Raw genomic sequence first — 133,773 nt, forward strand, 5'->3', positions numbered from 1 at the left:
TCTAAGATGCTTCTAGCTTCACAATAAGATTGAACATAATCAAAACTCAAGAATCTGTTTTGTATGACAAGTATCACTATCCCATCCCCAAGTTTAAAATTACAGATTTCTCTGGCTTGGCTGAAATGTTCTTACACAATTCATTAATTTTTGGGGGGTTCATCCCTCTTTGAGAAACTGATCAAAGCTATGGAGTCTCCCCATTCTCTACCCTCCTACAGAAAAGGAATATATGCATATATACAGAGTTTTGCACACAATTTTTAAAAATTCATGCATACCCCCTGGGTCCCATGGAAATGACATCCATTAATGAATATTCCTAATCAACCTTTCTGGAAACTTGCAAGCTTAATCATTTCTTTAACTGAAAAACATGGCCATTTCTGCCTTATTAAAGCATATTCTAATGTAATTTTCCATTTCCTTATGATTGGGATCATTATGTGTAATCACTGCACCTGGGAAAGCACCAGATTCTGATTTATAAGGATAATTGTGTTCTTATTGATCCTGTAACCTGGGATGTCTCCTCCCTCAAGGTTGTCTTTGTGTTTATCCTCACTGGCCTTTCTTCTAATTCTGTTCCAGCAGCAAACCAGAAAAACCAGCTAGTTCAGTAAAACTGCACCCCTATAGTGCTGTGAGTCAGGGGAAGTGGTGCTGTGAGCAGTTAGATGCCTAGGTCTTGGCATGCAGCCATCGCATGCTTACTCCCAGGAACAGAATGTTTTTCTATCTCTGTGTAAGACAAAAGTTCTAGCCATCCACTTTAGTTAACTATTAGATTATCAAAAGATAATTCACCCTTTTTATCACTCCTTCCTATTTAATCTTGTCAGTGAATTTTGTTTCAAATACTCATACTAAACGAGTATTTGTTTATATTTAATCTTTCAAACAATTATTTTGGCAGTAATTTTGCTCTTTTGATTGTAGAAGACATCTGCTTGCATCCAGATGGGACTCACAAAGGGTACAAAATACCTAGGGCAGAAGTGAGTTATACAAGTGTTACATCTTACACAAGAACTCACCGGAGTGAGTCCAGGCCTTCTGGGGCTCAAATCTACAAATTCTGTGTCCTTGTGAGGTGCAGTAGAGGTCAAGGGCCTAGGAACAGGATTAATAAGGATGTTTTTCTTACTTACCTTTTGCCAATATGTTGAACAATGTGGATCCACTGTGCTTTATAAATCAAGTGTATTTTTTTTTTGCTTCAGAGACAGTGAATAAATGATTTCAATAAGTTGCAATAGCAAAAAAGTCTTTTTCATAGTGTTTTTTTTTTTTTTTTTTCAAAATAAGGTCTCAATATGTTCCCCAGGCCTGCAATCTGCCTGCTTCAGTCTCCCAGGTGCTGGAATTACAGGCATGTACCAACCACACCCAGCTTCATGGTCTTGATATTAAACATGAAACTGCTAACATTCTGGTTAAAAAAAAAATTAGCTTATATTAAGAATTTATGAGATGACCGCTCTTCAAATTCATGAGATTTAGTAAACAAAGTGTCTCTCCATTTCTATACTTCACATATAGATGAAATATAGGATTTAAAGGATCTGATATCAGCATGACAGGGTAAAGCAATCATTAAACTGGTGAATGACAGGCCAGTTAGCGGTCATCACATTTGTCATAGGGCACTATTCCATCCATGTCCTAACAATGGAGTTATAGAGAGTAACTGAAGCACTCAAGGATCTCAAATAAAATGCAGACACCACTACTGTGGAGGCAGAGATTAGAAGAATCAGGCAAATAGTTCGAAAGACCCTATCTCGAAAATACCCAACACAAAAAAGGACTGGAGGAGGACTCATGTGTAAAGCACCTGCGGCCTAGCAAGCATGACGCTGAGTTCAAACCCCATGCCACCAAAAAAACAAAATACAAAAAATACCCCAAAAAAGCGCAGACACCAAAAATCATTCCTCGCCCAGGTTTAAGTCCTAAGTGCTGGTCCCTCAGAGTGTGACTGTATTTTGGAGATAAGGCCTTTAAAGAGGTAATTAAGTTAAAATGAGGTTGATAGGTGGGTCCTAATCTAATCTGACTGGTGTCCTTCTAAATGGAGGGGATGAGGACACAAACACACACAAAGGGAAGATCATGTGAAGACATGGACAAGACAGTCATCTACCAGCCAACAGGAAGACCTCAGATAAAACCAACCCTGCCAACACCTTGTTCTTTCAGTCTTCCAGCTTCCAGAGCTGTGTGAAAGTCAGTTTCTATTGTTTGAACCACCCAGTCTGTAGTACTTTTCATGACCGCCCTAGTAGATAATACAAGATTAGGGCGTTCTGTAAGCAACACAATAAAAACAATTAGTTTGGAGGACCAAGGCATCATTTGGTTTATCAAAGCAAAACCAGGCAAATGTGGCAAGTAGAAGCCAAAGAAAATTCTCTTTAATTATGAAAGGATATTGGGGGTTGGCATTTAGCTCAAGTGGTAGAGCATTTGCCCAGCAAGTGAGAGACCCTACTACCACCAAAAAAAAAAAAAAAAGAAAATCCTCTCACTGGAGATGTACTATTTTCGTGTTCATTACGGACAAGGCTTTTCTCTCAGTGTCCACATCCACATGAAGCTACATAAACCTCTTTGTGCCTCAGTTTTGGCACACGGAAAGCACTCAGTAACATCTGCATATTACTTTTTTATGAGAGTACTTGGCAAGACCACAAGTTATGAATTAGCACACCATCTACTTAAAAAGAATAATAGAAGAAAAGATCCAATCCACAATGGAACAATAAAAAATAACATATTCTGACAACATGAAGTACCTATGTAACGAAAATTATGATTCTGAAGGTTAAAAAGATTTAGACAAATAAAAATATTTCACATTCCTGAATATCATAAACTAACATAAAGATGTTAATTTTTCCTAAATTAACCTATACATTTAAGAAAAATATCAAAACAACCTTTTTTTTTAAAGGAACTCAACAAAAATTATACTAACATTTACCTCAAAAAGTCTAATAGCCAGAAAATCTCTGAAAAGTATAGGTAATTTAGGTATGGGTAGAATAAGTATTATTTTACTTCTATTACGTATTAAAACACATCACAGATAGAAATTGGGAAAAAGAAATACAAACTACAGATCAATGAAAGAATCCAGATATAGTCCTATGAGATTCAAATGGAAATTTAGTCTACAACAAAGGTGGTGCTTCAGATGAGCTGGGTAAAGGATCACCCAATAAAACACAGTGCAGGACCTGGCTGTTCAGAAAGGAGCAAAGCTGGATCACCAGGAAATTCTGCATTAGTCAATGTTCTGTACGAAAAGTCAACTTCCCTAGGTGTTCTTAATAGAAAGGGATTTAAGAGAGAATGAGGTCCTTATAAAATCTTGAAAAGACTGTAGGAGCAGAAACTAGAGACTCAGGGTCATTGTCCCATCTGTGAGCCACAGAACAGGAAACCAGTGCTGCTGTTGCTGCCACAGCATTGACTCATACCCAGGAAGCAGGTGACAAGACACTAAAACCTGGAGTCTGGTTGCTACAAACAACTCTGCATTGGCATAGCCACAGAGGATGGCTTCCACCTTCTATTTTCAAATCAACCAAATGCGTATCACCAATCTAAACTGTTCCAAACCCTACTTACCTCAGAGTCTGAAAAACTTCAATTTAGTTTTTCATCTCCTGTGGTATGGGTTTGGGATGCATGGAACATAATGCCAAGTGCTAAGAGGCAGTATTATTCTTGTATTAAAATGAATTCCAGATGGATGAAAACTAACTGAAAAACCCAAAATGTTCTAGAAGAAACTGAGTGAATTTATAATCTCAGAGTACAGAAGGCACATCTTCTGAAACCAAAAAGGAAAAGTAGTGGCTCTATCTGCATAACTAGTAACAGGGCAGGGGCAGAACTCCGTGATAGAGCACTTGCTTAGCAAGCATGAGCTCCTGTGTTTAATCTCAGCACCCCCCACCTCCCCTCACCCACATCCTTCCCCCCCCCAATACTCCCCCACCCCCACAACCCCACACCCATCCACCCACCCACCCACACACCAGTGTTTTAAACACACGAATCCTTTGGTCAGCTATGACACTACTAGGAATTTGCATTATGGAAATACTTGTGTAAGTCTGCCAAGGTATAATACAGATACTGCAGAATTACTTGTAAGAGCAAAACATGAGTGAGCGATACATCAAATTATGATCCAACAAATGACAGAACAAAAGTCAAGTAAAAGGAGAGAGATGAAATTAAGTTGCTACTTTTGTGTAGCATACACGCAGACATTATCTTTGTACTATCTAACCTTATATACATTGTTTTTTAAAAAGTCATTAGAAATGATCTCAGTGAGAATATTAATGTACCTTTTTTTCTTTGTATCTCTAATTTAGAACTTTTGCTCACCTTTTTTTTCTGTGGGATTGGGATTTGAACTCAGGGTTTTGTGCTTGCAAAGCAGGCGATCTATCATCTGAGCCACACTTTAAGTCCATTTTGCTCTGTTTATTTTGGAGATGGGGTCTTGTGAACTATTTGCCCAGACTGGTCTTGAACCTCGATCCTCCTGATCTCAGTCTCCCAAATAGCTAAGATTACAGGCATGAGCCACCAGCACCCAGCTTAATTTATAACTTTTAAACTTCTAGTTTTTCCACTCCTACTCAGAAAAAAAAAAAAAAAAACTCACGTAATTTTTGCAACTATACATTTATTTTCTTTTAGAATGTTCATGATTATGTTTGGTCTTCTAGTTTAAACATAATTTCAAAATGATGTAAAATTGTGTCTTTTAGAAGTATCTAATAAGATAAAGTATACACTGTGAAATCATTCTATTAATGACTGGAATTATTTTATACATAAAAGAAATTATGAATTTCAATTGAAAGAAAAACTGCACTTATAGAAAATAATTCTATCATACATACACATTTACAGTTTTTGCTTTTATAAACTCTTCATTTAAAATCATTCTTTAAAAAAAACTATATACTTCAATATGAGACTATCTAATGAGTAATTAAGTACATATATGGGTGGCTGTGAAAAATTACCCATTACTCTAATATATTCTGCTTCAAAGGAGAAAACCCTTATGTTTAGAAAGCATTTTATTATTTCTTATAATCTATAAAGCAGCAACAATATTTAAATTATTAGAAATGGCAAATCCAATAATACATAATCAGAAAGTCCCTTAAGAAATGTACTTGAAAAGCCATTATTCCATAAAATATTTACACTTTAAATTACATGATAGCAACATTTTCTTGCTGTATTTTAGTTTAACATTATTAGTAAAAACCTCTAAGCCAGAAAAAAAAACAAAAGCTACTCATCCTGAATAAAGGAGACTTTATCCTTGGGTTTATTCAGCATCTTTATATCATCCAACAGCTTTTTGGGTGTTAAAATATGTGTAGAACCTGGCAGGACAAAAGAACTTTTCAGAGGCCAGTAGTTAAATCAGTTTTCCTTGGCTTAATCTATTACATCTTGTCCTTCAAATAAGCAAAATGCTTGGGGTATTTTCAGAAAATTTTTTAGCCATCTCTCTGAAATCTGCCTATGTGACAATTCCGATCCTTGTCACTGAGCATGCTCAGCAACCTTTCAGAAACAATGCCTACTCGTAGCTTCTGTCTGCTTTGTGCTATAGATTGGCATAGGAAAGAACAGACTGAGATTTTCTCTATCCTCAACAGAACTGCAGTGACTGTTATTCAGTAACAGAACTCTAAGCAATGCTCTGGGTCAAGGCTCGTCACACAAACCTGCAGCTCTTTGGTCAGAGGAGATTACTCTCAGGAGCTTTGAATGAAATTCTAAAAACTCAATTCTACACAAATCTCACTAATGTCAGATCTGTACCAATAGGAACTGAAAATATTTCTGAAGGAGAAATGTATTTATGTGTCAAAAGTTATTAATGATCAGAGCAAACAAAATTAAAGGATACAGTATTTCAAAGGAACAAGTTCATTTCTCCCAAATCAACATATTTAAAAATAAAACCATCAAAAAGATAACGGAGGGAAAAACTTCAGCAATCAGATAAAACACATTTCATGCATGGCTAAAAACATTTTTGGTATTCAATAATTTAGTTATAAAGATGGATGTAACAAGGTAAAATTTCATATATAATTTTTTTTTCACATTGAGGTTCGAACTCAGGGCCTCACACTTGCTAGGCAGGTGCTCTACCACTTGAACTACTCCACCAGCCCATATGTAAGATTTTGCATTTAGAAATTATTTTGAAAATAGAAAAAAGGAAAACAAAAGTCTTACCAATGATAACTTCACAGGATTTATGTGCCTGAGAAACTTCATAAGCACAACGCATTTCAGAGTATGTAATTCCTCCAATTACAAAAATAATCAGCCTTGACCCATTTTTCCGGTCTAGTTCTAAATAGTTAGTTCTGGGTTTCTGGCGAGCACTAAAAAGTTAAAAAAGAAAGAAAGAAAAACAAACATATTAAAAACATTTCCAAAGTCACACTGAAGCCATATGAAGACTTTTTAAAAAGCCTAATCTAATTGGGCTCAACTTTGGTACAGTTACATTGATTTTAAGGAAATAACCTAACTGTAGTATGATTAGAGTACCTGGAGTTAGGCAGGACAGACACATTTCAAGTTTCAACTTTGATAAATCACTCATAGTGGCACTTGGGAGGCTGAGGCAGGAGGATTGAGACTTCAAGGCCAGATTGGGCTACATAGCAAGACCCTGTCTCCAAAACAAACAAACAACAAAAATCACTCATAGTTTAGCTCAGCATTTTTATCTATAAAGTAGAATTGGCTATGTTGGAATGAGTTCCTTAACCCACACTTAGCTTGATCATCAAAGGATGAAGGGTACATGCTGAAAGTGTCTAAGCATAATTTCTGACTAACTGGCTGATCTCTAAGCTACACAGACACAGAGACAACCACTAAGAGCCAAACTAAAAAACAAAGTTAAAAATCTCATGAAGGTTATCAGTGGCTACACACAGCAAGAGAGAAAGGTTCCTTGACTTAACGCCACACAAATAACAACAGAACTCAGAGATGCTATGATACATTTTCTAAAAAATTTTCAATCAAAAATTAGCAAATATGCAAAGAAAACAGGACAGTGTGACTCACACTTTGGGGGGGGAAAAGGAGTTAATAGAAACTGACCCCTAGTGGTCCCAGATATCATATTTAGTAAAGACTTCAAAGTGGTAGTTAATGAATAGGAAATCACAATGAAAAGGAAACTAGAGCTGGAGGTGGAGTTTAGCCCTGCACCACAAAAGGGGGAAAAAAGAGAGAGAAGAAACTAACAAAGAACCAAATGGAAATTCAAATGTGAAAAGTATGACAACTAAAATGAAGTCACCAGAAGGGCTCAAAAACAGACTGACATGCTAGAACAACTAATGAACCTGAAGGTGGATCTTACAAATCTGAAGAGGAAGATGAAAGAAAAGAAAACAGAGCCACAGTGACCATGTAATATATGCCAAATCTTCCAACATATGCGTAATAAAAGATTCAGATTGAGAGCTGGCAGAGTGACTCAAGTGGTAGCCTGCCTAGCAAGCATAAGGCCCTGAGTTCAAACCCCACTACTGCTAAAAAAAAGAACAAAAAAAGGTTTCAGACTGAGAGGAAGGAGAAAGGGACAGAAAAAAAGAAGTAAAATAAAATAATGCCCGAAAATTTTGATGAAAATTTTTAGCTTGAAGATCTGAGAAATTCAACAAACCCCCAGATAGAATAAATACAAAGAGAGATGCACCGAGATATGTTGCTAAGACAAATCACTGAAAGCCAAAGGCTAAGAGAAGATACTTCGAACACAACCTAAGATATTGTTCAGGATACCAACATAGGTAGGAGAGGCATTAAGACATGCACATGTACGTGAATGAAAACCACAATGAAACTTGGGAGAGGGAAGAGGGAGAGTACACCAGAGAAGGGCATACAGGAAACTTGGATCGTACTTTTAATGGATGACTTATGAATGCTGAGTATGAGAGTATGCATTGTAACATTCTCTTTGTGAATGTTAAATACTTTAAAGGGAGTTTCGAAATGAGCTCCTGGGTACCACTTTCAATTAATAGTCTAGTATCACATTGAGAATGTCACTGACTTTCATTACAGGTTTTACCTTACAGCTCCGGAGCCATTCCACACTGCTGGACACTGGGAACAATACGGCCATTCTTTTGAATCTAATCTATTATCAATGGCATCCTAGGGAACAAAAGAGAGCACCATCAAGAAAATGTTGGAAACTCAGACTTTCAGCTTTTTGTTTGTTTTGCATAAAGGTCAAAACTTGTATTTAGCCAGGTGCCGGTGGCTCACACCTGCAATCCTAGCTACTCAGGAGGCAGAGATCAGGAGGATCATGGTTTGAAGCCACTCTGGGCAAACAGTTCATGAGACCCTATCTTGAAAAAAACCCATTACAAGAAAAGGGCTGACGGAGTGGCTCAAGGTGAAGGCCCTGAGTTCAAACTCCAGTGCTGCAAAAACAGCAACAAAAAACTCTTTGTATTTACAATGAATGAATCTGAAGAATATATAAATATTCAATATAACAAAATTAGCTCTTTCTTTGAAACCCAAAAATCATACTTGCTTCAAACTACTTACTTACTTACTTACTTATTAAACTATTATTTTTTGCAGATGTGCCTTTCTTCATTTGGAGGGTCCTGCAATGAATGGTATGAGGACTGTTCAGTTCTAGAGTGCCAGTGCTGATACACCTCTCTAAGGCTTTGCCCTTCTGAACAGTGACTGAAAACAGGAGGTACACACCTGGCCTAGGGATACTCAGGACAATCCAGTGAGTGTGGCAGGTTTTCCCTTTTGCTTTATTTTTATTTTTTTCATTTTTCTCAGTACTACATTTTATGATATATTTAGTTGTATGGATATACTATATACATGGATTATGTCTTATTGGGATGGTGATCTGTAATTTGTCAATGAAGCTTTGTATTTATTTTTTTTTGTAATTAGGTGACCACAAAAATTGAGACCATGGTTTTACAGCATGATAGCACAAATGGTATTGAAAGGGGTACAAAGTCAGGCGTGGTGGTGGATGTCTGTAATTCTAGCACTGGAGAGAATCAAGAATTCAATACTAGCTGGGCACGGGTAGCTCACACCTGTAATTCTACTCAAGAGGCAGAGATCAGGAGGATCATGGTTAGAAGCCAGCCAGGGCAAATAGTTTGTGAGACCATCACAATGCCACCCTGGACTATATAGTAAGACTCTAAAATCCAAGAAAATAAAACATAAAACAACAAAACAAACCCAATGAACATAAGGAATGAGCACAAAGTAATCAAAGAATATTTTAATAAAACTGCAAGAAAAGAAAAAAAACATGTTTCAGAAGAAATCCTAAAAGCCTAAGATCACTACTGATCCAAAAGGGATTTCCTGCATGTAACATACAAATCCTTTTCAATAGGTTCCAAAACTCTTATTTTAAAAATACAGCTAAGAGAAACTACTTAGTTCTGCACAGTCTTTGTGGGGTTTCAAAGGAAAACTGGAACAAAAGATTATTTTATTGGGCTTATAAGGCAATCTTTAAATTAGCTCATTTTGTAACTTCCATAATTCAATGTTACTGTGTAAAAGCAAACAGCACTAAAGGCATTATTCATGTGCTGTGAACTTTTTTTTTGGTGGTACTGGGGTTTGAACTGAGGGCCTCCAGCTTGCTAGACAGGCACTCTACCACTTGAGCATGTGCACAGCCCTTATTCATCCTTTGGATCTAATGGCAAACTATAGTGAAGTTTTACATTTTAATTACAAATGCATTTCCCAGAAAATTAGCATTTCTAAATGTGGTCACATATGAATGGTATTTTGTTGAATTTTCATTCAATTAAATTACATTTACGCTATATAGGTATTTACAATAGTAGTGCTTTTGTTTTACAAAGTATATGTGTACTTGTGTTTATGTATGTATGTATTTAAAGACAGTTATGTTGAGTTTTTCTGGTCTTCAAAAGACTCTACATGGGATTAGTAGTCAGAATATACAAAGAGCTCAGAAAATTAAACACCAAAAGAATAACCTAATTAATAAATGGGCAAATGAATTAGACACATTTTCTTTTTAAAATTTTTTAAAATTATTGTTATACTGGGGTACACTGTGGCATTTACCAAAGTTCTTAGGATATATCATAGTTGAATCTACTCCCTCTAATAATTCAGTAGTTTTCAAAAGAAGTATAAATGGCCAGTAAACACATGAAGAAATGTTCAGCATTCTTAGCCATAAAGGAAACACAAATCATAACATCAAGAGCCGGGTGCTGATGGCTCACACCTGTAATCCTAGTTCCCTGGGAAGCAGAGATCAGGAAGATGGAGGTTTGAGGCCAGCCTAGGCAATAGTTTGCAAGACTTCTATCTCGAAAATACATAGCTTAGGCTGGGCACTGGTGGTTCACACCTGTAATCCTAGCTACTCAGGAGGTAGAGATCAGGAGGATCACAGTTCAAAGCCAGCCCAGAGAAATAATTCTTGAGACCCTATCTAAAAAACCTATCACAAAAAAGGGAGGGCTCAAGCAGTAGAGCGCTGCAGTACTAAAAAAAAAAAAAAAAGCCATAGCATTGAGATTTCACCTCACCTCACCCCAGCCAGAATGGCTATCAAGAAGACAACAGGCCGGGGACCCATCTCAAGGTCCTAAGTTCAAGACTCAATACTACCAAAAGAGAAAACAAACAACAAATGCTAGTGAGGACAGGGGCCAGGAAAGGAACCCTCATACACTGTTGATGGAAATGCAAACTAATACAGCCACTATGGAAATCAGTATGGAGGTTCCTCAAAAAACTAAAAATGGAATTGACATATGACCCTGCTCTACCACTGTTGGGCATATACCCGAAGAAATGCAAGTCAGCAGATGAATGGAACTGGAGATCATGTTAAGCAAAATAAGCCAGACTCAGAAAGACAAATACCACACATCTTCTCTCTCATATTCAGATTACAGACCTATAAATACAAACAAACAAAAAGACATGAACCTAAGTGGAGGACTATCTGGGGTGGGAGGTGGTAGGAGGAGGACAAGGGAAGGTGCCGAGCTCAGAGTACACTGTATGAATGTATGGTAATGTCACCATAAAACCCATTATTTTGCACAGTAAAGTTGTTAAAAAAAAAAAAAAGACTCTTTAATCTCACCTCTCATTATCCCCAATACTATGCTTTTGTGAACCTTCTGAACCCTGCAAAAAACTCCTACCCACTAAATATGCTCAGAATGACAGATAAATATACAAAGAAAAGAGAATACTGCACATAGCTAGTGTAGAGGTTCAAGCAGTAAGAGTACTTGCCTGGCAAATGTGAAGCCAAGTTCAAACCCCAGTGCCGCAAAAATAAAATAAAACAAAACAAAAAAAGAATACTGCAGAGGGCACTCAGACATAAGTATAAAGTTAATGATTTTTACCTCCATAATATCTTTGATGAAAGGTGTCCACCGAGAAAGTTGAAAAGTTTCTTCTGAAGACCGATCTTTTCGCAATGGTTTGCCTTGTTGAGACTAAAATAATTATAGGAACAAATTAAAAACAAGTAATTTCTTCAGTAATATTATATACTCTGTTTCTTAACAAAGACATTTAATATACAAGCAAATGCAATACTGTATTTTACTTAAAACTAATTAAAAAAATACACTAGGTGTAGTCACCTAACTTTATTCAACAGTATTTTGTGCTTTAGTGCTAACAGCATCAGGAAATATGTTTAGTTAAATAACAGTACCAAATTTGGTGGGAAACAGTGGGATTCTAAATAGAGTTCTTCCAAATTTGACTTTGAGGTTTCTTTTTCTGGTATTGGGGATCAAACCTAGAGAACTCAAGCATGCCAGCCAAGTGTTTTACCACTTGGCTATACCCCAGTCTTGGGCTTAATACTACAGCCTCTTGCATAAAATTTTTTTTAAGCAAGAGAATACAATTATTTTCTGTCCTATATTAAAGGTTAAATGTATAAATAAGATATGGCAAACTAATGCTATAAGTGAATCATAAAGAGAAAATTTTAACTAGCAATTCATTAGAAAAACATACTTGTCTAAATTACTCATATGGAAAGACAAAAAACTTTTTTTTTTTTTTTTTTGTGGTACTAGGTTTGAGCTAAGGAATTCATGCTTGAAAGGAAGGCACTCCATCCCTTTTTGCTCTGTTATTTTGGAGATGATGTCTTGCTTTTTGCCTAGGTCGGTCTGAACCATAATCTTTTAAGCTTCCCACTGTCACTGAGGTGATAGGCATTCACCACTGTGCCCAGCTGTTTTGTGGGTTTTTGCTTTTTTTTTTTTTTTGTGCCTCAGCTAGCTTGGAACCATGATTCTCCTGATCTCAGCTTCCTGAGGAGCTGAGATGACAGGTGCCACCATACCCAGTATTGATTGAGATGAGGTCTCAAAAACTTTTTGCCCAGGTTGGCCTACAACTACAGTCCTCTAGATCTCAATTAGCCTCCCAATTAGCTAGGATTACAGGCATTAGATACTGGTTCACAGCTTAAAAAAAAAAACAAACTTTAATTCTTAATCAAATCATAGTATGAGGTTACTATACTTGCCCATAAGGATTCCTACATAAGCACAGTTAATGCAAAACAACCATACACACACACACACACACACACACACACACACACACACACAGTACATATATTTCTTACTTGAGGAACAATGGGAACACCAAGGTAGCTCCAGTTACGAATCATGTCACTCTCATTTTCTATTTTTACATTCTGAATCAGTCTGTCCAAATTTTCTTCCGTAGTTCCTTAGGTGTAAAAATATGAGTGTATGACCACATGATTGCTACTGCAACCAATTATAGATTTTAAGTAGTAAATGAATTGAGCCTTTTAAAAAGCAAACAGTCCAATTATATCCCCTTTAGCCTTCTCTCAATTTTCCATTTTTCCTCATATATACTTTTTTTGAGGGGGAGGAACAGGGGTTTGAATGCAAGGCCCTGTACTTACTAGACAGACACTCTACCACTCTCTTCATCCATGCCTCCAGTCCTCCTCATATTTACCTTAACCAACTTCAGCTATTATCTTTGAGTTTTCAGAGATTCTCTTAAGATCAGCAGTATACCACTTATTGAAAAGTGACTTTCACATTTAAGAAAGAAACAGAAGACAATGGAAGATGGAAGGACCTCCCATGTTCATAGATCAGAAGAATCAATACGGTGAAAATGGCTACATTACCAAAAGCAACCTATATATTCAATGCAATCCCTATCAAAATTCCAATGACATTCTTCACAGAGATAAAAACAAATCAATCCCCTTAATATCAGACCCCAAACTCTAAAGTTGGTACAGGAAAGAGTAGGAAATACTCTGGAATTAATAGGTATAGGCAAGAACTTTCTCAATGGAACCCCAGCAGCACAGCAACTAAGAGATAGCATAGATAAATGGGACTTCATAAAACTAAAAAGCTTCTGCTCAACAAAAGAAATGGTCTCTAAACTGAAGAGAACCCACAGAGTAGGAGAAAATATTTGCCAGCTACACATCAGACAAAGGACTGATAACCAGAATATATAGGGAACTTAAAAAACTAAATTCTCCCAAAATTAATGAACCAATAAAGAAATGGGCAAGTGAACTAAACAGAACTTTATCAAAAGAAGAAATTCAAATGGCCAAAAAACACATGAAACAATGCTCACCATCTCTAGCAATAAAGGAAATGCAAATTAAAACCACACTAAGATTCCACCTCACCCCTGTTAGAATAGCCATCATTTGCAACACCACCAACAATAGGTGTTGGTGAGGATGCGGGGAAAAAGGAACCCTCTTACACTGTTGGTGGGAATGTAAACTAGTACAACCACTCTGGAAAAAAAATTGGAGGCTACTTAAAAAGCTAAACATTGATCTACCATATGATCCAGCAATACCACTCTTGGGGATATACCCAAAAGACTGTGACACAGGTTACTCCAGAGGCACCAGCACACCCATGTTTATGGCAGCACTATTCACAATAGCCAGGTTATGGAAACAGCCAAGATGCGCCACTACTGACGGATGGATTAAGAAAATGTGGTAGTTATACACAACAGAATTTTATGCAGCCATGAAGAAGAACGAAATGTTATCATTAGCTGGTAAATGGATGGAATTGGAGAACATCATTCTGACTGAGGTTAGCCTGGCCCAAAAGACCAAAAATCGTATGTTTTCCCTCATATGCAGACATTAGATCAAGGGCAAACATGACAAGGGGATTGGACTTTGATCACATGATGAGGCGAGAGCACACAAGGGAGGGGTGAGGATAGGTAAGACACCTGAAAAACTAGACGGCATTTGTTGTCCTCAACGCAGAGAAACTAAAGCAGATACTTTAAAGCAACTGAGGCCAATAGGAGAAGGAGACCAGGAACTAGAGAAAAGGTTAGTTCAGGAAGAATTAACTTAGAAGGTAACACACATGCACAGGAAATCAATGCGAGTCAACTCCCTGTATAGCTATCCTTATCTCAACTGGCGAAAACCCTTGGTCCTTCCTATTATTGCTTATACTCTCTCTTCAACAAAATTAGAGATAAGGGAAAAATAGTTTCTGCCGGGTAGTGAGGGGGTAGAGGGGGAGAGGGAAGGGGCAGGGGGAAGGGGGGAGAAATGACCCAAACATTGTATGCACATATGAATAAAATAAAAATTAAAAATAAATAAATATTTATTTAAATAAAGTTCATATTTATTTATATATGAAAAAGTTCATATGGAAGCACAAAAGACCTCAAATAGCCAAAAGAAGCCTAAACAAAAAGAGCAATGCTGAAGGTATCATAATACCTGACTTCAAACTATACTACAGAGCCACAGTAACAAAAACAGCATGGTAGTGGCACAAAAACAGACATGTAGACCAATGGAATAGAAGACCCAGAAATAAGGCCAAATAGTTACCATCAGCTGATTTTTGATGAAGGTGCCAAAAATATACATTGGAGAAAAGACAGCCTCTTCAACAAATGGTGTTGGGAAAACTGGATATCCACTTGTAGAAGACTGAAACTAGATGCATGTCTCTCACCCTATACCCAAATCATTTTAAAGTAGATCAAAGACTTTAATGTAAGACCTGAAACTTTGAAACTACTACCGGAAAACACTAGAAGAGAGAGGCATACCATAGGCAACGACATCCTGAATAGGACTCAACAGCTAAGCAAGTAGAGTAAGGACTGACAAGTAGGAACGCAGCAAACTAAGAAGCCTCTAAACAGCAAAGGAAACAGTCACAAGAACCAAGATACAGCCAACAGAATGGGAGAAAATCTTTGCCAGCTATATATGTGACAAGGGATTAATAAACCAGAATATATAAGGAACTTAAAATCTAAACTCCAAAAGAATCAACAACCCATAAACGGGCAAATGAACTAAACAGATTAATTTCAAAAGAAGTACAAATGGATAATAAATACATGAAGAAACGTTCAACATCCCTGACTATAAAAGAAATGGAAATTAAAAAAAACCACTAGAGATTTCATGTAACCCCATTCAGCTCTCATAAACACTGCTATCATAAAAAACACAACAACAAATCCTGGTAAGGACACAGTGTGTTTGTGTGGAGAGGTATAGAAAGGAACCTTTATATATTGTTGGTAGGAATGTAAATTAGTGCAGCTACTATAGAAAGAAGTATGGAAGTTCACAAAAAAACTAAAAACAGAATTACCATATGAACCAGCAATATCACTCCTCGGTGTATACCCAAAGGAAAGTAAGTCAGGATACAACAGAGACACCTGCACACCCATGTGTGCAGCACGTTCTCAATAGTCAGGCTACGGAATCAGCCTAAATGCCCTTTAACTGATGAATGAATAAAAACATGGTATATATGCACAATGGAGTATATATTCAGCTCCAAACAATGAAATTATGCTGGTGGAGTGGCTCAAGTGGTTAAGAGTACGTAGGCCCTGAGTACATATCCTAGTACTTACCCCAACCCCCACAAAAAGAATGCAATTATGTCAGTAGCGGGAAAATGGATGGAACTGAAGATGATCATGGTAAGCAAAATAAGTCAGGTTCAGAAGAATAAAGGTCACATATTTTCTCTTAGATGCAGAATCTAGATTTAATAAAATGTGTTGGTGGCATATATACATTTTTTGCATATATGTATCATATATTACATATATATATATGTATCAGGATTGTAATTGCAGGATTATTGGCGGGAGGGAAGAGAAAAAGAGAATGATGGGGGTAAATAATGTTGAAATACATAGTGTCTACATATGAACCATTTATAATGTATATAGAAACCTGCTGAAAGCTGTTGAAAAATGGGAGGAGGAAAAGACGGGATAGAATGAGCAATAAAGGGGGTTAATCTGATCAAAATTCAATAGATGCATTATGTGAAAGTCCATGGTGAAACCCCTTTGTATATTTAATATACACCACAAAATAAATAGAACAAAGTGATATTAGAGCTGGATATTTTAATGTATGCATGAAAATAAAATCTCCATTACCATTAATACTGAAGATGTAAAGTAAGATTGCTCTGATTTTATCATAGTTCTCATGGTTTTTGTTGAGTAGAACTGGAAGGAGCACTAGCATGGCATCTTTCACCTTCTGTCCTTCTGCATCAGTTCCAAGTGCGAGGTCCTTAATGAAAACAAAACAGTCGGTATTCTACCATACAAATTCACTTTTTTGTTAAAAATATCTATTATTAAATCATCAAATTTTACTTCAACACTAGTAACATTTTACAGGAAAATATGGATATCACTTGTACACTATTCATTGTGCAAAATGTACTACACTTGATCTTAGCCAAAAGGCCAAGAAGCGATTCACTGTACAAAATGTAAAAGGTCAAAAAATAAATCAGAGCGGGAGAAAAATTATTAATCTGAACCTATGCTAGCCAATATGATAGCTACTCCTAGTGGGGCCGTTGAGCACTTGAAAGGCGGCCAATCTGAATTACCGTGCTGTGGTGCAAAATACCAGATTTTAAATACTTGGTGTGCAAAACATTTTGGACAGGTCAAGTTAAGTCAAATATATTGTTAAAATAATTGTATTTAAAAAAAACCTTTGTAATATGGCTACTAAAATACTTAAGATTACATGCCAACTTTTTGATGTTCTAAAAGTTAAGACAGTTACAAAAAACTTCTTAAAACAAATAAAATGTGTCTACATAGGGCTCTGCAGGATGTTATATTCAATGCTGTACCCATGAGAAAGTTTGATCAACAATGCTACTCTGAAATAATACTCTAAAACCTTAAACCATTCCACTCAACCAAAACTGCATAATCACAGATTAGGAAGAACTGCTTACTAAGATACCACATACCTACTTGTTAATGTTGAGGGTGTTATAGTTTGAGACTGGAATGTCCCCCAAAGGTCTATGTGTTAAAGGCTTGGCCCTTACCTTGGTGCTAGTGGGAGGTGGTAGAAACTAAGAAGTGGGGCCTAGTGGAAAGTCTTCAGGTCACTGGAGGTGTACCCTTGAAGAGGACAGTAAACCTCTACCTCTTCCTCTTTCTTTTGCTTTCTGGCCACGAGATGAGCAGTTCTGCTCTGCCAGACACTCCTGACATGATGTGCTGCCTCACTACAGGCCTAAAAGCAATGACAGCAACTGACTATAGCCTGAAACCTCTGACTGTCAGCCTCAATGTGCTCAGCATGCACAGGTCCTGGGTCAATCTCCAGAACTTAAAACCAAAAAACTGTGAGTCTAACTTTTTTCTTTCTAAGTTGATTATCTCAGGTATTTGTTAGAGTAGCAGAGAGCTAATACAGTGAGGAATCATGCATTAAATATTGTCTACCAGGGTCTTCTACAAGTCTATGATTTTGTGAAAATCGACCACTGTATTGAGCAAAAATTGCATTTGAACTTATAAAATTCATTCTGGAAATTCATTATGAACATAGGGTATTTCTGACTTTGTACATACCTGCTCAGTTTTACAGAGCTTTTCTATATTAAGTTTGAATTTATTCATGCAATCTTCTGCTAAGTTAAGATGGACAACTTGCTGAAAAACAGAAGAAATCAATCATTTACACCATTTTAATTACTTTTTGTGCAACTGGTAATATTAAACTTTTGAGATAGCCCTGAAAGAAAGTATGGGCTTAGGTGAAAGAAAGTAACATGTAAGTAAGGAAAACAGCTCAAGAGAGGAAGTAAGAATTGGTGTGATTGATAGGAGATCAACCAACAGTAAGAACAGAATGGAAGTGCCAATCTTATGTTGATTTTGAGAGTAATGAAAAATGAGACAAGGAGAAAAAATAGTGAAATCCTGAAGACCAACAACAAAAGGTTATATATATCACTGGTTCTTGGCTAGGGTGCAGAATGACAAAAATGTATAAATATTATTCTGATAGTCATTTTAGAGAAGGACTTGATCAGCAAAAACAAAAAACAAAAAATGCTTCACCTAACCAGACAGCTTAAATGCTCTAAAATCTATTAATATGTAACTATTAAAGAAACACATAGAACAGCAACCACTGCTCAATCTAATGTTGAATTTGCCTATGAGGCTGATAAATATTAAAATTATTCTCTGTTTAGCTGTTTGAGAGAGAAAAAATGTTTAAGCTGGATTTGAATAAATACAGGTGATTTAGGTAAAGCAGGTATTGGATAACTTGGTTATTTGGGTTTTTTTTCAGACCTACAGGAAAGTTTTGGAGGACAACTAACAAGTATTACATGAAATTCATTGCTAAACCAGAGGACTGGACAGACTGATCAACTGAAAACAATTAAGGCAGAACTAAAGGCTTATCTCAGGCAGTAGACAGCCTGTTTTGCAAGTGTGAAGCCTGAGTTCAAACCCCAGTACCACTAATGAAACAACAACAAACAAAAAATAAAAGCACTAGGCATTGTACATACAATACTGCTTACCTTCGTAATCTGTTTACGGAAATGGGGCATCTTTTTCATCAGTTGGGTAAGAGCACTAAGTGATGTCTAGGAAAAATCAGAAATATTTTAACCAAATCTATACAGTTATTTTGTAGTACAACTATTCAACCCAGAATTTTAAATATTACCAAACTTAGTTTATTAAACATTTGGCAAATTTTAAAAAGAAAACCTCAGGATGCTTCCAATTTTAGTCTCAATAAAGTAGCTGATATCAAAATCACTCTCTCCCTATAAACAAAGGTAAAATTAGACAAATAAATAAAACAACAGCTTTTGGGTAATGGATTAAAAAAAACAACTGGGTGAAGGAAAGCACAGAGGGTGCCCAAAAATGTATAGACTAGTTGCCCTTGGATCCCTACCCTGCACCTGTACAGGGCATTACGACACTTGATGCACTACTGGAGAACAACAGGTAGATACTGAATGTTGGACAGTGAATTCAGAGGAGTCTTAGTGCCAAACAGTGTGCTAGCATTTCATATTCTCTTTCTCTCTCTGGTGGGACTGGGGTTTGAACTCAGGGCATTGTGCTTGCAAAGCAGGTGTTCTACCACTGGACCCCACCTCCAATCTATTTTGCTCTTGTTATTTTGGAGATGGGGGCTCTCAAGAACAAGTTGCCTGGCTGGCCTTGAACCGCACTCCTGATCTCAGCCTCTCAAGTAGCTAGGTTTACAGGCACCCAGCTGCATTTCACTCTTTGATCTGCACAGAGACCTAAGTGAACACTGCAGACATTCCGTCCTACGACTATGCCTTAGGACTAAGTGACAAAGTGATATTCTCTCACCATAACATTGCTTAACACAAAGTCTGAACAGAATCAAGGTTCTTATCTAGCAACATTTTCTGTCTGCCAGAACCAAACCAAACACTCAGTAGAGAGGACATCAGCTAGAGCTGCTTCAATGTGTCAGCAACAGCTGACAAGTGGAATAGGAAAGTGGTCAATACTCAGTGATAAAACAGTCAATAGTTCCTAAGGATCATGTCTGCTAGTCAAGACTCCTCATCCAGAGACAAAAGCCCCAAGGGGACACAGCCTGAAGGCATCAAGAACAAATGGAATGAGGTTACTGACACCTCTGATAACATGAGCCTCCTGGACTCCCTCCTCCAGGCCATCTATGCTGTGGTTTGTTTGTTTGTTTGTTTGTTTGTTTTTTATTGTGTGCTGGGTGGGGGTATGCTATAGTTCTGACAAGCCCTCTGCCAGGCAGCAGCAGCTAATCTTTCTTATATAAAAGGTTATAATGTAATTGGTCAAGCTTGTTCTGGGACTAGGAAAATGACTATATAGGTTTGTCATATAGATTCTGCAGCAGACTGAATTGGATCTAAAGGCCACCCAGATCTTGGTCCTGATACACAGCCAAGAACTGGTTCAGGAGACAAAGAAGGTGGCCATAGCATTAGGAAATGACATAGGTGCCTCTCATCATGCTTGCACAGGGAGTGCCAACATATGTGCTGAGGTGCAGAAGCTTCAGATGGAAGCCCTCCTATCATTGTGGGTACCCCTGACTGCATGCTTGATATGTTTAACTGGAGATACCTGTCTCCCAAATACTAAGATGTATGCACTGAATGAGGATGATGAGATAATAAGCTGCAGATTCAAGGACCAGATCAATACATATTCCAAAAGCTCAAAGGCAACATCCATGTGATTTTTGTTGTCAGCTACAATGCTTCTGATGTGACCAAGAAGTCCATGATATCCCCCATTCAGAAACTCACTTAAAAAGGCAAAACTGACCCCAGAGAGAGTCTGCCAATTTCTACATCAACATGGAATGGGAAGACACACTGTGTGACTTGGATGAAACCCTGACCATCAACTAAGGCAGTTATCTTCACCAACACCCAAAGGAAGGCTGACTGGCTCATGTAAGAAGATGCACATCTCTGCCATGCATGGAGATATGGACCAAAAAGTATGAGATGTGATCAAGAAGGAGTACTGTTCTGGCAGAGGCACTAATGTGCATCAGTTTTCTTTAGTCAACTGTGGCCTTCCAACCAACAGGGAAAACTACGGTCACACAATCAGTAGCGGTGGACATTTTGGCCATAAGGATGTAGCTATTAACATGGTGACACAAGATGACAAGAGGACTGCTGTAGACACTGAGAACTTCTACAGCACCTACATTGAGAAGATGCTCTCAATGTTGCTGACCTGGTCTAGAGAGGATGCCCTGTTACCTATTCCCAGGCGAAAAGGTGCCAAAAAATGGACACTTGTCATTTTTTTCTTTGAATAAATGTCACTTTTCAAAGCCAAAAAAGGAACTGTGAACATTTCAGACAGCCTTTTCTTTGGGAAAGATTCTTGTCCCAGTTTCTATCTTCTCCCAAAAGCCACTACTCATTTCCCTCACCTAGTCACCTCCAGATCCTACTGAATTCCTGAGAACAATTCAAAGGGTTGTTGGTACCAAGCAAATGGATTAGCTACCCAGATAAGACTGGCTGTATAATTTACAAAGTCCAGTCCTCAGAGGTCCTGAGTTCAAACCCCAGTACTGCCCCCCAAAAAGAGAAAAAAGAAAAAGAAAGTAAGTTATTCTAAATCACCTGGGATACAGCTAATGTTGGGATGGAAGTAATTCTAAATATAAATAGTAGTAAAGAAGACAGGTCAAAAAACCAATGCTCTAAACATCCAATCAAGGAGTAGAAAAAAAAATTAAACCAAAGGAAGGTGAAAGAAGGAAATTTAAGATCAAGTAGAAAACAATACAAAACCATTATACAGCAGAGAAAATTAACAAAAACAAAAGTTGGTTCTTCGAAATATTAAAAATAAAATAGGGAGTATTAAATGACATAAGGGAAACACAAATTAACATCAAGATCAATAGAAAGGGCCAGGAGCCAGTGGCTCACACCTGTAATCCTAGCTACCTGGGAGGAAGAGATCAAGAGGATCACGATTTGAGGCCAGCCTGGGAAATAGTTTGTGACACCCTATCTTGAAAATACCCAACACAAAAAGGACTGGCAGGGTGGCTCAAGTGGTAGAGCATCTGCTTAACAAGCATCAAGCCCTGAGTTTAAACCCTAGTGCCACCCCCCCAAAAATAAAGGAACATTAATATAGATTTTCCACGCATTGAGAAGAAAATATTTCAAAATTTAAATGTAACAGACAAATTTCTTAGAAAATGAAATGTTCCCAAACTGACACTACAAAAATTAAAATTCTGAATAGCTATACATCTGTTAAAGAACTTATAATCAATTGTAATTAAATACTTCCCCATAAAGAAGACTCCATGCTCAATGGTGAATTCTTTCAAGCAATAAGCGAACAAATAATAATCTTACAGAAATACTTCCAGCGAATAAAATGAAAGACAATATCACAACTCATTTAATCAGACCAATCTAATTTTGCTAATGAAAACCTGACAAAAATATTATAAAAAAAGGAGTGCTACAAGGAAACATTTCTCATAAACATGGAAGCAAACATCCTAGGCAAAATATTAGCAAGTAGAGCCAGGTGCCGGTGGCTGACACCTGTTATCCTAGCTACTTGGGAGGATGAGATGAAGAGGATCAAGGTTCGAGGCCAACCTAGGCAAATAGTATGAGAGACTCCATCTCCGAAATAACCAGAGCAAAATGGACTAGAAGTGTGGCTTAAGCAGTAGAGCTCCTGTTTTGTAAGAACAAAGCCCTGAGTTCAAACCCCAGTCCTACCACAAAAAAAAGACAAAGTATTAGCAAGTAGAATCCAGCAGTATCAGAAAAGGACAAAACATCATGATCAAGTAGAGTTTATTCTAGAAAGGTACAGTTGGTTTAATGTTAGAAACTCAATAATTATAATTAATCATATAAACAGAATAAAGGAGAAAAATACAATTTTGAAGAAGCGTATGATGAAAACCAATAATGTTTTCTGGCTAAAAGAAAACAAAAACAGGGTTGGGGAGGTAGCTCAGTGGTAGAGTGCTTGCCTAGCATGCATGAGACCCTAGGTTTGATCTCTAGCACCACAAAAAAAGGGCGGGGAGTGAAAGAAGGGAAAGGAAGGAAAACATTGAAAAAAGAACTGTTGGCAATTGGGTGTGATGGCACACACCTGTAATCCCAGCAGTGAAGAGGTAAAGGCAAGAAGGATTTAGAATTTGAGACCAGTCTGGGTTATACAGCAAGTTCCAGGTCAGCTTGGACTACAGTGAATGAGACAACAAACACACAAACAAACAAGAGCTGGAGGTATGGCTTAGTGATAAAGCACTTGCCTAGCAAGGCCCAAAGTTCAAACTCCAATACTGCCAAACAAGCAAACACTTGTTGGTAAACTAAGAATAAAAAGGAACTTCCTTAATCTCATAAAAAATGTAACTAAATTAAACTAAAACTTACATAATACTTGATGATGGAATATTGCACACAATCCGCCAAAGGATGGGCAATGAGCAAGGATGCTCACTCTCACCAGTTCTACTCCACATTACACTACACTTGGCAGTATTAGCCAGAGCCAGGAGACACTACCCACTAAGAGAAGTAGTTCAAAGCTTATAAACTATTAAAAATTATCAGTTAATAGATAGAGATTAACCTGAAAAGGAAAAGTCTAAATTTTCTTTATTCAGAGATGACATTATTATGTATATAAAAAGAATCTAATCTACAAACAAAGTATTGGTACTAAAAAATAAGTTGGGCAAGATCCCTGGATCTAAGGTGAATATCCAAAGTCACACTTTACATACTAACTACAAAACAAAATAGAATTAAAAGAAAATAGCACTTAACAACACACACAAAAAAAATCAAATAACTACAAATAACCAAAAATGTTAGAGTAAAAATTTATGAAGATGTTCTCTAGCTTGATTTAGGAGGTGGTTCCATAGGTACATATGTAAGTAAAAAGTTACCAGTATACACTTAAGATCTGTGTACTCTACTTATGTAAATTATGCATCAATATAAAAATCCCAACCATACATTGATGAAATTGACTAAATGGCCTTTTAAAATTAAACTTCAGAGAAGCAACAGATAAAATTTTGCTCATTTTTGAAATGAGATAATGGGTACAAAAGAGTTTATTTTCTCTATCTGTGGACATTAGAATGCTTCCAAAACAAAAGTTACATAAATAATTTAAAACTTCTTTACTTTTAAACTTTGTGTATAATTCACCTTTCCTATTATTTTGAAAGTTAAATAAGACACTTACCTTTCCTTCTGTTGCTTTCTTGGTTGATGAAATTTCCTTCATAAGCTTTGGGATTTCCCTGTCAAATTGTGGGAGAGAATTCTTTCAATTTCTAAGGTCTAACTCTTTACAAAATTAAGTTCATAAGACATACTACAACATATTTCGTATCTAAAACTATGGAATAAAAATTAAAATAGGTTCACATACTCTAACACAACTGCGATGTGTCGGTGTCGAATTCTGACCCAGAGATCATCTTCTTCTTCAAGGACTGCCTCCTTTTCTTTTCCATCTGTTTTATATCTACAAGTAGACAGAGGCATAAAACTTTTGATATTCCCACCCTCCTCTCGCCAAAAGTGGAAAAAACACTTTTACTGAAAAGTACATGTACTCAATCCACTATTTTAGGAGGCTAGCACCCATCAAAAACTAAGGTGCATCACTATTTTTACATTAAAATCAAAGTGCTATGCCCAGAGACATTTTTACTCTCAAACGTTAGATTTATAGTCTTGGTAAAAACTACAAAGCAAAACTTCAGTGTCCTACAATCAACCTTAAGAATAAAACTGAATATACTAGCTGGGCATGGTGGTACATGCCTGTACTATCAGCACTCAGGACTTTGAAGCAGGAGGATTACAAGTTCTAGGGCAAACATGGGCTACATAGCGAGATTCTGTCTCAAAAAACAAACAAACAAACAAACAAACCAAATAAATGAAAACAAAAGCAAATAAACAAAGAAGATGGAATATACTAACAATGTGTTCTGATTTCTTAAAACTATTAGGCTGTGCTAATAACTCACAGCACAACTATCAAACATCTATTAAGTGTCAGTCCATATAGCCTACTGAAGTGCTACAGTGTTCATACAAAATTTATAAACAGCATGTATCAATTTCTTCACTCTTCTCCAACCCTGCAACTGTATCTCCTTTTAAGGAATAGGAGAAGAAATAAGAGATAAACTAATGCGGCCATTAATTAGTTCTACTGTAGTTAGCACCAATCCAGGGGCTCATGAAACTACTCAAAATGGGCTTCCTGACCACCTTCTCTTTTCACACAGGTGCCCTCTGCATTTGTGGAGCTGGAGAACAGTCCATTGTTCCTGGACTGCACTCAGCTTTCCTAGCTCTCATGCACACAATACATGTGCATGAGAATGGGCTATGTGAATGTTATCATTTCTATAACCCTCCTACAAACTATAGGTCCCACCTCTAAAACCATCTTTGTATGTGCTCTTAATTACAGATACCCAAAGATAAAACAGCTATGCTTAATTACGAGGCTGCAGTAAAGATGGAGGCCCTTTTGTTATTTAAAGCACCAACTTGTTTTTGTTTTTCATCTTGTTGCCCTCTTTAAAATTACTCTTTCTTGGTGTCCTCTTAAATTTATGTCATTTGAGTGTTGCCAGACTTGGAAGGAGGTGAGTCTGGCTACAGTGGAGTGAGCACGGGGGAGAACAGGCACTAGATCAAATAATAATTGAGGGGTGCACAGATGATATAGGGTCTGGAAGACTACTGCAAGCGCTTCGGCTTTTACTCTGAAGAAAATGGGAAGCCAAAAAAGTTCTGAGGAGTAAAGTAATATGAATTAACCTAGGTCATACCAAGATATCTTTTTTCTTTAATTTTACTTATTTACTTTTGCTGTGTTGAGGGAAGACTGAAAAGGGTCCAAAGTCAGATGCAGGAGCACAAGATATTAGTTAGACGTTGCTGTGCAGGAAGTAGAGGCAGAAGGATTTTGAGATCAAGGCCAGCCTGAGCTATACAGCAAGATCCTGTCTCAAAAAAGAAAAAAAAAAAAGTCTGTTTCAAAAACCAAACAAAAATTATTGAACAAGTCTGGATTCTGGACAAGTTTTGAAAATGACTCATAAAGATTTGCTGATAAGTGCAATGCTTTTGGGCTTGACTGGCCATAAGATGCAAGAGATATGACTAAAATTTTTGTCCTGAAAAATTCCAGTAAGACTACAGCTGCCATTTACTGAGATGGGGGACAACTGGTTGGAGAGTTTGAAGGGTAGTATCAGGAGCTTGGTTTTGGATGTACAAGTTTAAGATGCTCATTAGACATTCTAAGGCAGTTGGATACATGAGTCTGAAGTCAGGAAGAATGCTCAGAATAAACACATAAATGTGAGCGCCAAGAGCAGGGAAACATTGAGAATGGATGTGCTCCTGAGAGTATATAAATAAGGAGAAGGTCCAAGAACTGAGCACTAGAACATTCCAACATTGAGAATGAAGGGTTAAGAAGGGACCAGCGAGAACTGATTTTTGAATTTAGCAAAACACAGGTAACTAAAATATTTTTGTTTTTAGTAATCAATCATATCCTACATAAAAACAGATGCAGCAAAGGTAGCTTATGTTCCTGTCTAAGTGTTATTTCTGAACTTTTTTGATTCTGGGAATCTTAGTCTCTCCCTTACTGTTACAAAAGCTCAAATCTTTCTTTGCTTGCCAGCAACCTAGGGAAATACCTATTTTATTTTACTTTAATTTGCATATAGAAGTTATGCAGGGGGAATGCATTGTGATATTTACATATGTGCTTATAAGAAAGTATGTATTTTAAATACTAGGTTAGTGATGTCTAAAACTTCTATCCACAGTCTACAGTCAAATTCTTTATTGTTCATGTTATTAATTCTTTCCTCAACCTCTTGAGCAATGCAGATTTACAGACTTAAAGAATAATAGAGGTAAATAACACCCCTTCTGAAAATTCTAAATAAACTGCTTAAAACAACTTTTATATTGGAAAAATAGCTTGGTTGATTTCTCTATGTTAACAGTAACACAAACACATACACACACACAAAACAAACAAACAGGATCTGAACAGAATGCAAATACAAATACAATGGAAAACAAAAATAGTTTTAGCCATATTTGGTTTAAGAAAAATTGTTAGACTTAATTACAAAAAGTCGTTTGTAATAAAAACTACCAAAACTACTAAATTAATTTAAACATAAAAATTTCACAAAACTAATTTTCATTTTCATCACAATATTCAAACAGTAACTTACTTTTTTTTTTTTTTTTTTTTTTGAGGTAGGGTCTCACTAAGTGGCCTAGGCTGGCCTGAAAATTGCTATGTAGCTTTGCTACATAGGTTGGCCTAGAACTTGCAATCCTCCTGCTTCAGCCTCCCAAGTGCTGGGATTACGAGTGCCTGGCTTCAAGTAGCAAATCTTAGCTGAAAAATGCCAATTTGGATTTAGGGATTGTGATATTAAAATACATGTAATTAATGTACACATATGCATATCTATAAATGACATAAAAGGATAAGTAAAATGGTTCCTTGATAGAAAGTGACTTTTTTTTTTTTTGGATACTGGGGTTTAAAGTCAGGGCCTTGCACTTGCTAGGCAAGCAGTCTACTGCTTGAGCCATTCCTCCAGCCGTCATTTTTCATTTAACTTTGTATTTGACATTAGCTTTAAAACAAATATCCTTTTATGAAGTTAAGCCAGTAAATGCCAAAATGGCAAAACTCTGCCTATTCTCAAAAGTCACCTTATTTTGTTTTCTGCTGTCTTTAAAAATACACCACAATGACAAGATACTGTTGAGTATAAGACACAGAATAATCACAGCCTGACCATTTTGAATATGGTTTCCACTTCAAAAAATAGAATAGTGGGTCTGGTATTTACTCTTAACATAAGTGAAAAGTTCAAATTCCGCCTGTTTAAATGTAGCTTTTCATACTAAAGGTTCCTAAGCAGTCAAAACTACCAATTAACTTACAAAGTGAACATGGCTTTTAAACAGTATAATTGTAAGATTAACAGAATGGTAAGGCCTCTGAACAAAAAGGGCTTCGAGTCTTTCAGATTTCTGATGCCTTATCCCTCTGTAAATGCTCAGTCTACCCTGCTTGTATATGCCCTTCAAGTGATACTTGCTTGTATGTATCATTCTCAATTGGTAGTAGATCATATGCCATTGCCTGAAAGGTCAGTTCATGCAGGACAGTGGACACAGGGTCAAAGCCACGATCAATTATTAAGAGCTGGGAATGAGTTTTACCCTAGAATAACAAGATAAAATTTTCTTGAGAAATTTTTTTGTGTGTGTGAAGACATTTTTAACACAAAAGCAGACTATTCCTTCTAATCCTTTTCTACACCAAAAATATATGAAAGAAAACAAATGCCTTAAGAATGTGAAATCATAATAAAGAAAAATCTGCGTGGTACATTAGGGGAAAAACCAAGTCTACATAACTAAAAGCTTTCATAATTAGATCAAGAGGCTATACTTAATATATTCTCAAATTTTCTTTTAGAAAAGCAACATTTGGCTTGCATGAAGTTGATTTATTTTACTTTTCTTTCTTTTCTTTGAGATGGTGTATATAGATGTAAGTAGCCCAGGCTAGCCTCAAAGTCTTGATCCTCCTACTTCAGTTTTTCAAGTGCTGGGCCTACAGGCACACCCTACCATGTCTGCCCTAAATTATTTTCTTATGCATTCAGCCCCGTAAACATCAAAACTAACATAAACTATGAATAGTAGCTAGCCACTATGTGAGCTCTTTCTGTTTGACATCTTGCTTAGCAAGAAATACATGTATTATTTCATTTAATGTAAGTGTTATTTCAGGATTCTTATAGTAACCCTGGCAAGACAGGGATTATTATCTACATTTGACAAAAAGGGCATTAAGGCTTGAAATTAAGTAGTTTTCCCAAATTACACAGCTGACACATGGCAAAATGGTGTTTCAAATCTAAGTCAGATTCACTCCAATCCTTCAGCTTTTAACCATTATGCTATTTCAGATAACACTGATGCCAACTAAAATGATAAATCACAATGAAAGCCTTGTTATCATTAATTCACAAACAGAACTAATCATTAAATAGTGAATAACAAGAAAGTCTATTGTTAATATCTGTATCTTTCACACTTCATTTTCAAGTGTTAAATTCTTTGGCTTATTCAAAGCAATAAAAAATTATCTACAACCATGAGACAAACATTTTCTATTTATTCACATATAGCAGAGGTAAATCACATAAGTTAGACTCTTAAATATGTCAATCATCACTCTTCTAATAAAGTAGAGATTGTATGGTACAGTGGTTAAGAGCACATCTCAGTTTGAGTTCAGCCTTGATCACTGTTGTTTTACAACTTTGGACAAATTTCTCAGCCTGTTATATGTCAATATTCTTTGTGTAAAATGAAACATAATCACATAATCTCTGCCTTATAAGACTCTAATACAGATCAAGTGTAATTAATACCATGAAAAACTTAGCACAGTGTCTGGCAATTTAATTGGTAAGCCTTCAATGTATGTATGCAAGGAGTCTTCAGAACTATGCGATTATACGAAAAGTGCAGTTAAGAGTGCTATTTATCAGGACAGTACATGGGGGGAAGTGTCACTTGGCCTGAAGAATGAGGAAAGGCTTCAAAAAGGAGGTGATATTGTATCAGGTTTCTAAATGAAAGAAAGGTATGAACCACTTGAAGGATGTACAATTTCCTAAGCAGAAAAGAATGAAAGGGACAAATTTATTTTTTGTGGATTTTGTCCTTTTCCCATTGAAATAGTAAAGGACTAGAGATGTTTACTAACATATTTACTGTGTATCTCTTCCTTCATTCAACATTTCCTCACTACTTACTATGTATACTAAACCATCTGTCTTCATTACTAGAACCAGAATGACAGCTTTTGCTAAATCCTCCAACCCAAAAATTGGTAACTTTTAAAGTAACTAACATCTAAACTTACACTTTCCATCCTAAACAAGTTGTTTAATCATGAATTTTACCTTTTCCTCTATGCCTCTACTCAAAGAACCCTAATCTGCACATGATGTTATACTCATTCGTGATGCTAAAGAGCCTCCTCCTCTAGAATGCCTTCCAAGACTTCAGTTTAGAATAAGATAATCCCCAGGCAATGTTCCCACTGTATTCTATGAATTGTTCTCTCATTCCACTTTTTACACAGCACTGCAATTGGTCGTTTTCTGGGCCATGTTCTCTTCTAAACTATGGACAGCTCCTTCCTTTCATTCTCTAGTTGTGATATGGCCTTTTGATACCATCTTGGCCAGTGTCCTCAGGCTCTTCATTCTCTAACCACACCTACATGCTGGTTCCCCAGGCTCCAATCTTAGTCTCTGATTACATTACTTCTGTAAGATGATAACAACAGCTGACATTTATTAAACTCCTACATGTACCAAATACTTATATATCGACTCACCTAATCCTCATACCAATAAGCAAGGTACTTATCCATTTTAAATGAAAAACAAAAGGTCAGAGAGCTAACAATAACAGGAATCCCTACATTTATTAGTTATTATCAATGACAACCATTATTCTGAAGACTTTATACATATTAACTCATTTAATCCTCTCACTGCCTTAAAAATAGGTATTTTTCTTTTTTTTTTTTGTGCGACTAGGGTTTGAACTTAAGGCTTCAGACTTGCAAAGCAGGTACTCTATAGTTCATTTTGCTTTACTTATTTTGGATATGGGGTCTTGTGAATTATTTGCTTGGGCTGGACTTCAACTGCAATTCTTCTAATCTCAGCCTCCTAAACAGCTAGGATTACAGGTGTGAGCCACTGGTGCCTGGCAGGTATTTCCTCATGATCTGTTTTATAGAAATGAAAATTTAAGTGTAGAAAGCTATATAATTTGTCCTAATTAACATATTTCCCCCCCAAACCACTCTATTAACCTTTCCACCACTGCCTATGTTAATGATTCCCAAACCAACATTAGAAATAAAGAACGAACTAGCTTCTCTGTATAAAGAAACAATACGCTGGGCTGGGCGGCAGTGGCTCACATCTGTAATCCTATCTACTCAGGAGGCAGAGATCAGGATTGCAGTTTGAAGCCAGCCCCAGGCAAACAGTTTCAGACTCTGTCTCAAAAAAACTCTTCACAAAAAAAAAAAAAAGGGGGGGGCTGGTGGAGTGGCTCAAGGTGAAGCCCTGAATCAAGCCCCAGTACCACTAAAAAAAAAAAGAGAAGAAAGAATACAAAGCCGGGTGCTGGTGGCTCACACCAGGAATCCTAGCTACTTGGTAAGCTTAGATCGGGAGGACTGAGGTCAAGGCCAACTTGGGCAAATAGTTCATGAGACTCCATCTCTAAAATAACCAGAGCAAAATGGACTGGATGTGTGGCTCAAGTGGTAAGAGTGCCTACTTTGCAAGTGCAAAGCCCTGAGTTCAAACCAAGTCCCACTAAAAAAAAAAAAGAAATAAAACATAGTATAGACTTTATGCACAGTCATGATTTCCCTTTTATACATTACCTTTATTAGGCTTTTTTCATCGATTTTGTAGTAGTCTTCAAGTTTTTTTTCAACCAGCTGTGCAAGTTTACTGGCATTATCTAGAGGTTTACTAGAAATGGAAAAAACATTCAAACAATTATCTTTCCTTCAAGACACACTTTATAATATAATAAAGTTGAATTTTAAAATTAACATTTATACTTATTTATAAAATGTTCATAAAACGAAAACTTTTATAAACATGGAAATAATACCAAATATAATCAAATACAATGCTCAAATAATATTAAATATACTGTTCATAATATACCTGGAATTTACAAATGTGAACATTATCATATGTGCTTCAGATTTTTTAATAGGAAGGAAATAAAATATTATATATAGAGTTGCAGTTCCCTTTACTTCCTCTCCCAAATTTTAGTCCTTTTCCCACCCCTACATCAATATCCAAGGCAACCATTATCATGAATTTCATAAGCATTCTTTCAGTAATTTGTACTATTTGTGTGTGTGTGTGAGTTCTATCTATGTTGACTCATATGTCAGATTTATTCTTTTATGGTAATTGTATGGTATTCTATCTACAATTATACTGGATTCGGTATATTCATTCCCCTGAAGATGGCTATTTAAGTCATTCTCAATTTTATACTATTACAGACAACACTGAAGCAAATATGCTTATACATTTATCTCCATGGTCTTGTTTTTCTAGGTATACTACACATAAAAGTACAATTGCTAGTCCACAGGGCAAACACATTTCAACTTTTCTAGATATTACCAAATGGCTCTCCAGAGTAGATGACCAATTATCCACCCCCTACAACAATGTGGTATTTCCCCATATGTTCTCTAACATTTAGTCAATTTTCCAAGATAGACTTTTGCTTAAAATCTTGTATGTCTATGTCTTCTAATATGGGAACATTATACTTTAAATTGTAGTTTATGACTAATGGCTTTAATACGTCTTCCAACCTATGAGAAAAATGTAGCTCATTAACTAGTATAGCAACCTTAAAAATGAGGGGTGTCTCGGGCTGACAGAGTGGCTCAAGTGGTAGAGCATCTGCCTAGCAAGCGAGAGGTCCTGAGTTCAACCCCCAGTATTGCCAAAAAAAAAGAGAGGGGTGTCTCACTGTGTATTAAAGAATGTTTAGGTTTTATACTTTAAAAAATAAAACAGCACCTATAAAGAGTGATTTATTTTTTGCTGTAAAAAGTTCAAAAGGAAATAAGCTCATTTTAGAATTATACTTTAAAGGTCTAGGGCTGGACACAATGGCTAACACTTCTAATCCCAGCTACATGGGAACCCGTAGGTAGGAGGATCTCTGTCCCAGTCCAGAGACTCTATTTGAAAAATAAATAAAGCAAAAAAGGGCTGGGGACATGGTTCAGGTGGTAAAAACCTGTCTAACAAGCACAGGGCCCTAAGTTCAAACACCTGTATAGCCAAAACAAAATTAAAAAAAAAATAAACAAAACTAAAAGTATATGAAGCATAAAGGACTATTCTGTGAGAGAACAGGTAGAATTTTTAAAGCCAGAATTATTTTAGTAACTCAAAACATGTCCTCTGGGAGCTATCAAATTATAAACCGCTTATGTTTATTCACTTCTCTGAGCATAACCAGCCACCAACTCCTGCAGCAGAAGTTTGAACAAAGACTAAACTGCTGCAGCAGGCAAACCACATAACTCAGCCCCACTGCGTCCAGAGTGTAATTAGCACATCACTTATTAAGAAGACTATTTCCAATTCCCAAGGTAAAGAGCTTGTTTAGTAATATCTACTTTCCTCTTTATTTCCTTTTTTTTTTTTTTTTTTGGCAGAAACTCTACCACTTGAGCCATGCCTCCAGTCCAGATTACTTAGTAGTATCTAAATTAAGGATATTCACTATATATTTTTCTAATTAATAGATATTTAAAATGGCTATGTTAACAGTAAACTTAAATTTTTAAATGAATTTGCAATTAAATAATTCAACCAATTAACTGACAAATGCCAATATTCAGATTAAGGGACTTCTCAATGAAAAATCAGTAATATAATAGTACAGTATATTTACTACTACCATTTCTCTTAGTGCCATGCCATTTTCTGAGTGCTTTACAGGTATTAACTCACTTAATTTAATAGTGAGAAAGGCACCATTATCACTCTCATTTCATAGACAAGGAAACTTAAAGGCCAGGATGGTCACACACTGAATAAAAAGCAGAGCCAGAATTAAAACCTAAATTGGGATGGGCATGGTGGCTCAAGCCTATAATCCTAGCTACTCAAGAGGTGGAGGTAAGGAGGATTATGGGTGAAGGCCAGCCTGGGTGGAAAGTTCACAAGATCACCTCTCAGTCAATGGCTGGGCATGGTGGTACACACCAATAATCCTGGCTATGCTAGGAAGCAAAAATAGGAGGATTGCTGTCCAGGCTGACCCAGGCATAAAACAAGACCCTATCTCAAAAATAACTAATGCAAAAAGGGCTGGGGGGGCGTGGCTCCCCCCCAGCAGGTAGAGCACCTGCCTAGCAAATGTGAGGTCTTGCGTTCAAGTCTTAGTACTGCTAAAAAAAAATCTGTCTGGCAACACACAATATTGTGAACAATGTGGATGTCTCTCAGAAAATAATGTTGAATTTTAAAAAAAAGTGATTCCATATACAATAGTTCAAAATCAGGCAAAACTAAACCATAGCTGGAGGTGTGGTACAGTGCCTGCTGGTCAAGCTCAAGGCCCTGAGTTCAAACCTCAGTACCACCAAAAAAAAAAAATGACAAAATTAAACTGTACGTTAGAAGCTGGACAGCAGTTACCTCTGTGGAGGAAAGTGAGTGTCACCTGGAGGGATCATAATGAGGCCCTCTTAAGATGCTGTTAATGCTTGTTTTTGGTTTTTAGCCTGGTAGGGATTAAGAGGGTGCAGTCATTCATTTTGGAATGAAATATCAAGCCATACATATAATTAGTGCACTTTACAGTAAACTTCATTTTCAAAAAAGAAGCAAATTAAACCTGTGAAGTATGAACATTAAACTTAAAAAAAAAAAAAATCCCCAAACCAAGTGCTGGCAGCTAAATAGACAGATAATCCTATCTATTTGGGAAGCTGAGATCAGAAGAATTGATCAAGGCCAGGCAAGGCAAAAAGTTTGAGAGACTTCATCTCCAAAAAAATCAGAGCAAAGTGGACTGAAGGTGAAGCTCAAGCAGTAGAGTGCTTGCTTTTCGAAGCCCTGAGCTAAAACCCAAGTTTCACCAAAAAAAAAAAAAAAAAAAACTATGTCTGTAAATGGTACCAAATTTAGTCTCTGAAATTTAATAACTGAGGTTATTAGTGAAATTGAAATTTAGGCCTTGTACTTTAAATCTCCGATATGGAGAACCTGGTAATTGTACAAGGAAAATACATTTTGTATGCCAATATAAAAAGCACAGAGGCAGTACTTGCCTCCTGACACGTCCAGTACTACTGTTTCTTACCGTTTATATCTTACTCCAGGGTTTTCATCCAAGGCGGCACACACTGTAACTATGTGCTCAGCCATTGCTTCCATCACAGCAACTTTCCCACTGGCATTCCCAGGGTCTGGACTGTAACAGTAATAGAATGCATCTGGCACATCAACAGTGTACACCTATATTGGGCCAAAAAAAGTTAACACTGTTAACCAAGAGACTTGAGTTCAAAACCATGTGAAGAAAAATGCAGCTAGGATTTGAGACATTAAGGAAACAACACTTGGACTAACCATGCTGTTTTCTGAGACTGTCTTTACCTTAATCAAATCTCATGTTCTCTGTCATCTGGATTTCATCTTATATGTTTTCTCATTCTTGTTTCCTGTTCAGTTTACCTATCTTCTTCAATTCTTGTTTCAAGTACAGATTGTACTGTTTGCTTTTCACTACCTGTGCAACAGATGAAGGAATCTGAGGCAGCTGCACTAAAATTAAAATCTAATACCTGGCAGAAAGAAATTCAACAAAGCCAAAATTAGTCTATATATCAAGAGATTAAAAACTTTGGCTTGGATTGCTTTCCTCCAGCCCCTTCTACACGGGAGTCTCTGTTCTTTCTCCTCTTTGCTTTCCTTTCCTAATAAAACTTCTGTCACTTTGAGTCTCAAAAAAAGAAAAAAGATTAAAACTCTTAATCCAGTAGAGAATAACCTAGAAATTTCCCATCATTGATCAATGTTTCAACTCTGTGGCTTAGACTTATGTCATTAAAATAAACACATACTCCCAAAATGACAAGTCACTTTGCCAGACACAAGTCTTACAACAAATATAGTGAAACCTCATAGACACATTCATTGATTTAACTAATAAAAGCATTTACTTCTGTGCAAAGAACTGGGTTAAAAGCTTATTATTATTGTATTATTTGGAGGATACAGAGGCAGTAGTTCCCTAATTTGTATTGAGAGTATCCCATTAAACTAAGTTTTAGATTTATAAAACTAAGGATAGTAATCCCTCTCATCCCAGAATAATACACTGGGTATAGAAGAAGGTAAGTAATAAATATTACAGGTTAAGTAATGAATTGTGAATAAATGTCCTTGCATTTCCTTCCACTCAGAGCCATTCATTTATCTGATCATAACCCATTACCACCACCACCAGCAGCCTGAACATAGACTGAAGTTTAGCATGGCCAATCCAGTCACAGTTGCTGCTCAAAAATTCGGTTGTTGTATTAATTACCAACAAGCACTCTATAAACGAACTGTAATCTTATCATAGTATACTATTCCGCTGTAGTAGATATTATTTGTTCAAAATATTCACTGACCCTCCCTCTACAAGGCTTCTCCCAGGCCTCCTGAATATGATCCACAGCACCACAAATACACACAAAAACAAAGACAAACAACCAAACACACACACTCACAAACCCTACCAAAAAAACCCCTAAAGAACCATTGTATGACTCCAACATCTTCTCTTTTCATTTTGCTATGCCACACTCTCTTCAGCGTCAGTCCCAATACAGAGGACAAAGAACTATAGACAAACCACAATGGACAACAACACAAGTGTTTGTTACAATGCACTGAGATTTGAGGGGTTCTTACAGTCTAAGTGAATCTAAGCCACCTAATTTTCCAATGCACTAAAAAGAATTTAGGGGCTGGTTTGCATTCTTTACTCACATTTCTTCCTAACTCTACCTCTCCTCTTCTCTACTTTCCTCCACCACCATTAAAGCCTGTTTTGGGAAATGCAAATTAAAACCACACTAAGATTCCACCTCACCCCTATTAGAATAGCTGTCATTAGCAACACCACTAACAATAGGTGTTGGTGAGGATGTGGGGAAAAAGGAACCCTCATACACTGCTGGTGGGAATGTAAACTAGTACAACCACTCTAGAAAAAAATTTGGAGGCCACTTAAAAAGCTAAACATAGATCTACCATATGATCCAGCAATATCACTCTTGGGGATATACCCAAAAGACTGTGACACAGGTTACTCCAGAAGCACCTGCACACCCATGTTTATTGCAGCAGTATTCACAATAGCCAAGTTATGGAAACAGCCAAGATGCCCCACTACTGACGAATGAATCAAGAAAATGTGGTAGTTATACACAATGGAATTTTATGCAGCCATGAAGAACAACAAAATGTTATCATTCGCTGGTAAATGGATGGAATTGGAGAACAACATTCTGAGTGAGGTTATCTTGATCCAAAAGACCAAAAATCGTATGTTCTCCCTCATATGTGGACATTAGATCAAGGGCAAACACAACAAGGGGATTGGACTTTGATCACATGATGAGGCGAGAGCACACAAGGGAAGTATAAGGATAGGTAAGACAGCTAAGAAACTAGACAGCATTTGTTGCCCTCAACGCAGAGTAACTAAAGCAGATATTTTGGGGCAACTGAGGCCAATAGAAGGGGACCAGGAACTAGAGAAATGGTTAGTTCAAGAAGAATTAACTTAGAAGGTAACACACATGCACAGGAAATCAATGTGAGTCAACTCCCTGTATAGCTATCCTTATCTCAACCAGCAAAAACCCTTGGTCCTTCCTATTATTGCTTATACTCTCTCTTCAACAAAATTAGAGATAAGGGCAGAATAGCTTCTGCTGGGTAGCGAGTGGGGGAGGATAAGAGAGGGGATGGGGGGGGGAGAAATGATCCAAACATTGTATGCACATATGAATAAAATAAAAATTAAAAAAAAAAGCCCCTTTTGGCTACTTCCACATTCTTTACCTTGTGACTCCACAATTAGCTGCTTAGATACAGACCTACTACCTTATACCTGGTCTTCATGCTGACTATACCTAGCTTAACTCTATCTCTTGTCTACATCATTCTTGGCCGGTTCCTCCCACCCCTATATTCTTGAATGCTTTCCATCCACTTGTCTTAATGTATATGTGACAGCATATCTTACCTAAGCCCTCTAAACAGGAAAGAGAGCTCTTTCTTAAATCTCTTGACGTACATAATCATAAGGAATGAGTCAATTTTCTTCCTCTCCATTTAACTTCTGAATGTGTTAAATGTCTAACTTTACTTCTTTGAGGTACCATCATATCTGACTTTACCCCAATTTCCTCCAACCATCAATTGACTTCTAGGACTTTTCCTTAAAGACTTTGGGACTAGATGCACAGTTTTCTGCACCTTTTTTTTTTTTTTGCCATTATTCTTGGTGGGGACTGGAGCCTCCTAGAATATAGCCCCAATCTATCCAAACAGGGCTTTATGTATTACACCTTTAGTCCTTGTAACCCATATTCCTGCTGTTCCCCTCCACTTTTCTGCTTCTGTCAGTTTGTATTCATATTATTAAAAATGTATTAAAGAACATATGCAGAACTTGGTGGCAGACAGAAAATTCAAGCCTTAATTAATGATATAGTCAGTCTAATTTTTTATTTGTGCTTCTCTCTTCATTATGGAGAATATTTACTTGTGGATTTGATTCAAAATTCACCAAATGCATATATCAAATATGTTTAGAATATGTTTTATTAACAAGCTTATAAAATCAAATTTAAAAGTTCATTATGAACTAAAATTAAAAATTAAAAGTACCTGAGATTCATGTGGAATGAAGGAAATATTTATTTCTTTACATCTTCTTATTGACTTGGAACAAGATGCCTTGATTTTGTTAAAGAGACTATCAGGACAAACTGAGAGGAGAAAAAAAAATTAAAGCATATAACTCCATCAAAATCTTTATTCCTTTTGAAAAGATCATTCTAACATTCAAGACATGTGGCTCAAGTGGTAGAGCACCTGCCTTGTAAGTGCAAAGCCCTGAGTTCAAACCCCAGTACTGTCAAACCCTTCCATATATATATATATACACACACACACCTCTCTCTCTCTCTCTCTCTCTCTCTCTCTCTCTCTATATATATATATATATATATATACATATATACACACACATATATATCTCAGAGACCAAGACTTACTTAACTTAGATAAATGACATTTTGATTTTGAAATGGAATTATATACACAACATAAAACAGAATTGTGTCTTTGGACTTCTCTGTGATTCCTGGGCTGCTTTCTATGTGAACATACAGCTTAGTAAGAGAAGTATGATAGATTTTCTCCTCTAACTTATGCCAAGTGGATGGCTGTTTTATTCAGTGTCCTCCCAAGGCTCTTATTTTTTATAATATAATCAAATACCCAATTGGAACTTTTGATTAAAAATAATTCTTCCTGTCACCAGCATATCATTTAAGGGCGAGCCTTCTATACCAGTTTCTTCCTGGTATACCCCAGTATACCAACAAGAGTAATTGTCTTTTGTTTGTTTATTTATGTGGTACTGGGGATTGAACCCAGGGCCACTTGCTTGCTAGGCAGGAGCTCTACCACACCAGCCACACCCCTAGTCTGTGAATGTCTTTTGAAAATAGTTGGAAATTGTTTCCTTTCATTTTCTTTATTACCATAACATGACTTAGGATAGAATTATATATTTTTAGATTCTTTCTAGCTTAATTATAATAAATGACAAATACATAGTCATCAGTAGTCAAACAGTATTAAAAAAGCAGGTAAGGGCTGAAGCTATGGCTCTAGTGGGAGAACGCCTGCCTGATAAGCATGAAGACCTGAATTTAAACCCCAGTACTGGGGAAAAAAAAAAAGTAGATACTTTAAAATTAATAGGATTTTAAACAATGAGGTAATAACTTAAAGTGATACTTACAGTCAGTGAAGTATATATATGCTGCTTTGTATTTGTTCTCTGATTTACTTGCAAAATCTCGTAAGAAACAATCTACAGACTTAAAAAAAGGTTAGATGTTAATACAGTTTATTAAATACTAATTCAAATATGTTAACTTTGAAATAACTAAGATTAATTTATTTCAGTGATTAAGTGAAATCTTACTGCTGAATGTTCAGTTAGAAATTGATTTTTAAAGATGCTTAGTTCTCTGGCCAGTGATAGCTCATGAGGTAATATGTAACAAGCAGTAAGGTAAAGCAAAAGCAACAGAGGACAGGATCACTGGAAGACAACCAGATCAAGGGATCGAGAGGCCAATATACTAGAAGTTATCATCTACATAAACAATGAAACCATCAAGACTATGACTGGAGAAGGCTTGAACAGAGTTAACAGTGAGCTAGAGGCTAGACTATCAAGGGATTAGAATAAAAGACCCAGAGCTTGGTACGAGACTACTAGAAGGACGAAGAACAGGTAAATGGTTGGTAGCATATACTTCGATGTGGTAGTTTTTAAAAAAAAGACAATCATATGAATTTCTCCTGGACAACCTAGAACTCTATTTGTTAGAGCATATGGATCTGTCCTGCAAATCTCTTACCTCCACTCCCTGCCACACTATTATTCTGACTTTTTTTCTTTGAGATATTCCATTTGGATATCACTAATTCAAATGTCAAGGAGAGGATATTATCCTCTCCTTCAATTAATTAAGAAAATCACAGTTTGCATTTTATAAACAGTTTTAAGTGCTACCCTGGTCTCTCCCTATGTGTGCTGTTCAGGTTGGCATCCTCTTCAAGGAGCTCTATTTTGCTATATATTTTCTTCATTTCACTAACTTCCTCTTCTCTGACAACATGACCCACTTAGCTATGTGGCTGCTTTTCTTTGTCAACTCATTTGAGACTCAGGTTTAGTTTTTGGAATATCCTAAATAGAGTCAGTTCCACAAGAGAAGGAAGAGAAAGAGTTTCTCTCCCAGATGACAAAAACACCACAGCAAAGTAGACAAATCACCAGGGCCTTTCTGAGACATCCAGTTAAATTTCCCCTGGAGTTCACAGATCTATTGTAGCAAACTCTTCCTGAAATCTGTGGCTTTACCATCTTTGTGTGGGAACTCTGACGCTGGTCTCCAGGTGCTCTCCCAGCCTATGAGGATGCAAGCCACACCCCCCATGTTTCTTCACCAGTGCTCCCAAGGACCCTATGCCTTCCCCTGCACACAGAGGCCTGGAGGACTCAGCAGGCAATTGATTCAGGACAGGAAGAGAAACTGGAGTTGGTTGTGGGAGGTAAGAGTCACATTTAGATGCCATCTTCTCTGAATCCTTTGCTCCTTACTCATTTTTATATCCTACTTTTGTCACCTAATATTAAAAGTGAATCCTGAGGTCATTAAAAACTCCTACAAACACTAGGAGTTATTAGGCCTTATTTTTAATGGTCATATAGTCTTTCATACTATTATTCTTCTTAGGAACTTAATTTGATTATTTCCTTATGATAAACTCCAAATATAGAACACTTTAAGAAGATTCTTGAGAAAGGATGGCAAATGATTTTCCAAAATGGCTATATCAATCAATACTCCCATCAACAGTATATGATATTTTCTCCTCCATAACCCACAGATAGCTGGAATAGCTAAAATGTGACACACATACATTCATATGCATGGATATGTATGCAATTTTGTATCTATGTGTATATATGTATGTGTACACACACACACACACACACACACACACACAAAATCCTCCTGCCAATTTGCTAGATGAGAAATGGTGTTTAATTTGCATTTTTTTCAATCATGAATTTTCTCTTACAGAATTATAACATGGATATGTTTTTAAATTCATTAAAACCCACTCTGCACCAGCCGTCAATATGCAGAGATGAAATTGGGAATATCTGTTTTTTTCCTACTATCTGCTAGAGTTAGAAGTGAAATCAAAAATAGAACTGCCAAATTAACATTCTCGGAGGGAATGAACAAGAAGAGGTGCTGGAAAATGCATTCTCACATATTACACTGAGCTATGCCCCAGTCCAAGAACTTATTTTTCAGAGCTCCAAGTACTCACCTTTGATGTTGGAGAGATAAAATAAAGTGCTTTCATTTGTCTGACAGGCTCACGATTCTTATAAATATTCTCCACAACTAACATAAAACAAAAACAGGTTGTTTTACATAATCGAACTTATATACATGAGAGGTGTGGAGAGGGAGGTGGCCCAAATAATGTATACACATCTAAGTAAATGTAAAAACAATAAAATAAAATTTTAAAAATAAATAAAAATAAAATTTAGTTTGTCAAAAAAAAACTTTTTCACTTGAGACAAATTTTAAATCAACTTTATTGTACTTTAATTTTTAATAGTAGAGATAACAGGGAAAAACATTTATATATATTAGGTTTATATTTTGTTTTCATTTGATAAATTTAAAAATCCTGAAAATATTTTTCTTGAGGTTACCTATATTGCTTTATCATGAGAAAAAAAAAAGAAAAATAAGTTACTTCATAGCATACCAGCATAAAAAAGCAATATGCTATGAAGAAACTAAGAAAACACAAGAAAAATTAAAACTCATTATTTCTTAAAAAAAATATTCTATTATAATAATGGCAAATATGGCACCAGTTACACCAGGCTAAGCACTTTACATGAATTATTTATTTGGCTTCATAATGACACTATGACTATTTTAAAAATGAGGAAATTAAGTCTTCAAGGAGTTGAGTAACTTGTTAATCACAAAGATAGAAAGAACAGGCATGCTTCCAATCCAGATCTGTCTGACTCCAGAGCCTAACCTTTTAAGTACTATATTATTATTTAAATTTTTTATTCTTTTAAAAGCACACATGGATATTTACATTTTTCAACATTATCATAGAACTTAGTCAATTCTGCACTGAAATTAAGAAGTTTATGAAATTATGTAATATAAAACAAAGTGAATATAAAACTAATAAGCGGTAATTGTCAAATTAACTATTTAAAGATATATCTATAGATATATCTATATATCTATAGATATATATCTATAGATATATATACTTAAACTTAAGAGAATTATCCTACAAATCAAGAGAACCATCTTCAAGACTCATGTTGGCAAAAGACCTACAGAGAATCAACATTGTAACATCCAAGGGATGTTACTGTTGGACTGGCTCGTTTAAATGTGATGATTTCATTTCTTACTCCTAAATTTACACTAGATATCAAATAAACTTTCCAAGGAAAATTAAAGTTTTTATATAAAAAAATTCTAATTTTACATTCCCATCAATTGCAATTTTACCTTTAAACTATTAAGATTCAGGAACCTAGGTGGCAGAGCACGTGTTTAGCATGCAAAAGGCCCTGGATTCAATCCTTATGTCCCCCTTCCCAAAAACCAAAGACAAAGATTAAGGTTCAATATGTGTTCATTGACTTCTGCTGGTTAATACTCCGAATGCAGTGTACAGTCATCCTATACTATATAGACTATTATGTTTGGTGAATGATGCACATGCTGTAACTCTATAAAATGGAATTTGAGTATCAATAGCAAAAGTGCCATCTCTCGAACCCTCTGAAAAGTGTACATGTAGTAAATGATTTATAAAAAGTCTTCAATAATAACAAAAGAATTATGTAACTCCCAGTCTATTTTTTAAAAGGTTTTCACTTGGGCTGGTGGAGCAGCTCAAGTGGAGAGCACCTGCTAGGAAGCATGAGGCCCTGAGTTCAAACACCAGTACCATCAAAAAAACAAAACAAAACAAAAGGGTTTTTACTGACTTTATCTGCACTGAAGTAGTACCTTTTTTCCTCATCTATTTTTTTTAGTATCAAGACACTGCTAAGTATCATCATAAATGACCATCATAACAAAAGAAAATCTGACCACTAAAATGCTAATGCCAAATCTCATAGAGTAGAGGGGTTCTCAGGAGACCTAATGTGAAACTTGGAGGAAAATAATGATAACTCTAGATAATAACAATAACAATGAAGCCAGATCAAACCTAGGTGATTCTGGAAGACATCAAGAACATTCCTCAGCAGTGTGCTCTATGACACACAGTCCTATGACTTTTCTCCAAAAGGTAATGTAGATTAATATTTTATTAGCACAGTTCTGCCTAAAATGTAGCATCATGTTTTTTTTCAGAATCTGTATTTTTTTATTTTTATACTAGAACTGACCTAAAACTTTTAACTATCTTATTTCTAGGTAATTAAATTTACAAAATCAGCATCACATATTTTTAAATATGTATAAATATGATTTTTATGACATCAACATATATTTAAAAGCAATACGAGAAAACTCCAAAAGCTGGGGATATGGCCCAGTGATAGAGCACTTGCCGATAATGCATGAGGCCCTGGGTTCCATCCTCAGCATTATTGAAAAAAAAAAAACACAAACGATCAAACCATTAAGGCAAAGCTAGTGTTATCAATGCACAAAATTGTTAAATAGAGAGTAAAAAAACTTAAAAGACTCTCAATAAAGCAAATGACTTCTTCTTAGTTAAGGACAATTATTAGTCCCAACTTGAGGGGGAAGGGACTGACTTGCAGAGGTTACTCTGAAGATTCACGGAGCAAAGAATGTCAAATCCATTATGGCTAGAGTTGTAAGAAAACATAATCTCCTCAAAACACAATTGCTAACTAAAATTTCTTAATAATTCAAACCTTCCCAATAAGATAAGTATTTATGAGAATTAGTAACACTTACCAGTTATGCCCTCTTCTAGAAGATCTGTCATTTTGCAACAGGAGGCCAAAAGCTTAGTGGTAAATTCATCTAAAAGCATTATCTTAAAACACATACAAATTGGGAAACAATGTAAGAATCTGATTGCCAAAAATTTACAAAGATAGAAGTTTGGCCCTTAAATCTACTCAAACTTATTGTTCATTTATAACATAAAGTAAAACAGCAGGACAGTAGGCAAAATGATCTCAACTCATCTTTTGGCTTGTGATATCTGGAGATTTTCTCAATTGACATACATATGGTTACATATATATATATATATATATATATATATATATTAGGGAAACAGAAACATTTCTACTTTGAAGAAGAACTTATTCATTTATAATACATCTCGTGTTTATAAAATTTTCTTAAAATTATAATTTGCCACTTAGAAAATAATTATTGTGCTCACTAAATTATTACAACCATCATACGAGTTACTGCCATCCCCATTTTATTTATTTTATTCATGAGAAGAATTTATGCATCTACCTGTGGTCAAAATAAGGGGAGAGGAACCTGAGGGAATTCTCCAGAATTCTGAGTTCCTTAAGGAACAATTCAGACTTGTGTCAATAATTGCATTTTCACCCACAAATGTTTACCTTTCTTCATTATTGAGTGCCTGATATGTGTCAAGCACTGTGCTGTGTTGGGAATATTTAACAAGTAGGTAAGCAAGCAAATATAGCACAGCATTCTATTTTAAGTACTAGATTAGAGAAAATACTAGAGTCTTTGGAGGATGGGGTCAGAGAACAGCAAAAAGGAAGCAAAGCACCAGCTGAGATGAGAATAGGAGTTTGGATTGAGGTGAGGAAATAGGCAACTAATCAGAATTTGCAAAGCCTTAGAGTTAAGAGAAAGCCAAGCCTTTTATTTACATATTTATTTATTATTTTTGGTAATATAGGAATTGAATCCAAGCCCTTCTGCATGCTAAGCACATGCTATTCCACTAATAAATACTCCCATCTGCAGACAAGAAAACAGGCAGAGAAAGACCATTTAACTTGCCCAAGGAGCCACAGCTATTAAGTGAAGTTAGTATTTGAATGCAAATAGTATGGTTCCAGATCCTACACGCTTATAAGTATTCTTAAGTCCTCAATAAAAGAGCAAAGTATGCAAATTCTACCTTCCATTCGCCTTCTTTCTTGCAGTCATCAAACACTGTTGTTTTTATCTCTGTTTAAAAGAAAGAAATTATTTAGTAATCTAAATCAACAGTTAGCAATAAACTACTCAAAATGTCCAATGGCTGAAAAATGTTCCAATTTGAAAATTTGTTAAACTACATAAAAAGCATATACAATTGTTAAACCCCAAGTAAAAATACAAGTATATTTAAGCCTAATTTGTACAGTACATTTAAACTATAATATATTTTTAAACTTTGAGATATAAGTATTATAAAAAAGGGCTAATTCATTTAAGTGTATGAATACATCTGGAGAATATTTCTGAAAGCATTATCTGATTTAGTTTTTCCTATTCTACTTAAATTCAAAGTAAACAGATGAAAACAAAAAACTCACAGGAAGACTTCAGCTCATTGCTGTTACATTTGACAATCAAATCTGCATAAGCATTTTTTATCCTGATTTATATTGTTTTTCAACAAATACATATCACTCATTAGGATATAGTCAGTGTTGATTTATAATCAACAAGTATTATTACATTCTTTGCAATGATTTTCAAAATATATACAGTTTAAAAATTAGTTCGATGACTTGTAAAACATTTCCCTTTCATATTCAAGAATACACACAGAGCCAGGCACTGGTGGCTCATGCCTGTAATTCTAGCTACTCAGGAGGCAGAGATCATAAGGACTGAGGTGAAGCCAGCCTGGGCAAATAGTTCATAAGGCCCTGTCTCAAAAATACCCAACACAAAAAACAGATTGATAGAGTAGCTCAAGTGGTAGAATGCACATCTAGCAGGTATGAGGCCCTAAGTTCAAACCCCAGTACTGCCAAAACAAACAAAAAAAGATCTGGAAGCTTTTACTGTAATTGGGAAGATTAGGTTATCAAGTTAGATAAAATTATTATTAAAATTAATTTTAGCTGTTTCCTTTTTACTTTGTTTTTAATATGGCTACTGGTAAATTTTAAATTATGTGGCTGGCATTACTTTGGGGGCAGTAGAAGAGACTGAAGTCAGGGCCTCCCTCTTTGAGCCACAGCCCTAATCCCTGTATTACATTTCTACTGGATAGTAAGTACTGTCTAAGAATCAAAAGATACCTATCTAGTCACAGTGTCAGCATCTTAAAAATAACTAGTTTCTGAATGAAACTAGTGATTTGGTCACATATAAGTTGTTTAAAGTAAAAGGAAATCTCAGCAACTAATATTACAGAACTTACAAGGTATTTCCTCCAAATACTAATGAAAATTATTTGACTTTATATCCATTTCTCCGACATCCTAAATATGCATATACCAAGGCTCATTTAATTTTTTTACTTTTGTCCTGTCTCCTCTGCATTCTTCCTTAGATACTATGCTCACTTAACAGATCAGTTCTTCAGTTTGTAACAGCCTTACAGCCATGTCTCTGGACTTCATTCAACTATACAACTCAGGTGTAAGCACTTACATGTCTCAATTTGAGATTGCACTTTCCTAAAAACTGCTCTAGGCTTCATTTCTGTAAGTTTTATTGTCATTTCTTAGTCACGGCCTTTGACTAGATCCTCCTTCCCTCATATGCAATCGCTGTGCAGTACTGATCGCTCTTTCTGGTGCCTGGCCATTATTTTTTTACTGCCACGTCACCAGCACACTTTGACTCCATCATTTCTCACTGCAGTACTGCAACAGACTCCTACCTAGATTTGCTGCTCTCTACCTCCACCCCCTTCGCCTTTTCAACTCTTTTTTCACACTGCTGTCAGTCAATTTCCTGATACACAATCCTTAGTTTCCATCAATAGCCCACTGAAAAGTCCCTCAAATGCCCACTCTTGCCCATAGAATAAAATTTAAACCCTTCAACATCCTTCACTGACTGGCTTCTACTTCATCTCTAAACCAATCTTCCACCAGTCCAAATGTTACTCAAATAATGACCTGCTAATGCCAACTATCCTATCTTTGTTTATTTTGTTTTTCTGACATGCAAAAAGAAATATATTTAAAACTGCAATGCCAAAGAAGAAGTGAAAACACGTAGAGAAATGAGAGTAAAACTATCACAGTGCACATGAGCAATGCTAAAGTGTGTTCACACAACTACCTCAAATCACAGAAAAACTGTTGATAGGTTTGATAGTAACAGCGCACTAGAAACTAATTTGTCTGGAAAATAGGAAATAATTTATGAACAATGGAGTTTTAAAGGGAATTAGCAAATAAAAAGCGAAACTATGTAGAAATCATAATCAAGGAAATAAGAAGAAAAAATTGCCAGTCTTAAAAGATAAACTCAGTGTTGACCTCGAGAAGGTACCCTTTGTCTTCTTGTTATCTGCTCTGTCTCATCTAAATCTATGGCACCCATGACCCCATATGCTGTGGCCTAAATCCTGATCTCTTCAGCTTTTTCTGAGATTTATACCTCTGTATCTCCAACTGCCTACCAGAAACTTTGATTTGCACTTGGAACTCACCATGTTCCAGCCCAAAACTTTTCCCCCTCTATACCTGTTCCTTCTCTTGTCCCTTCATCAATAAACAGGACCACTACTAGCTTGTCTGCTCAACTGGAATCTCAATGCCGAAGATGACTCCTGCCTACCTTAAATCCTATTCAACTTGTCTCCTAAGTCTCTCCTGTTCTCATCTATCTTCTCTTTTCCTCCTTCAGCTTGTCTCCTGGACCAACATAATATTACCTAACGACCAGTCTCTTTGCCTCCTACTCCAATTTATTTCCCAAGGGCACACCCCTTTGCCTCTATGATTTTTTGTTTTAATAATCAAATTATTACAAAAGGGGAATCTGCACATACATGTTTTTCTGTCACTGCTTTTTCACTAAATATGAATCATGGATATACTCCATAGAGGGCATAAACATATTATTCTTTTTAATAGTTACAGAAAATTCCTTAATATAGGCACACTATAATTTATTCAACTCTTCTCTTAAATGCCATTAATGTCATTTAATTTCCAACTTCGCCACTATAATGTTGCCATAAGAATCCCTAAACATATATGTGTATTTACTACTACTTTTATTTCTGAAGTGGAGAGGCTCACAGTGAGACTGCTGGCATCACACTTTAATAAAAACTGCAGAAGCCTTTCAAAAGGCTGTTACAATTCACAATTCCATCAATAAGCTTCCCAACTACTGCATGTCATCAATTAACCTAATTCTGTCAAATCTGCATTTATCAAGTCAAAAAGCAGTCAACAGAATGATCTAATCTGCAAATTTCCTGTGGATATCCTTTACACTTTTTCTATTGAGTCATTAGCTTTTTCCAATCACTTTGCAGGCATTCTCTAATACAGTCATTTTGTCTTACGTGTGTGGGTATTTTCTTCAACTTTATAGTTTAGATCTTGGTTTTGTTCATGGTATCTTCTACCATACATGATTTTACAATTTTTATATAACAAAATCTTTTCTTTTACAGCATTTGGATAAGGTCACCAGTTAACCTTTCCAAAAGTCTAATCCATATTATCTGACATTTTCTCCACATTTTATTATTTTACTTTTACATTTTAGATTTTTAATGTATAGACTTTATTTTAAATTCACTGAAGCTGGACTAAGAACATGCTTACAGTAAAACAGAAGCAAGGACTGAGGACAAGAAAACAGATGTCAGAGCAAAAAGCCTTGGAGACAATATGTAAAATGTCCTGAAGCAAGGGAAATCTAATACAAATATTTATGTCTCAAACAAAATGTAAAATATGGCACAAAAGAAAACTAAGTATGCAAACAGAAACAGAGAAAAGGTAATAAATTAAAGATCTAAAGAAATGGAATTAAGGGGATTTAAGCTGGGGGGAGTGCAGTTGAAGCTGAGAGTAGCAGCACACTCCTGCAATCCCAGCTACTGGGAAGGTGGACATAGGAGGACTGTGGCTTGAGATTAGCCTAGGCAAAACTGTGAGATCCTAGCTGAAAAACAAACTAAAAAGGCAAAAAGGCTGGGGTGTGGTTCAAGTGGTAGAATGTAAGCATCAGGACCTTCAGAACCACTAAAAACAAAAAAAATGTAGTCTGAACTTCTCATTGTGTAAGTTAGGAAACTGAAGCATAACTTGTATAGCCAAGTCTTCCCAACTACAGTACAATGTGAAGAAATAATAAAACAAGGCTTTTACAAATAATGCATGATGGCAGAGTGTTTGAAACTCAAATAGCCAAAAGCAAAAAAGTCAATCAATCTGTATGCCTTAAGTGAATTTACATTCTTGGTTTTCTGAGAATGTTACTAAATTTTAATTATGACTCCAATAGATTCTGCCTACCTCTGTCCCAAGTTATTCAATGTACAGATAAAAATCTTTATAAAGGCAAACCCAGAGGCCTGGGGCAGGAAGCAAAAGCAAAAATCCTGAGTCACTTAAATAAAAACAGATTGAACCTGCATGGAAAAAACCACTCAAGGCTTTTAAGGTACAATGTTATAATGTTCAAAACTGTATTAAAGTAGAACATATGGAAACTGAAGGCTACTACAAGAACTACATTCATACAAAGGGTGGGCAGGGGGGTGTCGTACAGTGGTTGCCTATCCACGTGTAAGGAACTGGGTTTGGTCCCCGGTTCTGGAAAAATTGTTTGTTTTCCTTTTTTGATGGTACAAGGGTTTGAACTCAGGGCCTCAAGTTTGCTAGGCAGGCATTCTACCACTTGAGCCATTCTACCAGCCCTTTTTGCTCTGGTTATTATTATTTGTTGTTGAACTGAGGTTTAAACATAGGTTTTTGCACCTGCAAAGAAGGCACTCTACCACTTGAGCTATACCTCCAGTTCATTTTGGAGATGGGGTTTCTAGAATTATTTGCCTGGATCAAACCATGATCCTCCTAACCTCAGCCTCCCAAATAGCTAAGCATGGGCCACCAGTACCCAGCTGCTCTGATTTATTTTTGAGAATTTCAACTTATGTCAGAGCAAGCCTGGACTGTGATCTTTTCTGTACCTCCCCGGGTAGCTGGGGATGACAGGCATGCACCATAGCACCCAGACATTGGTTGAGATGGGGTCTTATGAAGTTTTTGCCCAAGTTGGCCTTGAACTGCAATCCTTCCAATCCTTCAGCTTCCCTAGTAGCTAGGATTACAGGCTTGAGCTACAGTGCCTAACACAAAGCAAGTTCATAGGAAAATACAGTCATAAATAACAAAAAAGCCATACATTCAGAACAAATACAATTTTTTCTTGTATTTTCAATCTATAATTGGTTAAATCCATGTATGTAGAACCTAATTAAAATATCTGCAGGGTTCTCTCTTAAACATAAGGGTACAAAAATAAAAAAGAAAAGACACTATTATAAAACTTATTTGACGATGTGAGTCAGAACGGTGGTTACTCGGGGAGAGGAGGGGGTTTGAACTGGGAAGAGTCATGGGGTACTGCTTGGAAACATTCTACGGCTTAATGCAGGTGACAGTTACATGGGTAAAAAATGCTGTAAATGAACACTTAGCGTTATCGCACTTTACCATTATACTTAATTAAATTTTAAGGGTCATTTCCCTTCAAATAGGAACAAGCAGATAGCTTCCTTTTGGCATTGTTTCATAGTGTGAAAAACGCTGGTGACTGCGATTTGAGAATTGTGTGTGTGTGGCGGGGGTATCATCTTCAGCAGTTCTGCATTGCCCAGAGATAGTAAACTATTTTGTGGTGTTCGAAACCCTTCATAACTGACTCCAGTCTCCCTTTTGTCTACATCTCCCTATTCTTTGCACCAAATAACCTGCACTCATTCCAAAAAAAGTGTTCATTCTTTTTGTTGTTATTCCCCCTTCTATAAGCAACCACACATTTTGTCACTTTCAGGGTGTGGTCCAGACTTCCCCTTGCCTGGTTAAAACACTAGCATTTTTCAAGAAGGATCTTAAATGCTACCCCTTCTTCTGAGTTCAACCTGACCCACTCCCAGACAGGAAATAATTCCTTTTTCCTCTCTTCCACAATAAAACTTTATTTATAAAAATTTATTTCATAAATCAAAATAATCATGTTTATTCTTAGTATACTTGTTTATTTTCTATTATTCCCCTCTTCAATGCAAGCTTGAAGAGGGCTGTTGTATTCCTACAGGAATTCAACCATACTTACTGAATAAATGGGGTACCTTATGTGGCAAAAAATAGGGAAAATTATAAAACGGAGTCATTTTATTTTTAAAAAGCATTGTTACCCATCATATTCGCTAGGGCTTATTAGGATTTAAAGCCCTACCAAACACAAGAGTCAATCTGCCTTCAAGAAGCTTATCAAGACACTCCAACCAGAAGGAAGTGCCACCCAAGAGTAAACTAAATGCTATGGAAACATAAGAGGTGGGGAAAAATGAGAAGCCGCTATGGAAGTAGTAGCCCATGTGAGCTGAGACTTGCTGGCGGGCTAAAATTCGGATAGGTAAAAAGTTAGGGAAAAGGAAGTATTCAAGTCAGATGAATGGGCCATCAAGATAAGATATGGATCACTTACTAGCTGTGTGGGAAAAAAAAAAAGAAAGATAAGATATGGAGGTAAAAGATTTCAAGAAGAGTAAACAGTACAGAACTTTTGGGGGGGAGAAATCAAAGATTATCCAAATGGAAGTAATTAAAAATAACAAGGTAGACTGGGGGCAGGTTTTAAAACTTCAAAAGGAGACTGTTTGAAATGAACTTTGGCCATTTGAATTTCTTCTTTTGAGAAATTTCTGTTTAGTTCACTTGCCCATTTCTTTATTGGTTCATTAGTTTTGGGAGAATTTAGTTTTTTAAGTTCCCTATATATTCTGGTTATCGTCCTTTGTCTGATGTATAGCTGGCAAATATTTTCTCCCACTCTGTGGGTGTTCTCTTCAGTTTAGAGACCATTTCTTTTGATGAACAGAAGCTTTTTAGCTTTATGAGGTCCCATTTATCTACGCTACCTCTTAGTTGCTGTGCTGCTGGGGTTTCCTTGAGAAAGTTCTTACCTATACCTACTAACTCCAGAGTATTTCCTACTCTTTCCTGTATCAACTTTAGAGTTTGTGGTCTGATATTAAGATCCTTGATCCATTTTGAGTTAATCTTGGTATAGGGTGATATACATGGATCTAGTTTCAGTTTTTTGCAGACTGCTAACCAGTTTTCCCAGCAGTTTTTGTTGAAGAGGCTGCTATTTCTCCATCGTATATTTTTAGCTCCTTTGTCAAAGACAAGTTGGTTATAGTTGTGTGGCTTCATATCTGGGTCCTCTATTCTGTTCCACTGGTCCCACCCCTGTTAGAATAGCCATCATCAGCAACACCACCAACAACAGGTGTTGGCGAGGATGTGGGGGAAAAAGGAACCCTCTTACACTGTTGGTGGGAATGTAAACTAGTACAACCACTCTGGAAAAAAATTTGGAGGCTACTTAAAAAACTAGACATCGATCTACCATTTGATCCAGCAATACCACTCTTGGGGATATACCCAAAAGACTGTGACACAGGTTACTCCAGAGGCACCTGCACACCCATGTTTATTGCGGCATTATTCACAATAGCCAAGTTATGGAAACAGCCAAGATGCCCCAGCACTGACGAATGGATTAAGAAAATGTGGTATCTATACACAATGGAATTTTATGCAGCCATGAAGAAGAACGAAATGTTATCATACGCTGGTAAATGGATGGAATTGGAGAACATCATTCTGAGTGAGGTTAGCCTGGCCCAAAAGACCAAACATCGTATGTTCTCCCTCATATGTGGACATTAGATCAAGGGCAAACACAACAATGGGACTGGACTTAGAGCGCATGATAAAAGCAAGAGCACGCAAGGGAGGGGTGAGGATAGGTAAGACACCTAAAAAATTAGCTAGCATTTGTTGCCCTTAACGCAGAGAAACTAAAGCAGATACCTTAAAAGCAACTGAGGCCAACAGGAAAAGGGGACCAGGAACTAGAGAAAAGGTTAAATCAAAAAGAATTAACCTAGAAGGTAACACACACACACAGGAAATCAATGTGAGTCAACTCCCTGTATAGCTATCCTTATCTCAACCAGCAAAAACCCTTGTTCCTTCCTATTATTGCTTATACTCTCTCTACAACAAAATTAGAAATAAGGGCAAAATAGTTTCTGCTGGGTATTGAGGGGGTGGGGGGGAGAGGGAGGGGGCTGAATGGGTGGTAAGGGAGGGGGTGGGGGCAGGGGGGAGAAATGACCCAAGCCTTATATGCACATGTGAATAATAAAAGAAAAAAATAAATAAATAAATAAAAATGAAATGAACTTTGGGCAATGGGAGATGGTCTCTGCAGGTCCTCTTTAAGCAAGAGAACCACACGGTTATAATGCAGTACTATTCCAGGAAATTATCCTGCAGCTACTTGCTAGATGGACTGGAATGAGAAAAAGGAAGAGCTTAGAGGCCTAGTTAAGAGGCTAATACAATAGATTGGGCGTAAAATAACACTTATATACTATGTTAGTCACACAAAGGTCAAACATCAACTCTACAGTCAAAAAGACCTAGATGTAAGGCAGGGGTTAGTGGCTCACACCAGTAATCCTAGCTACTCAGGAGGATCCTGATTTGAAGCCAGGACAGGCAGTTTGTGAGACTCTATCTCAAAAAAAACTCATTACCAAAAAGGACTGGTGGAGTGGCTCAAGGTGTAGGCCCTGAGTTCAAGTCCCACTACCCCCCCCAAAAAAAAAGAACTGGGTGTAAATCCTAGGTCTAGATTTAATAGAGGTTGTCAGAGTTTATTTTAATAGCATTATCGAGAAGTAATTTGCACACCACATAATTCACCTAAAGTGTACAATTCAATGGTTTTCACTATATTCACAAATCCATGCACCCATTGCCATATTAGCACAATTGTTTCGACAATCTCTTTATTACTCCAAAAAGAAACCCCACTCCTCCAATCTCCCTATCTCTCCAGATATACACCCACTTAATCCACTGTCTCTGTATGCTTATTTTGGACATTTCATATAAATGGAGTCATGTAATGTGGTCTTTTGTGACTGGCTTCTTTTGCTTAGTATGTTTTTCAGACTCGGTAATGTAAAATGAATCAGTATTTCATTTCTTTTTATTGCCTTTATCCACTCATCAGTGTGGGGATGTTTAAGTTTCTAGTTTTGGCTAAATGAATAAGGCTGCTACACTAACAACTGTATCAATTTCAGTATGTGAACTAGAGATATGAATTCTCATGAAGTTAATCTATGCCAAGTATGTGCCTGGCACAGAGTAAATGTTTAAGAAATAGTGCCATTCTATTCCCACACCTTCTGGGTAAGTTAAAGGTTCTTAGTTATTTAGCTTTCAGTCCTCACCTAGCAAAATCTTTTCCCCAAATGTATGATTCTCCTACCTCTTGGGAGTTTCCTTCAACACTTCTTTCGGATTCATTTTTGCTAACTGACTTCGAAGGCTCCCTCTTCTCTCTATATATGCTTTATGCAATAAATATTGAACAGCTATTGTCTTTTGGTAGTTTCTATTTCCACAAAGTTTCATAGAACTATTTTACAACCTTACAACTTTTCCCACCCATTCAGCCTGTCTTTATCTTACGTTCCACCTGAATAGCCTGGTGTTATTTGTACACTCTTCCTCTTGCCTAGTTTCCCCACTATCAAGGCCATTACTATCATTAATTTTTTTATCATAAATGCTGATGAAAAGCACCATGTGTAACTTGGAAATCATTTACACAATTAGCTACCCATTTTCATTTCAATGCAAAAATGCTACTGTGATTTTAAACATCCACCCAGATCCTACAAGTCAACTATGTTAATCTTGAAATACAAAATGCCAACCTTAAAAATTAACGAATATTTAAAAAGACAATTCCATCCTTTTTCTTAAGCACCATCCCAGTTACAGATTTGGATTCTCTTTTTTATACAAGGAACTCTACAACTCCTAGAATTCTGATAATCAAATAAATTTCTGTTCCTTGCTCAACAAGCTGGAGTAAGAAACACTAATTAGGTGTTACTCTTTCTCTCTGGGCAATAATCACTTTGAACACAGTCATGCCAAACAACGATGGTTCTTCCTGTTTGGTGGTTTCATCCCTTCTCTAACCTGCCCGGCCTAGGTCTAAAGTGGCAGGACACCAGTAACCCCACAAGTAGTGGGGTCCTAACAGCAGGCAGGGGCTCGAGAATGTATAGCAAAAAGCAAAGCAGCAGGTTGGTCTGGGCTGTGCAGGGAGTTGACATTGTCAGAGAACTGATGAGACCGACGGTCCCTTCCCCAGAACTTCGCAGCAAGTAGGCTCCTCGAGGAATAGCAGAAAAGGGGTCTGTCCAACAGTGGAGTCTTTTGAAAAACACGGTGAAGTCCTAAAACTAACATGAATCAGGAGAAAAAGCAGCCTCGGGAAGCTCAAGTGTGGGAGGAGGGGGCGGGATCTCGAGCACAGAGCCCGGATTGTCCCGGGCGGGGAGACGTCCCCGACTGACAGGGCTCGGGACGCGCGCGGGAGCCGCGGGGTGGGGGGTGGGGTGGACAGGACGACCCCGGGTGGCTTCGCCCGGTTGACCCGTGTCCGACATCGGCTATAAGGCTCCGTCGTACCGCACCCCACCCATCCCCGACGCTGGCCAGAAACGGGGTTCCACGGGCGAGCAGGAAGAAGACGCGAGCTCCAAAGCAACAAGTGTCGGAGGCTGCACCCCAGCAGGCTGCAGGGTTAGGGCAGGAAAACAAGGCCCGGAGTGGCCTCCCCTCGCTCAGCCCCCCACCCCACCGCACTCACTCTGCCACACGACACTCTTCAGGCCCCGCTCGGTCACCGGCGGCGCCATCTTCCCGAGACTGTGGAGCAGCAGCCACCGCCCCCCACTCCCAGCCTACTTTGGCCCTGGAAGTCGCGCTCGCGGAGACCCCGCCCCTTGCTGCGGGGACCGCGCCCTCTGGTGACGTCACGCGTGTCAACAGGAGGATTTCCGCCCACGCCTGAACGGAGACTGCGCAGTGTGGGCGGAATGCCGTGCAGCGGGCTGGCGCCCTCCAGCGGGAGGCTGCTGCAATGGGAAGTTCGACGTCCTGTGGCTAAGAAAAGCAAAGATGATGAATTGCACATGCTTAAAAAAAGGGGCACTTTGCAAAAAAAAAAATGCTTCACTTCGCAAAGCGACTCACTAGACCACACAGAAGCCATCTCGACTATCAAATGGAAAATGTACTTTCCCCTGAAAGTTTATTTTATTCATTTTTCAAGGACACAATAATACTGAGGCCAATAGGAAAAGGGGAACAGGAACTAGAGAAAAGGTGAGATCAAAAAGAATTAACCTAGAAGGTAACACACACACACAGGAAATCAATGTGAGTCAATGCCCTGTATAGCTATCCTTATCTCAACCAGCAAAACCCCTTGTTCCTTCCTAGTATTGCTTATACTCTCTCTACAACAAAATTAGAAATAAGGGCAAAATAGTTTCTGCTGGGTATTGAGGGGGTGGAGGGGAGAGGGAGGGGGCGGAGTGGGTGGTAAGGGAGGGGGTGGGGGCAGGGGGGAGAAGTGACCCAAGCCTTGTATGCACATATGAATAATAAAATAAAAAAAAATCACACACACAAAAAAAGACACAATAATTATGTAGAACTATGAGGTGACCTCCAGTGTGCATAGACCTGTGCTGCACTTTCAGAAATCCACATGAGAGACCCACTTCTTCCCCTGAAGAATTTACAGTTTAAACAGCACAATTTCTGGCATGCTAAATGTAGTCAAAATTTGGCTGAAAAAATGAATGCTTTAAGGATACAGTAGAAATAAAATGAAATCATTTATTTCACAAATTTGTGCAACAAATGTATGGGAGAGGCTATCAGTGCTTTAGGATCCAAACTTATTGTTGGAAGCCGATTAATAAATAAGAGGTTATTTGAGCTCAGACTTTGGAAGTTTAGGCAGAGATCTGTTTACTGAGATAGTTTTTTGGGGGACTTGAAATCAAAGCATTCGGTCCCTGAATTATATCAGTAACTATAAGATAATCTTCACATACATTGGCATAAAGGAGGCCAGAAGGATTTGCAAAGAGCCAAAAGATTTAAAGATCCACATTAATCACACAGTGGAAATGGTTACTGGCTACTACTGCTGATACTGTCTATGGTTACTGGGTCCTTAGTATATACAATGCACTAAGTAAAAGGATTATCCCATTGATCATCAAAGCAATCCTTACAGATTAGCAAATAGGCTTAGTGCAGTTAAATTGATTGCCAAGGACGCACAGCTAGTGCTGGAGAGGGAACAAGGATCAGGCTTATCCTACACAGAAAGCAAGAGAGTAGTTAGTGGAATAACTTGCAAATTTTTAGGAGAGAAAAAAAGAATGAAGACTCAAAACAGTGCTGGGTACCACTGACTCATGCCTGTAATCCTAGCTACTCAGGAGATAGAGATCAGGAGGATTGAGGTTCAAAACCAGCTCAGGCAAATAGCTTGTGAGACCCTATCTGGAAAAAAACCCCATCACAAAAAAGGACTGGAAGAGTAGCTCAAGCAGTAGTGTGAGGCCCTGAATTCAAACCCCAGTGTTGCCAAAAATAAATAAATGCAGCTATAAAATGAGTTCAGGCATAATCTATATCATGAATGGTTTTTATGTTTGAGGATTATATGGACATGAAAACTGAAGCCCTGGCCTTTTTTTTTTTTTTTTGGTGGTACTGGGATTTGAACTCAGGATCTTGAGCTTGCTAGGCAGGTGCTTTGCCACTTGAGCCACACTCCTGGCTGTTTTTTTGGTTTAGTTAGTTTTCAGATAGATTTCTTGAGTTTTTGCCCTGCAGTCCTCAAATTGTGATCCTTCTCCTTCTGGCTTCCCATGTAGCTGGGACGACAGTCACACCACCAGGTTGCAGTTACTGAATTGGTGGTCTCACTTTTTTTTGTCTTTTTTATTTTATTTTTGTTTAATTAGGTTATATTCATTGTACAGGGGGAGATTCATAGTGACAATTCCAAATAAGCTTATATTGTATATTGGTTACACAAGCTCCACTATCTCTCCCCTTACCCCTCCCCACCCCACTTAAAGCAGTTACAAGAGGTCTCTTTATTCTATTTCATATAAATATAAGAAGTCTATCAACCATATACCCTTAATCTCCTTCATTCACCCTCTTCCTACAAATACCACTCCCCCCACACACACTGTACCTATTTTACACTCCTGTCTTTTGTTATTAATATTTAAGTTGATGTTCAAGGGAGTTTCTTAATGTATCCCCAGTGTGAGTATACTTTACTTTGGTCCACTCAATGCCTTCTGTTACTCTCCCTTACCCTTTTACCTCCCACCTCCCATTTTCAACAGCTTTCAACACATATTCTTAAATCCTCTACCTTCACAGATGTTATGTTTTGTGATGTTGTTGATGTTCTATCTTTCTTTTTTCCTTTCTCTCACAAACTTTTTATCTGGACTGACCTGGAACCATGATCCTCCCAATGTTTGCCTCCCAAATAGCTGGGATTACAGATGTGAGCCACGGCACCTGGCCAGCCCTGGCTTTCTTTAAATTTGACTCAGTTGCTCAAATTTTTAAATAAAATGCACCATTATTCCCCTGCTCCCTTTTAATTTTAAATCAGGCTCTGCTTAGTATAGTAGGGTGGAGCCCCAATCCATATGAAAAACTATGACAGTACAGGGGTTGGAAGTTTGACCTCTGTCACAGGGGGTGCAGCTGTGACGCTCCTGAAGGCCAGATTTACAATGGCAGTGTGGACTAGTGGCACAGCATGGGATTCAGCTACACAGGCGTCAGTCTGCAGCTTGAAAATTCTGGCTCTGCTTCGTGCTAGCAGGGTGACTTCAAGTATTTCAGTTGCATAGCACTGGTGTGTTGAATACATTCACAACTGTCCGTATTGCCATTTTCCAGAAGAGAAAACTGAGGCTCAGAGAGGCTAAATGCATCGTGTGAAATCTCAGGATGAGCTCAAGACTGGATCTACCTGGATCTGTCATTGCACATGTTGCCCATCCCCCATGCCCCCCCTCCCACCCCCCAGTTCTACATAATTCTCCAGCGTGGTTTCTCTGAGTCTCCTCTAGTTGCCTTTCCTAAACAAACTGAAACGTGCATCTGGATTCCCATGACATAGCAGAACACCAGCGGAGATGAAAAACTGCTTCTTATAATTCACAGAGCAAATAAACCCAAAATAACAGAGGGTTGAATGGACAGGCACTTGAGTTGGGGCAGATTTCTCACACGCTATTCTATCTCCAGGTGGTCTTCACTAGTAATTGATGAGTTAATCATGATAATCTAGAGAATATTTTCCATGAAGGAAATATTGATTAGCAGATCTAACCAATCCTTCCTTCCTTCCTACCTTCCTTCTTCCCTTCTCCCTTCCCCCATTCCCTCCCTCTGTCCCTTCCTTCTTCCCTCCCGCCCTTCCTCTCTTCCTTTTTTCTTTCCTTCCTTCCTTCTATCTCTGGCTCCTTGCAGTGCTTGCACTGGTTAGCTATGTCGTGTGAACATATGGAAGCTTCTTGACCTTTCTGGGCCTCTTTTCCCTCATCTTTGTAAAGGAGTTGACATTATCACCTAGCTTTGTAGGAGTGTTATGAAAGTGAAATGAGTATGTAGAAGGCATTTAGATCACAGTCTGTGCTACTTACACATTAAGTGAACCAGTTTTATCTTCAGCCAGTGTGGACCACAGTGTCTTCTACAAAATTCTGGCAAAGCAGCTCAGCATTGGATACCTAGTTAAGCAGATGGTCATCCCATGTTTCTGTGCCCTCATATTTGCAGGGTATGGATAGGCTGGTCCCAGCCCCTTAGAACCAGAAATCCTGGCCTTGCATTTGTCCTTTGCCTGGGCTCTTTGGCTGTTCCAGTCAACCATGGATACAACTCCATTCAGAGAGTACACCTTGCAGGTGACTGGGTTCAGCACATAGTCCCACACCATCTAGTATGCAGCCCATCAGGGTTGCCCTCCCCAGGCATAGACCCTCCAGATCTCACCTTCTTTCTTCCCAGGCCCCTATTTTCTCAGCCTCCCATCATTGAAATTTTGCCTCAAGGAAGAATTTATCAAGGCAAGCCCTTGCAGGGTGCCATACTTGGGGCTGGGATGCAGCTCAGGGGTAGAGGGCTTGCCTAGCATGTACAAGGCCCTGTGTCTGTTACCCAGCATCACCAAAGAGAAGTTTCCCAAACTTAGCTACATGTCAGAAGCACTTGGTGAGCTTGTTAAAAAAAAATACCCATTCACAGGTTCAGACCTAATGAATTCAGGGAAGATGCCTGGGAATCTCTCTGGTCAGTTTTTTTGTTTGTTGTTTTAAAGACAGGGTCTCACTATGTAGCCCAGGCTAGCCTTAAACTCACGATCCTCCTGCCTCAGCCTCCTGAGTGCTGGGATTAAAGGCATGTGCCACCACGCCTGGTTTTCTGATCAGTCTTACAGAGAAAGCATATCACTTTATCGTTTGGCTTTTGATAGTTTACCTCTGAAAAGAAAAGGAGACACAGGAAGGAAAGGGAAACTGGCCTCAAGCCCAACTCCATGCTCCAGTCCCTTCTGGGTAATTTTTTATAGTTGTTCCCAACCATATACATTCTTGGCTCCATGGCCATGCTTTGGGGGAATACACCATATTCTGAGTATGTGAAACAAATCCTACTCACACCATTTTTAATTAGGTTGTCGGCATTAGAAGAACAAACATTTTTCAAGATAACAGATTTATATTATATATCATTGCCTTTGATCTGCAAAGATGAAAAATGGAGTTACAATGTGATGGGGACACAGACAACAAGGGTGATGATTCTGTGTCCAGAAGTTGGTCGCAATTTGAGGCTCTGCCTTTGGCTGCCCCTCCACTTGACATCTTTGCTCACTCAGAAAGCATGACAGGAATTCTAGCAACAGTCCCTCAGCTCCACTTTCCCAGATGTCAAATCACGTGATGCTTGGTTTAGGGAACTCTGCAGGCAGCTCAGCTTCTCCCCTAACCTGTGTTCAGGTGACATATTTGTGACCACAGGTTGCCCTGGGCAGCTGCTGCTATCCAACCTAAGCTAACATCCTGCTGGAGGTTTGACAGAGATGAGCACTGTCCTCGTGTGGGTGGCCTGTCATGTCTGGTAGTGAACACTTCCATCCCCTGAATTGCTACAGGGTTGCACGGCAAGGGCTGGTGTTGACAAAACACTCCTGAGGTGGATGTATTAAAGTCTGCGGAGTAGTGCCGGGCACGGTGGGTCACACCTGTATTCCCAGCACTTAGACTGCTGAGACAGGAGGGTCTCAAGGTCAAGGCCAGTTGGGGCTACATAGGGAAGGTCTTAAACAAAAAAAGTCTCTGGTGTCTCTGGATGCGAAATCTCACCATTTCTGCAAAGCAAAGCTTCTGTACTTCCAAGGCTCTCACAGTGTGCTGGCTCACTCTGGCAGCCTTCCAAAGGACTTTTCTGGATCCATGTCTCTGTAACTTCCTCTCTGCAGCTGCTGATACACTTGACCTTGTCTTCCAGAAGCAGAGTCAGAATTACTCTTCTAAAAGCCAAAGGAGCTTTTCAAACTATCCTAGAGGTATTTTGTATTCTAATAGACCTTTTCTGACATTAATCACTAACACCTAGACAGCTCTGTAAAAGAAATGAGAAGGGTTTTTAAAACAAAGACAAAATTTTGCTGTGGAATCATACAAAATCAATTTGCATTGCTTACTTGGTCAGAGTCTCTGTTTTTATCCACGGCTCGCTATGTCATTCTGCATTTCTCTTCCCTCTGTAAATCACTGCACAGGGCAGGAAAGAGGAGAAGCATAAAACATGCAGGCATTTTCTTCACTGGAAAAGTACAAATGTCATGGAGATGGCACTAGTGTTTTGAGTTGAAATGTCATTTTTTCAGCACATCAACAGCAAGTGAGGAAGAAACTGAGACAGTCTGAAATGTTCAAATGGCAAACTGTTCAAACTGACCAGCAGTTCTCTATTCTACTGATCCATGAAATGAATTCTCCCAGAGTTTGAGCTGCGTGTAGTGGTACACACCTGTTATCCCAGCTACTTGGGAGGCAGAGGTAGGAAGATTGTGACCTGAAGCTGGCCTGGGCCGAAGTTTGAGACCTTATATGTAAAAAGCAAGTTAAAAGCAAAAGGACTGGGGGACATGGCTCAAGTAATACAGCATCTGCCTAAGCACATGGGCCTGAGTTCAATCCCCAGTACTGCAAAAAAAAAAAAAAAAAGCCAGGACAAATAAATTTTCCTTTCCACTTCCAGGTCAACTGGCTGTGTTCCTCAGATTGCTACAGCATCTTGTTCCTTCAGGCAATTGTGTACAACTGCTAAGAAAGCTGTAGAGAGAGAACTTCCTAAAAGTTCTCGGGATGTGTAAGTGACATTGAAGAAGGCAGGAGGGCAAAGGCAAAGACAGTCATGTCTGTCACAAACCCCTGCACCTGCCACTTCAAATAGATTATTTTTCCTCTCCCTTCCAACCTGCAGCAAATTTCCAGCATCAAAATAGCTTCCCTGGGAGCTGGAGGAGGTGTGGCTCATGCAGTAGAGTGCCTGCCTATTGAAATAGCTTTCCTGAATTAGAACCATGGCTTTCAAACTTTAGGATGTATCAGAACCACTTAGAGGGCTTGTTGAAACAGAGATGGCTGGGCCCAGCCCCAGAATTTTGGAATCAGTAGGTCTTTGGTGGAACCCCAGAAACTGCATTTGTAAAAGGGTCCTGGAGCTAGTTATGCTGTTGGCCTCAGGACCACACTTGAAAAAAGGAATTAAGGTTAAATTTTGAATACCTTAGTTAGAAGTAGCACATTAAACTCCCATAATCCTGGCACTCAGGACTATGAGTTTGAGGAAGGAGGATTGTGAGTTTAAAGCCAATCTGGTCTACACAGCGAGACTGACTCAAAAAAAAAAAAAGAAAGAAAAAGAGGAGGCAGAGATCAGGAGGATCGTGGTTCAAAGCCAGCCCAGGCAAATAGTTTGTGAGACCCTATCTTGAGAAAAAAAAATCACAAAAAAAGGTCTGGTAGAGTGACTCAAGGTGTAGGTACTGGTTCAAACCCCAGTACCACAAAAAAAAAAAAAAGGAAGAAATAAATCTTAATAATGGGTAATCTGATAAAGAGTATGATATGATTTAATTGATCTTGAATTAATAACTATTATGAACTCCTTAGTTTGAGCCTATCATTGTGTCTAGTAACTTACACTTCATTTAATCCTCAATATGTTTTATGAAGTGATTATTATTCCTCTCAATTTTCAGCCTGAAACAGGCACAGTTTAGAGAGTTGAGGCAATTTGACTAACAGACAGTGATAGGATTTGAATCCAGAGCTGTCTCTTAGAAAATCAATTTATGTAGATGACAAGCTTTAGGATAATCCAAGAATCAAGGAAGACAGAAGGGCCTTTTTTTTTTTTTCTTGGCAGTATTGGGGCTTGATCTTAGGACCTCACACTTGCTAGGAAGCTCTCTGCCACTTGAGCCAGGCCTCCAGCCACCTCCCAAAAGTCTTAAACCAACAAGATTTCCAAGGCTCCCCTGAGCATATCCAGAGGCTCCTTGTCAGCCAGGTTCCTGATTTGCCTTGTCCTATGGATGGAAGGAGAAAGCTGAAACTGCAGACAGCAATTTAGAACTTCTTCCTCCATGTCATGATTTATGTATTCCTATAGAGTTCTTAGATAATTTGGCTTACTCTAGGTTTCTGAGGGTCTTGTAGATTTATTCAAGTATCTACTTCAAGAGAGGGGCTGGGTTCAGCCCGAAGGCTGAGCCTTGCTAAGAAAGGCAGGAGCCAGGATAAGCTGCAGCCCAGAGGGACAGAAAAGGGAAGAGTAGTGACCTAAGGCAGTGCTTCTCACACTGTGTGAATCACAGTCTCCTAAGATTTTTTTTTTGCCAGTGGTTCTGGGAATCGAACCCAGGGCCCTGCACATGCTCTGCCACTAAGCTACAGGCTACAGCCCCTAAAGTCATTTTTTATAACTATAAATGTCTTCAGTTTGTTTCCACTCAGCCATTTTCCTGTAGTCGTGAGAAAAAACCTCTTGAAAAATTAATAGGGAGTGAGCTTATTTTAGACCTGCAGGTGGGGCAGGAATTGGAAAATATGTGTCTTGCTGTGCTCAGAAAGGAAAGGAGCCCAGGCAGAGAACAGGCAGTGGGGACAGACTCCAAACTCAGGCCCAGCCATGGAAGGAGGTGTTAGGTGGGGATCTGACCAGGACTAGAAAGCTCTTCCTTGAGGTTTGCCGGCAGGAAGTCTTCATTTCTGCTCATGCTTTCTGAAGTCAGCCATGTTTGACTGGGAGGTGGGAGTCTGTGGTTTGGGACCAATCATATTCCCTGGGGCGTTCCTATGCACCCTCTCCCCCAGGGGAGTGTGGTAAGGGTTCCTCACAAAGCTACTTAACTAGCTGGGTCAGCACCCACGCTCCATGTGGTCATCTCCACTGCCCTGCCCAAGAGTAAATTCCATGGGGCAAAGAGCATCAGCCTTAGGCAAAACTGAGGAAGCCCTGACGGCTCTCTTTCCTCCACCTTCCTTCAGTGCCCCTTTTCCTCCACTGGGTATATCCACCCTTGCAAACCAGAAGCAAACATCCTAGCTCTCTGCAGGAGACTAAAAGTGAGGTCAGTCCAGTAGTGTGGGCAGCACCAGCATCACGTGGACCTTGTTAGAAGTCTGAAGTCTTAGACCCTGGCATACTACCAAATCAGAATCTGGCTTCAACAAGGCACCAGTGATTTGCAAACACAAGAAAGCTGCAGAAGTTCCACTCGAAAGCAGCAGTTGTCAGTCTGGGCTACACTTTAGAATGACCTGAAGAGCTTTAAAAAATTGTGATGTGCTGCATGCCAGTGGCTCTTGCCTGTAATGCTTCCTACTTCAGGAGGCAGAGATCAGGAGGATCATGGATCGAAGCCAGTCTGGGCAAATAGTTCGAGAGACCCTATCTCGAAAAACCCCATTACCAAAAAAAAAAACAAACAAACTGGGGTGAGGGGTGTGTGGAGTGGCTCAAGGTGTACACCCTGAGTTCAAACCCTAAAACTGCACAAAAAGAAGTGGTGTTCAACCTTTAACCCAGACCAGTTAAATCAGATTTTGTGGAAAGAGAGTCCAGGCATTGATTAATTTTAAGCTCTTCAAGGAATTTCAGTGGGAAGTAGGAGGGGTTAAGCAAATGACCCTCTAAAAATTTCACATTTTTCTGTGGGACTCTAGAAAACTAAAAAGACTTCAGAATCCAAAGAAATTCATCTCAGTTGGTGGAATCTGGGGGGAAGAAAGAAATAGGGGTGATGGGAGGGGAAAGTAGGATGCCCACGTATCAAAGAAAGAAAGCATTTGCCTTTCTGACTAATCGTAGTGTCAGCTTTGATCCTAAGTTTGTTAAGAAACTCCAAAATGCAATAGCAAAAATTCCTTCCATTTTATTCATGCAAAAATGACTTACCCATTCCAAGTGTACTTCCAGAGCAGGTTACTGTAATAAATAAAAATACAAGCACTGAAAAATACAATTATTGATGTATTTAAGATGGTGCAGACATCACACTTAATAAAGAATAAAGAATCCCACCTTCTTGGGAGGCTGAGGGAGGAGGACCGCAAGTTCAAAGCCAGCCTGGGAAACCCTATCTCAAAAAACAGTTAAAAGGGGCTGGGGATATGGTTCCATGGTACAGTGCTTGTCTCACATGCACGAGACCCTGGGTCCAATCCCCAGTACCACAAAAACAAAATAAGGAAAAAGGAAAGTGAACCAAAGATGAAGAAAAACATATTTGGGTGATATGAGGAGGTGACACCTGTTAGCAGTATGACATTGGGAAATTCGTTTTCCTGTGCCTCAGTTTATCTGTAAAGTGGTAGGAATACTAATGCCAACCTTGTAGGTTTGTTATAAGGGTTGAGTTAATACAAGTAAAGCTGTCAGGATAGTACCTGGCACATAGCACTCAATAAGTACTAATTATTTATCATTTACAATATTGTCCAGATGGTAGGAGTAAAACCACCACAGATACTACAACCAACAAACATCAAAAGCTTCTGGCAAAGCCATGGTTTTTACCAGGGAGACTGATCAGAGGTGAGCTCCCTAACTGGAATCTAGCTAAGGTGAAGAGCTGTAGGTGGGAGATGCACTCCACCATCGCAGTGCACTATCAGCAGTTTTTTTTGTTTTTGGTTTTGGTTTTGGTTTTTTGGTGGGTCTGGGATATGAACTCAGGGCTCCACATTTGCAAAGCAGGCACTCTACCGCTTGAGCCACATCTCTAATCCTGGCATCAGTGTTCTAACTAACAAGGACTTCTGGTGACTCACAAACCATCAGAGTACTGATTGAGAGTCAGAGCAATCAGGGGAAACAGCACACATTCAATTCCCAGTGATATGCTACGTAAAGCTAATGGCACCTGAGGGTCTTTAAGGCATGTTGGAGAGGCCTAACTTGGCCAGTAGGAACTGGAGAAGACTGAACAGATGCAGGGCAGGTGGAGTTGTGGTGAAGGTGGGGTAGAATTTCAGGCAAACAGAAGAGCTTACTCCCTCAGAAACATGGCGTAGCATGGTATGGCATGGCTGGGACAGGCATGTGATGAGGACAGATGATAGAGACCTCTCAGGGCTGAGGTGGGAGGATCTCGAGTTCCAGGTCAGCCTGAGATACATAGGGAATTTGAGTTTCAGAGTTCGAGATCATCCTGGGCTGCCAGACCCTGTCTCCAAACAAACAGACATACAACAGTCTTCTCAGGAGGAATGCTGTGGAATGAGCTTCCAATTTTCCTGCCCTATACACAGTCACTTACCACACATAGCTACAGTGCACTTGAAATATGCTCAGTCTGAACTGAGGTACAAGTATAAAACGCACAGATCTTCAGATTGATTAGATGTATTGGATTAACTAAAATGCATTATTAATTTCACTTGTTTCTTCTACTTTTTCATGTGGCCACTAGGAAGTTCTCATGTTCATATATGGTTCACGTTCAATTTCTACTGGACAACGCAGGTGAGGATAGTCAGATGGGGGCATGCTGTGAGAGATCTTGAACGCCATGCTCAGAGGACTGGATTGTATCCTATGGGGGAATGGGAAACTTATGAAAATATCAACGGATAAAAGTAATACCACTGGGTCATGCCACGGCACACACCGAAAATGCCAGCTACTTGGGAGGCAGAGGCAGGAGGAGTTAGATATGGAGGGTAAGGGAGAAAAGAAACTCATTCCAAGGTTTTCACCTAGTGTACCTGAGATAAGGAAGATGGAGAAAGATCAGAAATGGCAGAGGATCAGGAGTTCCTTTTGCCCCTGAGGACTTTGAAATTCCTGGAGTACCTCCAGGTTGAGGGTTTCAGATTTGAATATGGATTTAGGCACTTGGTACCGTGGCACATACTTATATTCCCAGCTACTCAGGCAGCTGAGGCAGGAGTACCATTTGAACCCAGAAGTTTGAGGCCAGCATGGGTGATAGAGTCAAAAAAGAAAAAATTTAAAAACAAGCCAAGCACTGGCTCACACTTATAATCCTTAGCTATTTGGGAGGCTGAGATCAGGAGCATCATGGTTCTAGGCCATCTTGGGCCAAAAAAGTTCGTGGGACTCCCCGCTCTCAACAGAAAAGGCTGGGTGTGGTGGCACTCACCTGTCATCCCGGCTACAGCATGAAGGTTAAGGTAGGAAAGCTTGGACAAAAAGTGGGACCTTCTCTTAAAAGTAACAAGGGCAAAAAGTGCTGGCTGCATGGCTTAAGTGCAGAGCACCTGCCTAGCAAGCGCAAAGCTCTGAGTTCAAGCCCCAGGGGAAGGAAAAAAAAAAAAACAAAACAAAAATATGTGACTATGGATTTAGAGATAAGGAGAAGAGAAGGGCTGTAGATAGATTTGGTAGCCAGTGAGATTCAGGTTCCTCACTCATAAATTGGAGATAGTAAACCGCTGGTTATTTTGAGTATTCAGTGAAATATGCAAGGTGAAAATCCTGGATAAGTTATAAAATGTTATGCAGATATGACGAAGTACTGTTACTGAGCTGTAGTCTCCTCTCCTCTACCGAAGAGCTCGTCCCCCGCCAAGAGCCTATTCCCTTCTCTTCCTAGGGCTGTGCTTTTGCACCAGTCTGCCTACACTCGATAATGGAAAATCAAAGAATCAGAGCTTGACATCCAAGGACACCCATACAGGAGGAGCTGGCTCCTCTCCATCACCACGCATCATCTTGAACTTGTCGCCTACATTTAACTAGAAATTTTGGATTCTGTCTATCAGTAAAGGTTTCTGAGTCATTTCTTCTTCTTCTTCCTTTGTTCACCTGCAAAGTCCTAGGGTCCCATTTTCTCCTTTCTTTTCTTTTAGAATTATACGACTGTGCCTTGGGCAAGGCAGCAGAGAGCACTGAGACACAGAGCTCTGGCGAGATGGCACTATTGACAGCCATGCTCTGTGATCACAGACTGTCTGCTCGCTCATATTGCCAAACCTAATCTATGATTAATAAGTTCCTTTGTCTCAGATCCTCTAATTTTTCTTCAGTCATAATTCCACATATGTACAAATAAAAGTTCCCTCATTCCCAACATCCCAGGTGTCTAGCATTATCTTTAAGACTATGTCAAACATCTATCCCTAAATCTCAAATCATTTAAAATTCTCTTCACAGTTTAAGTACAAACATCTGGTCATTTGTCTAAAGAGAAAGAAAAGGACAGGGAAGAGAAGAGGACCCCCAAATTAAATAAGAGCGAAGCATCACAATTTCAGAGAAGCCTGCAGTATAGAAATGTCACACAGCATAGAAGTGCAATTTTTCTGAGTCTTAATTCAAAGGTCTGAGTTAAGGGTTAGTTTTAAATAAAGGGCCATCACTTGCTTTACCTGAATATATTTTTTTGGGACAGAAAGTAAGTTTCAATCCTGTTTCAGCAACTGGTGAGACCACCACGGTATATACATCCCCACAAGGTATCTCGGTGACATCACAGAAACTGAAGCCAGCACTTGGGGCACATGTGAAAATGCCTTTGGAGCCATAGAGGTCAGTGCTGTAATTGGCTGAGCCCCTGGAAGCTTGCCAGTGGATTCGGATACCATTATGGCCCAGCCGATACAATTTCACCCCCAAAGGGCAGCAAGCATCTGCAGTATAAAAATGAACACAAAATCACCTATTCCATCATTGGGCAAACATGGCCTGCACTACTCTAGGGGGTGGGGAGGGGGGCAGAGAAACAAAGGAAATTCTTTTAAACGATATGTTTAGTCAGGCATCAGTGGCTCATACTTACAATCAGAGCTACTTAGGAGACTGAGAACAGTAGGATCGTGGTTTGAAACCAGCTCAAGCAAATAGTTCTAGAGACCCCCCCCAGCTCCAAAATAACCAGAGCAAAGTAGACTGGAGGTGTGGCTCAAGTGGTAGAGCTCCTGCTTTGCAAGTGCAAAGCCCTGAGTTCAAACCCCAATCCCACCCTCCTATTATTAATTACTGGTTAGAATACAGCAAGACTTGATGAGCAAGTTCTCCCCATGCTGAATTATGATCAGAAATCCATAGGTGAGGGTGGCGTGGGACATGAATTTTTGATGTAGAACATGGTGAGTCACAAAGGCCCACAGCTGGCAGAGATACACGGTATTGTACATGACTCAAACTCTGAATCCAGTGCACAGATCCCTCATGATGTTCTGATTTCATTTGGTTTTAGTGGGATTAATTTTAAATGTAATTAGTTGCAATCAGCTCAATTGAAAAAAAGATCTGAGCTCAGTAGGATGACACTTTGGAAGCAGGCCACTTACACAAAAGGTTGGTCTATATATACCTCATCTGTGCAAGCCGATAGGTAATTTTTGAGGGTTTTTCTTTCTTTTTTTTTTTGCAGTACTGGGGCTTGAACTCAAGGCCTCAGGCACTCTACCACTTGAGCCACTCAGCCAGTCTTGTTTTGTGTTGGGTATTTTTGAGATAGGGTCTTACAAGCTATTTGCCCAGAATGGCTTCGAACTTGGATCCTCCTGATCTCTGCCTCCTCAGTAGCTAGGATTACAGGTGTGAGCCACCAATGCCCAGCTTTTGGGTCCTTTTCTAAACACCTTGAGCAGGCCATACTTTAGGTGTCAATCAGGACCCCAGATGGTGGAGTTCTCAATAACCAAGATAGAGATGTTTTACAACTTAAAAAACTGTTATAGATAATCAGGCTTGTTTGACTCTTTCTTTCTCTCTTTCTCTTTCTCTTTTTCTTTCTCTCTCTCTCCCTCCCTCCCTCCCTCCCTCCCCTCCTCCCTCCCTTCCTTCCTTTCTTTTTCAAGACAGGGTCTTGCTATGTAGCCCAGGCCTCCAACTCATATCCTCCTGCCTCAGCCTCCTGAGTGCTGTGATTACAGGCCTTGAGATTTATTCTTATAAACATTTTTAAATGTTCTTTGTATTTTTGCAGTGCTGGGAATCAAACTCAGGGCCTTGCACATACTAAGCAAGCCCTCCACCACTGAGCTACATCCTCAACTCCAAAAACACTTTTTTTTAAAACCACATGAAGATAAGCAGTAGGCCATATTCCCTGAAATGGACACAAAGGCAGGAACTCAGATAGCAAATCTAATGGAAATTAATGTCCCCAAAATATAAACCATCTCACACATTATAAATGTGTTTGTATTATATTTTGATTCTCGAAACAACTTCGAGGGATAAGCTAGAAAGATATTGTTGACAATAATGGCGCCGATAGGTTTCAGTTCTTACTGCACCCTTAAGCTTCTGTTTTCCAGGGTCACGGTCCTGCCTCCCAAGGTCACAGTCCTGCCTCAAGTCTAGCTTGAATCCTCTTTCTGCCCCAACCTCCAACCAGCATGAACCATAAGATCCTAACCAATCAGATCATGCCGAGTCTCATTGAGGGGTATTTATGCCCCTGCCCCTCTCTCCCTCTCTCTCTTGGCTCTCTCTGCTCTCTCCCTCTCCCACCCAGCAATAAAGAATCTCTTGGCCAGATCACTCCTCTCCACATGGTCACTTTTGGGGCCCACATTTCCTTACAGATATTATTACCCTTATTTTTTTCTTACCACTGAGGAGACACAAATGATGAAAAATCAAGCAATCAGTTTATAAGAAACCATGTTTAGTAGAAAAGACTCTACTCTCTCTAGGATGCCAAAATTACATTTCATCTCTCCCACCATCCCCTGCCCAGGCAGATTAAACTAAATGATCACTGTACTTTCTCTCCTTAAGCTTGGAGACATCCTAAGAAGTTTTTTCAAAACAGTACTCCAGGAGGCTACTTCAGTGGATTAGAACCATGCAACAATTTTACTGTTGACACTGAACCACTCTTACTTCCCCTTGCTATTTCCTAGTGGTTTGAAGAGCAAGGTACAATATCATCACCAAACAGAAACCTTTTCTGTCTCAGCCTGTTGAAATAAGAAACCATAGAAGGAGCTGGAGAGGCTTGGGAGACAGAGTATAAAAAGAGAACAATGCAAACCAAATAGAATGTATGATCTAATGCGTTCTGGAAATGCTGCCAGATTAGTTACCCCATGCTTCAAATCATTGTGTCATATAAAGTCATCAGCTGGGCTGGAGACTGGTGGCTCACGCTTATAATTCTAGCTACTCAGAAGGCAGTGATCAGGAGGATCATGGTTTGAAGCCAGCCTGGGGAAATAGTTAATGAGAGTTAATCTCGCGAAAACCCACCACCAAAGGAAAAAATGGGGAGAGGGACTGGTAGTGGAGTAACTCAAGGTGTAGGCCCTGAGTTCAAACCTCAGTACTGCAAAAAAAAAAAAAGGTCATCAGCCAGGTGCCAGTGACTCACACCTATAATCCTAGCCACTTGGGAGGCTGAGATTCGGAGAACCGTAGTTCAAGGCCAGCCCGGTCAAATAATCCGTGAGCCCCCCCCCATATCCAAAATAATCAGAGCAAAATGGACTGGAGGTGTGGCTCAAGTGGTAGAGCACCTGCTTTGCAAACATGAAGCTCTGAGTTCAAACCCCAGTCTCACCAAAACAAAACAAAAAGTCATCATCCCTTTAGAAAACATGTCTGAACCTTGTTGCCAGGGGGAGGTAATTTACCAACTACGGGGGCCTCTGAGAGTTGAGGTTCGAAGTCAAGGAGAAAATGTAAACATTTAAGAATCTGAATTATAGTGCAAGCCAGGTGGACTACAGCATTGTGTTGAATGAGAGGGAAGGGTGGCATCTGAACTTGAGAAGAAAGGGTAGTGTCTGAACTCAGAATAGTTGGGTCCTTGCTGACACTCCAGTGCTAGCATTTAGGATTCACTTACTGGAAGAATAACTTTGGTAGGCGCACTCCGTGGTCAATCCAGTAGCACTAACTGCTCTTAATGCCACCGTATAGTCGATGCCACACGGGATGCATCCAAGGAGACAGTGGTTTTGATGGGTGTGACACTTGGACTGTCCAACAAGAGATTCCAGAACTGTCACATAGGTTTGGATTACTGTCCCAAAAGTCCAGCTCACATTGATTACCGTTTGGGTGACCTGAGTTACTGTCAGACCAGTTGGGCAACATGGTACTTAAATGGGGAAGAAGAAAAAGAATTGGAGTTTTATTCCATGAAGATTATTTGTGAAAACAACTAAGAATGGGTCTTTGCTTGTGTTTCACTCAATCTCCTGAATTTCCAGAACTTTCTATTGTTAATCAAAGGAATCTGTCTGTCCTTGCCCTTTGAACCATTAACTAACATCAACTGTATACAGTGAACACTTGCTTCAGGAATACAACAGAGTGTGGCAATATGAGGTTTTCCCAGTTTTTCTTTTGATAGGCACAGTGGCTCATGCCTGAAATCTTAGTTACTTGGGAGGTGGAGATTGGGAGGATCAAGGTTCTAGGTAAGTCTGGGCAAAAAAAAGTTTGTGAGACCCCATCTCGATCAAAAAATGCTGGGTGTGGTGGCAAGTGCCTGCCATCCCAGCTATGTGGGAGGTGTAAATAGGAGGATCACTATGAACCAGGGCATGGAGGTGAACAAATTACAAAAGTAAAAAGGGCTGATGGAGTGGCTCCAGTGGTGGAACACCTGCCTAGCAAGCACAAAGCCCTGAGTTCAAATCCCAGTTTTGCCAAAAAGAGAAAAAAATCCTCTGAACTTGATCAATTCCAGATGCAAATTTCAAAGCAATATACAACATTTCACAACATTTGCAATAAATGCTTTTTGCCTTTCTTATGCACTTCCTAGTACATCACTGATGTAAAAAACCTTACTTCCTGGGGGGTTTTGGTGGAACTGAGGTTTGAACTCAGGGCCTTGCACTTGCCAGACAGGTACTCTACCACTTGAGCCAGGCAGGCCCTCAGCCCCTCTTGAGCTCCCTCTCTTTTTTGAGGTACTGGAGTTTGAACTCAGGACCTCACAAATGCTAGGCAGGAGCTCTACCATTTCCTGCTCAGGTTATTTTTGAAGATAAGAATCTCACTTTTTGCCCGGGCAATCTGGCCTATGATAGATACTATTTTATACTTCCTGCCTCTACACCCAGTTTTGTTTTGTTTTTTTTATGTTGAGAAGGGGTCTCTCAAACTTTTTTGGCTTGGAACCACAATCCTCCCGATCTCAGCCTCCCAAGTAGCTAGGATTACAGGCATGAACCACTAGCACCTGACTCTTTACAAAGTTCTTACTGTCCAGCAAGCACTATGCTCAGTTCTTGGTGTCATTCGGTTACTTAGCAGTTGCAATCACCCTACAAAAATATTATTCCCTTGTTACCAATTAGGAAACTGAAACTCAGAAAGCAGTTTTAGAAAAAGATTTGAAAGCACTAAGCCAAGGATAAATAATAACTCAGCTCATTTGGTTACTTGCTAGCTGTTTTGATGGACTGTAACCTAGGATCGTGGGAGAATATAAATTCTCTTTTTTTTTTTCTCAGTATTGGGGTTTGAACTCAGGGCCTCACACTTGCTAGCCAAGCCCTCTACCACTTGAGACATTTTACCAATCTGGTTGAATATAAATTCTAATAAATGTTTCAGCAGAGCCAATGTCTCACTCCTTTAAAATGTTAAAAGTTCTATTTTTCTGAGATTGGGGCTCTTTAAAAGGCCTCTGAGTTTACTTTATTTCTGTCACACGTAGGGTAGATAAATCAAATTAATGTCTTAAAACAATTTCCAAGCACCCTGTGGAAGTCAACCTTTGGACAGGTGGTTTTGACATACCTGTTTCCAGGGGCACACTGTAGCTGGGAAGGCTTTTTCCTGCCTGTGTTTCGGCCACAGCGGTGACAGAGAACACTGAGCCACAGGGGAGGTCGCCCATGGCACAGGCCTCTCCCGTGCTGCTGCACTGGTACAGCCCTTTCTCCCCCCGGGCAGTCACCGTGTAAGTGGCATCATTGTTAGTGGCCCGCCAGTGCACATTAATTGTGGAGAATGCATCCTTCGAAATATTTTTTATTTCAGGACTGCAAGGAGCTAAGAGATTTTTACATTATTAATTGAGACAGCTTGAGTCAAAAACATTACATACACCATTTGGTCTAAAATGGATTCTTTCCTCAAATAAGATAATTATAGTATTCAACCATACCATGCATGTAGGTCAAATTCATAGAGCCCTTGTGTGGGAAACTGTTGACATTAACACAGGGATTGGCTTTCCTGCTGTTGGATCAACTGGAAAACGTTTAAGAGCATTTTGAACTCCAAAAGCAAGAGCAACTAAGACAACTAAGACAAACATTTGCCCCCTGCCTGATGTGCATACAGGCAGGTCCCCTAAAGGCAGAATGAACTGAACGGCTGACGTGACACCTTCCCCTCTTGCCACGGTCTCTTCTTTCATTTTATTTCTTCCCACTTTCCTCCTCCACCTTCTCCTCTGCCTCTCCTTAGTACAACAGGGACTCAGTTGGTCCCCACAAAGAGTGGTGAATGACATTCAACCAGTAGGTCTTGCTGAATGTCTGTCTTGAGGTGCATCGTTGGAGTGAATTACTCAGACACCAGTGAATGACAGCATAGCCACACCATACCTGTGGTGACAAAGCGAGACGAGCATGACATATTGCTGCCGCGGACCTCGCTGAAGGAATACACAGTGATGTTGTACTTGGTGTCACACTGTAGAGCTGAAAGGGTGCAGGCAGGAGCAGTGTCACTGCACTCCACCACGTTGTACCCGCCTACAGCCTTGGTTTCGTAGAGTTCGGCACCACGGACAGGAGACCAGACCATCTCTACTCTGTCACTGGACACCAGCACAGGGTTGATGTCACTAGGACAACAGGGAGCTGAAAATAAGAGCCAGAAGGATGGGAGGTCAGTACAGGAGTGATGCTACTAGAAGGGGACATCAAGTCCTGACCACCTCATGGCCAAAGCTTCAGCCAGGCCTTCTCTACTGCAATAACCTGCAACAGGTCTGATCAGTTGCAGCTTGACCCAGCTCCCACTGCACAGGGGACAGATTCTCAGCATGACATCCAAGATCATCACAAGCTGTAATGTTCAGCCACATCAGACTTCTTCGTTCCCCGCCTTGAAGACTGTTGACCCCTCAGCCTGACAAAACCACCCTGAACTGAACTCCTTAGATCCTGTCAGTCTTTCTAGACACTGAACCAAATAAAGCTGGGGGGAGGGGTGTGCATATAATCAGTACTAGCAGATCTTAGAAGAGACCTGAAAGGACCCTGCTGACAAACGTCTAACTCAGCTCGAGGTTTCTCTAAGATACTCTTGACCACTATACTCCACCCACTCTTGATCTCAAATTCAAGGACACTCCCTCTGTAGGCCTTCCTGTGGTCTTGAGACTTGTTCCAAATTCCAAAAGCACAAATTATTTAGATTCCTCACCCTGGTAAGATTTAGTGTAATACAGCTCTAGTACTTTTATATAATTATATTGTTCTTTTGGTTTTTTTGGTGGTCCCAGGATTTGAACTCAGGGCCTCATGCTTGCTAGGCAGGCATTCTACCACTTAAGCCATGACCCAAGGCCAAGAATAATTATACTATTCTTCCTCATAGATATAATTAATTCAAAAGCATTCACTAACAAAAACTGAGCGTCTCTCTGGACTGGAGGAGTGACTCAAGCAGTAGAGCACCTGCTTTGCAAATGCAAAGCCCTGAGTTCAAATCCCAGTCCCACCCACCCCCCCAAAAAAAATAAAAACCAATCAAGCATCTCTCATAGGTCATAGGCTGATCACACTATGATCAGCACAGATGAGAAAGAATTAAGACATACTCCCTGCCCAATATAAGACCCAAGATAATGAAGGATAATAGTGGTTCTTTCTCTCTCTCTTTTTTTTGGCAGAACTGGGATTTGAACTCAGGGCCTCGCACTTGTTACATAGGCACTCTACCCCTTGAGCCATGCTTCCAGTCCTGAAGGATAATAGTGATGGTAATAATGATTCTAATGAAAATATTTGCAATTTGCTTTGTCACGTACAAAGACCTTTTCACATTTGTGCCCGCGTTGTTTGTCCCATCTTGCCATGGATGACACTAAGAAAGTAGCAAGGTAAATGTTGTTAGTCCCATTGTATGAATGGGACTTAAGCCCAGGTGTCCTACTCCAAAGCCCACCATTCCGTGAGGCATCCTGGCTATGCACCTGTCTCCCTGGCCCCAAAGAAAGAGTGAACTCCTGAACTGGAGGAGCAGTATCCTGTTCAGTATCAAGCACAGGCTCGAACACTGAGAACCTTTGTGTAAGGCTCAATTTTTCAGAGCAGGGTTCAGTAACTACATTCTTTCCTCTCTTTTCACTCCTAAATCTTGCATTCTTGTTGAGCTGGATTCCTAAGCCAAATTTTCCTAGTCTAGAAAGAATGTGAGATAAGCTATTCACTTTCTGTTCTTGGCACAGGTAGTAAGTCAGTAAGTACAACAGGTTATCCATTCTACTGCTGAGCTTAATGAACTCAGAACTCAATCAAAGCATCAACTCTGACTTACCTGTGGTATAATTAAATACATCACTTAAAGGGCTCTGCCCTGCCTTATTATAGGCAAACACACTAATAAAGTAAGTGAAGCCACACTCAGATAAGAAATTGCACTGAGTGAGGGATGTGTTGCAGTGGACTTCCAAGCCATCATCACTCTTCACAAAAACCACGTAGTAATCACCCAGATCTACGTTGGACCAGGCCACAGACAGGTTGCCAGGGGGATCCTCTTGGATTGTCACTCTTCCAGGTGCACAAGCAACTAGGTAATGATCAATAATAAGTAGCTGTAAGACAATTGCAGATTTTCTATACATTGTTTCAATAATCCAAGACTTCAAGACAACTCAAAGCACCAATTCTAATTTGATGCATGACATGCAAGACTATGTTTCAGTAACGTTTGATTTTCTTTCTTTTTTCTTTTTTGTGGGACTAGGGTTTGAACTCAGGGGTTAGTGCTTGCAAAGTAGGTGCTCTATCACCTGCAATCCATTTTGCTTTGGTTATTTTGGAGATGGGGGAGTGGTTCTAACAAACCATTTACCTGAGCTGGCCTCGAAACTTGATCCTCCTGATCTCAGCCTCCCAAATGGCTAGGATTACAGGTGTGAGCTACCAGTGCCCAGTTAACTGGGGAGCTTTTAAAAACTGTTCATACGCAGACACTATTCCCAGAAATTCTGATATAATTTGTCTTAGGTAAGACCTAGGTATTGTGATTTTATAAAAGCTCCCCAAAGGCTTTTGATGAGCATGGAAGATTGAAAATTTCTGGATGATTCTCTCCAGCATTAAATGACTAACTCAGATCTGCTGTGCCTTTGAAAGTGTCTCTTATCTCTTCTCTCCACACTAAGCAATCCCATCCTCATAACCACTTCTAATGGACCATGTACATTTAATTATAGTTGCCAAAAGATCAACCAAATAACCAAGTTTGTTGGCAGTAACCTTAATTTAATATAGATCTTGAAATATGGTAGGCTCCCACTAAAGGTTAGTTTCAATTCCCTAAACACATCAGCACTTTGTTTATTGCGGTCCTGGGGTTTGAACTCAGGGCTTTGCACTTGCGAGGGAGGCACGCTACTGCTTGAGCCACACCTCCCACCCAACACTTCTAAATAGAGGAGTAAACTGCCATATATGTGTGTCTTTACATCTCTGATAAGAAGGGCAATGGGAAAATGTCTAAATACAATCAGACCTAGAAATACCCTGCTTCTATCTTTAAAAACAGCTCTCGCTAAACCTTGGTCATGAAACATGGTATCAGGAGGAAGCACTTATCTGTACTGCACGGATACTCAAACTGGGACGTTAGAATTCTCAAAACTGAAAAACAAGAAGCCAGGCATAGTGGTGCATGGCTATAATACAAGTACTCAGGAGGCGGAAGCAGAAGAATAATGAGTTTGAGGCCAGCCTGGGCAGCATAGTCAGACCGTGTCATTTCTCTCTTTGCTAAACATTCCATCAAAAAAAGAAAGAAAGAAAAAGAAAAAAGAAAAACAAGCCACGCATGGTGACATGTTTCTGTAGTCCCAGTCACTGGGGAGGCTGAGGTAGGAGGATCACTTGAGCCCAGGAGTTCAAGACCAGAATGGGTAGCATAGTGAGACCCTATCTCAAAAAAAAAAGAAAAGAAAAAAACCAGGTGCCGGTGCTCCTACCTGTAATCCTAGCTACTCAGGAGGTAGAAATCAGGAGGATCAGTCAAAGCCAGCCTGGGCAAATAGTTTGCGAGTGAGACCCTATCTCAAAAATAAAAACCTTCACAAAAGGGCTGGTGGAGTAGTTTAAGGTATAGGCCTTGAGTTCAAGAAAAAAAAAGGAAAATGAGGAAAAACATTAATTAATGAAATATCTGGTATAGGGCCAGGCCACTGAATATTCAAAGATGCTTTATTTATTTATTCAATTATTTTGCAGTACTGGGAATGGAACCCAGGGTCTCATGCATGCTAGGCAAACACTCAAGCACTGAGCTATCTCCCTAGCCTCAAAGAAGCTTTTTGCAATGCATAATATCTGGTCACCTCATCAACACTATTCAAACCCATCAGAATATCTACTCGATGCCTTCATTTAGATCAGGCTCTGGTTTTCACTGCTTCCAGAATATTCTGGAATGTTCCCTCATGACAGTCACTCTGACTTGCCAATGCTACAGGGGTTTCACTCTTTTTCCATACCAGTCTTCAGGGTCACTGCTGAAGGGGACCTGCTGGATCCGGCGTCATTACTTGCTGAAACAGAAATGAGGTACTCGGTTCCACACTGCAGGGGACTGATGCTACAGGAGCTGAACATTGTGCTACAACTCTGCTGGGAGGAGTTGCTCAAGGCCATCACAGTGTAATTGAAAGCTCCTTCTGTCAGGGTCCACGAAACAGATGCCTTCAGAGCCCCGCTGTCAAAAGACACTTGAAGGTTGCCAGGGGCACGAGGACCTATGGTTGTTGAGAAACAATCAATATTTTGCAGTAACCTCAAGAACCCAAGCAAGATTTAGCTTGTGATGTTGAGGACCCCAATAGTTGGATAAGTCTAACTGTTCAAAGTGTAAAATTGAAAAAAAAAGCTTAAAACTAGGAGTTAGGGGACCTGGGCACTGATAACATCTCAGTTGACCATGCAAATTAGTCATTAGCTATGTAACCCTGGCTGTGTTATTTCATCTTTTTTATTTATTTTTTTTCCTCATCTGTAAAATGAACATAAGATCAGAGTTTAACACATATATGTGATTAAAAAAATGTATTCTCAATGCATGAATACAATATTTAACAAGTGGATAAAGAATAAAATCTGATTATAAATATGAAGAACAGAGTCATATGAGTGTTATTACATGTAGGCCAAGCCTTTTGTCTATTTTTTAATAGTTTTATTATATTTTGAGTTAGTATACATTCTTTTCTCTGTTTTAATTGGTGAACCTAAATCCTTCTTGGGTTGGGGATGTAGTTCAGTGGTGAAGTGCTAGCTTAGCATGTATGAGGCCCTAGGCTCAATCACCAGCAATACACACACACACGCATCCTTTCTTCATTTTGACCCCTGCTAAGACTTTTATTGTAGTAGATTTTAGGTCATGATTGCTTCTAGAAGAGAAAACTTTCTACTCTAAATCAAAGGAAAGTACCAGGTATAGTGATCACACATGAAGGCAGTCTTTTAGTGTCTCCAAAACACTTTTCTCTTGTTCTTATAAACATGCCCCACTTTCTTTAGGGTTATTCCATTTAAAAAACTTGAGGAAAGGCAGGCATAGTGGGGCACAACTGTAATCTCAGCCCTTGAGAGGCTGAGGCAAGACGATGGCAAGTTCCAGGCCAGCCTGGGCTACATAGTAAAACCTTGTCTCAAACAACAACAAATCTTAAAAACTTGAGGAGCTGTCCTCCTGAGTTGAGGAGGAGAGAATTGACTTCAGTTCTCCTTGGAATTTGTGCAAATTCTAGCAGTCCTTAGAAAACTGCTTGGATAGCTGGTGAGCAGACAGCATTCCTTGGAACAAATCTGGGTGCACAGAGAAGGAGGCCGTGTTGAGGACAAAGGGACCCAACTCATTCTCAGCAAGGCAGGCACCTGGCATGTTTCCCTTAGAGGCCATCTTGACAGGCCTTTTCCTCTACTGCGTGGTCAGCTTTTCTACAGAAATGGGTCTGTTTTGGGGTAGTCCTGGGTTGAAGGCTGGTGGGGGTGGGGTACAGCCTGCAGTGTTTTAAGACAACCAACTTTTCCCACAAGGGGCCTAGGAGAACTTTGGAAAATAAGCAGAATACTGGGAGGCTACTATGAGTTGAATTGGGTCATTCCAAAATTTATATGTTGAAGACCTAACCCTTAGGACTCTGAGAATGTGACCTTATTTGGAGATAGGGTCATGGCAGATGTAATTAGTTAAGATGAGATCATTAGGGTGGACTCTAATCCAACACCACCCAAGTCTTTATAAAAAAGAAGAAATTTGGACACTGATAATGTCACATGGAAAATGCCATGTGAACATGAAGATGGCCTCCTGCAGGCCAAGGAGAAAGGCCTTAACTGAGCCTTCTCCACAGCCCTCAGGGGGAAACCAACCTGGATTTTATAATCAGCCTCTGCTGCTGTGAAACAATGAATTTCTATTGTTTAAGTTACCCTGTCTGTGGCACTTTGTCACAGCTGCCCTAGAAATCTAGTACAGAGAATAAATCCCAACTCTCTCACACTTTTAAAACATGGGGAAGCAAATGAAGGGGAAAGGTTCAAGAAACCAGATGGCCTCCAGCCAGGTGCTCCCTCCTGTGCCACACTGCCTGAGTGCCTTCTGTCAGAGCTCCTGTCACACAGCAAGGTAAAGACTGATTGGCACATCCCTGGACACAATTAGTTCCTTGAGTGTAGGGATCATGCTTTCATTTCATTTTGTATTCCATCAGCTAATCTCCGCCCAGAGGGGAGAGAGAGAAGGAAGGAAAGGGAAAGGGAGGGGAAGGGAGGAGAAGGAAGAGGAGGGGAGAAAAGGTGAGGCTAGGAAAAGGCTGGGGAGACTGGTTTGTCACAGATAACCTGACTCACCTAGTCCATCAACAATCACCTTGAAGCTACTTACTATGGTTTCTCTCTATACAAAGTATCATAAAAGACAAGCCTTTTCTTCCTGCATTTTGGCCTTGTCCCATAGACAATGAGACTTTCATTCCTCTCCAAACTTAGAGAAAGTTGAAGAGAATATTTCTGGTTTCTTCCCACCCTTTCCTGTACCCCCCAACACCCTCAAGGGTCAAATCTCTATTCTGGTTAACATAGTTGGTGAAAGCTTGGCATTTATGTAGGTCATGTTGCCTGTGGACTACTTACAAGGAGAAGAAAAAATTCTCATTCTCTCTGTCTCTGCCTCTCCCTCTTTTTCTCTCTCTCCTCCCCTGTTCCCCCTCATTCTAGCAGCTCAATTTGGACTTCCAGTTATCCTGCTGTAGAGTCCCTATTCAGGGAGTTCCCAAGGTGGAAATGGTAAGAGCACACACACACACACACACACACACACACACACACACACACACACACACACCCCACAGCCCAGCTTTGTCAGCCTGCAAGTGGCCCCATGTTGGCCTGAAGCCTTGGGGAAATATGTCTCAAACACTGACTCCCACCAAAGCACAAAGCACCAGGGCAGCAGGAACTCGGTCACGTTTGCTGCTGAGTCCTGGAACAATGCTGGCTCCAAGTTGGCACACATTCACTAAATGTCTGTGGAATAAATGAGTTTCTGTTTGGCCCAGTTTTTTCTATTTAGACTCATAGCTTGAGCCCAGGAAGAGACAAGGGGACGACTGGTAAACCTAACACGACCAGGAATGGACACGGAGTGATTGGTGACACTGAAGAATCATCTCCTTGTGAGGCATGGAAGGTGCATCTGCATGTGAGTTAGATATGGGGGGGAGGGGGGCTCTGCGTATTCCTGGCAGAATGTCTTTATCCACACTGCAAGCATTTAAAATGCTGAGAAGGAAAGCACTATAAATAACTTCATAATAAGTTTAAACAGCCCCTGCCAGCTGCTCTCTCCACTTATCATTCCACATTGCCCCTGATGGCTGCAGCATGCAACCCTCCCATTAATCAAAGATGAAATGAAGGCTGAGCTCCAAAGTCCTTACTTGTTCTCTGATTGCAGGTGGAGTCATCCCCAGGGATTCCGTTGGCATTCCATGCATAGGCCTTTATCGTGTAGAGAGTCCCAGCATCTAAACAGCTGAAGGTCAAGGACGTGTTTGTAGTATTCTCTTTCCAGATTCTACCCATGCCATTAGCTTGCATGACGGACACAGAAAATCCAACCGCCATGTATACAGCTTCCCATCGCACAAGGATGGAGTCTGGACTCGGAGAGCGTACTTCTAGAATTGGTGCAGCCAGCACTAAAAAGACAAAACAAAATCATGGTCATACCTGGAATCTTAGCTACTCAGGAGGCAGAGATAAGGAGGATCAAGGTTCGAAGCCTTGAAAAACCCTATCTCAAAAGAAAACCCATCACAAAAAAGGGCTGGTGGAGTGGCTCAAGGTGTAGGCCCTGAGTTCAAGCCCCAGTACTGCAAAAAAAAAAAAAAAAAAAGTCTAATGCATTTGTTACAGAAGTCCAATAGAGGCTTATCCAAATTATTGAGGAATGTGTAGATTGTAGTACATTATCCATATTATAAAATAATGAATTATATAATAATTATTCGTTGGGGGTAGAGGCATGACTCAAGAGATAGAGCACCTGCCTAACAAGTGCAAAGTCCTGAATTCAAACCCCAGTATTGCCAAAAATTTTTTTTAATTACTTGCTTTATAAAAGGATTCATGGCAGGGGTTCAGTAAATGATTGTTATTTGCTGCCTAGGAACGTAGCTCAGTGGTAGAGTGCTTACTAGACATGCGGGAGGCCCTGGGTTCAATCTCCAATATGACAAAAAATAAAAAAAGAAAGAAAGAAAAAAAGCTATTTAAGTGTGTATTAATCATAAATGTGACAAAGAAATGGGCACATCACTTTAACTGGAAGTTGGTCAGCAGTTAGATGAAATGATGGTTTATACTACTTTAATGTGCACATAACTTCTTTGGTTTTTGGCAGTGCTGGGGTGTGAACCCAGGGCCTCACACACGCCAAGTAAATGCTCTACCACCGGGCTATACACCCAGGCCTGCACATAACTCTCAGCAATGTACCAGGTACAACTTCATCCAATCAATTTAAGTAATGCTGATGAGTAACTCCAAGTTTTTTTTTTTGGGGGGGGGGTGAGAATGAGGTTTGAACTCAGGGCTTCATGTGTGCAAAGTAAGCACTCTACTGCTTAAGCCATACCTCCAGCCCTCCAAATATTTTTATTTGTTGACCTCTAGGCCATTTTTCTCACTGTACAGCAAAATCCCTTCCATGTGTTCCGTATTTGGCATAACAAAAAAAGAAATCCCTTTTCAAAGATTTAAAAGCAGGAATGCTTTTAAAGATACTCAGAAACAGGCCTAAATTTTCCAAGCAAAGCACCTGGCATTTACATGTCACCCACCTCCTCCACTTACAGCTGAGGTGCCACAAAACGTCATTCGGTGGCTTTCACTTCTAGGCTCTGAATCGTAGCATTCACAGGCCACCAAACTACATTGTGCATTTGCAGCACCGTTGGAACTGATTCAGGTCATAGGCAAACTCTCAACAGAGGAAGGCTACCTGTCTTTGCCTGTGTTGGAGGTGATGCCTGGCTTCTCCCAGCAGCGCTGATGGATCTGATGGTAATTTGGTATAGGGTTGCAGCCTTCAGGCCTGTCACGGTGCCTGGGGAATTGGCCACCATGGTCTCAATGACTGTCTCCCCGTCTTCGGCTGAGAGCAGGTAACCGGTGGCCCCTGGCACTGTAACCCACTCCACAGTGATACTATTGCTGAGTTTTGAATACGCCTGATCAATAGTGGGTATTTCAGGAGCTGAAAGAGATTTTTGCAGTTGTACATTACCTCAGACACCCTGCAAGGATTACATCTTTTGTCACTTCCTCCTCAGACTACACCATTCTGATGCCCTCCTTCACAGATAAACTTTGCCCCCATTTTCTAGATCAAAAAAAGGCAAAGAAAGGCACAGCTGCTCTCCAGAAGAAAAGACAAAGAAAGGCACAGCTGCTGTCCAGAAGACAGCTGGAAGCTCAAACCCTCCCTCAGGCACAGGATTTCAGAGGTTTTCCCTAGTTGCCTGGGGGACAGTTATACTTTTTGCGCTTGTAAGAGTTAAGTAAGAGTTGGAAGTGATTGTAGGAAAGAGTGCTGAGAGGAGGGAGAGAGTAACAGAGGGGTTTTATTCCAGTTTATTTATTCTAGTTTGGCATTTTGTGAATTCCCCAGTCTGCTTTGTCATTGATGTCCCCTCCCTGCCCCCAAACTGGCTGTGCTGCTTCCAGATGAACACCCCTCCATCCCACCTCCCCAGGTGGCTTATTTACTCTCTCGTGCACATTTTCTAATGGCATTTAATGGGGGAGGAAAGAGAACCTAGCCCTTTGGTTTAACTGCTCCACAGTCCTTTCTTATTATCACAGCAGAACAATTTTTGGGTTCTTCTACAGAAAATAAAAATAAACTTTCTCTCTCCTTTCCCTAGCAAAACATCTGCATCAGTATTAAGAATGCAGTTCTGCAGTTCCCACCTGGGTCCTGGCTATGGTCTGCCGTGAGGATATGAATGCTTACCTCATGACACACAAGGCATTCCTATGCTTAGTGAATGGAGTGGAAGGTATAGGATGGCTATAGACTTACCACTAACATCCACAGACATAAATGTCCCAGATGTCACAGATCCAAGTGGAAGAAAAGGTCAAGTGAGCATAGTTGGGTTTTAAATGTGAAACTGGCCTTTTATGTTTATTGTACTCCATTTGCTGGGCAAAATCACTATATGCCAGATTTGAAACTAAAGGGCAAGCCAGGTCTGGTGGTGCATGCCTGTAATCCAGCACTTGGAGACGAGATGATTTCAAGTGCAAAGGTCATCTAGGCTATATATTGAGTTCCAGGTCAACCTGGGCTGTCTCAAAAAACAACAAAAAACAAGACTGGAGGGCTTGGCTCAAGTGGTAAATGCCCTGCCTAGCAAGTGCAAAGCAAGTGCAAACCCCATTACCACCAGAAAAAGAAAAGAAAGAAAGAAAACAAATGCACAGAACTATAGGGCCAAGTAAAGGGCAAGGAAGAAGAGGAGCAAGCACAGATGAGTGACCCCCAGCTTTCCCTGGTGTGCATGATGCAGTCACCTTCTCTTTCTGCACCAATAACCCAGAGAGTCAGACATAACCATACTGCAAAAATGAACAGTCTCCACTATGCAATGGCCAGATATTTCTGGAACATCACCCACAACTGTCTCTGTTGCCACTGAAAGAAAATCATGGTGGTCATGTATGCTAGAGGAAGATGCAGGCCTATCAGCCATCTGCCAGAGGAAGCTGAGTCTGCAGGAAGGGGCTGTGTCCCCTCGGATCCCTGCATATTAGGAAGCTAGAATAGGGGTTCCCTCTTTCATCCTGTCCCCTTACCACACCTCTCTTCTCCCCCAGTCATTTGGCTCTGGTCTAGGCTTCCTTTCTTCTTGTTTTCTGGTGTCTCTCAACCCGTTTCCTCTGTCTCAGTTTATCCTATCTCTGTGAATTGGAATTGACTCGCTTCTTGGGAAAATGACAAGCAAGCCAGCCATCAACCCAGGAAGCCTGACAGCGCATTCACAGAGTGTATCTAAAGGCCAGCATGTCACAGACATCTCCCCGCTGGCTTGTCACAGGGGCTGAGGACTCCACAAAACTTCCCCTCTCAATGAAGCTAGGAGAGGCACATATGCCACAGAGGAGTCACACAGGACCCAGTGTTAGCACAATGAAACCCAGGGCTGAGTGGTGGACAGACAGCACAGGATTTGAACACTGGAACTCTAGGCTTGAGCCCTGGCTCTGCTCCTTACTTGTGTGTGGGAATTAGTGCAAGATATTGAACCTCTTCTGATCTCACTTTTCTTTGAGAAACGTGGAATATTATGGAATATTAATATCTATAGTATGGGATTTACTTTGAAATGCAAAATACCTATAATTTAGAGATATTATTAAGATTAAATGAAATAGTGTATGTAAGCGTCCTTTGGAAGCAGCTGCATGTGTGTTTGTGTGTGTGTGCGTGTGTGTGTGTGAGTGAGTGACAGAAAGAGAGAGTGAACACCAAAACAAGAAAGTTTGGATGGGTTTGGATAAGCCAGACCATATGGCACTGCCATGACACATGCAGTGACAGGGGACAGTGAGATTCTGGGGATGCTGAGCCAGTAAAGGCTGGAGAGAGACCACTGACCTATCTTTCAGTTGGCTCTCAGCTGGCTCTGACCAACACCAGCTATGAAAACAAATCAACATTTCTCAAGTACTTCTCTGAGCAAGATGAGAAGCAGGGTCACAAGGCTTGGTAGAGTAGTGGGGGAGTTATGGGGTGACAGATGGTCTGAGTGGGAGAATTCAAGTGTGTCTGTCTGTGGCTTGATATAAAGAGCAAGTGAGGCCTGGCACCGGTTGTTTATACCTGTAATTCTAGCTCCTTGAGAGACTGAGAGTAGGAAGGTTGTGGTTTAAAACCAGCAAATAGTTCCTGAGACCCCATCTCCAAAACAACCAGAGAAAAATAGGCTGGAGGTATGGCTCAAGTGGTAGAATGCCTGCGTGGCAAGTGGAAAACCCTGAGTTCAAACTCCAGTCCCATCAAAAAAAAAAAAAAAAAGGAGCAAGGAGGTCACCAGCTGCTCTAGTCTGAGCAAGTCTGAGTGCCCAGGCCTGGTGTGGCAGAATGAGAGGTGGGAATATTTGTTAGGTGGGAGACACAGATTGATAGATAAGGCAGGTGTTATGCCAGGTCTCAGCAGACCCTCAGGGAACAGAAGAAAAAAAGCAGACAATGGAAGGAAGATGGAGAAAGAGTTTGGACAAGGGGAGTGAGGATGGAAGGGCAAAAAGAGAAGAGGGTTCTGAGGAACAGACAGACCTTATCAGTACTTGTCATTTTTATTACAGCTTTGAAAAAACACAGGTGACAGCTATTCTTTAGAATAAGGGACCTGGGGCTAGTCTAGCTGTGATGGGCCAGTAGTGTTTTGGTTTGGTTTGGTTTTTGGTGCTGGGGATCGTACCCAGGGCCTCACACAGGCTAAACAAACACTTTACTGCTGAGCTGTGTCCCCAGCTAAACAATGCAGTGAAATGATATCATTTAATAATGATGATATTACTCTTATCATTATTAAAGTCTGGGGAAGACTAACGGAGATTTTTTTTTTGGTGGTACTGGGCTTGATCTCAGGGTCTCATAGTTGCTAAGAAGGAACTCTACCACTTGAGCCATTCCGACAACCCTGGGGAAGGCTGATGGAAATGATGAAAGTTTCACATCCTCCTCCACCCCCTCCATATGAGAGAGACAGGGAGAGGGAGGAGAGAAAGGGAGGGGAGAGGAGAGGAGGGGTTGAGGAGAAAAGAGAGAGCGCTGAGACACTTGAGTGATAAGTCAGCCTCCATAAAGTATCAATGATTCCTACTCCTTACTTCTCTCTGTCTAGAACACTTAATGGATTAATGAAAGATAAGACTTTATTCCCTAGATGTGTATCCAACCACTCTCATTAGTCAAAAATGAAACACTTTGATTTTCAGCATCTGTGCATTCTACCAACTCAGAGATCTAAACTAGCTCAGAGGCCCCAGAAGCCAGACACAGATAAATAACCCAGGCTACAGACCACAGAAAATACTTTCTCTCTCTCTCTCTCTCCTCATAGACCCATGCTTACTAGGTAGGCACTGTACCACTTGAGCCACTCTGCCAGCACTCTTATAGCTTTCTACACAATCCTTAGGGTCTTTCAAGGATAAGATAAGTAAATAAGAATAAAGCAGGAAATAATTATTTTTAAAGTCAACCGTATATGCATGGGTTTTATGAACTTTTATGACTCATCCATATATCCAAATCAATTTAAAATTATCTTCCTTTTTCTGTGGTGTAGACAAAATAATGCAAATTGCTCTGGTTATGTTGAATCCCTGTGAGAGTTTATTTTTGAGGTAGTTGACATTATATGGTTCCTATATATAATCTAAGTCCCATTAAACATACATTTCCATCCCAGGAATTCAGATTTCTGTGTAAGTACCGTGCTAACAGATTGCACCGCTGGAGCTCCAAGAATTTAGATTCCTGTACATATGAGCCAGGAGAACCTTCTAGAGAAATTATTTTTGCCCTCAGTCATTAAATCAAGAAAAATAATGGAGTCTACTTCTGTTCCCTACATGGGGAACAGGAAATGTTTCTCCACTTTCCCCCCATTTCTCCCTACTTTATCCTGCTATACTAAAATAAAGCTTTGCTAAACCTTCAAAAAGAAAAGAAAGAAAAATGGTGATAGAATCTTTGAAAAAGAAAGCCCCTTTTCAGCTTTGAGTTACTATTGTCTATATCTTAAATATGCAATTTTAGAAGTATAAAGTTATTTTTTATTAAAGTAAGGAATCTTGACTATTTAATCAAATATAACACTCTAATTTTCTCCACTAGTTTCCCAGAAGACAAATAAGAAAAGTTCTATGAATTAGACTATTGTAAGAATGACGATCACTGCCATATTTCTCTTGTGATCAGCTGTGTAAGAGAAAATGTATGTCTGTACAACTTTACCCATTCTGATACTTGATAAGAACGTCTTGTAAGGACTTGTTTTTAAAAATGTGGCCCATTGACCAGGAACTAGAGAAAAGGTTAGATCAAGAAGAATTAACCTAGAAGGTAACACACACGCACAGGAAATTAATGTGAGTCAGCTCCCTGTATAGCTATCCTTATCTCAACTGGCAAAAACCCTTGTTCCTTCCTATTATTGCTTATACTCTCTCTACAACAAAATTAGAGATAAGGGCAATATAGTTTCTGCTGGGTATTGAGGGGGTGAGGGGGAGAGGGAGGGGTGGGGTGGGTGGTAAGGGAGGGGGTGGGGGCAGGGGGGAGAAATGACCCAAGCATTGTATGCACATATGAATAATAAAAAATAATAATAATAATAAAATGTGGCCCATTTATCTTAACAGTTTTGGTCTTCCCAGCACCTGATATAGTGGGGTCACCACCCAGTGTGAGTGCTCAGAAAAATGTCCCATTTTTTTCCTCTGGTATACCCTTTGTTTTTTGAGAGTAGCCCATGAATCAACAATATAAATTAAAATCAAATATGAGAGTGGAAAACTTGCACGTCTGAAAATTTTACCTGTTTTGGCTGAAACAACCTGAAAAAAGGAAAAATTAGAAAGTTAGAACCATAAGGAAAAACACCATTTGGGGAAATGCAAAACATAAATCTGATCCCCTTGAGCAGAGCGGTAATATTAAATGGATCACATTTTTGTACATAGAGTGAGCAATTTTCAATCCACACAGGTATTTTTCTGTATAACTCATTTCCAGCACTCAAACATACCACAAAGCCATTCCAAATAGAAGTTAGAGTTTGCAAGCAGATTGAATTACTATCTCATTTTTCCCTTTGAATTTGCCTATTCAACTGTCAGAAGCTGCTGACAGGTTTTTCAGAAATCTTTGTTCTTAAAATATAATGATAATCTTGTTTTGCTTTTCTATCATGTCCCATTAAATTTCATACACACAAACATATACCATTTTGGTATGATCCTACAGTACTTTGATTTTCATCTCTCCCACCTCCTAACCCCTCCAAAAAAAAAAAAAAAAGAGGAAGATATGAATGTGTCTCTTTTTCCCCTAAATAGTTGTAGGTAGTTGGAAAGGTGAACTCACCATTTTAAGACAGATGAGACTGAATCCAATCAAAGACAAATGTCTCTTTGGTCCTCCAGCCATCCTGTTGGGCACAGCACTCACATAGCACAAAACACAGGGGTCAGGGTCCTTTTTGGCCCCCAGGAGGGCAGCACTGAAAATCAAGGTTGTGGGATTGTGGGGCTGTGATGCTGGGAGCAGGCTCCGGAAGTCACCACTCTCAGTGTGGCGCTTACCTGTAACTAGGGGCACTTGGGAGACTGGCAGGGACAGGGATCACAGAGACAGGAAGAAAAGAGGCGAAGAAAGCCATGCCAGTCGGGCCAAGAGAGCTCCTGTAACATGGTTTCAAGATAATATGTAGAATGCACACCTTTTCTTCTTTAAAATATATTTTTTCTAAATAAAAATTTAACAACACTGTACAGAAAATATTGATATGGTGGAATGATCATTTTCAACTCAGAAATCTTGACCAGTTTCTTTTTTTGTTTGTTTGTTTTTCACCTTTATTTGATGTTGTTCTATTGTTGTTATTTCAATCCAAAGTGATCAGTTGGGAGCAACTTGCTGCAACGTTTTTAGATGTAAGCTGAAAAGGGCAGGCGCACATGCTTACACTGAGAAATATATCAAGAGAGCCTTGTTAAATTCTCACATTCTGCAATTCTCATACCTCACTTGTTTAGACTCTTAATAATAATTAGTATCTAACCTAAGCTCTGTAATATTTAATTCTTAAAATAAACAAGTACAATAAACATTACTGACTTGTCTGAAATTGCACCTGTATTACAGTAGTTGATTTGGGATTAAAATTCATCAGTCTGACCTCTGCTTCCAATCAAGATAGGGTGCAAGGCACTGAATTTACCCTCCTTTACGTTAAGATTTATTATAAAGCAACAATAATTAAGACAGGGTAGGTCTAGAGGCGTGACTCAAGCGGTAGAGAGCCTGCCTAGCAAGGACAAAGCCCTGAGTTCCAACCCCAGTTCCACAAAAAATAAATAGATAAATAAATAACTCAAGCCAGGTGTTGTAGCACACACCTGTAGACCTAGCTACCCAGAAGGTGGGAAGATCACATGAGCCCAGGATTTTAACACAAGCTCAAAAAAAAAAAATTAACAAAAACGCATCATAGACCTAAATATACCATCAGAAATTATAAGTCATGTGCCTGTGGCTCACGCTTGTAATCCTAGCTACTGAAGAGGTGGAGATCAGGAGGATTGAGGTTTGAAGCCAGCCTGGACAAATAGTTTCCCAGACCCTATCTCAAAAAAAGAAGCCATCACAAAAAAAGTTTTGGTGGAGTGGCTCAAGATGTAGGCCCTGCGTTCAAATCCCAAACCTCAAAAAAACAAACAAAAAAAAGAAACTATAAAATATCTAGAAGAAAATCTTTGTGACCTTGAGTTAGGCAAAGTTTTCCTAGGTACAACATGGAAGGCAGGACCATTTTAATAATGAATAAATTGAATTTCATAAAAATCAAGAAGTTCTGAGCTGTTAAGGAAAAGACAAGTCACAGACTGGAGGAAAATATTAAAAATCTATTTAAAAAGGGATTGTATCATGTGTGTGTGTGTGTGTGTGTGTGTGTGTGTGTGTGTGTGTGTGTTATTCTCAAAACCCAATAATAAGAAAATAACTGAATAGCACCAGGCCTGGTGGTGAAGTCCTATAATTCCAGCACTCCTGAGGCAGAGGCAGGGGGATAGAGAGTTAGAAGCCAGCATGGGGTACCTCAAAAAACCTAATCTCAAAAAACCAAGGGCTGGGGATGTAGCTCTCAGTGACAGAGTGCTTACCTAGCATTCAAAGGCCCTGGGTTTGGTCCTAAAGTTAGAAAGACTACACCAAGTGTAGGCACAGATGTGGAGCAGCTGGGAATGTAAAATAGTACGATCATTTTGGAAAGCAATTTTTCTGTTTCTGAAAAAGTTGAACACATACCTATGATATGATCCAATCATTTTGCTCCTAGGTGTTTACCAAGAAAGGAAAGCATATGTCCATATAAAAACACGCATAAATATTCACAATGGTAATATTTTTAATAATCCTCGAACTCTAGGAAAACCAAATATTCATCATCCAAGGTGAATGGTAAACTAATGAAATTCTTCTCAGAAAAAAGAATGAAGTATTATATAGAAGATAGCATGAATGAATCTGAAAATAATTATATTGAATGAAAGAAGCCAGGCCAAGAGAAGAGAGAAGAAAGAGAGGGAGAAAGGAAGGAAGGAAGGAAGGAAAGAAGGAAGGAAAGAAAAGAGGGAGGAAAAAGAAAAAACTGTTACAAGAAAGAAAGAAATTTACATAAATGGATTAAGCCAGTTGTATTGTTTTCTCTCCTTTTTGGTGGTGGAGTGGAACTGGGGGTCAACTCAGGGCTTCTAGCTTGCAACATTCTTTTCTTTTTCTTTCCTTTCTTCATTTTTTCCTTCCCTCCCTCCCTCCCTCCCTCCCTCTTTTCCTTCCTTCCTTCTTTCTTTTTTCCTTCCTTCCTTTTCTTTTCTTTGTGTACATTTCACTGAAAAGATTTTATTGGTCTTTTGGATAGAAATGCGAATTTATTTGCCAGGAAGGATGATCCCATCATACTTCTGCTGGAACCAGCACATAGCCTCCTCTTTGCTGATCCTGTGTTTGGCCCCAGTGCAGCCTGTCCTGCGCTTCTTGTCTGCCACGCTGCAACCTGACCTACCCGTTACCACATAGAAGTCCAGGCCATAGATACCAATGCTTGGGTTGTATTTGATGCCCAGATCGATGTGTTCCTGGATCCCAAAACCAAAGTTTCCAGTATCTGAGAATTTGTTTTTCCTTAATTCATATTCCTGCACCTTTAAACCTTTCTCCAGGATTTCTTCTGCCTTGGCCCCACGGACCATGCAGTGGACAGCAATCTTTTCATTTCTCTTGATGCCAAAGGATCTCACAGTGTACCTGGCCTGTGAGCTGCTCCAACACCTTGGCTTGCCCAGGTCAGTCTGTCTCCACTCTCCCCAACACAGATGTTGAGCAGAGCTTGCAGATGCAAAGTTCCTGCATGGGGTTCTCTTTTTTCACCTTGATCCTGTGCCATGATGGAGACAGGAAGAGCTCTTTCTTTCTCTCCCTCCCTCTCTCCCTCCCTCCCTTCCTTCCTTCCTTCTTTCTTCCTAAGAGTTTAGCAAAGTTTATTGGGGGAACTAAAAGTGAAAGGATTTTTATTGGGGAAGTAGAAAAGTGTAAGCCAAAGCAGGGAACTCCTTCAAGGAGAAGGGGACCCAGCAATTGGTAGTCCCTGTACATTTCTTTTTAAAAGTAGAAAGTAAATCAAGGTTGCCAGCAAAGGGTGAGAAGAAGGGATAACAGCAAGGCACTGGTGGCTCACGCCTGTGATCCTAACTCTTTAGGAAGCTGATCAGGGGGATTGAAGTTTGAGGCCAGCCCAACAAAATAGTTCACAAGACCCCATGTCCGAAATGACCACAACAAACCAGACTGGAGGTATGGCTCAAGTGGTAGAGCACCTGCTTTGCAAGCAGAAAGCCCTGAGTTCAAATTCCAGTCCCACCAAAAAAAAACAAAACAAAACAAAAAAACAAAAAACCAGAAAGGATTGCAAAAGTATGAGGAGAAAATGTAGGGATGGAGGATGTGTTCATTATCTGAATCCTGCTGGTGGTTTCACAAATGTACACATAGGTAAAAACATTGTTTATACCTTAAATGTGTGTAACTTATTTTCTGTGAGTCGTACCAAAATAAACTTGTTTTTTAAAACTCAGTCTAACTTCAGGACTGGGGATGTAGCTCAGTGGTTAAGTGTTTGCCTAGCAGGCACGAGGTCCTGGTTCAATCCCCAGAACTGCAAAAAATAAAATAAAATAAAGGGAAAATAAAAATTAGTCTAACTCCAAAACTCTAAGCTCCTTCTACTTACCCATTCTGTCTTCTGTGAGCTAGTATGAATTCAAGACATTTTTGTTTCTCTATTCGACAAATAAATATTAAGTACCTAAGCATACCAGGAGCTATTCTGGACTCTGGATTACAATCAAATCAGAGCCTGGAATTCTTAAGTACAAGCTCTAGTAGAGAAAGTCCAAAATAAGCAGCTATAGAACTCAAATCTATCAGGTTGCTGCTCAGAGTTATGAAGAAAACAGAGCAGAGTAACAGGAGAGCATAGAGTAACAGGAGAGGATAGAGTAACAGGAGAGGATAGAGTAACAGGAGAGGATAGAGAAGAAGTTCATATACAGAAGTCAGAGAAGACCTCTCTGGGAACCAGATGCATGAACACAGGCCCAAGCAAAGGCAGGGAGGGAGTCCTTTGGAAATCTAGGAAAAGAGCATACGATGCAGTGAGAAGAGGAAGGAGAAAGGCCCCCAGGAGGGAGAGAGCTTGCTTTGAACATTGTGAGCGCTCTCAATGGCTGTCAGGTGTTAGCTCAGTCTCTCTCTGACCTGTGCTTGGCTGACTAGAGCATCCTTGCTCAAAGACCCACCTTCCCTGCACAGCCATATCAGTGACTCCTGGATGAAGGACTTCGGGTGCCCCTTGCCTGATTTCAGGACAACTCTAGTGGGAAGATCTGGAGGGTGCACCATGATACCCACTAGGGATGGGGTAAGGGTGATGCCAGAGATGTATCTAAGATGCAAGACTTAAGGATGTACTCACTCACATCCACCAAGAGTTCCAGAAGTAGGTAGTTTAAATCCCTCAAGTGGGTTATTGGGAGTGATGGTAAACAGGGTCACTCCTGCATCAATCCATGGTGATTTTCTTTTGGTGGGTGAAGCCATACTGGGGTATGAACTCAGGGCCTTGCACTTGCTAGGCAGGGGTTCTACCACTTGAGCCACAACCCCCAGCAAGACCCATGTGTTTTACCTGTTTAGGAGACAGCACTATGTACTGCTCATGGACTTAGGGTACCTACTGTGTCCTGAAGGATGGAACCCTATACGTGCATGCATTCTCTCCAGTGGTGCTTCTCCTGCACCCTCAATGGGTCACTGTTGAGGATAATGGTGGCGAATGTAGAGAGACACCAGTTAGCATCATTGTCTTTTCCCTGGTCAAGTTCAGTCATTTGCGTGCAGGCAGAGAGTAGGCTAAGTTGAGTCTGACTGGTACAGGGGTAGTACCGGTCAAATATGCTGGAGAGAGCCCACAAAAAGGGCTTGAGGATGTTTACCAGGAAGGGATTTATAGTACTGGACATTGGAGCTAAGTTATGGAAGCAAGGAAGGGAGGCTTGTAACGCCTTATTGTGGTAGAGGCTGATGTGTCTGTAACAGAGTGTGATGTTGGTGGAGGCATTAGACTGAGGAACCCTGGGGTCAAAGGATTGTTGGACAAGACAGTAGTGGAAGTAAGCAGGAAGTAGGAAATGGTGATTAGGCAGTACATAGGATGTTCCAATGGGAACTGTGGAGAAGTTTCAATTATCAAAAATGGTACCATAGGTAAGGTGAGGTGACAGCTGAGGTAAGGTGAAGGAAAAACGATCACTGGAGTAGGGAAGGTTAAAAAAAAAAAAAAAAGAGAGGCCTGAGCATTGGGAAGATTGTTCAATGAACACTGAAATCATTAATAGTTATGGCAGCAGGGGGCTTGCAGAGCAGTTCAAAGCACAAGACTCTGAGTTCAAATCCCAGTACCACCTAAAACATTTTTTTTATTTGTTTGGGGCGTGGCTCAAGTGGTAGAGCGAGCACCTGTCTACCAAGCACAAGGCCTTGAGTTCAAACTCCAATACCACACCCCCCCACATACATAAATAAATAATAAATAAATAAAAGGACAGAATAAAAAAAACGATGGCAGCAGGGTTGGGAGTATAGCTCAGTGGTAGAGAGGTTTCCTGGCATGCACAAGGCCCAATATTTGACTCCTAGCACTGCTAAATAAACAAACAAAGAATTATGGCAGCCAGGTGTGGTGGTACACATCTGTGATCCCATCACACAGCAGATGCAGGTGGGAGGATTACGAGTTAGAGGCCAACCTGAGCTACACAGTGATTCCCTGTGTCCAAAAACCAAAAATTAAAAGAAAACAAAAGAATTATGGTAGAAGTATTGAGGAAAGAGCCACTGAACCATGTGTCAGTCAGCTTTCCATTACTGTCACAAGATTCCTGAGAGAATCACCTCAAAAAGAGGAAAGGTTTATTTTGGCTTACTTTCTGAGAGGTGTCAGTTCATGGCTTCTTGGTCCTGTTCCCTTTAGGCCTGTACAGAGGTGGGATATTCCGGCAGGGTGCATGGTGGAGTAAGCTGCCTGCCTCATGGCAGATGGGAAGGGAAAGATGGGAAGAAGCCGAGGTCCCCAAGCCCATTTAAGGGCACACCCCCAATGACCTAACATCCTCCCACAAGGCCTCACCTCCTAAAACTTCCACAAGTAGACTCCCAGTAGACTACAGGGTGGAACAAAGCCCTACTGGCCTTTGGGGAACATTGGAGATCTGAACTATAGCAAGCTGCCTGTTAAACTTTCTAAGTGTTAAATACAAGGGGAGTCTTCCAAGCCATGTGGAGGATATGAACAATTGAGGGACAGTGTATAGTGTGATGTGACAACACAAACTTTAAAGGAGACAAGCCCGGGCAAAAAAGTTCACAAGACCCCATCTCAATCCATAGCTGGGTGTGGTGGTGCATGCCTGTCATCCCAACTACAGCAAGAAAAGTAAGATAGGAGGATTGTGGTCCAGGTTAATCTGGGCAAAAAGTGAGATACCATCTCCAAAATAATCAGAGCCAAAGGACCTGGAGATGTGGAGAAGTGGTAGAGCACCTGTCTAGCAAACAGTGAAACCCTGAGTTCAAGCTCCAGTATTGCCAAATAATAATATAAAAAAAGTGTTATTGCTAAACAGTTCCACTGGGAAGCAGGGTTATAACTCAATTGTTTTTGTGGTACGAATGAAGCTTTATAGCTGTGAATTACTAAAATTATCAGCTGCCTAAACTTCTCCTTTCAGGAAGGGGATTCTGCAAAACAGTAAATACATGAATTTAGGACCTGAGGAAATGGACCTAAGATGACCAAGAGTGAGCCTATTTAAACATTATCACTGTGCTGATGGAGTAACATTAGGGAAATTAAGATTAACCGACAATACAGGAGTTGAGGATTTAGCTCGGTGGTAGAATGCTTGTCTAGCAAGTGTGAGGCCTTGGGTTTGATCTCCACCCCAAACACCCCCAAATCAATCAGTAATAATACAAAGACAGAGAGACAGAGATGGAGGAAAACTAGATGTGACTGCAGCCAATCTTGTAGCTTTGGGGAGGAAGGCAGCAAATTAGGCAGGCGCCCTTGGCTCATGCCTGTAATCCTAGCTACTCAGGAGGCAGACATCAGAAAGATCGTGGTTCCAAGCCAGCCCCGGGAAAACAGTTCCCAAGACCTGATCATGAAAAAACCCATCACAAAAGAGGACTGGTGGAGCGGCTCAAGTGAGCCTAGCGAGTGTGAGGCTCTGGGTTCAAATCCCAGTACCACAAAAAAAAAAGGCAGCAAACTGAGGAATGTTTTGCTTGGTCTATGTGAAGTGACAATGAATATGGAGGTGGAGTAGGAGACTTAGCCTAGTTAAGACTTGAAATAAACCAGGCACTAGCTACTCGGAAGGCAGAAATGAGTAGGATCACAGTTCCAAGCCAGCCCAGGCAAATAGTTCCTTGAGACTCTATCTTGAAAATACCCAGCACAAAACAGGGCTGGTGGAGTGGCTCAAGTGAGCCTAGCAAGTGTGAGGCTCTGGGTTCAAACTTCAGTATACCCCTCCTCCCAAAAAAAAAAAAAACACACACACACAAAAAGAAATCTGTTGAAGCCACCTTAGGGGGAATGGGGTGGAAGAATGGAGGGGATGAATCAGATTGGGGTATAATACATCTATATGTGTAAATGACACAATGAAACCCCTGTACAACAAGAATATACTAATAAATCCTCCTCAGCGTCTAATAAAAAATTTTTTAAAGATTTGAAATAGCACTTATGAATTGTAGGGGATATGAATTGTTTAAGTGCGGGGAATATAGGTCAGAGGTTGAGCATGTGCTTAGCATGCATGAGGAACTAGATTTGATCCCCAGGACACACACACACACACTCTATTTATTTGGTAGCACTGGGGGTTTAACTCAAGGCCTTACATGCTTGCTAGTCAGGGACTCTACCATTTCAGCCACTCTGCCAGTCGGCACACAAAATTTGTTTAGGATATGGTTTACTGGGAAACTGGCAGTGAGTCTTACAAGCTTGCTGGAAGCTCCTGTCACTTATTCAATGAGATGCCACTGAATTTGCTGCACTGAGTGGCTGCTACTCAGTGCAGAAGACAGGACAGGAAGCAGAAGCTCCTTCCTTCTGTAGCATCCCTCCAGCATCCCCTAATGACAGTGTCATGCCGGGTGGCAAAGCTTCAAAACCACAAAGCAGGGCCATGAATTCGGTGTCAAGAAATAAATTATCTGGCATGTTCACAAACTAGGAACTGTTCTTGCACAAGGCTTGGCAAACTCACTTCCCAGAACAGGGGTCAGATACGGAATACTTTGTTTAGGAAGACTGATTCAACTAGTACTTGATACCCTTTCTTGAGCTGGGGATGGGTGGCTCACACCTGTAATTCTAGTTCAAGAGGCAGAGATAAGGACAACAGTTCAAGGCCAGCCTGGGCAAAAAGTGAGACCCTCTATCAAAAATAACCAACACAAAGAGTGGCTCAAGTGGTAGAACACCTGCCTTAGCAAGCTTGAGGTCCCGAGTACAAACCCCAGTACCACCAAAAAAGAAAAGAGGCTTGGGGCATGGCTCAAGTGCTTGCCTAGCACTCACACGGCCCAAAGAGACTGGTATTTTGCCAGGAAAATGAAATGCAGAGGAAAAACCAGTAGTTGAAGCCATATGCCAGGGAGCTTTTTAAAATAATGGATGTTAGTTCTAAGAAAGAAAGGAAATGAAAGGACTGAAAGTAAAAAGCAGGGGTAAGGCTGGCAGAGTGGCTCAAGCAGTAAGAGCACCTGCCTAGCAAGTGTGAAGCCCTGAGTTCAAAGACCCTCTCCCTACCAAAAATAAATAAATAAATGTCCTCTCTTGGTACTGTTGGAAATCCAAAACACTGGTGACTTATTTCAGATGTAAGGGGGTCGGGGTTGATAAAATCTGTTGGGAGTCAACCAATTCCACTGACCCAAGAAATAGTTCAGCTTCAGAACGGCCAGAAGAGCCAAGGAAAACCAACTTGCAGATTGGTGGACTTTAGGTAACTGCAGATAGGGGAGGCTTATGTGAGCCTTTTTTCAGTCCTTCTGACAAAACTCTCATGGCTTGCATGCCTTGTGGGATGCATAAAGGTGAGCTGTTTCACTTGAACAAGTGCAACTTTCATTTTAGCTGAAATAGGCTGAAATAGCACTCCCCACACACGTCTGGATACACTTAGCCTGTGTGGTGCTGTACAGATCATGATTATGTAATAGCAGGAACTCTGACTACCAATGCTGAGATAGAATAAAGGATTTTAAGGTAGGTATGATGCTAACATTTCTTGGTTGTACCCAGGCTGTGATGCCCCCTACAGTAATGTTGACAGACGATACTAAAATGAAAAATTTAATCTCAGGGATATTTGCAGAGCACTGCGGGATCTCATACATGGAAATGACACAGGATTTCAGAGAATGTCAGCAACTGTTTCCTTCCCCATAAAATCAGCTCCACTTAGAGGTGTAACTGGGCTGGGTTGGAGCTCTGTGCTAAGAATGCTTGAGCACTTGCCTGGCATGATTCCCAGAGAACAAAAAAGAAAAAAACACTTAGAGCAACTGAGAAACTAAACCAGGCTACATTATAAATTGAGCATAAAGATGGACATGTTATACTGAAATTTTAAGTGATGATACACTAGCCCATTACAAGCTGAACATTAAAAATGAGATACAATGGCTGGGCACATGGCTCATACCTTTAATCCTAGCTACTAGGGAAGATGTCAGATCAGTTTGAGGACAGCATGGGCAGAGTTTGCAAGACCCCATCTCAACTAGTAAAAGCTGGTTGTGGTAGAACATGTGTCACCCCATCTACACAGTAAGTGTAAACAGGATCACAATCCAGGCTGGTGCAGGCATACACACAACATCCTACTTGAAAAACAATGAAAGCAGAAAGGGCTGGAGGTATGCCTGCCTATCAAGCACAAGGCCAAGTTCAAACCCCAGTACCACTATAAAACGAAAACCCAGATGCAGTCTTAAGTTATGGTACATGTCTGTAATCCCAGCATTTAGGAGGCTGAGGATCTGGAATTTGAGGGCAGCCTGGGTGGTGGTGGTGCATGTTTGTAATCTCTGCACTTGGGAAGCAGCAGGATGACCTGAGTTCAAGACCAATCTGAACTGCATAGAGACCCTGTGTCAAAAACCCCCCACAAATCAAAAAAGATAAATCTACAAACTTTCATTACAAATAGGTTTTTGTAAATTCTAGCTGTCTACACTGTCAAGTTCACTTGACACTCCAAACATGACTTATTTTTAAAAAAATCAGTGATTTTATAGAATTCATTTAATGAGATTTTTCTTAAATAGAAGTGGGTACAAAGCCCACATATGGAGGTCTCTTATTCCATTTAGTACTTTTGTAAGGTGGCTTCTGAGTGCCCTTCAGTTGGCTAATATAACTAGGGATTTAAATAAATGCTGGTACAGTGTACTGTCAAGAACCCCAAGTCCTGGCACTGATGAAACCTAACACTTTGGGCCTTTATTTTTTGTCCTAAAAATTTGATAACCTTAGAAAATTTCAAGTCCAAATTTTGAATACTAATAGTCCAAGTGAAATAACATCAGAAGCACTGTTGACCTGGAACAAATTAAGTGACGGAAAAACATCCATTGACTTATCTGCCATTGTTAAGAATTCTAGTCAGGGTTATTGACTATTACACATGCCCAATTCCAGTCTATGTTTAAAATTTACCTTCACCTTGGCTCCAAGATATTGATGTACATGAAGCATGACTCTACCGACATTTTATCAATTTACACATTTTAAAAAATACTTTCAAAAATGTTAACAAATGGGGGAAAAGCCAACACCCAGGATAAAGGATTTAATCCAGTATTTATTCCACACTCATGATGGTTCTCTGTAATCAGAATACAAGTCATAAGAACAATCTATCAAATAATCTGCTGATAGTCTTAAATAATGCAGCATAGCATTACTTTTAATACTTCTAGATTAAAAACTCAAACAGCAATCTTCATTATCAATAAAAAAAGTTTTGAATTTTAAAAAAAGGATGCTATATCAAGCTGTTTCATAATTTAAGTATTTTCCCCTTATAAAAATGCTTTGGAAGCTGGAGGCTTGAATCCATTTCTCTACTCATGTGCCCCGCCCTCTCCCAATTACACATTAGTACAGGGTTGCTCCAAGAATGCTAGGCTTTAGACATTAATTTTTTTCTTTAATATAGTACTTTAAAAATCTGAGAAAGAATTCAAGGAAAAAAAGATTACATGTCATGTATTTTTTTCAAATAAAAAAGGAAAACTAAGTGAATATATTTTAGGCATACTAACAGTGTCCCTTTGAGGTAGAATGCTAAAAGGACTTTTATCAAATCACAGCCTAATTTAAAACTCTGCATCAGAAACTAACTTCTTATAAATTCTCTCTAAAGTTAACTGTGGAGAATATTAAGCATAACATATTAACAAGAGCCTTCCAAGGTAATATACAGTGGACAAGAATGTTAAGCCTACAACTGGTGCCTTCATGAACACTGAAAGCGCAGAACTCTCCTGTAAGACATCCAAGATCCATTCCCAAAGTCTTTAGCATTCTATTACGAAAAGCACAACCATGCTAACTTCAGTACACAACCATAATCCCACACCTACGAAACAAAAATAGAATTAGCGGCAGTTTATTGCCTTATACAAATTTAACCAACATGGCAACCATGCCAAAGGAATTAAAACATTTCCAGGACATATGTACAGACTGTACATTTTTAAAATAAACAATAAAAATGCAAGAACAATCTGTGCATCATGTATCAACTCAACAATTGGGTGAAAACATCAATGCAATAAATGGGATTACAAAGGCACTTCCCTACACAAAAGAAATGAAAATGTAGCCTACGGGGAGCTCGAAGAGTGCGGAACTACTGCACAATCTCAACTCTGAAGGAAAAAAAAAAAATTTGATCATATGTTTCTAGGATTCAATGTGATCCACTTTCACAGACGTTTTCACACAGTCTCATCTTTGTTTTTATGTTGTTTTTCTTGGCTCTCTCCTTCTATACTTTGGCTCCTCCGGCCATCCTGTTTGTCTGACTGGTCCTTACTATCACTGTGATCTCGTTTGTGGGATCGTTCTTTGCTTCTGCTACGCTTTCTAGATTTTTCTTTGCTGGGGCTATGTTCTCGTTTTCTCTTTTCAACACTGTCAGTTCTTCCTTGACTGCCACTTCTACTTCGTTTATTTGACTTTTCTTTACTTTCATTTTTGTGTTTACTTGATTTCTCTTTGCTCCTGCTTCTACTTCGTTTCCCTGCATTTCTACTTCTACTCCTACTTCTGTGCTTCCTTTCTCTGCTTCTACTTCTACTGTGTTTTTTCTCTTTCTTGGAATCCTTTTTGTCATCTCTATGCCGCCTATCATCTTTGTCTTCTTTCTGTTTCTTCTCTTCTACTTCACCTTTACTCCTCTGTTCCTTGGACCGTTCTCTGGACCGTTCCCTCTCCTTTTCTCTGTCATTACCTCTTTCCTTATCATAGTCTCGATCTCGTCTTCTGCCTCTCTCATTTTCTTTCTCTCTTTCCCGATCCCTGTCTCTTCTATCCCCTTTTCTATCACGACTTCGACTGCGACTTCTATGCCTTTCCCTACTCCTACTATGTCTGCGATCTAAGCCCCGATCAATACTTCTTGATCGTCGTCTTTCTTTCTCTCTTTCTTTGGCTTCGCGCTCTAGTCGCTGGCGTTCTTTCTCTCTTTCTAATTCTCTGTCAAAACTAGAAGACCCATGGCCCTCTCGATGGTGGCTTCTACTTCTTGATCTTCTTGGAGACCTCCGTGGACTCAGTGATCTCCTTGGGGATCTAAGAAAGGGGGGTGGGGAAGGAAGAAGGAATTTCCAATAAATAAAACTTTGTAAGAGCTGTGGATGTAGCTCAGTGATAGAGCACTTTTCTATCATGTGAGGAAAGGAGTTTAATCCCTGGCACCATGAAAAAAATAAGTCCAAAATGAAACAAAAACCAACCAACCAACCAACCATTGTAAAAATTTCATCAGTATTACTTAAGTCCCAGCTTACACACACATCAAGAATAAGTAAGCTGCTGAGCTAGCAGAGGCACTTAAGTGGTGGAGCACCTGCCTAGCAAGCGTGAGGCCCTGAGTTCAAACTCCAGTACCGAGAAAAAAAAAAAAAAGTAAAAAGAAATTAAGCATGAGACCTTGCATTTGATCCCCAACATAAGAACAGAAAACTAAGGGAAGAAAGGAGGAAAAAAAAAAAAAGATCTTGCCACTGATTTCCAAGAGTAAAGTATACCTTTAAAAAAAAAAAAGTATCATCTGTTACATTACCTTGAACGTCTGCGTTCAACATGTCTGTCTATTTCCTCAGCACCTTCCTTTCCATCTTTCTTGATTTTCCTGGGTCGAGTTTTAATCTGTTGATCAATATTCTTCTGTACTGGAACTGGAATTCTTGGAAACAAGGTAGAAAACCATTCCAGTTTCGTGAGGAAAGACCGAAGCATTTCTCCAATGGTCATTACGCAGCCTCCACCAGCCTTCACATCTAGGTCCTATGAAACACAAAAGATACCCTAACCGTCAAAAAAAGGCATTTCAGTATATAGGTGAATACTAAAAAACATTACCATCTTTGGAATCTCAAGTATAAAAAAATTCTAACAGAAAAATTTCAATTTTTGTATCCTAATTTGGCAATGAATGCTAGAGAAATATTTGGGCTTAGTGTGTACATGCAGGTGAGAACAAACCCTGCAGTCTCGTGGGCATAAAGGAACTGACCTCGCTCAGTTAAAAGGATTATGAAAAGCCACTTCCATTACTAAAAAATATGTGGAATAAACAGCTTAAATTTAAATTCCACATGCCTACTAAGTATGTATTCTATGGACACATCTGTATATATCATACCTAGCAATGTAACCTAACCACATATTAACTACTTCAGATAATTCTTGTCTAAAGGTTACCTAACAGCTGGAATACAAAATGAAGCCCTAATAAAATTGGAAGCAATAGCAAACCAACTGCCATGAAGCAGTGAGGTTTCTAATTGAAAGTTATGTAGAAAATAAATAAATGAACAAATAATTGGCAACGCATAATCCATGATGACCATTGTCTCTGAAAAGGGTCATTACCGCATGAAGGCCTTCTTGCTATGCCCTCTCACAGCTCAGGACATGTTAGTCAGCTATTGTCAGTCCCAAACCTATAGTGCAAGCACACAAGGAAAGTGAGATTTGTTATCTAAACAGGAAAACAAGAGCTAAAGGTAAAACTGCTTGCACTCACACACATTTAAGTGTTCAGATATACAGTATTTCCAAATATAATCGCTGCAGATATCTAAAGAAGAAAACATGAGTTAGCTTAAACAGAGGACCTCAGGTTTGTAAACACAATAAAAAACAGATTAATTAGAAGCATTCACAAACAAACCTAATGCAACAATTGTACAGAGGGACATGCCTTTTTGAAGACAAAAAAAACCACGTGCTTTACTCTTAAAAAGACAAACAACCTCATCTAAAGAGGAAATAAACCTTAACAATAGTGATTATCACTAAGAACACTTTTCGGATCTTCCGAGTTATTAAACTCTGTAAACAGGGCAAAAAAAGGCATATATATGAAAAAAGTACCTATGCTTAAATGAATGAGGTATTTTTTAGGTGTACATGTAATGACAAAAACAAGGTATTTCTCTCAGATCCATTCTTGAATTCAACAAATTCTTTACTTTCATTTCTTTCCTTTTTCTTTTTTGTAGGACTAGGGGCTAACTTTGGGCTTCAGGCTTGCAAAGCAGGAGTTCTACCACGTGAACCACACCTCCAGACCATTTTGCTCTATTTACTTTGGAGATGGAGTCTCATAAGCTATTTGCCTGGGCTGGCCCAAATCTCAATCCTGTTGTCAGCCTACCAAACAACTAAGATTACAGGGGTGATCCAACACCTGGCTCTGTATGAATTTTTCAAATAGGGCTACTAAAGCAACCCTCAAAGTCTGCTTCATGAACCTTAAAACGTAAAGAAATAGTGGGAATAGATATATGGACAATGTAACTTTCAAGTTTCATGAAGTAACTTTTTTCCTGAATATATCACAGGTTTGGGAATGCAAATCAGATTTACAATCTTTAAATATCTAAAGTGCTGAACAAAGTTGTGGGGTTTTTTTCCTTCTTCCTTTTATTTATTTATTTATTTTTTGGTGGTGCTGGGGATTGAATCCAAGGAATTCTACCACTGAGCCATATGCCCAGTCCTTGTTCATTTTTTTAAAAATATGTGTGGTACACTAGGAGTCGGAAAGCTAGAATTAGCTAAGCATGATGGTAAACCTCTGTAATGCCAGCTACTCTGGAGACTGAGGCAGGATTACAAGATGGAGACCAGCCTGGGTAACACAGTCTGATCCTCATCTCCCCCCGAACACCAAAAGGAATGCTGGAATTAAAAATTGTGACCATGAACAACTCATCTAATCCCTCAGCCTATTTAAATCACATCCAGCACTTCTATGCAAATGGGAATACGGATATTTGGAAGAGGTTAGAGAATGAAGTTCTAGGGAAAAAAAAAAGCTACAATTAGTATTCTGTGTGCAGGTCTCTTATCACCTCAGTCTTGACCATGGCCCACCTTACAAAGTCACTATCAAGTGTAGAAGTTAGGATCAATACAATACACAGAACACAATTTGGAAGAGAAAATTTTCAGTAATAATCAAAACACATTTTAAAATAAAAAAATTTAAAGTCATCAAGTCTTAGCAAGAGGACAATAATCCTTAGAGTATGGTTGAAATAAATTCTGGAAGACATTAAACCTCCAATAAATAAAAGACATTAAAAGTATGAGAGTAATCAGAAGAAAACTAATTATTACCCTTGCTGACATACCTCTTCATCATCAAGGAAGGATTCAAACCAGTCCCACAGATCTGTAGGGGGCTGTGTATACCTAAAATTATGAAACACTCAGTAAGCTTACATGAATCAAAATGAGGTATTTAGTAAAAATGTAACTAAATGCATTCGCACCTTATATACATAAATCCAAGGGCTCTGATATATGGAGAGTCTGTGTGTGTAATAAGACCCATCACTTGCTTGCGAGTTAGCTTCAGAGTAAATAATTTGTATAACAGGCAAAAAGCTGTGGAAACAATTCCTCCTGTTCCAACACCTCGAACCTTTAGGGGAAACAGAGTTAATAAGGACAACAGTTAACAGATACTTAACACCCATTTTTCCATATATCACTGAAAAGACATATTCCAAAACTAAGAATGGAGCCTAACAGGTAAAACTTTTTCTAACACTAGTCACTGGGAAAATGAATTTACACTGTTAAAAAATTCTAAGATCTGCCAATGAACTATCATTTGGATGTGTAATGACAGACCTTTAGCTTCCCAATAAACTCAGTTAATGGACAGAAAAACTGAAAAAAATGCACGTACTTCTACTTACCCCTCCGCACATCCCCGTCTGGCCAGCTGTTTTCCTGCTTCCTTTCTCCCACGGCTCAACATGCGTGACCTGAAAATAAAAAAGAGGAACACAACAAACATTCACACTTTGAATTTTTCAAAGTCTGATTAAAGTAAGCCCAACTCCATAAGAGTAGCTCTTCCAAAACTATTTTGGCATTGTGTAGACAGAACTGTCACTCACATTATGTTATGTAAATCTTTAGAAAAACTGCTGAGACATTTAAAGAATACCCCTAAGACTACTAGGATTAAAAAAAAATCTTAAAATGCTTAGAGTAGAAGTCTCATTAAACCAGCTTTATAAAAAGCTACTATCTATACCTGTGGGGAATCAGGAAAGTTCTACAGTTTCATATACTTTCAGAAAATATACTGGTTCAACTTTTATCTTATTATGAGCTGCTTAAGAATAAAAATTTCCATTTAAAAAATGAATTTAAGCTTCCAATTTAAAGCAGAAAGTATCAATTAAGTATCAGTTAGAAAAAATCTTTTAAATACCCTCAATGGTACAGTTTTACAGTGGTTTTAAAAATCTGTATTATAAAATAAAGGAAAATGACTTGAACAAAACTTTCTAGGGCTGAGAATGTAGCTCAGTGATAGCATGCTCAAAGCCTGGCTTGAATCTTCAGCATCTCTTAAAACAGGTTTGCTAAAACAGTAATAAGCTATCTTGATGCAAAATTATGGAAATTTTTATTTGCTTATTTTTTCACCAGGATCAGGTTCATTCCTCATTAAGGACTGAAATCACAAAGGCCACACACTTATACATAGATCATTCTTGTCATTTATTCTCACCCTAATTATGTGAACCAATCCATTTTTCCAGAATATAAACTATTTCACAAACTAAGTGTGAACAGTCATTAAGAAATACTAAGTATAACCAAAGATAATACAGTATCATTTTTATTAAAGGGAGCACCCTACAAAAAGCTTTACCTAAAAGTAGCAAAAGCAGTAGCTAGAAAACAAAACCAAGAAGAGAATTATGTTCATTTCTTAAAACAAACAAAAAAAATCCTGTTCTTTCACTCTTTTTATCTCCAAATGTGTATTTCCACCTCCACGTGTTAACATTTTACAGTACTCAGTGGCTTCAGACAGAAAAGCCTGCATTAAATGTAAGCACTACAGTACTCTGCACAATTCCTGCAGTGCTTTACTGTTTCCTTTCCTTCTCCCAGTTTTCTTGCAAATTGCTTCAATTCCTTAAAGACTAGCAAAAGCAAAGGGTGGATGCAATACAAAGTTAAAAGTACAAAATCCCAAACCTGGGACTGGCAGAGTGGCTCAAGTGGTAGAGCGCCTGCCTAGCAAGTGTGCAGCCCTGAGTTCAAACCCCAGTACCACCAAAATACAAGACAAAAAAAACACACACACAAAAAAATTCAAGCCTATATATTTCAATGATTATTTGATCCAAACATCAAAATCTGGGTCTTTAGTTTTAAAACTGAATTCGAACAATTCCTGGTAGAATCTTGTTTCAAAACACAACACTTGAAAACAATTTTTCCTATATGACATCAACATTTGCCTACTTTTTAAAACAGAACCTATCACAAAAGGTGCAGGACCCCAATTTGCAACTGTTCAGTTTATTGCAGAAATAAACTTTAGTATTAGTATGTGCCACACTGTATCCCTGTTCAAAGGTCTTACCTTTCAAAAGCTAGTTTAAACTAGTTTGCACCACTGCAGTTAGATCTACTAAGTACTCTTATAAGATAATACCAAATTTATTTACCGACTTTATATACCCAGAATTGCACTGTATTCCTCAAGTTGTTTTCTACACAAAAAGCAATCTCTCAGAAATCTTTCAAAACTCTAAACACCCAATTGGGGGGGGGGGGGAGCAGGTAAGTAAAACAAATACGGAATATCCTTTTATTAATATCTCTACACAGCTGTTCAGATGACAGAAAATACATGGTCTGTCGTAAATTTTTTCAAGGGTCAATATAGATTGCATATTTGATGTTCTAACTAAAGTGTTTAAGACTCTAAAGGATATTATTATTAATAGTCCTTAAAACAGATGTTAACTTTGGAGGCCTGGAAGGTATTTTTAACACTACATAATTTGCAGGGAAGTGGAGAAAGCCTATCTAGTTGGTGAAGACCAAAACCAATGGCCACAAAAAATAAAAACAAAAAAACCAAAAATCTAAGTAGCCGTTCATTTAATCAGGGAAATGCATTTATGGCGATTGAGCATGATTAATAGTGCATACCTCTACCTGCGACCCTGGGCTGCTCCGAGCCTCGCTGCAAGACTGAGTCAATCCTGCTAACGAAACAAGAACTGAGACAAGAGTGCAGTGAGGAGGCGCCAGGTGAGCTCCCCAGCACAGCCAAGCCAGCACCGACCCTGCCGCAGAAGCCCAGGGCCCAGATCATTCTAAATCTGCCCAATGCACAGGTGGCTGAGACCTCTTACTCCTGACTTCCTGCTGGGAAAATTTCCAGGCCTTCTGTACACCTCTCGCACTGGCACCTCTCCACCCTTGGCCTCCCCCCACAGCCCTCCCAGCACACACGCGCTGACCACGTCCCTGTTTGGATTGGACAGTACCAACAGCGCCAGGCCAACACGCCCCGGCTCGTGGTGCGCGGGAGAAGCCCCAACAAGTTGGCGCTCAGTAGATCGATCCAACGTCAAAAGCAGCAATTTTAAAACTGTGAGCTGCAGAGGCTTCGGTAACTCTTTTCTCCTCTCCCCTACACCTGTGACCCCAATTTCTCCCCCTCCCCCCTGCCCCAGGGGTAGGCAGGAGGTTGGGGGAGGAGAAACATCGACAGTGGCGGGCTCTCCCGGCTCTAAAAAAAAAAAAAATCTGAAAAGGAAACAAGAGGGCGGGCGGCCCCAGCCCGACCCCTCCCTGACCGGTTACATGCCGCAGACCCCCAACTCCTTCCACCCTCCCCCCCAAATCCTCCGATCTCGGGGGGCCGCCTCCACCGGTTTCCTCCATACCCCTCTTCCGAACTTACCCCCGAGCCCAAGGCCTACAAGCTTCGTACCTTGAAGTAGATCTCGTCCACCACCTCGTGGTAAGTCTTGAGCTCGTAGAGCTGCACTTTGAAGTAAGGCGACGACAGGATGTTGGTCAGGATCATGGGGTTGAGGTTCATGGTCTTCTCGTTGCCCCAAAGCGGAAGCACATTGCCCTGCTTGCCGGACACCGCCGGCTTGGTGGCTCCGCCGCCGCACTGCTGCTGCTGCTGGGCCGCAGCCGCGGCGGCCTGGTGCTGCGGCTGCGAGTTGCCTGTCAGCGCCGGGCTGTTGTTAGCCATGTTGCGGCTGAAGGAAGGAGGGAGGGAGAAGGGAGGGGGAGGGGGACCAAGCTCGATCTCGCTCTTCGGGACAACGGTCCGGGACCCTACTCCATGGAACGCCGTCGGAGGAAGGGGCCGCTGCGCTGTGCCCCAGCCAGGCGAAGAAAAACTGCCGGGAGGCCGACAAACGGATCCCGGACCGACAGCAGACGCCAAGATGCGGGCTGCGAGTACTCCAAGCAAAAGGCAAGCCGGCGGCCAGGGAGCGCGATCTCTTCCGCCAACTGCCCCTGGGAACAAGATGGCGGGCCCGGCGGAAGTGACGCCATACGTCCCAGCGTTCCAAGCTAAGCCAGCAGCCAATCAGAGACGCCATAGTGGGCTGGCGCTTCCTCTTCCTGGTTCCTCGCGTTCTCTGCGTGCTGGAGTCTCGGCGGCGGCCCCCTGTGCCCAGCTGTAGGGAGAGTCCCCTGAGAATGTGGGGTCGGGAGAGGAAGTTTCATGCCCAATCAGTAGGTTTTAGAATTTAGACTGGGGCCTGATTTGTTCTGTCGATAGTGGGACAGGAAAGGTTTTGCGCTATTGTACTTGCGAATTCGTGACTGTGACTCCTGCGGAATATCCGAGGTCTCCTGAATTCACTGTTTTAATATTCTCCGGAAAGGATTGTGGTCCGGGATCTCACCTCTCCGTGTGATTCTCTTAAGAGATCTTCTGCCCTTCGCCGTGTTGTAGTGTCTAACCAAAGTCTTAAACACTCTCAATTCATCTGTAAGATTCGCATCTTGTGAGCGCTAAACGAGCTACTATACTTATCCCACCTAATAGAAAGTTCCAAGCGTCTGGTGCTCCCCTTCTCCCCTTTCTTTTCTCCCTTCCCTATTCGAGATCTTTCAGTTCTACTAATGCTTTGGACTAGGCACTGGGGGTAGGAGAGCGGAGGAGGCGAAACAAAGGTGTAAAAATGAGTCATTAACAGCCTCAGCTCTCAAAAGTTATGAATGGAGAAGATTGATGATGTTTGAAATAGGCTACAGAGAGCACTGATGGGATTGTGGTGGGCAGTTTTATTGACAGAGAAATGCCTGAACATACAAGCGGGGAAAGCAAGACTTGTAAGAGAGTAAATGGTCCAAGAGCATGGCCAGCATTGGCTGCTGATGACATCCTCATGGCAGATGGAATCCTATTTGTTTCTCTTCTTTGACTCAGAATAATTGTGAGACGTATCCTTGTTGCACATATCAACAGATTATATGGAGTTTTTATTGCTGTTATTACTGAGTAGTGTTTCATTGTATTATTTCCTTCCTTTTTTCTTCCCCCCCCCCCCCCCCCCCCCCGTACTGGGGTTTGAACGAAGGGCTTTGTGCTTGCTAGGCAAGCTCTGTACCACTTGGACCACACTCCAGCCCTCATTGTACATCCTCCATTATTTTTTAATGCAATCCTCGATATGTATTGGGCTGTTCCTAATTTAGGGCAATTACAAATAAAGCTGCTAGGAACATTCACATACTAGGCTTTGTGTGGACATTAGAAGTGGAGGACTGCTCATTTGATAGGCTTTTGTTTAACTTTTTATGGGATAGCCAAACTTTCCCAGTGTGGTTGTACCATTCTACACTCCCACCAGCAGTGCAGGAGCGTTCCAGTTGTGCCACATCCTCACCAACACTTTTTAGGTTTTAGTCATTCTAATGCGTATGAGGTGGTATCTAATGGTAATTTTAATTTGTGTAAATTAAATCATGATTTATTTAATTTGCTTCCCTTGTCAATAATAATGCTGAGCATGTTTTCAGACATTCATATATCTTCTATTGTGAAATAGCCTCAAATCTTTTGTCCATTTCCCTATTTTGTTGCTTGTCCTGTTATTGAGTTGGAAGATGTGATCTGTATATAAATCCTTAACTAATATATGTGTTGCAAATATTTTACACGATCTGTTGCTTCCCTTTAACGTTTTAAAACAAGTTATTTATGTTTTTATTTGGCATTTTGTGGTGCTGGGGATCACATCCAGGGCCTTGTTCACGTTAAGTAAGGGTTCTATCACTGAGCTACATCCCCTGCCCAAGACTTTCTCAATAGTCTTATTATAATTTTTTATACATATTAATTGAACAAATGATCGGCTTTCACCAGGACATTCCCATACATGCAAATATTGTGCTTCGATGATGCCCATCCTCCTCTTCTCTCTTCTTCCCACTTGTCTTCCCAAGTTCCCCAGTCCTCTTCCCTAATAGTTTCTCTTCTACTTTCAGGTCTTTTCTTTATTGTTGTTTTAATTTCCACATAGAAGAGAAAACATGTTATACTTGTCTTTCTTATTTTGTTTAACATGTCTTTCACTTTCATCCATTTTCCTGCAAATGACATAATTTTGTTCTTTTTTATGACTGAATAATACTCCATCGTGTATATACATTATATTTTCTTTATCCATTCATCTATTAATGAGCACTTTCTAGATACTCAACTTCAGGGCTGGGGAAGTAAGCACTGTGTTTTAGGTAAGGCCTCTAGCACCGAAAAAAAAAAAAAGAAAAAGAAGAAAAGAAAGAAAGAAAATTCAGTTCTTCAAATTCTGTATCTGTATCTAAAACAAATCTGCCAGGCGCTCTCTCTCTCTCTCTCTCTCTCTCTCTCTGTATGTGTGTGTTCAGTGGTAGAATGCATGCTCAAGGCTCTGGGTTTGATACCCACAACAAAAACAAAAATACAAACCCCGCCCCCAGCAACAAGCAAACAATAATAAGCCCTCAAAGCATTTTGTGTCTTTTAAAGTGGATGATGGGACCACAATCCAGCACTCAGAAGGCTGAGGCAAGATCTCAAGTTTGAGTCCAGCCTGGACTATGTAGTGAGACCACCTCAAAAAAAAAAAAAAAAGATGACAACAATGAGGACTGGGGATATGGTTTAGTGATAGGAGTCTTGCCTAATGTGTGAAGCCATAGGTTTGGTTCCTATCACAACAGAAAAAAACTGGTTAGTTGGCTATATTATACTATTCATTGAACACCTTTACTTATTTTTGGAGTTTATTCACTCAGGGCCTCATGCTTGCTAGGCAGGTGCTTTAACACTTGAGCCACTTCTCCAGCCCTTTTTTGTGTTGGGTATTTTCGAGATAGTGTCTCTCAAACTCTTATGTGGACCAACTTTCAACCATGATCCTCCTGATCTCTGCCTCCTGAGTAGCTAGGATTATAGGTGTGAGCCACCAGTTCTGGGTTTGTACCTGAAATTTTTACTTCTCATTTGGAAGCAAGAATATAAAGTGCTGAGTTGAGGACCCCTCCTTTTTTCCTTCTTTTTGGAGGACCTCCTCCAGACCCTCACTCACCCACCACTGGTGACAGTGACACAGATTCATAGGTGAGGAAGCCATATTTAGTTACATTCTGGTCAGATAAGAACAGAAGGAACAAATGCAGAGTAGCTGGCTCAGAATGAAGACCACAGATTCAAGGGAGACACACTTCTTGTGTCATCTTAGATGCCAAATCACCTGGCCTCTCATCCTTTTTTTTTTTTTTTCTTTTTGGCGGGATGAGGTTTGAACTTAGGGCCTCATGCATGCTAGGTAGGCGCTTTCTCACTTGAGCCACTCTGCCAGCCCTTGTTTTGTTGGGTATTTTTGAGATAGGGTCTTGCAAACTATTTGCTTGGGCTGGCCTAGAACCTCGATCCTCCTGATCTCTGCCTCCTGAGTAGCTAGGATTACAGACGTGAGCCACTGGCACCTGGCTCAGAGAACTTTAGGATGTGAATCCTCACAAGAAATATTCTCCTCTTTCTTGCAATTCAAAAAATCTACCTGTACAGAAAAGAGCATATGTGGTAGCCCTAAACTGCTATCTGGGAGAGGCCCTGCTTGCATTTTTGCCCTTTGCTGTTATCCAGGACTATGGATTTGGGGAGAGTTGCCACCATCCTTACATGGTAGGAATGACTGGCTGCAATGCAATGCTGATGCTTACTATCCTGTGTTAGCTCAGCCTTCACAGGGTAATGGCAAAATCCTCCACATGACTTAGGTACCTGCTACAAGCTTTGGGGTTCCCAGATTTTATGACTACTTGGGGATGGGAGTATGCTGAGGCCCTGAGTTTAAATCCCCAATGTGGCAAAAAATAAACCAAACAAGAAGATGCCTCTGGATTATATGACTAATTGCTTTTTTAAAAAGTTTTTTGTGGCAATGCTGGGGATTGAATATAGGGCCTCACATTTGCTAAGCAGGTGTTTTACCTGCGGCCTGACTACTTGTTTTTGGAGCAAATGATTTTTCCATTTTTATTTGTGTATTTGGCAACATTGGAGTTTGAACTTAGGGCCTTACACTTTGCTTGGCAGGCACTCTTACCACTTGAGCTACTCTGGCAGCCTGATGAAATGGTTTTAAACTTGATATTCCCACAATCCCTTCAAGCTTGACAGTTTGCTAAAATGATTCATAACTTAACAGCATTGGACTTACCATTTATTATACAGGACACAAATCAGGACCAGCCAAGTGAAGAGAGAACAAAGCCTGGGAGGGTGTCAAATGCAAAGCTTCCAGGTGCTCAGGGTGGGACATCCTTCCAGCACATCAATGTTATTACCTATCAGAGAAGCTCACCGGAGCGTGGGGTACTCAGGCTTTTTATTGTGGTTTATTTAGTAGGTGCCATTGATCAAACTGGCCATGTGATTGAACCCAATCTTGAGCTCCTTCATCTTCTAAGCAATTAGGCTGGTGGACTACACAGTGAGACTGTATCTCAAGAAAACAAAATAAGCTGGGTGTCAGGGACTCACACCTGTAATCCTAGCTACTCAGGAGGTGGAGATCAGGAGGATCTAGGTTTGAAGCCAGCCCTGGGGAAAATAGTTTGAAAGACCCTATCTTGAAAAAATCCTTTACAGAAAATAGCTGGTGGAATGGCTCGAGGTATAAGCTTTGCACTGCACACCCCAGCACTGCAAAAAAAGGAACCCAAATTCAAGTCTGGTGTCTTATGGCTCAAAGCGACCACTCTCTAATCAGAAGACTGACCTTTCCAGTGTGGTCTTCCCCCATTCTGAAACATCTCACTAGCTTAAACTAGCTAGGTGGCCCATCATGAGTCATAAACTCAAACTATCGGACCAACTATGAATAACCAAGCTATTCCTATCACTCAGGAAGTTCCATGGACTTAGAGGCTACCTCCCAGGAACCCAGGACAAAGGTTTTTGGTGGGACTGGGATTTGAACTCAGGGCTTCATGCTTGCAAAGCAATATATTTTGCTGTGGTTAATTTGGAGATGAGGGGGTCTCAAGAACTATTTGCTTGGATTGGCCTTGAACCACCATCTTCCCAATCTCAGCCTCCTAGCCTCCCAAGTAGCTAGGATTACAAGTGTGAACCACTGGCACCCAGCTAGATAAATCCTTTATTATAAAACATTGTGCTAAACTACTTGAACAAATATAATTTATGTAGAACACCAACTTTCCATTAGGGAATTGAGAATTTGGGTACATGTTGGTAAGGAGATACCTTATATGATAAACCCTTAATTTGGATAACTGGCACCAAAGCTTTTTTTTTTTTGGACAGGTCTCTCTACGTAGTTCAGGCTGGTTTTAAAATTGTGATCCTCCTGCCTCAGCCTCCCTAGTGTTGAGATTATAGGTTTGAACCATACCCAGTTTGGGCATTGAATTTCTAATGAGTTTCCCTGGTTGTCAGTATCTCCCTGGAGTGGAGGAACTAATCACTTCCTATGTGAGTCCACTGGGAAAGGTTTACCCTAGACATTACCCCATGGGTCTATTCCATTTGTGGGTTGTGCTCAGTATTTGTTTACTGAAATAAACCATTGCCTTATGTACTGTAGGGGCAAAAAGGTGTCAGACCTTTTCCTTACCTATCACAATGGTGATGGCTGTCATACCTGTAACAAAAGAATAATAAAAGCATGATAATTTATTTTGCAGTGCTGGGGATTGAACGCAGGGCCTAATGCATACCAGACAACTGCTTTACTACTGAGCTACACCTCCAGCTCTCCAATATTGAATTTATTTAATCAAAATTTTACATGACATGGGAGCCTTCAGAAGACCCAGGAGGGAAAACTCTATTTTTGTACTGAAATCCTCTGAAGGGAAATTTCTCCTCTGTTCTCTGAAGATTCGCTGGGATAAACCAACAAAAGATAAATTAATTGAAGAAAAGACACACAATTACGTGCATGGAGATCACATTGTCACTGGATGTAGGGCTTTGGGTGGCAGGTAGGGGACAGAAAGTTCTTAGTCTCACCAATGAAAGAATTCAAGGACAGACATAAAGGAGACTTAAGCAGGGACAAGTTTACTAATGCAAAGCAAAAGTAAAGAAAAAATGCACCCTCCAGATGGGAGGGTGGGCAGGTTCAAGAAGGAGCACCCTGCTGGGGGTCCCAAGACCTCAAGATTTTATTGGGGTCTGTAGACATGGTGTTGGTCAGACTCAGAAAACTGGGTAATGTGTCATTAACTTCTGGAGATTGGGCTATGTGTCATTAACTCCTCCCACATGTCTGTCCTGGGAAGTTCTTGGCCATGAAATGGCCAGACTGGGGCTTTTATTTTCTGTGGGCTCCAAGGGCTGTGGGTCAGCAAGATCCTGTTCTATGTCACAAGCTGTTCTGTTAATGTCAGCAGCCCAGGATGTGATTCCTTATTGACATCCATGCCATGGTTCTTCAGTCATTAGGTTTTCTCACTCCTTGTCCAGCCCCTATGTCAACATAGTATAATTGCCCAGTAGTTCATAGATAATTTTGAGGGATTGTGAATGACTATTGGGGGGAACAAATGGTTGAGACAGAATTCAGCTTGTAAAATAATTCTCTTTATTCTTTTTTGCTTTCTTTTTAGTTGGACTGAGGTTTGAACTCAGGGCTTCTCACTTGCAAAGCAGCTGCTCTACCTCTTGAGCCGTATCTCCAACCATTGTTTGTTTTTGAGATGGACTCTCATATTTCCAAGGTGGCCTAGAAGTCCTGGGCTCAAGCATTCTCTTGCCTCAGCCTCCTAAGTAGCTGGAACTCCAGGCTTGTGTCACTTTTTCCTGACTAACATAATCTAAAATGATTGTCTCTGAAGTTTGAATGAGCCTAAGGGACAGAGATTTTCTAGTAGTGATGTCTAGTCAGGTGTGGTTACAGCCTTCATGTACCTGGGAATTCTAGGCCAGAGGCCCAACTCCGGGATCCCAGCATGTCAGGGACGTGTAGTGGTGAAAGATTGAGAAAGGAGATTTATAACATGGTATAGACACACCAGAGGATGGGGCAAAGTAAGCACCTCAGCCCATCTTCAGGATACAGACATGAGCTTTAAGTTAAATTAGAGGAAGAATTGGGGCAGGTCACAGGTATTGCAGTTGTTTTAGTTGATTATCATCTCAGGATTGGTCAGATGGGACTTGGTCACAAGAAAGTCATTGCTGTCTGTGGGGTTGGGTAGTTTCTACTGTCACAAGATGTTACTGGTCAGCCCTATCCTTCCTAGAACTCAAGGAGACTTCAAGGTGACTGCAGGAGAGAAAGGTTAGAGCAAAGACAGATGCAAAATGGAGGCAGAGATGCCAAGCAGTTGTCTTGCTTTTAGTTTCCCTTTGCACATTTGTAGGCTCAAGTGAGGATTAGTGCTTTTAGGCCAAAGTAGTTTCTAAGTACCTGTTATACTCAATGTTTTCTGAGGCAGAGACAGACATAGATAATGGGATTTCAGGTGGAGATGGAAGGCAGTTCCCTTTTCCGGTCTGGTGTCTGTCTCCCCTTCAGCCTACTGCATGCCAGGCAAACCTCTACCTGCAGTCTTGTCATAATGCAGATGAGGAAATTCCACAGAGTCTCTCTCTGTACTTGGGTGGGCAAATTCGGTACAAGGTCAGGGGGCGTTGATTTTGAGCCAGCTTTTAAGGCCTTTTAATTTCCTTTAGATCAAATGTTTAGTATACCCAACACACCATATATGGCAGGTGTTGGTCTCTGGGCCGTAAAAGTTGAGTGAAAAATGGACAGTCGGGTTAGGCATGTACCATGGCTCTGGGTTCAATCTTCAACAGGAGACAGAGAGGAAATGGGGGGGAGGGGGGAGAGAGAGAGAGAGAGAGAATAGGTATATATATAGAGAGAAATGGGACTAGACGAGGGGAACGACATAATGATAATAAACTGAGGGTTGCAGCCAGCAAGGCCCGTTCATTCAGATTCTTCTTGACCTCTCTGTGTATCACTCCTTCCCTGCCCTCCTCTCCCTTGAGAGGCAGAACCCCTCTGTAATGAAGGTCTTCAAGGCAGAAGGGACAGAGTGACTCTGTAGGTTTTATACCTTGCTTTGCCAGACAGAAGTTCTTTGACCTGCTTCAGGGAAGAAATGGGAGGAGAAAGGAGAGTGGGATAAGGTCACGGAGAACCTCTTGCTTCTGAGGCCCTTCCAATCTCCTTCAGTTCAAAGTAATCAGCATGCAAGGCTTGGGACTGTAGCTTAGTGTAGAGTGCTTGCCTGGGTTTGAGTCCCAGATCTGAAAATAAAAAACAGCTGCCAGGCATGGTGCATGCCTGTAATCCCAGCACTGCGAAAGGAGAGGCAGAAGGATCCTGAGTTCAAGGCCAGCCTTGTAACAGGTACTTAAAAACTTCCTTCCTTTTTTTTTGGAGGTACTGGGGGATTGAACTCAGGGTTCCATACTTACTAGACAGGTGCTCTACGACTTGAGCCACATCCCCAGGCCCCAAACCCAAGGAAAGGAACAGCAGAGCCTCCTCAGGACAGGTTACCTGCCAGGCAACAACAACTTGCCTATTCTGACAAGACTGTTCCCCTCAAGTGATGACAGGGTAACAACTTCTCTGGAATCCCTCCTCAAAGCAGGACTGAGGAAATGACAAACCAGGCCATATTTTGACCAGCACTTACCGCTTAACTATGTATACCTTTTGCTCCCTGCCTCAAATTCTTTTTCATTTAAACCAAAACCTTTGAAATCATAGTTTTGGACTTTAGGCCCAGAGTCCTGAAATTCTACATCAGGGCTGGCCACTTGTCCCTATATGCAAATAAAGAGGGACATGGTGAAGAGTACAGAAAGGAGATTTTTTTTTTTTTTTTGCAGTGCTAGGGCTTCACCTTGAGCCACTCCACCAGCCACCCCCCCATTTTTTTTGTGATAGGTTTTTTTCTAGGTGGGGGGTCTTGTGAACTATTTGCCTGGGCTGGCTTTGAACTGCGATCAGCCTGGGACACAGAATGGGAAAAGGCAAAGTAAGCTCTCAGCCCATCTTAAGCCATCGTCTAGGTACAGGTGTGAGGTACAAGTTTAAAGAAGTAGGGCAGGGGGCAAAAGGTATGAATAAACAGTCCCAGTCATAGGTGTGGCCTGGTTGGTCATCATCTCTGTTCTGGTTCTGTGGGTTCTGAAAAAGTTGTTATTACTGTCATCACTTGAGAGGAGCAATTTCTGTGAAATGATTACTCCTGCTCTAGGATGCAGCTTGTCTTCATTATAGGTAACTGTTCTCATTTGGGACAGGGAGTGGCCTGTCCTGTTAACAGCAATGATTGCAGTCTCCCATCAGAAGATTTCCTAATTCTTTGTGTCCCACATGAAAGAATCCATGGCAGGACACGTGGGTGTGTTAGAGTTTATTAAATGTTAGGGAGGGGAATAACAAAAGGGGTCATGGTGGGACCAGGTGGAAGCTGCAAGCAGAGAGCGTCTTTTTTCTTTTCCAGGTGCTTTTAAAACTCATGATAACCTATGGGAAAGGAAGAATCTGGTATTCCTAACCACCAATAAACCATGAGTGGGGAGGGCATGGGTGGCCCCTGGGCCAGGTGAGAGTGGTTTAAGTTGTCCCTGAGCCATGTATGAATAACCTATGCATACTTGCAATTGAAAAGAAGGCTCAGGGAAAGAGAGGAATGTTCAATCTGAAATACAATAGCAAATCTCGTGTGTATATATATAATTCTAGCCTGCCTTACTCAGGCTTGTGGGTACTTTGAGCTATCTAATATCAGGCCTAAAGGATCGATTGTCTTTCCTCCAGGTCAGAAAGCCATGCCACCAAAGTCTGCTGGTAATGTTAGGCCATGTCAGGCTCCAAGCATCACTGTTAAAACCTATTAGAGCCATAAAAATGTGTGTATGGGAGGGCATGGGGGGGAGAGCAGATGTTTGAGAGACCAGAAATATTTGTATATATTTATTTTATAACTAAACACAATTGGTTTGCCTCTTGATGAGTACAAAGCCAGTATGCACCATCAAGAGAGAAAAGAGTGAAGGAAGTTTCATGAATTGTGTAAGTTGGGGGAACACAGGAGAACTACCAGTTAAATAAAATAAGAAGCAGGGAGCTTTTATTGGGGAAGTATGTGCACATTCACATTGGAAAGACTCTTGACATTACATGACTGCACGTAGAAGCAGGCAGATTCCTGGACGGCTGGAGATATGAATACATTGCATGTTCAAAAAATGGCAGACAGGCATACCTCCTGGGTGGAAAATTTAGCATTACAATGAGGCCTTTTTTTTTTTTTCAGTACTGAGGAATGAACCCAGGGCCTCCCTTATGCTAGTCAAGCATTATTCCATAGTTACATAGCCATCCTTCTCATTTTTTAGTATTTTGAGATGAGGTCTCACTAAATTGTTCAGCCTGGTCTCAATGAGGTAATCCTACCTCAGCATCCAGAATAGCTGGGATTATAAATGTGTACCATCATGCCTGATTTATAATGAGATTATAATGAGCAAAGTTCACTTTAGGTCACTAAGAAGAGTGACTGAGAGTGACTAAGCAATTGTAAAGGCTAGTTCTTTATGGATTTATCTGGGGAGTTTTATTTGAAACAAATGAACAAACTGGGGGTTGGAGGTTCAAGGGGCAGAACACTTGCCTAAGCCCAAGTCCCTGAGTCTACACCCTGATACTGCCAAAAAAAAAAAAAAAAAAGATGGAAACCCCAAACAAAAGAACTTGAAGGAATGTCAACAGTAACTAAAGGGAGCAGGAGCTCCCTCTCTTCCTTGCAAGCTTAAAGACTGTGCTTGTAAGTATCTACCTAATAGCTAACAATTCTATGTTCTTCCTTGTTCTAAAATTTTAAGGAAGGGAAAGTAGGAGTAAAAAATAGCAGAGATTATTGAGGTTATGTTAACGAGGCAGGCTAGCATTAGGGAAAGTTTGGGACTCAAAAGAAAATATGACTTAATAGTACATTTCAGATTGACCATACTCTGGCCCAGGAACCATCCAGCTCCCTCCCCACTCATTGATTAGTGGATGGGAATCACCTGTTTCCTCCCTTACCATAGATTAGTGTAAATTTTAAAAGAACCTAGAGAAGCAAACAGCTCTCAGCCTCCAGATTCCACCTGCGCCCACCATACTCCCTTTTGCATTTCCCTTCCCTAACTTTTCATAAATTCCATTTACACCCATGAGTCCTGCCATGGATTATTCCCAGTGGGGCACAAAGAATTTGGAAGTCTTCTGATCACAGACTGCAAGCTGCTGCCAACATTAGGAAGCTCAGATAAAGTTGCTTGAAGATCCCAGCTTTTTGCATTCCTTAAATAAATTGTGCATAGCACTTAGAGGCCATTTTTTTTTTTTTTGTGGTTCTGGGGCTTGAACTCAGGGCTTGTATCTTGAGCCACTCCACCAGCCCTTTTTTAGGGATATTTTTTCCAGATAGGGTCTCACGAACTACTTGCTGGGGCCTGACTTTTAACCTTGATCCTCCTGATCTCTGCCTCCTGAGTAGCTAGGATTACAGGCGTGAGCCCCTGGTACCCACCATGTTTTAATTTTTTTTGCTAAGGGAGAAAATCTTGCTCACCAACTTCAACCAGAGTAGGACAAGAGCCAATCTGGGCTTTCAGTCCAGGAGTGCTGCTTATGGAACTTATGATTTTGAGTAACTATAAATCTGTTTCTCATCTATAAAAGGAAATTGATACCCTACTTGAAAATTCTTAGAAAAAAGTAAAATGAATAATGTATTTCAAATGCACTGTAGAAGTTGATGTAACACATTGTTGGGTGCAAACAACACATGGTAGCTATTTAATAAGAGTTATATAAGTACTAATTGTTTTATTATTATGGATTTATTATCAACTATATTCTAACTCTTCTAATTCTTACTGCCGTTTCCTATGGCTTTTGTATCCTAAGACATAAAGGCACTTTTCTTCCTGGTGGCTTTTTTTTCTTTGGTTCTGGGATTGAACCCAGGGCCCCATATATGCTAAGTAATCACCCTACCACTATGTTACATGTCCAGCTCCTATTGTAGTTTTAAATATCCTCCTTATGTTAATGAAAATATTGTAGTCTGTGAGCAGAAAAATTCCAAATCCTTTATGTCCCAGGTAGAAGAATCCATGGCAGGACATGTGGGTTTATTGAAAGTTAGGGAAGGGGGATTACAAAAGGGGCATGATGGGCCAAGTAGAAGCTAGAAGCAAGAGAGAGGGTCTTTTTCTTTCCAGGTGCTTCTAAATGATAACCTATGGGAGAAGAACAACCTGGTGATTCCCAACCAATAATTGATGTGTGGGGAGAGGCATGTATGATCCCTGGGCCAGGTGAGGGTTGTTTGAGTTGTTCCTGAGCTAGGGTGTGAATAACCTATACAAATTTGCAATTGAAAAGAAGGCTCAGAAATGCAATATCAAGTCATATATGTTGTAAGAGTCCCAAACTTTCCCTAATTCTTTCCTCCCTCAATATGAGAATTAGACTCAGAAGTAAGTAATGAGTGAAGGTAGCCTTTAGATGGGAGTAGGCAGGTAGAAAGGGAACAGTATATCACAAGGAGTCAAAGAACAGGTGGAGCACTATATTTAGGTATGTTTTGCCAAACATCCTGCTCCACTGTTATCCTGGAGTTATGGTTGACCATAGTTGAGGCTATTTCTTGGTTCTGTGCTAACAGTCCCCCAACAAGGAATTTCCCAACCCTAAAGGTTAGCCAGAGGCCTGATCTATATCTTATTAGAGCTGTGGTTTTGCGTCTATACCTCCCCTCAAATCACCATCCTGTCTCTGAGGGATCTTATTAGGTAAACCACTCCTTGTTCCCCAGTTCTTGGAAATGATTTCTCATTCTTTAAAAATGTCCACAATTCTGTACATATTTTTAGCATGATCATTATCTATAAAAGTGCCTAAGACCTGAGAGCTAAATGCATTTGACTACTTGGTCAAGCTGCCACCCTTAATTTCCTCTGAAGGTGTACTTCCGCTTTCACCTAGCTTCTGCTTAAATAACTTTTTCTCTTTGAAGACTCCTCTGTGTCTGCCCCGAAATGCTTTCTTCAGAGGCTGCCATCCATCTCCAGTGACATATTCAGGAATTAGTCTTCTGATGGCCATGGTGGTGGAAGTGGCAGACCTTCTGACACCTAATTTTAAACATCAGAAGGGCCAGGATGTTAGGGCAATCTGGCTGCAACATCTGTCACCTCACTGATTACCAGGGTTGATATGGCTTATCTGGCTGGCTAAGTGGGTGTCCCTTCCTCCCTCACCACTCCATGTGTGTCCCTCCCAAAGCTGTGTTCTCAGTGAAAAAGAATCACCTTCCTGGATAGAGGAGGACCAATTTTTTAGTCAAGGATATACACATAGGTGCACTCTCACTCCCCTTCTAGAACCTCCAAACAAGTGCTCAGGGTCCTTCAGAAGGGCCAGATCTGGTGAAATCAAATGTCCAGGCTGCCCGCCTCTGAAGTACCAGTATTTGAGAACTGAGTGTTGGTAGGACACTCCAAGCATTGCCTTGAAGAAGACAGAGGGGTAGCTCCTGAAAGTTCTATCTTCCCTGTGCTCAGGGGTGCACAGATTTTTATGGAGAAGTTAGGAGACAATGAGGCTGCAGGCTGGGTGGGGTCTTCACTAGTGAGGGTGTGTATCTTCCCTAAAAAATTGTAATGGACTTCTGACCTCCTTCAGCTAGTTACTAAGAGTGTTACAAAGGTCACCTAGATTCTGTGATTCTATTGAAAGATTCAGCAGGAACATCTAGGTAGAGCTTCTCTTCAGCCCCAACTGAATTAGGGACTGGAATATTAGGGGCAGATGGGCAAAAGGAGGGGGGACGACAAAGGACAATTTCAGGAGAGACCATTACAGGAGTATTTTCTTTACAGGTCTCTTTGGTGATTGGGCTTCACCTCAAGTTCAAGAGTAAGGTGAGGGTGGCATATGCCCGTAATCCCACCCAGCACATGGAGGGTGAGGTGGCATATGCCTGTAATCCCACCCAGCACATGGGAGGGTGAGGTGGCATATGCCTTCATCCCACCTAGCACATGGGAGGCTGATGAGTTCTAGGCCAGCCTGGGTTATGTAGTGAATTCCAGGTCAGCACTGGCTCTATAGTGAGAAGGGCCTCAAACAAAGAAAAAGAAAGAAAGAAAGAAAAAGAAGAGAGCTCTTTAGTTGACTAAAAGACTGGGTGGGAGTAAAATATCCTGTGATAAGTTACTTGTCTACTTAAACCAGTGACCTCTATTGTTTAACAGGTATGAATGCTGACTGAATACATTTCTATGGAAGCAAATATCAGAAACCTTTTCATTCTGCCAATCTTATTTTTGCAGCCAGATCATTAATTTGGGATTAAAGGTCATGTTGATGAGAAAAAAAGATCTGAAATTTATACTTTTTTTTGGAGACAGGGACTTATGTCTTGTCTATGTTGGCGGGAACTAGTGGCTCAAGTGACCCTTCTGCCTTAGCCTCCCCATGGTATGTGCCACTGTGCCCAGCTTATACGCTTCCCTACAAATTTTAATTTTTTATTTCTTTCACCTGAGTGATGCTCTGAACTTGGAAGTAACTGTCTTATTGTCATTCTTCAGATAAGGAAACTGAGGTGCAAGAAAAGTACTAAATATGCTGAAAAGCAAACTCAATACCTCAGGGCCACCAATGTGTTGTATTTCTTTTTCTTTTTTTTTATGGTACTGGGGGTTGAACTCAGGGTCTCACACTTGCTAGGCAGGCTACCCTAACACTTGGGCTACTCTGTCATCCTGTTGTATTTCTTTTCAATCATGCGTCTGTAAAATGACTGGCTATTGCATTCCCAGAGAGACAGTGTGGAGAGTAGCAGCTTCCTGGATGCAGTGTGTCCTGAGTTATTCCATTTTTGCCTTAAGCTACTCCATTTTAAGTATAAAAGTACAAATGAACAACCACCATCGGACCAGCACAACCATGAGGCACAGACAAATGACATAATCATGTTAAAATTACCACCTGTGAACCTACTAAATTAAATCAGGGTACTGAGGTTTGAACTCAGTACCTTGAGCTCTGCCAGGCCTTCATCCCCAAATTTTTGGTGGTCCAAACTCAGGGCCTCAGGGTTTTGAGCCTCCATCAGCTCTTTTTTGTATTGGATATTTTCGAGATATGGTCTTGTGAGCTACTTGCCTAAGCTGGCTTCGAACTGTGATCCTCCTGATCTCTGCCTCCTGAGTAGCTAGGATTATAGCTACCCTGCCCCAGATAACCTTAATTAATAAAGACACTAACAAATGTAATAATCTCACAAAAATATAAGGATTGAGTAATGAAGTAACTGAAACCAGTCCAACCATAGCAAAAAAAAAAAAAAAAAAGTCTTATACTAATAATCACCCAGTAGGAGTTGCTCATTTGGGACACGGACATGACACCTGTGAATATATCAAACTTCTCCTCTAATAAAACACACAAAATTATGGAATGTAGGTTAGAAAAAACACAAATAAAACTGATCATACTATTTGTACCCACAGTGACAACATATACCAATCAGTACCCATTCAAGATGGCTCAGCTACTTGGGAGACAAAGATCAAGAAGTTCAAGGTTCGAAGCCAGCCCAAGCAAATAGTTCAAGAGACCCTATCTTGAAAATATCCAATGCAAAAAAAGGCTGGTAGAGTGGCTTAGGTGATAGTGTGCCTCCTAGTAAGTGTGAGACCCTGAGTTCAAGCCTCCCCCCAAGAAAAAATATTACAAAGATAATGGAGTAACACAGGGCAAGATGCAGCTGGAAAGCTGTGGTTGTATACAATTAGCTCTAGATCCCCTGTGAGCCCTCTGAGACCCTTACATATGATTGAGTGAGGAAAGGAGACACGATCGACGTTAGCCAACCAGTTCTCTCTCTTACAAGTAGGACCTGGACAGAGTACATCTGTTTTTATCTATCTATCTATCAATCATCTATCACAGAGCTGGAAATCAAACCCAGGACCTCACTCATGCTTGGCAATTATTCTATCAGTGAGCTGTACCCCAGCCACAGAATACATCTATAAGAGCCCTGCTGTAGACTCCAGGACTGAGGCTACCATTCACCAAAGCCCTTTATCAGAAGAATGAAATTGTGATGGCTCATTTTATGTGTCAAATTGCCTGAACCAAGGTGTCCAGATTTTTGTCAAACATTGTTCTAGATGTTTCTGTGAAGGTGTTTTTTTTTTTAAACTTTTTTGGTGAGATTTATATTTTAATCAGTAGACTTTGAGTTAAGGAGACTACCTTCCATATTGTGGCTGAGTCTAATCTAATCAATTGAAATCCTTCCTAGAACAAAGATTAATCCCTGCCTCTCCCTAGTCCTCCACCTCCCACTCCCACCCGCACCCAGCAACAGAGAATTCTTCAGCTGATTGACTTTGGACTTGGAACTCTTCCCTGCATGTCTGGGCTGCCTATCTCTCCTGCAGGTTTTGGACTTGTGCCTTCTTAATGACATAAACCAATTCCTTAAAATAAACACACACCCCCTCCATATCTACACATATATCCTGTTGGTTTTCTCTGGAAAACACTGACTAATCAAGGTTGCAGAAGCACTTTTCCTCTAGCTTCTGCTCTTGGCAGGGTAGACACAGGGTTTATAGGGACCAAAACTTCTATAACCTGATAGTCTTCTTTGAGAAAAAAAAGTAAAAATTGTGACGGACTGCAAGAATTTTCCAGACTCATTGGGAATCATGTATTTCAAATCTTAGTTCTTCTTCACTGACCAATAACCAGCTCAGAGTTGGCCCATAGGACACATTCAATTTCTGCCCTGCCCCTTCTGGTCGGGATACCAGGGGGTTCAGTTGCCATTCTTAAACCAAGACAGCCAGGAATAACTTTACTGCTGTGCAGAAAGAAAATAACCCAACACTTGGAAATTTATTATCTTTTTTTTTTATTGTATTGTACTGGGGTACACTGTGACATTTACAAAAGTGCTTACAATATGTCTTAAATTCATCCCCTCCATCATTCTCCTTTATCCCTCCCTCCCCTTCTTAGTTTCAACAGGTCTCGTTTTTCCATTTTCATACATGAGTACAAAATATTTCCACTATATGGAAATTGATTATTTAATGAATTTTAATATTATGCCGGAGCATTAAGTCCATCTCAAAGATCTCTCTCTTGGAGATTATACCTTTCTCTGAATTACTATCTACCACCAGGAAACAAACATTTTACCACCCTGAAAAGTTAGATTTTTAAGTTGTAGAAAATTGATGGGATTTTTTGTTTTGTTTGATAGAGAAGATATTCCAAAGGTTGTCCTCTTATTGCTTGGTAGGATATTATCTAGTTTTATGTATAATTTTTTTTTTTTTTTGGTGAGACTGCAAAGCAGGTGCTCTGCCACGAGCCATGACTCCAGCTCTATCTAGCTTTATATATAACTTAGTATATTGGTCTTCTTTATCTTCTATAACAAAATACCAAAGACTAGATGGCTTAAACAACAAAAATTTCTTTTCTTCCAGCTGAATTCTGAGATCAGGTTGCTGATCTGTCCACACCAGGCAGTCCTTGGCCAAGCCCTGCCCTAGGGGAATGTAAATTGACAGGCAGTGTCAGCTCTGTGCCTATGGGCAAAGCTGCTCTATTAGTCCTCAGGGAGTTAGGTAAAATGGCTCAAAAGGAGGATTCATTGCCAAGATGGTTCACTTACAGGACTGGCAAGCCAGGTTGGTGCGTGGGGGCTGAGGGGCAGGGGGGCGGGGGGGGGGCAGTGGGATTTAGGGAATGGTGATTCAGTTCCTTCTGTGTGAGCTTCTCCATGGGCTCCTTGCTCTTACTCTTGGCATGTCATCTGAATTCTTTTTGGGGGATGGTGGTGATAGCAATTGGGTTTGAACTCAGGTCCTTGCGCTTGCTATGCAGGAGGCTCTACCACTTGAGCCATGCCCCAGCTCCATCTGGAGTCTGAGTGAGCGTTCTAAGAAACAAGAAGCATAATTGGCCAGTTTCTTAAGTCCTAAGCCTAGAAGGTGGCACTGTGGCATTCCATCCATTGATGAAATTATAAAACCCAGGCCTGGCGTGGTAGCGTGTGCCTGTAGTTCTAGCTATTCAGGAGGTGGAGGCAGGAAAATCAGGAATTGGAGGCCACCCTGGGCAACATAAACAACATAGTCAGACCCTGTCTCCCAAAGAAACAAACTCCATAAAATCCATGTAGATTCAAGAGGAGAAGAAATAGGTCACATTTCTCAATAGGAGTATCAAAGAATCAGCGAGCCTTAATCTCTCACAATCTTCCTTCTGTGCAGGAACTGTTATTTGTGTTATATGCAAAAACACAATCTCTCTCAAGACCCCAAAATGTCTCATTCTATTTTTTTTTTCAGTACTGGGGTTTGAACTCACCTTGAGCCACTCCACCAGTCCCTTTTTGTGATGGTTGTTTTTTTTCAAGATAGGGTCTCTTGAACTGTTTGCCCAGGTTGCTTTGAACTGCAATCCTCCTGATCTTTGCCTCCCGAATAGCTAGGATTACAGGCCCGAGCTACCGGTGTCTGGCTCAGGACAACTTTTGATTCCCTCCCAATTGTATGCCAGATTCCTACACGTGCTGGATTGTAAGAACCTTGAATTAGACACTTTTCTTTTTCATTCAAACCAGTGCTGGATCCCTAACAGGTGCTCTATCTCTATCTATTTCCCAAATAGCTAATCTCATTTCATTCTCATTTTTTAACTGGGGGGTAGAGGGGGAAGAAGACCCAACACTCAGAGAGGATAAGTAAGGAGTAATAGTAAAATCAGTACTTAAGCTCTCTTTGATTTCAAACTTGTGAAAAGATATAACATGATTTGTGTCATGGGATTCATGGTGACAAAACACGACAAAAGCTCACTAAGGTACTGGCTGTGGGAAGGCACAGATGAAGCTCATAGCTTGAAGAGGTTAGGGTTTGGTGTGTGTTCAAATTCAAGGAGGGCAGAAGTGAATAGAGCCAAGGATAATTTTCAGGCTCTAGAACCTGGCTCAGGCTTGGTAGGAGACTGGGAGAATGACAAAGTAGGCAAATTTGGAGAAGGAACTGGCTGTGAGGAATTCAAGTCCATAAATAGGTCAACTAGTCAGTGAGGTGAAAATTCTAGATTTTGTGTTTGGTCAGCCTTTTGCTGCTGTGATAAAATGCCTGAGATAGCCTCAGTGGCTCACAGTTGTGATCCCAGCTACTGGGAGGCAGAGATTAGGAGGATCCCAGTTGGAAGCCAGCCCCAGGCAAGTAATTTGTGAGACCCTATCTCAAAACAACCCAACACAAAAATAGGGCTGGTAGAGTGGCTCAAGTGGTAGAGCACGTGCCTAGCATGAGGCCCCAAGTTCAAACTCCAGTGCCGCCAAAAACAAAAAACCTGAGATAAACCACTTAAAGGAAGAAAGGTTTAGGCTCACTGTTCCAGAGGTTTCAGGTTGGCTGGCTTCACCGCTTTAGGCCACAGGTGAGGCAGAATATCATGGTGGAGGAAGCCTGTGGTAGGGAGTGTGTGACATCCTCATGGAAGTCAGGAAGCAAGGAGAGAGGAGAAAAGGGGCCAGGGACAAGATATACCCTCCAAAGGCACACCCCTAGGGACTTACCTCTGCCAACTTGGCCCTGCCTCCTCAGAACCCATTCAGCAAAGTCAGTGCCTCATGATTCACTTCTCTTTTCTTTTTTGGTTGAGACTGGGATTTGAACTCAGGACTTTGTACTACTCACTTCTCAAGAGTGCCGTGAGTTGGGTTCCAGGCCTTCAATGGATGAGCTTTTGGAAACATTTTATACCAAATCATAACACTTAGGAATCCTATATAAATAATTTATTAACTTTTAAGTTGTAGCAAATATACATAAAACTTACCATTAAAAAGTTTTTTTTTGATGGGGATTGAATTCAGGGCCTCGTACATGCTAGGCAAACACTCTACCACCGAGCTACACCCCAGACCTTCACAGTGTCTGAGTGTACACTTCAGTGGCACTGACAATGCTTAACTTCCTGCTCACTTCGGCAGCACATATATTAAAACTGAACCTACAAGGGAGATTAGTACAGTCCCAGTGCAAGGATGACATACAAATTCATGAATCGTTCTGCATTTTATAATGTTTAGGGGAATTGGAACTGAAAGATCAATCAAGTGACTCAGATGAAGAAATGACTGCAATGCCCTGTCTTTACTTGAGTTAAAAATAATTTAAGAGCTTGGGACTGGAGGAGTGGCTCAAGTGGTAGAGCACCTGCTCTGCAAGCTTTAAGTCCTGAGTTCAAACCCCAGTCCTACCAAAACCAACCAACCAAAAAAACCTCTAGCTGGGTGCTGGGGGCTCATGTCTATAATCCTAGCTACTCAGGAGGCAGAGATCAGGAGAAACATGGTTCAAAGTCAGCTTCAGGCAAATAGTTCAGAGACCCTATCTCAAAAAAACCCATCACTCCACTGGTGGAGTGGCTCAAGATGTAGGCCCTGAGTTCAAACTCCAGTACTGCAAAAACAAAAAACAAAGAGCTTAAAAAATACACATTACTATGCAGCCATCACCACTGTCTACAGGACATTTCTATCATGTCAAACTGAACTCTGTACCCACTAAACAGTAATTCCCAATTCCTTCCTCTCTCAGCCCCTGGAAAACTGTTTTTTTTTTGGTGGTCCTTGGAGTTGAACTCAAGGCCTGCACTTGCTAAGCAGGTGCTGTACCGCTGAAACCATGGTGGCAGCCTACAGCTTCTGTCTTTAAGAATTTGACTAAGTACCTCGCATAAATGCAATCATACAGTATTTGTCCTTTTGTGACCCTCTATGTCACTGAGCATAAAGTTCATCCATGTTGTAGCAAGTGTCAGAATTGCTGTTCTTTTTTGGGGGGAGGTATTGAGGATTGAAGCCAGGGTCTCCTCATGTTAGGCAAGCTCTCTACCACTGAGCTACATCCCCAGCTCTTTGAGACAGGGTCTTGCTCAGTTGCCCTGGCTGCCCCCAGACTTGCCATACTCCTCTTCCTGTGCAGCTGGTATTACAGACATGTACCACCATGCCCCACTTTCTTTTAAAGGCCAATTATTCCATCTTTTAAGTCTATACCACATTTCGTCATTCATTTATTGATAGGCATTTGGCTTGTTTCCACAGTTTGGCTACTGTGAATAATGCTGCTGTGAACTTTGGTGTACAAATAACTTGTTTGCATGCCTGCTTTCAGTATTTTCACATATATACTCAGGTCTGAATTTATTTAAAGGTTCTATGTCAATTATATCCTGCAGTAAGGAATGCTTCTTCAATGAAAAAATCGGTTTAAACTGCAGATTCCCTAAGCCAACAGGAACTTCTTCGCGATGTGAAAGTACCATGTCGTCTATGAAGCAGGAATCACACCCTCTTCACAAGGCTAGACTCCAAAATACCAAAACCAGACTTGTCAATTTACCTAAACTATTAGCACAACGCTTTTGCATACGGTGGGCGACAACTGCTTCAACGTTTCAATATATCATTTATGGCATATTAATAGTCTATTAATTCAGTAGTAAACACCAGCTTTTGACTTTTAAAACAGGAGTTTAAAAAAACTCAGAGTTAAAAATCCCCCCATCTAAAAGTCCTTTCGCTCCCCACTCCCCCTTTGGCATCACACACAGAAGTGCCGAACTTACTCACATGTAAAATGTCTAGTTGAATCCCCAGAAGGAAAGGACACAGTACAGCCAGTTTTCTAGATCAGACAGTGCTGTCCACAGCGTGCAGAAAAGCCAGTCGGGGGAGTGACAGCTGAGAGTTTGGGCGTTTGGGGACCAACTTTACCCAGCCTAGGGTCGCTTCAGGCCTCAGCGCAACTACTTGTTCTGGGGTCAAGAGTGGCGACTCCTTTGGACGCCAGCGGGCAGTGGGCACGCGCGGAGCCCGGCTGCCCCTGTCGCCTTCCATTCGCTGGGACCGTTTTCAGCTCTCGGCCGCGGGCGCGGCGCGTCCAACAGGAAGCGCCCCGAACCCAACAGCCGGCGGATCCCGCTGTCCCCCGCGGGCGGCCCGCGGACGCGCCCCGTGCGGTGCGCCCGGCCGGGGCTGATGGCAGCAGCGCGAGCCGCGGACGTCCCGCCCAAGGTTCGTGGA

The 133,773-nt window shown here is 40.2% G+C and overlaps 3 protein-coding genes, 1 non-coding gene and 2 pseudogenes across 4 annotated transcripts; 2 read left to right on the plus strand and 4 right to left on the minus strand.

The window, feature by feature from the left end:
* Positions 1-5,096: 5,096 nt before the first annotated feature.
* Stxbp3 (syntaxin binding protein 3) lies at positions 5,097-56,703 on the minus strand. Its single transcript, XM_020161381.2, has 19 exons — positions 56,548-56,703; positions 45,770-45,819; positions 44,605-44,686; positions 41,939-42,015; positions 39,822-39,900; positions 38,678-38,778; positions 35,088-35,242; positions 31,609-31,699; positions 28,214-28,338; positions 24,472-24,567; positions 24,283-24,340; positions 19,047-19,112; positions 18,079-18,159; positions 16,624-16,762; positions 12,764-12,870; positions 11,514-11,606; positions 8,165-8,250; positions 6,298-6,449; positions 5,097-5,429 (listed from the first exon to the last, which is right to left on the minus strand). Exons 1-19 carry the CDS (start codon positions 56,594-56,596, stop codon positions 5,335-5,337), a joined length of 1,782 nt encoding a protein of 593 aa, XP_020016970.1. The 5' UTR covers positions 56,597-56,703; the 3' UTR covers positions 5,097-5,334.
* Positions 20,062-21,264, plus strand: LOC109684822 (eukaryotic initiation factor 4A-I-like; annotated as a pseudogene).
* A 5,846-nt stretch (positions 56,704-62,549) lies between the features above and the next one.
* Positions 62,550-91,555, minus strand: Fndc7 (fibronectin type III domain containing 7). Its single transcript, XM_020161377.2, has 12 exons — positions 91,200-91,555; positions 90,652-90,670; positions 85,038-85,292; positions 83,473-83,733; positions 80,008-80,265; positions 77,817-78,071; positions 75,875-76,132; positions 75,060-75,314; positions 73,150-73,404; positions 69,716-69,976; positions 66,279-66,308; positions 62,550-62,581 (listed from the first exon to the last, which is right to left on the minus strand). The coding sequence occupies exons 1-12, from the start codon at positions 91,260-91,262 to the stop codon at positions 62,550-62,552; spliced, it is 2,202 nt and encodes a 733-aa protein (XP_020016966.2). The 5' UTR covers positions 91,263-91,555.
* A 2,174-nt stretch (positions 91,556-93,729) lies between these two features.
* Positions 93,730-94,247, minus strand: LOC109684815 (large ribosomal subunit protein uL5-like; annotated as a pseudogene).
* Positions 94,248-102,732: 8,485 nt separating this feature from the next.
* On the minus strand, positions 102,733-111,619 carry Prpf38b (pre-mRNA processing factor 38B). Its single transcript, XM_020161380.2, has 6 exons — positions 111,044-111,619; positions 107,985-108,053; positions 107,553-107,704; positions 107,412-107,472; positions 104,831-105,054; positions 102,733-104,337 (listed from the first exon to the last, which is right to left on the minus strand). Exons 1-6 carry the CDS (start codon positions 111,314-111,316, stop codon positions 103,482-103,484), a joined length of 1,635 nt encoding a protein of 544 aa, XP_020016969.2. The 5' UTR covers positions 111,317-111,619; the 3' UTR covers positions 102,733-103,481.
* Positions 111,620-131,657: 20,038 nt separating this feature from the next.
* On the plus strand, positions 131,658-131,762 carry LOC141415229 (U6 spliceosomal RNA). Its single transcript, XR_012440232.1, has one exon. It is a non-coding gene; the product is annotated as a U6 spliceosomal RNA (small nuclear RNA).
* The last annotated feature ends 2,011 nt before the right edge of the window (positions 131,763-133,773 follow it).

The sequence above is a fragment of the Castor canadensis genome, chromosome 12 (genome assembly GCF_047511655.1).
Source record: "Castor canadensis chromosome 12, mCasCan1.hap1v2, whole genome shotgun sequence".
Lineage (NCBI taxonomy): Eukaryota > Metazoa > Chordata > Mammalia > Rodentia > Castoridae > Castor > Castor canadensis.

Coding starts and splice junctions, on each gene's coding strand:
- Stxbp3 (XM_020161381.2), bottom strand. CDS start 56,596: ATGGCGCCGCCGGTGACCGAGCGGGGCCTGAAGAGTGTCGTGTGGCAG. Junction 38,779..39,821: donor ATATATATACTTCACTGACT/GTAAGTATCACT, acceptor TTCTCCTCTCAG/TTTGTCCTGATAGTCTCTTT. Junction 5,430..6,297: donor ATCCTGTGAAGTTATCATTG/GTAAGACTTTTG, acceptor TTGTCCTGCCAG/GTTCTACACATATTTTAACA.
- Fndc7 (XM_020161377.2), bottom strand. CDS start 91,262: ATGGCTGGAGGACCAAAGAGACATTTGTCTTTGATTGGATTCAGTCTC. Junction 80,266..83,472: donor CACCTGCAATCAGAGAACAA/GTAAGGACTTTG, acceptor CAACAACCATAG/GTCCTCGTGCCCCTGGCAAC. Junction 76,133..77,816: donor TGTATTTAATTATACCACAG/GTAAGTCAGAGT, acceptor TCTTATTTTCAG/CTCCCTGTTGTCCTAGTGAC.
- Prpf38b (XM_020161380.2), bottom strand. CDS start 111,316: ATGGCTAACAACAGCCCGGCGCTGACAGGCAACTCGCAGCCGCAGCAC. Junction 107,705..107,984: donor AGACGGGGATGTGCGGAGGG/GTAAGTAGAAGT, acceptor TTTCCCCTAAAG/GTTCGAGGTGTTGGAACAGG. Junction 105,055..107,411: donor CCTTCCTTGATGATGAAGAG/GTATGTCAGCAA, acceptor TGTGTTTCATAG/GACCTAGATGTGAAGGCTGG.